At 42.9% G+C, this 143,653-nt stretch overlaps 7 protein-coding genes, 2 non-coding genes and 1 pseudogene across 16 annotated transcripts; 6 read left to right on the top strand and 4 right to left on the bottom strand.

Annotated features, from left to right (window-relative positions):
• Positions 1-1,886: 1,886 nt before the first annotated feature.
• On the top strand, positions 1,887-28,002 carry LOC129826741 (transcription factor 20-like). Of its 2 annotated transcripts, none has more exons than XM_055887792.1 (6): positions 1,887-2,442; positions 16,375-24,948; positions 25,136-25,229; positions 25,416-25,465; positions 25,784-25,884; positions 26,270-28,002. In XM_055887792.1, the coding sequence occupies exons 2-5, from the start codon at positions 17,569-17,571 to the stop codon at positions 25,841-25,843; spliced, it is 7,584 nt and encodes a 2,527-aa protein (XP_055743767.1). In that variant the 5' UTR covers positions 1,887-2,442; positions 16,375-17,568; the 3' UTR covers positions 25,844-25,884; positions 26,270-28,002. The 2 variants fall into 2 exon arrangements, with proteins under 2 accessions (XP_055743767.1, XP_055743760.1); XM_055887785.1 differs by having other exon boundaries at positions 25,416-25,479.
• A 5,116-nt stretch (positions 28,003-33,118) lies between these two features.
• On the top strand, positions 33,119-36,375 carry LOC129869272 (germ cell-specific gene 1-like protein; annotated as a pseudogene).
• Positions 36,376-36,504: 129 nt separating this feature from the next.
• On the bottom strand, positions 36,505-42,556 carry LOC129826732 (epithelial membrane protein 2-like). Of its 2 annotated transcripts, none has more exons than XM_055887774.1 (5): positions 42,422-42,556; positions 39,668-39,750; positions 39,021-39,123; positions 38,065-38,205; positions 36,505-37,976 (listed from the first exon to the last, which is right to left on the bottom strand). In XM_055887774.1, the coding sequence occupies exons 2-5, from the start codon at positions 39,743-39,745 to the stop codon at positions 37,813-37,815; spliced, it is 486 nt and encodes a 161-aa protein (XP_055743749.1). In that variant the 5' UTR covers positions 39,746-39,750; positions 42,422-42,556; the 3' UTR covers positions 36,505-37,812. The 2 variants fall into 2 exon arrangements, with proteins under 2 accessions (XP_055743749.1, XP_055743738.1); XM_055887763.1 differs by lacking the exon at positions 42,422-42,556 and adding an exon at positions 42,063-42,407.
• A 6,775-nt stretch (positions 42,557-49,331) lies between these two features.
• On the top strand, positions 49,332-49,384 carry LOC129834130 (U7 small nuclear RNA). The gene has a single exon (XR_008756213.1). It is a non-coding gene; the product is annotated as a U7 small nuclear RNA (small nuclear RNA).
• Positions 49,385-50,967: 1,583 nt separating this feature from the next.
• LOC129834115 (U7 small nuclear RNA) lies at positions 50,968-51,023 on the top strand. Its single transcript, XR_008756211.1, has one exon. It is a non-coding gene; the product is annotated as a U7 small nuclear RNA (small nuclear RNA).
• A 598-nt stretch (positions 51,024-51,621) lies between these two features.
• LOC129826716 (mucin-2-like) lies at positions 51,622-59,337 on the top strand. Its single transcript, XM_055887740.1, has 14 exons — positions 51,622-52,267; positions 52,392-52,538; positions 53,435-53,556; positions 53,754-53,913; positions 54,096-54,214; positions 54,910-56,980; positions 57,230-57,322; positions 57,589-57,755; positions 57,886-57,980; positions 58,174-58,301; positions 58,432-58,618; positions 58,819-58,948; positions 59,046-59,165; positions 59,302-59,337. The coding sequence occupies exons 1-13, from the start codon at positions 51,685-51,687 to the stop codon at positions 59,127-59,129; spliced, it is 4,086 nt and encodes a 1,361-aa protein (XP_055743715.1). The 5' UTR covers positions 51,622-51,684; the 3' UTR covers positions 59,130-59,165; positions 59,302-59,337.
• Positions 59,338-59,403: 66 nt separating this feature from the next.
• Positions 59,404-70,525, bottom strand: LOC129826725 (CD9 antigen-like). The gene is made up of 9 exons (XM_055887751.1): positions 70,272-70,525; positions 69,913-70,034; positions 65,124-65,226; positions 64,805-64,902; positions 62,765-62,839; positions 62,492-62,593; positions 62,254-62,343; positions 61,239-61,322; positions 59,404-60,457 (listed from the first exon to the last, which is right to left on the bottom strand). Exons 2-9 carry the CDS (start codon positions 69,976-69,978, stop codon positions 60,383-60,385), a joined length of 693 nt encoding a protein of 230 aa, XP_055743726.1. The 5' UTR covers positions 69,979-70,034; positions 70,272-70,525; the 3' UTR covers positions 59,404-60,382.
• Positions 70,526-84,515: 13,990 nt separating this feature from the next.
• Positions 84,516-123,058, top strand: LOC129826684 (RNA binding protein fox-1 homolog 2-like). 6 transcript variants are annotated; one of them, XM_055887717.1, is made up of 13 exons: positions 84,516-85,376; positions 90,688-90,738; positions 102,414-102,611; positions 102,739-102,909; positions 103,332-103,385; positions 103,929-104,021; positions 116,312-116,399; positions 116,526-116,582; positions 116,715-116,853; positions 117,736-117,781; positions 119,336-119,427; positions 119,704-119,779; positions 119,966-123,058. In XM_055887717.1, exons 1-13 carry the CDS (start codon positions 85,131-85,133, stop codon positions 120,008-120,010), a joined length of 1,356 nt encoding a protein of 451 aa, XP_055743692.1. In that variant the 5' UTR covers positions 84,516-85,130; the 3' UTR covers positions 120,011-123,058. The 6 variants fall into 6 exon arrangements, with proteins under 6 accessions (XP_055743692.1, XP_055743686.1, XP_055743682.1 ...); XM_055887711.1 differs by having other exon boundaries at positions 102,414-102,623; positions 116,529-116,582; XM_055887707.1 differs by having other exon boundaries at positions 102,414-102,623.
• An 834-nt stretch (positions 123,059-123,892) lies between these two features.
• Positions 123,893-127,075, bottom strand: LOC129826709 (G-protein coupled receptor family C group 5 member D-like). Its single transcript, XM_055887728.1, has 3 exons — positions 125,792-127,075; positions 125,450-125,505; positions 123,893-124,527 (listed from the first exon to the last, which is right to left on the bottom strand). The coding sequence occupies exons 1-3, from the start codon at positions 127,014-127,016 to the stop codon at positions 124,429-124,431; spliced, it is 1,380 nt and encodes a 459-aa protein (XP_055743703.1). The 5' UTR covers positions 127,017-127,075; the 3' UTR covers positions 123,893-124,428.
• A 6,713-nt stretch (positions 127,076-133,788) lies between these two features.
• Positions 133,789-136,559, bottom strand: pde6hb (phosphodiesterase 6H, cGMP-specific, cone, gamma, paralog b). The gene is made up of 3 exons (XM_055943633.1): positions 136,405-136,559; positions 136,199-136,239; positions 133,789-134,647 (listed from the first exon to the last, which is right to left on the bottom strand). Exons 1-3 carry the CDS (start codon positions 136,548-136,550, stop codon positions 134,571-134,573), a joined length of 264 nt encoding a protein of 87 aa, XP_055799608.1. The 5' UTR covers positions 136,551-136,559; the 3' UTR covers positions 133,789-134,570.
• Between the last annotated feature and the right edge of the window lie 7,094 nt (positions 136,560-143,653).

The following is a 143,653-nucleotide window of genomic DNA, read 5'->3' as shown; positions in this document are numbered from 1 at the left end:
AGTCTTATGACAATGTTTAGATATTTTTTTTTATTTTAAACTGGAGATGGCACAAGCTTGGACATCACACAGAGGCTTGTAGTTTTGAGTGGATCTCTCACTCCAAGGTGGACTATCCCAATAATTGATGTGTAGTGAGCCTCTGCCCCCCCCCCCCCCCCCCCCCACCCCACCTTGCTGGATGTGACCACTGATTTCCCCCTCTCTAGCCTGCTTCAGGGTATCAGAGGAGCTGAGAACAGCATCGTGGAGGAGAGTTCTAAGGGAGATTGAAGGCTCTTGACTGACTTGGAGACGGGTGTACTGTAGACTTGACCTATGTGCAGCCCACCGAAGTTGGATGTGACCTGGACGTGCCAGCCTCTGACTGTTGAAGACATGTACTTTTTTGTTTTTAAGCGTCTTTGAGATTATCTGTATAAGGAAAAGTGATATATAAAATAAATAAATATACAGCATATATACATATATACTGTATATATATTTATTTTATATATATACTGTATATATATTTATTTTATACAGCACTTTCCTTATACAGATATAATATATATATATATATATATATATATATATATATATATATATATATATATATATCAGCAATGGATTGATAATCATTTGTTTTAGAGTCAGCAATGTTACAGAGAATGGACAAAGACAGCACAGTTGAACAGGGACACAACAGTAACATTGCCTGTGATACATTATCTTACATTCACTTATATCAGTGCCTATGTTTCCTGTATCTATATTGGATGGATATCTGTCCTTGTTGATGCCGCTCTTTTCACCTCTAAATTCTTTCAGTGTGACTAAGCATAGAACATGTTTGAGTACTACACTGCTTCTATGCATGTAAGGACTACTGCTACTGTATTTGTGAGTGTATGCATGTCCATACTGTGTATGTAGGTATGTATAGGCCTACATTTACTGGTAAGTGTGTGCGTGTGCACATGTGTAACTGGCATAGACACATTTTCCACAGTTAGGGTTCTGTGATGCAGTTGCTATGGTAACCATAATAGAAATAGACGGTATCTGCATGGGAACGAAATAATTGAACTGTGTTGTTTAGAAATAGAGACAGAAAATAAAAGATTGGTGAATGAGTGTGTGCACACTGCAGTACATTAAATGTGCATCACAGTGGATGGGGGGCCATAGGCCAGGCCGTTATGACTAGGAGAGAGTGAGTGGGTCCGTGCTGCATTCACTGCCTGTGCTTGAGAGGAGATAAGCACTCAGCGACAACACAAATTAAATAGGGAAACGATATTGTTTAGAACCTCTGTTATTGTACATGATAACATAGTTTCCTAACCACAATGTGATAAATCTAATCAGGTAGGCTATTCGATAGCCTAGGCTTTCATTGCTTTAATTTCAGTGCATGGTATTCCTTGCAGTAGGGTCATTTAATTAGACATTTCATAAGTCAGGAGTCAGGAGTCAGTTGAGAAGGGTTTTATGTTATGTGTTGGGTGTCAGTGTACTGTAGCTAAGGTAGGCTACAATTACTGAATGTCAGGTTTTATCCCTAAACATCAGATATTTTAAAGACCAGGCAAATAACCACATCAACCAGTATGCTGTCTGTATCTTTATTAAACCCATTTTCTTAACACCTTTCAACCACTGTCACGTCTCTTTATGGGTTCCTTTGTAGTGAATTCAGTAATCATGCACTTGGATGAAATAAGAACAAAGAAACTGATTGAAAGACTCAATCCCAGAGCAAAGATAGCAAAATACAGTGATTTAAAACAGTAATATTTTGCGCTCAGTGTTAATATATATGTATATATATTTATATATAAATACAAAAATCATTAAGTAGAAAAGATTGGGAAAGCAGGGGAGATGGAGGGATGTGATGAGAAGAGAGGAGGGAGGGGGTGCAGGAATATGAGTGTATGCATTTTCAAGGCGGTCTTTCAGTAGCAAAAAAAACAGTAACAGGAAAACGAATAGGTCTACGGATAGATGCATGCTTTTATACGATGTACGTATCATGGAAATAGGCACTTGAGATTTATAGTTATTAGTTGTACAGTTAGTGCGGTGACACTGGCAATACGCTTAATTTGAGCTCGAGCTAGGTGGTTTCACCTAAACAGTGTGTGAAAGAGGGAAAGGAGAGGGAACAAGAGGGGAGGGGGTGTATGGACCTCACTGGTTACGGGACCTACAGGCACCCCGATTGTGCTCTCATAATTTGTGGAGGTGAGGACAAAAGAAAGGGAAAATTGGAGGAAAGGCCCGGGATTTGATTGTGACGGGGCCCCCGACTCGCCGCCGCTGGTCGGGGTTGTCAAGACGACAAAGGGTGAGGGAAAAGCGGCGGAGCAGTCGACTCAAGACCGGGGTTTCCTGCCAGAGCAGCGGGAGTGTCAAAAAACAACCTTTTACTCTTCGAGGGGCCTTAAGCGTTCCCAGGTAACGTATGCATTGAAAGAGTGTCTCTGTCATGTTTTTCTCAGCATTTAGTGGGGGGGAGATTGTCTGCAGCAGCATCAGCTTTATTCAGTGTTATATATGCTTACCCACCTACCACTGCTGTATTTCTAACATCTGCACCTAATCACCCTCTTTTTGTAAGTTGCTTGCCATCCCGTCCTATTATGATTATTGGACAGACCAGGTAGCTAACATTGCTAGCTAATTGTGTTCGTTGTGCACATCTAATTTATCAGGATAGCTAACGTAGCTAAATTGCAACAAAATAACTCAAACAGAATTTGCAATGACGCAAATGGGGTTTCTATAGGACAGCCTAGCTAGTCCAGCAGCACCCACTAATTGTGATGCATGAAGCTAACGTTAAACGTGCTAGTTACCTAATATTAGCTAGAACTAACGTCAACATGAAACTACTATCTAGATTCTAGGAGCTGCTCGCGCTGCAACTAACGTAGCTAACTAAATAAAATACAGGGTGTGCTCAAATGGCTAGCTGATATTAAACATTTTGCATCCTATTCAATGTTATTCACTAGCCACAGTTTTTTTCTAGCTAGCTAGCTACATCATAATATCTAGCTATGTGCCATGGCATTGGTTTGGTAGAAGACGTGGTTCATCAACCTACTTCTGTCCTGGTCTATAACTCTACAGACAACTTGTTTACAGTGCGTGAGGCCAGTGGTTACGTTTAACACCTGGTGTGACAGCACTGTGGTGTCAATAAAAGCTTCATTGGTCTGTAATCGAATAGGCTGTTTCTTCATAAACTGTCACATTTTATACCATAATGAATTTATTATCACGTCACCATCATCAACATTTTAATTACAGTCAGTAAAACGGAGTAATATTGGTCCAAAAGTATTCAACCCCAAAGAATTAGGCTACTGGATTTAGTAGTCCAAAAGTATTCAACCCCAAAGAATTAGGCTATTGGATTTAGTAGTATACACATTTGGAAAACGAAACTGACCAAATGTGTAACGATATCACTTGTTTCACCTGTCACGATTGAAACCTGCCAATTATCATTCAAATCAAAGATTATTCGTCATGTAAACAGATTTGCAGGTGCAGAGAAATCCAGAAGTGGAGTAATACATAGCAGTAAAAAAACTAAATGCACACAAAATCTAGAAAAACACAAATAAAGAAATTCAGAAATATCAGAAGGAGCTATGTCAGAGAATGGAATATAAATACATATACAGTACCAGTCAAAGTTTGGACACCTACTCATTCAAGGGTTTTTGTTTATTTTTTACTATTTTGTACATTGTAGAATAATAGTGAAGACATCTAAACTATGAAATAACACATGGAATCATGTAGTAACCAAAAAAGTGTTCAACAAATCAAAATATATTTTAGATTCTTCAAAGTAGCCAACCTTTGCCTTGATGTCAGCTTTGCATACTCTTGGCATTCTCTCAACCAGCTTCACCTGGAATGCTTTCCCAACAGTCTTGTAGGAGTTTCCACATATGCTGAGCACTTGTCGGCTGCTTTTCCTTCACTCTGCGGTCCAACTCATCCCAAACCATCTCAATTGGGTTGAGGTCGGGTGATTGTGGAGGCCTGGTCATCTGATGCAGCACTCCATCACTCTCCTTCTTGGTCAATTAACCCTTACACAGCCTGGAGGTGTGTATGGTCATTGTCCTGTTGGAAAACAAATGATAGTCCCACTAAGCACAAACCAGATGGGATGGTTACTTGAACTCTGTGAAGCATTTATTTGGGCCGCAATTTCTGAGACTGGTAACTCTAATGAACTTGTCCTCTGCAGCAGAGGTAACTCTGGGTCTTCCTTTCCTGTGGCGGTCCTCATGAGAGCCAGTTTCATCATAGCGCTTGATGGTTTTTGCGACTGCACTTGAAGAAACTTTCAAAGTTCTTGAAATTTTCTGTATTGACTGACCTTCATGTCTAAAGGTAATGATGGATTGTCGTTTCTTTTTGCTTATTTGAGCTGTTCTTGCCATAATATGGACTTGGTATTTTACCAAATAGGGCTGTCTTCTGTGTACCACCCCTACCTTGTCACAACACAACTGATTGACTCAAATGCTTTAAGAAGAAAAGAAATTCCACAGACTTTTAACAAGGCACACCTGTTAATTGAAATGCATCCCAGGTGACTACCTCATGTAGCTGGTTGAGAGAATGCCAAGAGTGTGCAAAGCTGTCATCAAGGCAAAGGGTGGCTACTTTGAAGAATCTCATATAAAAAAGATTTGGATTTGTTTAACACTTTTTTGGTTACTACATGATTCCATATGTGTTATTTCATGACTCATACTGCACATAAACTCAGCAAAAAAAAGAAACGTCCTCTCACTGTCAGCTCCGTTTATTTTCAGCAAACTTAACATGTGTAAATATTTGTATGAACATAACAAGATGCAACAACTGAGACATTAACTCAACAAGTTCCACAGACATGTGACTAACAGAAATGGAATAATGTGTCCTTGAACAGGGGGGATCAAAATCAAAAGTAACAGTCATTATCTGGTGTGGCTACCAGCTGCATTAGGTACTGCAGTGCATCTTCTCCTCATGGACTGCACCAGATTTGCCAGTTCTTTCTGTGAAATGTTACCCCTCTCTTCCACCAAGGCACTTGCAAGTTCCCAGACATCTCTGGGGGGGGAATGGCCCTAGCCTTCACTCTCCGATCCAACAGGTCCCAGACGTGCTCAATGGGATTGAGATCCGGGCTCTTCGCTGGCCATAGCAGAACACTGACATTCCTGTCTTGTAGGAAATCACTCACAGAACGAGCAGTATGGCTGGTGGCATTGTCATGCTGGAGGGTCATGTCAGAATAAGCCTGCAGGAAGGGTACCACATGAGGGAGGAGGATGTCTTTCCTGTAACGGATAACGTTGAGATTGCCTGCAATGACAACAAGCTCAGTCTAATGATGCTGTGACACACCGCCCCAGACCATGACAGACCCTCCATCTCCAAATCGATCATGCTCCAGAGTACAGGCCTCGGTGTAACGCTCATTCCTTCGACGATAAATGCGAATCCGACCATCACCCCTGGTGAGACAAAACCGTGACTCGTCAGAGAAGAGCACTTTTTTTCAGTCCTGTCTGGTCCAGCGACGGTGGGTTTGTGCTCATAGGCAACGTTGTTGCCGGTGATGTCTGGTGAGGACCTGCCTTCAACAGGCCTACAAGCCCTCAGTCCAGCCTCTCTCAGCCTATTGTGGACAGTCTGAGCACTGATGGAGGAATTGTGCGTTCCTGGTGTAACTCGGGCAGTTGTTGTTGCCATCCTGTACCTGTCCCGCAGGTGTGATGTTCGGATGTACCGATCCTATGCAGGTGTTGTTACACGGGATCTGCCACTGCGAGGACGGCAATTTATTGCCCTGGCCACATCTGCAGTCCTCATGCCTCCTTGCAGCATGCCTAAGGCACATTCACGCAGATGAGCAGGGACCCTGGGCATCTTTCTTTTGGTGTTTTTCAGTGTCAGTAGAAAGGCCTCTTTAGTGTCCTAAATGTTCATAACTGTGACCTTAATTGCCTACCGTCTGTAAGCTGTTAGTGTCTTAACGGCCGTTCCACAGGTGCATGTGCATTTATTTTTTAATTTGTAAAAATGTATTTCACCTTTATTTAACCAGGTAGGCAAGTTGAGAACAAGTTCTCATTTACAACTGCGACCTTGCCAAGATAAAGCAAAGCAGTTCGACACATATAACAACAAAGAGTTACAAATGGAGTAAAACAAACATACAGTAGAAAAATTATTCTATATACAATGTGAGCAAATGAGATGAGCTACGGGAGGTAAAGGCAATAAATAGGCCATGGTGGCGAAGTAAATACAATATAGCAATTAAAACACTGGAATGGTAGATTTGACAGTAGATGAGTGTGCAAAGTAGAAATACTGGGGAGCAAAATAAATAAATAAATACAGTAGGGGAAGAGGTACTTGTTTGGGCTATTTATAGATGGGCTATGTACAGGTGCAGTGATCTGTGAGCTGCTCTGACAGCTGGTGCATAAAGCTAGTGAGAGAGATAAGTGTTTCCAGTTTCAGAGATTTTTGTAGTTCGTTCCAGTCATTGGCAGCAGAGAACTGGAAGGAGAGGCGACCAAAGGAGGAATTGGCTTTGGGGGTGACAAGTGAGATATACCTGCTGGAACACGTGCTACGGGTGGGTGCAGCTATGGTGAGCAGAGATTAGGCGGGACTTTACCTAGCAGGGTCTTGTAGATGACATGGAGCCAGTGGGTTTGGCGACGAGTATGAAGCGAGGGCCAGCCAACGAGAGCGTACAGGTCGCAGTGGTGGGTAGTATATGGGGCTTTGGTGACAAAACAGATGGCACTGTGATAGACTGCATCCAATTTGTTGAGTAGGGTGTTGGAGCCTATTTTGTAAATGACATCGCCAAAGTCGAGGATCGGTAAGATGGTCAGTTTTACGAGGGTATGTTTGGCAGCATGAGTGAAGGATGCTTTGTTGCGAAATTCTAGATTTAACTTTGGATTGGATACGTTTTATGTGAGTCTGGAAGGAGAGTTTACAGTCTAACCAGACACCTAGGTATTTGTAGTTGTCCACATATTCTAAGTCAGAACCGTCCAGAGTAGTGATGCTGGACGGGCGGGCAGGTGCAGGCAGCGATCGGTTGAAGAGCATGCATTTAGTTTTACTTGTATTTAAGAGCAGTTGGAGGCCACGGATGGAGAGTTGTATGGCATTGAAGCTCGTCTGGAGGGTTGTTAACACAGTGTCCAAAGAAGGGCCAGAAGTATACAGAATGGTGTCGTCTGCGTAGAGGTGGATCAGAGACTCACCAGCAGCAAGAGCGACATCATTGATGTATACAGAGAAGAGAGTCGGCCCAAGAATTGAACCCTGTGGCACCCCCATAGAGACTGCCAGAGGCCCGAAAAACAGGCCCTCAGATTTGACACACTGAACTCTGTCGGAGAAGTAGTTGGTGAACCAGGCGAAGCAATCAATTGAAAAACCAAGGCTGTTGAGTCTGCCGATGAGGATGTGGTGATTGACAGAGTCGAAAGCCTTGGCCAGGTCCATGAATACAGCTGCACAGTATTGTTTCTTATCGATGGCGGTTAAGATCATTTAGAACTTTGAGCGTGGCTGAGGTGCACCCATGACCAGCTCTGAATAATAGGGGTAACAATTTCGGCAGATCATTTTCGAAAGAAAGGGTCGAGATTGTCTAGCCCGGCTGATTTGCAGGGGACCAGATTTTGCAGCCCTTTCAGAACATCAGCTGACTGTATTTGGGAGAAGGAGAAATGGGGAAGGCTTGGGCGAGTTGCTGTGGTGGGTGCAGTACTGTTGACCGGGGTAGGGGTGGGCAGGTGGAAAGCATGGCCAGCTGTAGAAAAATGCTTATTGAAATTCTCAATTATAGTGGATTTATCGGTGGTGACAGAGTTTCCTATCCTCAGTGCAGTGGGCAGCTGGGAGGAGGTGCTCTTATTCTCCATGGACTTTGTGTTAACCCCGGTGTCCTGGCTAAATTCCCAATCTGGCCCTCAAACCATCATGGTCACCTAATAATCCCCAGTTTACAATTGGCTCATTCATCCCCCTCCTCTCCCCTGTAACTACTCCCCAGGTCGTTGCTGCAAATGAGAACGTGTTCTCAGTCAACTTACCTGGTAAAATAACAGTAAAATAAAATTACAATGTCCCAGAACTTTTTTGAGTTTGTGTTGCAGGAAGCAAATTTCTGCTTGAAAAAGCTAGCCTTGGCTTTTCCAACTGCCTGTGTATATTGGTTTCTAACTTCCCTAAAAAGTTGCATTTCACGGGGGCTGTTCAATACTAATGCAGAACGCCACAGGATGTTTTTGTGTTGATTAAGGGCAGTCAGGTCTGGAGAGATCTAAGGGCTATATCTGTTCCTGGTTCTACATTTCTTGAATGGGGCATGCTTATTTAAGAGGGTGAGGAAGGCATTTAAAAAAAGAAACCAGGCATCCTCTACTGACGGGATGAGGTCAATATCCTTCCAGGATACCCGGGCCAGGTCATTAATAGTTTATGGTTCATTGAACAAGCATGGGAAACAATAATTGTGTCCTTCAAACTTTGCTTTTGTCAAAGAATCCTCCATTTGCAGCAATTACAGCCTTGCAGACCTTTTGCTGTTCTGTGAAGGGAGTAGTGCACAGCGTTGTACGAGATCTTCAGTTTCTTGGCAATTTCTCGCATGGAATAGCCTTAATTTCTCAGAACAAGAATAGATAGCCGAGTTTCAGAAGAAAGTTCTTTGTTTCTGGCCATTTTGAGCCTGTAATCGATCCCACAAATGCTGATGCTCCAGATACTGAACTAGTCTAAAGAAGGCCAGTTCTATTGCTTCTTTAATCAGCTCCACAGTTTTCAGCTGTGCTAACATAATTGCAAAGGGTTTTCTAATGATCAATTAGCCTTTTAAAATGCTATACTTTGATTAGCTAACACAACGTGCCATTGGAACACAGGAGTGATGGTTGCTGATAATGGGCCTCTGTATGTAGATATTCCATTAAAAAATCTGCCGTTTCCAGCGCATATATATATACACAGTTGAAGTTAGAACATGATATACACCTTAGCCAAATACATTTAAACTCAGTTTTTCACAATTCCTGACATTTTAATCCTAGTAATAATTCCCTGTCAGTTAGGATCACCACTTTATTTTAAGAATGTGAAATGTCAGAATAATAGTAGAGAGAACGATTTATTTCAGCTTTTATTTCAGTCATCACATTCCCAGTGGGTCAGAAGTTTACATACACTCAATTAGTATTTGGTAGCATTGCCTTTAAATTGTTTAACTTGGGTCAAATGTTTCAGGTAGCCTTCCACAAGCTTCCCACAATACATTGGGTGAATTTTGACCCATTCCTCCTGACAGAGCTGGCGTAACTGAGTCAGGTTTGTAGGCCTCCTTGCCCGCACACGCCTTTTCAGTTCTGCCCACACATTTTCTATAGGACTGAGGTCAGGGCTTTGTGATGGCCACTCCAATACCTTGACTTTGTTGTCCTTAAGCCATTTTGCCACAACTTTGGAAGTATGCTTGGGGTCATTGTCCATTTGGAAGACCCATTTGCAACTAACTTTTAACTTCCTGACTGATGTCTTGAGATGTTGCTTCAATATATCCACATAACTTTCTTGCCTCATGATACCATCTATTTTGTGAAGTGCACCAGTCCCTCCTGTAGCAAAGCAACCCCACAACATGATGCTGCCACCCCTGTGCTTCATGGTTGGGATGGTGTTCTTCGGCTTGCATCCCCCTTTTTCCTCCAAACATAACGATGGTCATTATGGCCAAACAGTTCTATTTTTGTTTCTTCAGACCAGAGGACATTTCTCTAAAAAGTACGATCTTTGTCCCCATGTGCAGTTTCAAACCGTAGTCTGGCTTTTTTATTGTGGTTTTGGAGCAGTGGCTTCTTCCTTGCTGAGCGGCCATTCAGGTTATGTCGATATAGAACTCGTTTTACTGTGGATATAGATACTTTTGTACCTGTTTCCTCCAACATCTTTACAAGGTCCTTTGCTGTTGTTCTGGGATTGATTTGCACTTTTCGCACCAAAGTACGTTCATCTCTAGGAGTCAGAACGTGTCTCCTTCCTGAGCGGTATGACGGCTGTGTGGTCCCATGGTATTTATACTTGCATACTATTGTTTGTACAGATGAACATGGTACCTTCAGGTATTTGGAAATTGATCCCAAGGATGAACCAGACTTGTGGAAGTCAACAATAGTTTGAGGTCTTGGCTGATTTCTTTTGATTTTCCCATTATGTCATAGAAAGAGGCATTGAGTTTGAAGGTAGGCCTTAAAATACATCCACAGGTACACCTCCAATTGACTCAAATGTTTTCAATTAGCCTAACAGAAGCTTCTAAAGCCATGACATAATTTTCTGGATTTTTCCAAGCTGTTTAACTTTTTAGGCATAGGGGGCAGCATTTTCACTTTGGATGAATAGCGTGCCCAGAGTGAACTGCCTCCTACTCTGTCCCAGATGCTAATATATGCATATTATTATTACTATTGGATATAAAACACTCTAAAGTTTCTAAAACGGGTTGAATTTTTTTTTTTTTTTTTTTTTTTTTTTTTTTTTTACCTTTATTTAACTAGGCAAGTCAGTTAAGAACAAATTCTTATTTTCAATGACGGCCTAGGAACAGTGGGTTAACTGCCTGTTCAGGGGCAGAACGACAGATTTGTACCTTGTCAACTCGGGGATTTGAACTTGCAACCTTCCGGTTACTAGTCCAACGCTCTAACCACTAGGCTACGCTGCCGCCCCGATGTCTGTGAGTATAACAGAACTCATATGGCAGGCAAAAACCTGAGAAAAAATCCAAACAGGAAGTGAGAATTCTGAGGCTGGTCGATTTTCAACTCATCGCCTATTGAAAGCCCAGTGGGATATGGATCTGTTTGCACTTCCTACGCCTTCCACTAGATGTCAACAGTCTGTAGAACATTGAATGAAGCTTCTACTGTGATGTGGGGCCGGATGGGAGCTGTTTGAGTCAGTGGTCTGGCAGAGTGCCAGGTCCTGGTCACGCGCATTCCACATGATATTGACTTTCGTTCCATTACTTCTATAGACACAAAGGAATTCTCCGGTTGGAACGTTATTGAATATTTATGATAACAACATCCTAAAGATTGATTCTCTACTTAGTTTGACAAGTTTATTCGACCTGTAATATAACTTTTTTAAGTTTTTGTCCAACGTTTGCCTGGATCTGCGCGAGCGTTTGGATATGTGTACTAAACGTGCTAACGAAAGTAGCTACTTGGACATAAATAATGGACATTATCGAACAAAACAACAATTTATTGTGGAACTAGGATTCCTGGGAGTGCATTCTGATGAAGATCATCAAAGGTAAGGGAATATTTATGATGTCATTTCGTATTTCTTTTGACTGCAACATAGCGGAGAAATGTTATTTCTATCTGAGCGCCGTCTCAGATTATTGCATGGTGTGCTTTTTCTGTAAAGTTTTTTTGAAATCTGACACAGCGGTTGCATTAAGAACAAGTGTATCTTTAATTCTATGTAAAACATGTATCTTTCATCAAAGTTTATGATGAGTATTTCTGTTATTTGATGTGGCTCTGCAATTTCTCCGGATATTTGAGGCATTTCTGAACATGGCGCCAATGTAAACTGAGATTTTTTGATATAAATATGCACATTATCGAACAAAACATACATGTATTGTGTAACATGATGTCCTATGAGTGTCATCTGATGAAGATCATCAAAGGTTAATTTTATCTCTATTTCTGCTTTTTGTGACTCCTATCTTTAAAAAAAAAAAAATTTATCCCATTTTTCTCCCCAATTTTCGTGGTATCCAATCGCTAGTAATTACTACCTTGTCTCATCGCTACAACTCCCGTACGGGCTCGGGAGAGACGAAGGTCGAAAGCCATGCGTCCTCCGAAGCACAACCCAACCAGCCGTACTGCTTCTTAACACAGCGCGCCTCCAACCCGGAAGCCAGCCGCACCAATGTGTCGGAGGAAACACCGTGTACCTGGCCCCCTTGGTTGGCAAGCACTGCGCCCGGCCCGCCACAGGAGTCGCTGGAGCGTGATGAGACAAGGATATCCCTACCGGCCAAACCCTCCCTACCCCGGACGACGCTATGCCAATTGTGCGTCGCCCCACGGACCTCCCGGTCGCGGCCAGCTGCGACAGAGCCTGGGCGCGAACCCAGAGACTCTGGTGGCGCAGTTAGCACTGCGATGCAGTGCCCTAGACCACTGCGCCACCCGGGAGGCCCGACTCCTATCTTTTGATGGGAAAATGGCTGTGTGTTTTTTGGACTTGGCGGTGATCTAACATAATCATATGTTGTGTTTTCGCTATAAAACATTTTTTAAATCGAACACAATGGGTAGATTAACAAGATGTTTATCTTTCATTTGCTGTATTGGACTTGTTAATGTGTGAAAGTTACATATTTCTAAAAAATATTTTTGAATTTCCCGCGCTGCCTTTTCAGCGGAATGTTGTCAGGGGTTCCGCTAGCGGAACGTGTGTCCTAGAAAGGTTAATGGCACAGTTAACTTGTGTATGTGAACTTCTGACCCACTGGAATTGTGATACAGTGAAATAATCTGTCTGTAAACAATTGTTAGAAAAATTACTTGTCATGCACAAAGTAGATGCCCTAACTGACTTGCCAAAACTATAGTTTGTTAACAAGACATTTGTGGAGTGGTTGAAAAACAGGTTTTAATGACTCCAACCTAAGTGTTTGTAAACTTCCGACTTCAACTGTGTATATATAATGGTGTGTAAAGACAGTATATGAATAGAAAAGGTGTGTACAGCAGTAGTTATAAGATGAGCCATGACTAGAATACAGTATATACAGATCCTTCAGGAACTATTCATACCCCTTGATTTATTTCACATTTAGTTGTTACTTATTCCACATTTAGTTGTTACAGCCATCTACACACACTTAACATATAATGACAAAGTGAAAACATGTTTTTAGAATTTTTTTCAAATGTATTGAAAATGAAATACATTATTTACATTACGTAAGTATTCACACCCCTGAATCAATACATGTTAGAACCACCTTTGGCAGCGATTACAGCTGTGACTCTTTCTACGTATGTCTCTAAGAGCTTTGCACACCTGGATTGTACAATATTTGCACATTATTCTTTAAAAAATTATTCAAGCTTTGTCAAGTTGGTTGTTGATCATTGCTAGACAACCATTTACAAGTCTTGCCATATATTTTCAAGTCGATTTAAGTCAAAACTGCGACTTGGGCACTCAGGAACATTCAATGTTGTCTTGGTAAGCAACTCCAGTGTATATTTGGCCTTGTGTTTTAGGTTATTGTCCTGCTGAAAGGTGAATTTGTCTCCCAGTGTCTGTTGGAAAGCAGACTGAACCAGGTTTTCTTCTAGGATTTTACCTGTGCGTAGCTCAATTCCATTTATTTTTAGACCCCCAACAAACTCCCTAGTCCTTGCCAATGACAAGCATACCCACAACATGATGCAGCCACCACCACTATGCTTGAAAATATGGAGAGTGGTACTCAGTGATGTGTTGTTTTAGATTTGCCCCGAACATCATTTTGTATTCAGTAAGTAAATTTCTTTGCCACATTTTTTGCGGTTTTACTTTAGTGCCCTACTGCAAATAGGATGCAGGTCTTGGAATATTTGTATTCTTTGCGAGGCATTAGAAAACCTCAGTCTTTGTGGTTAAATCTTTATTTGAAATGTGCTGCTAGACTGAGGGACCTTACAATTATCTGTATGTGTGGGGTACAGAGATGAGGTAGGCATAAAAAAAATCATGTTAATTAAACAGTATTATTGCACATAGTGAGTCCATGCAACTCATAATGTGACTGCACACTTAATTAGGCTTGCCATAACAAAAGGGTTGAATAGTTATTGACTCAAGACATTACAGCTTTTCATTTTTAATTAATTTGTAAAAAATCTCTACAAACAAAATTGCACTTTGACATTATGGGTAATTGTGTGTAGATCAGTAACACAAAATCTAAATTGGATCCATTTTAAATTCAGTCTGTAACACAACAAAATGTGGAAAAAGTCAAAGGGTGTGAATACTTTCTGAAGGCACTGTACATATAAAGTGGGTAAAATAGTATGTTAACATTATTAACGTGACCAGTGTTCAATGACTGTACATAGGGCAGCAGTCTCTAAGTTGCAGGGTAGAGTACCGAGTGGTAGATGGCTATTACAGTGACTAAGGTTCAAGGCCGTGGCTATACAAATTACACTTTTACAAAAGACTGCAGAAGTTGGCTGCAAGCAATTGGTCAATTAAGCACTTTACAGTGTGTCTAAAACAGACAATAGACGTGTCACATCCTCATGAATGATGACCCCATCAAAGCTGCATCACCCCATAATTAGAGTCCCTGTTGATTTAATGCTTTAGAAAGCTGTTAAATACATTTAAGTTGAGCTATACCTACCTGTTTAATTAATTTAGTGGGGTGATAAGAAACCACATGGCTGGTTTACCACAGCTTTATAAGATTATTTGTAATCATGTACAATCCATGTAGGCCTACATGGATTCATTGTGATCTTGACATTATTGTGCCACTGTTTTGACTTCATGCTGCTAGGCCTCTGGGTAAATACATTTGAATTCCATCACTTTTTGTAAGCACCTCTTTTGATTTGAACGAAACCTTTCATACATATTTGCCAATTGTAGAAGTGCTCAGAAAGTGACTTTTTAAACCTGAATGCCAAAACATTCAAGAGATAAATGTGGTCAAAGGTAAATAAAGGTTAAATAAAATGTGATTAAATGTGGTCAAAGTTGACCTATTTTTCTTTCACTGGAAACGATAAATGTTTGAGATTTGATATTTAAAAGCTTACAAACAGGGTTGACAAACTGTTTTATAATTGATTGATTTATCTAATTATCATCTGAGGTTTTGGTGTTGTGCCCACCATCTGTTGAGACACAACATGTTCTTGAATACAGGGTGGGTGTTATGTTTTGGCTGATAAATGTATAAAAAAACAAAAATGTATACTTTCAAATGGTACAACAAACATGGTTGGAGGTCCACACATTAGAGAATGTTGACTTGAAGGGGAATATAAATTGGTTTAAATAACACTGTCAATCCTCCATAGGAAACCTATTGAAATATAGATAACTTAACTGGTCATGTCTATTCTATTAACATTTGACGGTGGGTGGACCGGCGGCCATCTTTGTGGTAGTAATTAGAAGTACTAATTTAAATTTCAATGGTGTACCAGTTAAATTGCAGTAGTTTGAAGGGACAAGTCATTCTATGAGTTACATTTCTAGCATGTTGTGTCTCAACCACACACAACACACAAACTTCAGATGATGTAAAGTAGGGTCTAAGCAACAACAAATAATAATTAATTTAGTTTGTTTTCTACAAGAAATTATACAATATTTTGACAACCCTGTTTGTAAGCTTTTAAAATGATATCAAACTCAACCGTTTATCATTTCCGGTGATAAAGACAAGGATGTCTCATAGGGCCGGGACGATACCAGTATCGCAATATTGCAAAACCAGGGCTGTTTTCCTCAATAAGTTAAATCCACTTTGTTTTTTTCCCTTGCCGTGTTAGTGTTACTAACAACGTGTTAGTATCGCGATACTGGTATCGTCCCTAACCTAATGTCTCTTGGTGTGGTGGGGTATGGAAAATGGGTCAACTTTGAGCATCTCTGTCTCCTGAATGTTTTAGCATTCAGGTCCAAAAAGTCACTTTATGACCACTTATTCCATGGGCAAACATGTATGGAAAGTTTTGTTTAAATTCAAAGGGATGCGGTCAAAAGATTATTTAACTCATATGGATTTACCTTCTACTCTAGTGCCTTTCGTTTTTGTGCAATTCCGTGGATGTTCGAGTTACATGCGTTATCAAGAATTGAACATACACAGCAGTGGCAGTTGACACACACAAGTGCCCTAATACCTGTGTAATTATTTACATGGTAGTTACATGGGCAGGTGGGCCTATAGTGTAATTACAGTATGAAGTTAGACACGTTGACACCTGATTCATTGTATTGCAGATTATATGTGACTATTTCTACAGTAAGACCTACAGTTAGTACAATACTAAAATAGAACATGTGGCATATGTTAAGGAACACAGTGAGAAAGAGTAATGGGTTATGCAATGGTTAACAACAAACCCACTGTACTTACTTTGTCAGCAAAAACCCACACAGCATTTTTGGATGTAATATCCTATGTACAGTATAGACTATGTGGTCGTTGTGGCACACAGACAGTTATTTTTGTTTCTTTTTCTGTTCTTTCAGATTTCCGCAGGGCTCCTGTAAACAAGTGAAGAGAGATGGACTCACATGGATGGAAATACTGGAGAGAAACTGCAAAAGAAAAACAAGAAGAAGCTGATTAAATGGAAACCTTACTTTTGGACATTGGTATGGGAGACGGTCAATTTGAATAATGATTGAAAGAAAAAGAAAATAAGGTAAGACAGAAACATGTTGGAGATATAGAAGAGCACCAAGATAAACACTGGTGAAGAAGAACTAAAGTTGGGGAAACTGGGGACCAAAGACTTTTCTACAATCCAACTACATACGTCAAAAAGTCTAAGGGAATGAGAAAAAATGAGAATTTCAAAAAGTATTAATCTCAACAAGAACACAAATGTCAGTGGATTTTTCCCCCTTTTGGTTTGAGACATTTATTGGATGAAAGCATTGGCTAGCATTTCTAAGGTGTTTCTACACAGGAACTAGCCACATACATGCAAACCTACATAAGGGAAGCATTATTGTTTCACATAGTTCCTGCCAGAAGTGAATCATTTCTGCGATGGCAGTCCAGCATTCTAAAAGGCAGTGACTCAGTTACTCGTGAAAAGTTTTTGCACATGGGACACCATTGAATCCCACTGCAGTTTTATCTTAACTCTGTTTGCCTGTGCTCTTATACAGTGGAAAGGACTTTTGAGGCCTATTATTTCAAGTGCTGTTGTCTCTCTTGATGTTTTCACATTTAGTGCCAAACTGCAACATCTGTATCATATCATTTTAACATTGAAATCGCTACTATATTTAGTACAACAAAACTTTTAACATTGAAATCGCTACTACATTTAGTACAACAAAACTTTTAACATTGAAATCGCTACTACATTTAGTACAACAAAACGGATATTTAGTTGTAATCTGAACTCAGCTCTCCAACTATTACAACTATAATGGAGATACTCTACAACAGCAGATTTCAGAAGTTCTTTAGTTGCATCTAATTGAAAATTACTGGTTATTTTCTGCTCAACCCTCAGTATTTGCTTCATTTTCAATTGCTGCTACAAGTGTGATAACATTTGTGATAAAGTCACTTGTTTCAACTCTGCTGGACTTTGTTGGACTCTCCACCATAATTGAACTGCAAGCCTACAAAGTCATCTGACACAGTAACTGCCATTACGGAACAAAAAATATTCCCTCAAACAATTCATAAAAATCCATCAAAACATGCAGAATTTCCCCAACAGTCCAGTACCTCCAGCTCTTCCTCCTGGATTTACTAGTAGGGGTGGAGGTGGCTCCTCTTACCCACCACAGTCAACAGATCCCCAGATATCCCCAAGGATGACAGATGACTATACTGGGATGCAACAGCAAACACCTCCAAACCCTCAAAGTCACAGTCGACACCTACTCCATCGAGGGCACCACCACCCTGGTCAGGCTGGCCATATGCTTGCTTATGATGCAAGAAACAGAGCTGGGGAATCATCACACGGTAATATTCACAGTGGCAGTAGTAGCAACCCTTACCAAAAGGAAACAATGGATTATTATTTTGCAATGGGTGGAAAGGACAGACATAGAAGAGGAGGTATGGCATATGGGGCAGGTTTTGGGTACTCAAATATGGATGGACATATACCTCAGCAGTACAGACAAGCTGGAACTAGCTCCGGATTGTCCTCCGGGATGATGTCTCCCTATCCTTTAGACTATGGTTCGACGGCCGGCTCAGGTGGTAGTAGCAGTGGCAGCAGTGGTGCTGGAGCATTTTCCCCCTCCCATCAGTACAAAATGGGTCAGAACCCTGCAATGCAGCCAGCATCAGGGCCTCAGATACAGCTCCGACAACATGGACAGAATTACCCCGCCCATCAAGCTCTGCAACATGGACAGCAGCATAGGACTTATCCCATCTCTGGACACAGAATGCCTCCACAGTTCTCACACTACTCCCCACAGGGTAGTGCATCCACAGGGTCATCAGGAATGTACAGCTCCCCACCACAGAGATATCATGATGGGGCCAGCAGTGGTGGTGGATTTGAACCTAAAGTCAACAACTCTTCTAATATGAACTCTAATTCAAACTCAATTTCAAGTTCAGCTACAACAAACAATGTTGGATCACTGGAGAATGTTGCAAAGAGCTACCACTCTTCAAGTTATCCCTCATACTCCCCACAAACTCATCCACTCCACAAACAAGCCACCCTCCAGCACCGCAATTCTCAGCACAATTTAGGAATAGGTTACGACAACTCTCTCAAAATGCAGCATCATGCCCCTCCACCAGGTTCTGTATACTCTAAACATCACCAATCCACCAATCCCGGAATGCCTCAACAACCGTGTCAAGAAATAGCCAAATCGCCAATGCATTCTCAACCCCAACAGGGCCAGATTAGCCAAAACTTCAGCCCTATATCTAACCCCTCTCCAGCTGCCTCTGCAGTGCAGTCTCCCAGTTGTAGCTCCTCACCTTCCCCGTTGATGGGTGTCTCAGAAGGTCATGGAAACCCTTTATGTCCCCCACATGTTCCATCAAATCCCCCTCCCTCAAATCCTCGTAGTTGCCGTGGTCGGTTATTGCAGACTATGCCTCAGTTGAGTCCCACACCCAACTCCAACAGCAGCATCAGTAGTTGTGGCAGTAACAAAGCTACTGGTCTGAATACAAGCGCTGGAGGTGGTCACTTAGTCTCAAACCGAAGCAGAATGGCTGCAGGTACAGGAAAAGGATCACATGAAGAAGGGTCATCCTCGTCTGTCTATTCATCTTCTCCTCTTGACAAACTCATGCAAGATCCTGGCTTGAACAGTCTAAATGCGTTGACATCACAGGTAGCGAATTTACCCAATACAGTGCAACATATGCTTCTCACTGACACATTAATGTCACATAGAAGGGGGAAAGATGGACAAAGTCAAATGCTGCAGGCATTACAAGCCATTCCCTCTACTCAACCAAGGAGTCGAAGTGTCAGTGCTGCCTCAAGCAGTGGGATAGGTGGTGGTGAGGGTGCTAGCTCTGAGGCTGGAGGTGATGATGATTCCTTTCTGGTGTCCGAAAGAGTATCATCAAGGGCCAAAGAGGAACGCAATGAGCAGATTTCTGAGCGGGAAAAATCTAGAATGCGGCAGATGAGTGTCGCAAGCAGTGGATCGGAACCAACTGGCTACTATCCTCCCTCTCAGAGTCAAATGTCCATGGGTTCCAGTAAAAACCAATCCCATACTGGAAAGAGTCATCAGGGTTCACAAGGGAAGATGATGTTAACGGAATCTTCTACAAAACAATCTCTGAATCCATCAGATGTTTCTGAAAGAAAGACAACTGAAACCCGGACACCTTCATTGTCATCTCCCTCCTCTGCTCCTCAATCTGCTGAGCCTGGTCCAAGCGTACATTCTCGCCCTCCTGTTTCCTCTACTCCCTCATGCCCCATTCCCTCTCCTGCTCCTCAGTTCCACCCAAACTGTGTTTCTGAGCCTGGTGCCACTGATGTTAATACTAAAAATGGGCTTAGGAAAACAAGGGAAATTAAATATGAAGGAATTAAAGATGAAAGTGGACGGATGGTTGAAAAAATTGAAAAAGGCACCCATGGAGAGCAGACCCGAGAGGGACACATGCGACAAGATGGGCAGGACAAAGAAAATAAATTGGATCGATCTTCCTTGCGTAACAAAAAGGGTGATGAGAAGGACGGAAAACGATGTAAGACACGAGATTTGGACAACTCCAATCTAGATCAAAATATTGAGGAACAGCCAAATGCTGGTGGAGTGGGTGTTATCGTGTCAACCCGTTGTGAGGTAAATAATCCAGAAAAAGCTACATATGCACAAGACAACTGCATAGAGGAGAAACATTCAGACAGCTTCTTTAGAGAGTCTAGTCGTCATAATGGGGAGGAAGGAATGGATTTGAGTGTATATTCCTCTCATCATGAAGTTCCCCAGAAATCTAACTTTGGGCGGTCTGTCCCTCAAAATCATCCCCCCTCAGGTCCTCAAAAATATGGTTACCAAGAGGCACCACATGGTGCTGCCATGGGTTTGAAGAATAGGGGGAGACCTAGTCCAGGGAGTGTAACTGGATCAAATTCAAGGTATCAAGGCTTCCATCAGCCAAAGTTCAATTATGGGCCTGAACACACCAAGGATGTCGCAGGTACTACAATTGAGGGATCAGTGAGGAGAAGAGAAGGATCGGGAGCAAGAGGACATGATGATAATTCTCAACTCCAGCATCCATTTCCAAGCCTCTTGCAGGAGGTTCTACAGGGTTATCACTTAGACCGGCGCTATGGGCGATCTGAACAGGCACTAACTGCCCATCTCCAGGCTCAAAATATGACTCGGCAACAGTACCAAACCAGGCATCCTTATGGCATGGCTGAAAGTATGAGAACCCAAACTGGAGTTGGAGAGGTCACTTCCCACCCCTCCCGAATGACAAGCCCTGGAAAGCCTCTTCAACCAAATCAGCGCATGGGGCCTGGATCTGATTTTGTACCAGAATCACCTCAACCCTCTTTGAGGTCTGAAGGAGTAGATACTAAGGGATCTCACAGTGCTTCTTCAGAGAAAAATAAAATGGCAACACCACAGCGTCACCCGACCCATATGCCACAGTCTACAGAGTTTTTGTCTGGACCTCCACCAAAACACATCAATTTAGCAGACTACTCATTACCTCACAGGAAACCCCCTTCAGGTCTGCCCAGCTCATCATCAGCTGTACAGGAACTCCTATTGCAGGAAACAGAGACGCTAGCGGGCAGTGTTGGAACCATAGGTCAAATTGAGTCTCAAATGTTGACGTCCTCCCTTTTACCTCCATCTAAAGAGCGCCGCTCTGTCATATGTGATGTTTGTCCCAATCGCCGCAGTACACCAGAAAGGGATGGGAAACGTGAAAGAGAGCGGGGAAAAAGTCCAATTGGTGCCTCTGTAATCCAACTGCCATCAACAAATGATCTAGTGAACAGTAGGGAGATGGGAGATAAAAAAGAGGTTGGAGTGAAGGTAGCATTAAAGGAGACTGCAGAGGCTGTCCATCATAGTGGTCTTACAACCAAGGAAACTGATGTTGAGCATCATAACAAGGCTTTACACCCATCTGTGGTTATGAATTCAGAGCCTCTTAGAAGAGGTAAGATTGATTTGACCACCACCATGCCCTCTCAACATCTGCAGCAAACCTCTCACTATCCCTCTACCACCAACCCTCTGTCTCCACCACCAAGACGTCAGTCATACCCACATGGTGTAGATTTATCTACAGGGCATGCCAGTGGCTTTCCTGGTTCCAGGTTTGGTGATACAAGAGAGGGCAATATGATGCCACGTAACCCCCATTTTCACAATCCCTACCACTCACCCCAAGTTCAATTACAAAACCCACAATCCGCAAACAAATTACAAATGTATACTCACCTCCATGCTCATGACTTGGATGACAGACTTGATTGGGCAGCTACCATTAATAGACCCACCAAGGATATGATGCAGTCCAGTACTTCTCCAGGTAGACATAAACTCAGTCATTCAGAGCAGAGACAAAGAATGCAGTCTCCAACTGACATTTTGCACAATCGCCAACCGTTCGCTAAACAGCAAGTTCCTCATCAGAACACTTACTATGACATGAAAATGTGGGAGTCAACACACTCTGGTAGAGAGAGTGAAGGGATGTTGGAGGGGGACCCTTACCAGAGAAGTCAACAGCCACCTCCTGCTGCTCCTCTTGGGTCTGTTGCCCCCCAATTGGTTCCAACAGCTCCACCAGTCTCCAACATTCTTGAATCACCTGTTTCCCAAGTGGTTACAGAAGAAATCTTTAAATCACTCCATCCTACACCTAATTCCATGAAAACAGTTGGTCACAGTATTGGTGGCAATGTCAATTCCGTGATGCCGCAGAGCCATCGACCAAATAAAACTGGGGGTTTTGGGGACACTAATCCATTAATGTTGAGGAGGAGAGTTCGATCTTTCATTTCCCCTATCCCAGCCAAGAGGCAGCATCAGGATGTATCACAGCAAAGGAGTGCCCCTAGTTCATATCACTCACCTTTGACCTACTCTGAATCCAGCCTCCAAAATGATGATGACTCATCCAGTTCAGATATAACTACACTTGGTTCGCCTAATACTCCTTGTCCCACACCTGGACAAAGCACTTATTCACAATCCTCCTCACCTGTTCAGGGTAAAAAGAGTCTGCCTCCAAGAAAAGGGAGAGGTTTGAAACTGGAGGCTATTGTTCAGAAAATTACACCAAATGTGAAGAAATCTACTAACAGCGGCCATACCGATGTTGACTCAAATGATTTTGCTGGATTTTCTCACACTGAAATGTCACAGTTTACTGACACACAGGACGAAGAGGAATGTTTACCTTATCTAGATGAAAGTCTCTCATTAAGTGACATTATGCCCTACAGAGGGGTTGATGAGACTGGACCGTTACCTCCCACCGCATACCCCTGTGATCCTCACCAGACATCACAAGTTCTTAAACGTGGCACCACAGGAACTGTTACAAGACCTTTGCAGCCAGACTTTGACTTTGGGTTAGGGACTGCAGCATCTAGTACTGGTGATAGAGATAAAGAGATACCCGCTGACTTCACCTTATTAGGGCCCTTACCCCCACCTCCACCACTACCTTGTCCAGTACAGGGCTCCCCCCCACCTTCTTCATCTGCCTTGTCTGATATTCAACATTTCACTAATACTTACCAGCAACTTGAGACTCGAAAAGGTGAACAATCTGCGGCTAACCTTCTGAGACAAAAACTTGAAGAAACTGGGATTGGATTTGATGATTACAGTAGCAGTGACTATTATGGAACCACCCCACCACACCACAGTCAGGCTCAAGGGCACTTACTAAGACAGCCACATCAAACTTCTCCAAGGTCATCTTTGGCAATGACAGGGTCACCACAAGATTCCAAACAATCAGACAATTCTGTACCCAAAGGCTATTTCCCATCAGGCAAGAAGAAGGGAAGGCCTGTTGGAAGTGTGAATAAGCAAAAACGTGCTCAAGCCACCCAGGCCCAGTCACAGAATGCGAGCCCAAGTGCTCTGTCTGGCCCACCCATTCAATCTCCTGCAACTGTTAGTCCACAGGTAGCCCCAAGCCCTAGCACTACAGCCTCTGCCCGATCAGTCACTCCCCCGACTGATCAGAAAATGACTCCTCCTGAGATTCCACCAGTCTTGACCCAAGCAGTAAAAGTGGATGCTGAAAGTGAGGACACTCAGCCAGAGACGGAGGTGAAATCAGTCTGCCAGAAACAAGGGGGGGTGAAAGACGAGAGTGAGGTAGTGGGATCAAGAGGCAGGCAGAGGAGGAGGAGAAGAGGAGTAGCAGCAGCGGCGGCCAAAGATGACCTGGAAGCGGCTACAAGAGCAGGGGAACATTTTGATAACAGCAGAGTTTTTCCTGATAATAGCAAGTGTGCCTTTGCTCCATACATACATGTGGAGAGGAAAGTAGCTGAGATAGGAGCCGTGTGCACAATTGTGAATGGTGAAGAGGAAAAGATGAAGGGAGAGCGTGGAGCAGTTGGAGGGAAAGCAAGCAGTAGTGGTATTGAAGCTCTTTTGACCTCAGCTCTTTTGTCTCAACTGCCTAGGAGAGACGGAGAAATTGAGAGGGTCAAAGAGAAGAGGGAACTGGAGGATGTAGACTCTGCCCTCCAGGCAGGAAAGGTTCTACCTTCATCTGAGTACCTTCTACCAGGCCCTGTGATTACTGAATCCATTCATTCTGGCCGTCTTCTCTGCTGCCTGTGCCAGAAATGGGCCAATTACAAAAACCTTGGGGATCTCTATGGACCTTACTACCCTCCTGAATATGCTACAAGGCTTCCCAAGAATCAACCCCAGATACGACAGAGTCTTGTAACTACTGGGATGAGTAGAAATGTGCAAAATCTAGACACCATTTCAAATGTGTTGACCACCCAGGGCCGTGAACTGCAAGATGTGCCAACTATCAAGTCCTCAACTTATAGTGATTACATGTTCAGTCAAGAGACAAATGCAACTTCCCCTGCCACTGCTGTTGGCACTGCCTCTCCAGCAGGTGGAGGGGAGATGCTTTATCTGCCCAGCAAACTTGCTAAAACCACCACCAACAAGACAACAGTTCTTAAGTGGGACATGCCTCCAGAGTTAAAACCAATTACTGAGCTAAGGAAACAACCTGAACTTCAGAATGAGCCCACTTACAGTCAGCAAAACCAACCATGCCAGCAACAGCAGACAGAAGACACTCAACAAAGGCCGCAACACAGAAAGCTGACGTTGCACCCGAGATTTAAAAGGAGACAGAAATCCAGTGAGAATTCCCCAAGAATGGTGCCATCCAACAGCAAAGCCTCATTGCCATTCCAGCCTCCTCCCCCAACCTTAGACTCCCTTGGACCTTTGGCACAGCTGGCCCAACTTCCTCAGATGCCTATGGACCCAGAGGAGCTGTGGGTGCATGAGGCATGCATGGTCTGGACCAGTGGGGTTTACCTGGTCAATGGAAGACTGTATGGCCTACAGGAGGCACTAGATGGTGCCAGAGACACAGTGAGTAATCTTTTTGTTGTTGTTGATGTCTATACAGTATACAATGTAATGATATTGGTTACTATATATAGGTATTCTTTCAGCTCAATATACCTAAAGCAGTTCTCAGAAGTCCACAGTTTGAAGTTTTTAATCGATTTTTGCACTTTCTTCTGTTATTCTCTATGTTATGTCTGTCTGTGTTCAGGTTTGCTCATATTGTGAAATGGTTGGCTCAACCCTCGGCTGTTACAGCAAAGGCTGCACACTGAGATATCACTACCCGTGTGCCATGGATGCAGGTAAGAGCAGCAAAGCATTTCCTTTAATACCGAATGTTATATCTCATTACTCATATGCTGTGCCCTAAACCTTACCTCCCGCTGCCTACTGTAACTATAACAATAGTACCCAATTATATTGAGTGTTATAATTTTCTGAGTTGATGGTTATGTCATTTGTATCACTTTTCCTTCACACCTCCTCAGACTGCTCTCTGAATGAAGATAACTTTTCACTACGATGTCCGAAGCACAAGGTAAAAAGGGAGAGGTTGGTTATTATATAATTCCTAGGGAAACCAAATATTTGTGACTCTTCATTGTGTTAATATATTTAAAATTCCTTTATCTCATGTGCCACTTTAGTTATTAGAAACTAAATTCTGCCACTTTAGTTATTAAGAAACTAAATTCTGCCACTTTAGTTAAGAAACTAAATTCTGCCACTAGTTAAGAAACTAAATTCTGCCACTTTAGTTATTAAGAAACTAAATTCTGCCACTATAGTTAAGAAACTAATTACCACTTGAATTACCTTCCTCTCCTTTGCACCTCCCCCCTCTTATATTCTGCAGTTTCCCCAGAGCAGCCAGCCAGCTAAATCTGTGTACCCTGAGCAGTCTGAGAGAGGCTGAGAGAGACACTGAGTAGGAAGAGACGCAGGAGTATAGGATCGGTAAGTTTTTAAAAGGCAGCGGTGCGACCGTGCGAGAGGGCACCAAAATGAATGTTACAACTCTGAAGGATTTGAAAAGACGAATATTTGTTTGGTATTAGACTAAGCACCCTGTTCTATTTGTTTGTGTTCATATCCCCCCAAACTATCCTCAAATTGTTAAACCAAAAAAAGTGTCTGTCAAAGATGAAGCCAAGTATTTATTAGCCCAGGGCTGCTTATTATTTTTGTTTATACCATAAGCTTCAAGGTAACATAAAGTAAAAAAATGTTTTTTAAAGTATTCTGCTCATCATAGATTTGGAAATGCCAACTGTATCCACCACACACAGGGTTGTGTAATCCCTGGTGTCAATACACACTTGCTTTTTGTATCCTTTCCTAGGTATGCTTAGACGATGAGGATTGTCAGAGAAACAAACAGCCCTAAACAGGATGGGACGTGCATCTTTTGACGGGTGGACTATGATGCCGGAGAAAAAAGAGGATTTTAACATTTCTGAACAGGAATTAACTTTAAAACATTTAAGAAAAAGAAAAACTCCTTCCTTTAAAAAGAAAAACAGATCAAAGCAACGTTGAGGAAGACTAAAAAGGAAGACCAAGGTGGGACAGAACGAGACATTGCGAGTGACGGAACAGAAAGGAACTTCCTCTTAAAAGAAACAAATAGCCTCTCTAGGCTAACTTTGCATTTCTGGAAATACCCTCAAACTCTTCTTTCCATCATGGCTTTAGTCATTTTATCTATCATGTTTTTTTGTCCAAATGTTATGAATCAGAGTATTGGGAACTACCCACCCAGAGAACTGTAAGAGAGCGTTTGGGTTGAAAAGTTGACATTATAGTTGGAAAGAAAGGAGAGGCAATGTATCTACTTCATGTAGTATTTTATCATAACCTTCATAATCATTATTTTAGTTATTATTTTGTATCTGCATCAGTATTTACTGAAATGGATGTATCTCCATTTATATTTTGTCAACATTTATCAAACATCGGATATTTTATCATTCCTGGAGAGGGAGGTGCCAGAATGACATAATTTGGAATGTCAAGGCCGAGTTGCCACAAAGACATTGTTGCCTTGGAGAATGGACATTTGTTGCCTTTCAAAGTGCGTATGTATAAGAGTGAATGTGTGTGAAAATGTGGATTTGAGTGTCCATTTTTGGTCCTTTGAAAAGTGTTCTTATTTTTCATCCTTGGGGTTTTTACGGTACAGATAGTAGTCATGAAAATTGAATGGACATGATCTTATTTTTCAAACAAAATATTCATAATGTGCTGAGAGAACAATTGAACCCTGACAGGAGGAGATCACAATATTGACTAATGCATGCCTGCCATCTTTGACCATGTTGATTGGGAGAAGACGTCACTTGACAGGTAAACCAAGTGTTGACGTTGTGGTGGACCTTGTTCAGTATATGTGTGGGGTTTTATGTGAAAAGATCGAATTTTGTCAGCCAAATGTGACTAACGAGCATTACCAAAACCTTTTGGAATCTAGAGGGTTTTTGGAATGACTGGCACTGGGAGTACCCACCTTTACTGTGGATCGAGGAGTCAGTTTATCCTGAGTACTTTAATAGGTTCATTTCTCAATGAAACTTAAGATATGGATCAAGATATGCTAAATGCATTTAAAAGAAGCGTTGCCATAAACTAAACAAGTGAGTCGTACGTGGTGTTGTCTATCATTTTTTATTATTGTACTTGTAAAAAAAATGTTGAACTGAAAGAAAACAAGTATGATATTGAAAACATGCTGTATTAGAAACCTGTCAATATGTATATGAACTATGAATACACTTACTAAATGCTTCAAAGAATGCTATCCTTTTGAATATTTCACATTGTACTGTTGTCCTTTTAAGCCATTCATTTTTTAATTCATACTTAATTTGTTTTTATTGGAGAGGAAGATCCTTTCTGGGTTCTCTCAGCCCAATAGACTCTCCTTTCATTCTGTCATTCCTTTTCTTCTCAGTCCCTTTCTCTCACACGCACACACTCTTCTCACTCCTGCTGTGTCTTAAATTGTGTACCGCTGACAGTGAGCCTCAGGTTCACTGTATATTCAAGTGAGTATTAAATCTGGCCCTACATATCAGACCCAAGTGTGAGTGATGCGTTCAGTCACAAATGTCATTCACAAACCAAATGTCAGAAATGTGCTGAGAACTGTGCACTGCAGCTACATTTTGGTTGAAGCATGGTCACCATATTGTCTTAGTGCTAACACCTTTTTGAGTTATGAGTGTCTGTCCCTCTGCATGTCTCCTTGAAGTTCAGTAGGGATGCTAGTATGTGTTTTGACATCATGGTGTTTTGAGTACTGTACTGTATGTTTCATCATGGATGTGTGTTGTGTAATTGTGTTTTTTCCTTAATGTCGATGAAGAGCTCCTTCTTGTGGTTGGAGCCAGCTCACCACTTTCCTAAAAACCCCAAGGGCTCGATTCAATCCGTTACGCTGAAGATCCGCACTACAGCATGATTGAAATTTGAAAGCAAAGTTCCTGTGTTCACGGAGACTGCATATGTCAGCTCAGACGGAAATTACCTTTTTTAAATGCCCAATGCAGCCAGAAATGTTACATAAGCACATAAAGCTTGTTTGGCACAACATGTTTACGGGGCTCCCGAGTGGTGCAGCAGTCTAAGGCACTGCATCTCAGTGCTAGAGGTGGCACTACAGACCCTGGTTCGATTTCAGGCTGTATCACAAACGGCCGTGATTGGGAGTCTCATCGGGCGGCGCGCAATTGGCCCAGCGTTGTCATGGATAGGATTTGGCCGGGGTAGGCCGTCATTGTAAATAAGAATTTGTTCTTAACAGTATTTCCTAGTTAAATAAAGATATATATATATATATAATTTAAATATATCCCTGTTAGCATTTTCTCTTTTGCCAAGATATTTAACAGCATGATCATTACATAGGTGCACCTTGTGCTGGGGGCAAAAGGCCACTCTAAAATGTGCAGTTTTATCATACAACACATTGCCAGAGATGTCTTAGGGGAGCGTGCAATTAGAATGCTGACTGCAGGAATGTCCACCAGAGCTGTTGCCATACAATTTTGTGTTCATTTCTATACCATAAGACGCCTCCAACGTCGTTTTAAAGAATTTGGCAGTACGTCCAACCAGCCTCACAACCACAGACCACGTGTAACCACACCAGCCCAGGACCTCCACATCTGGCTTCACCTGTGGGATCGCCTGAGACCAGCCACCAATACAGCTGATGAAAATAGTTTCTGCCCAAATTGTCAGAAACCGTCTCAGGGAAGCTCATCTGCGTACTCGTCATTCTCACCAGGGTCTTGACTGTAGTTCTGCATCGTAACTGACTTCAGTGGGCAAATTCTCACCTTCGATGGCCATTGGCATGCTAAAGAAGTGTGCTCTTCATGAATGAATCCCGGTTTAAACTCTATCGTGCAGACGGCGTGTATGGTGTTGTGTGGGCGAGCGGTTTGCTGATGTCAACGTTGTGAACAGAGTGATCCATGGTGGCGGTGGGGTTATGGTATGGGAAGGCATAAGCTACGGACAATGAACACAATTGCCTTTTATCGATGGCAATTTGAATGCACAGAGATACCGTGATGAGATCCTGAGGTCCATTGTCGTGCCATTCATCCACCACCATCACCTCATGTTTCAGCATTATAGTGCACGGCCCCATGTCACAAGGATCTGTACGCAATTCCTGGAAGCTGAAAATGTCCCAGTTCTTCGATGGCCTGCATACTCACCAGAAATGTCTCCCATTGAGCATGTTTGGGATGCTCTGGATCGACGTGTACGACAGCGTGTTCCAGTTCCCGCCAATATCCAGCAACTTCGCACAGCCATTGAAGAGGAGTGAGACAACATTCCACAGGTCACAATCAACAGCCTGCTAAACTCTATTTGAAGGAAATGTGTCGCGTTGCATGAGGCAAATGGTGGTCAAACCAGTTACTGACTGGTTTTCTGATCCACGCCCCAGTCATGTGCACACACTGTATATAGACTTTTCTATTGTGTTATTGAATGTATGTTTGTTTATTCCATGTGTAACTCTGTGTTGTTTGTGTCGCACTGCTTTGCTTTATCTTGGCCAGGTCGCAGTTGTAAATGAGAACTTTTTCTCAACTGGCCTACCTGGTTAAATAAAGGTGAAAGCTATAGATTAGAATTTATTTAAGTGGACTGATTTCTTTATATGAACTGTAACTATGTAACATCTATGAAATCGTTGAATGTTGTTTATAATTTTTCTGTGTATTTTCAACCAGAAACTAACACAGATTACATTTTTGCCCTCCTTTACAGCTGTTGTACCATATGATACAAGGCACAGGCAAAACAGAATTTTGACTGCGCTGGGCCTTTACATTTCAATTGCAGTGTACAGTGTGGATCTTCAGCGCTACGCATTGAATCAAGACCTTACAAGAAATAAAATAGTAAAAAGATGCTATTTATTCAGGATGTTCTGAGGAAAAACAGATGGGAGATTTACCATTCTGGTAAAGTTCTTTGGAAAATCTCTCAGAGACTAACTACCAGGAACATGTTTGTGTGGGAATAGAATTTATCCAGGAGTTTCTTATTTGTGAGATGAAATACATCATACGGTGTAATTAATGTTCAAGTGATGTGAAGTCATACATTTTACTTTGAAAGTCGCTAGATTGGAGTTCAGGCGGTGGTGCTAGTAACTATATCTGGTATATTCAAACTGGTGGTATTTGGAGAGTGGCCAGTTCGAGAGAAAGCGGGAAGACAGGAGGGGTAAAAGAGTAGATGAAATGGATGAAAATTGAATGGAGATTGAATGGAGTTGTCCACTGTGGATTTAGAGTTGTATCAATAGATTAAAGAAGAGGGGAGTTTAAGGCTTGGTTCACAGAGGTTACTGTGAGGGTCAACACCCTGAATCACTGACATGCTATCTGATGGAGAGGAAGAGAAGAGAGAGAGGCGATGGGTAGAGGAATAGGAGTCCATTAAATACTACCACAATTCACACTCACTGCATGAAGAACTGAAGAAAGAGGAAATAAGACAGGTTGAAGAAGGTGGGTCCATTTTCTCTTTCAAATGATCCTTACTGTCTGACATCAATGCTTCTGAACATTTTAGCCATTATTTGTTCTATAGGATTCACAGATAAGCTATTTTTTCCTGTAATTGCTGACATTTTCTACTGCTGGTCTTCCTACCATTTCTATTTGTATTCTCACATTCTTTGTCATACAGTTATATAATTAGGGATGTAATCCATCTCAAACTATACCTGCCCTCTTGCACAGGAAAAACCCAAATATACATTTATGTAAGTATTCAGACCCTTTACTCAGTACTTTGTTGAGGCACCTTTGCCAGCGATTACAGCCTTAAATCTTCTTGGGTATGACGCTACAAGTTTGGCACACCTGTATTTGGGGAGTTTCTCCCATTATTCTCTGCAGATCCTCTCAAGCTGTCAGGTTGGATGGGGAGCGTTGCTGCACAGCTATATTCAAGTCTCTCCAGAGATACTCAAGGATATGCCACCACCATACTTTACCGAAGGGATGGTGCCAGGTTTCCTCCAGACATGACGCTTGGCATTCAGGCCAAAGAGTTCAATCTTGGTTTCATCAGACCAGAGAATCTTGCTTCTCAGGGTCTGAGAGTCCTTTAGGCGCCTTTTGGCAAACTCCAAGTACGCTGTCATGTGCCTTTTTACTGAGGAGTGGCTTCCATCTGGCCACCACCATAAAGGCCTGATTGGTGGAGGGCTGCAGAGATGGTTGTCCTTCTGGAAGGTTCTCCCATCTCCACAGAGGAACTCTGGAGCTCTCTGAGTGACCATTGGGTTCATGGTCACCTCCCCGACCAAGGCCCTCCTCCTCCAATTGCTCAGTTTGGCTGGGCGGCCAGCTCTAGTAAGAGTCTTGGTGGTTCCAAACTTCTTCCATTTAAGAATGTTGGAGGCCACTTTGTTCTTGGGGACCTTCAATGCTGCAGACATTTTTTGGTACCCTTCTCCAGATCTGTGCCTCGACACAATCCTGTCTCGGCTCACTACGGACAATTCCTTCGACCTCATGGCTTGGTTTCTGCTCCTACATGCACTGTCAACTGTGGGACCTTATATACTGTAGACAGGTGTGTGCCTTTCCAAATCATGTCCAATCAATTGAATTTCCCACAGGTAGACTCCAATCAAGTCGTAGAAACATCTCAAGGATGATCAATTGAAACAGGATGCACCTGAGCTCAATTTCGAGTCTCATAGCAAAGGTTCTGAATACTTACATAAACAAGGTATTTCTGTTTTTTATTGTTTATACATTTGTAAACCTGTTGTCGCTTTGTCATTTTGGGGTATTTTTTTATTTATTTTTTGTCTTTATTTAACTAGGCAAGTCAGTTAAAAAACAATTCTTATTTACAATGACGGCCTGCCGGAGAACAATGGGTTAACTGCCTTGTTCAGGGGCAGAACGACAGATTTTTACCTTGTCAGCTTGGGAATTCGATCCAGCAACCTTTCGGTTACTGGCCCAATGCTCTAACCACTAGGCTACCTGCATTTTAGAATAAGGCTGTAATGTAACAAAATGTGGGAAAATTCAAGGGGTCTGAATACTTTCCGAATGCACTGTAAACAGAGTTTATACTGTATTTGAATTACACTTACTGGAGTCTCTCACAGGCTTTGAAAAAGCACCTACGAATAAGATACCAGTACGGAAAGTGCTGCTGGCTGCTGGTAAGCTTTCTTGACTTGGACATAAATGTTTGCCAACACATGGCTAACCTTTGTTTAACCAGCTAAACAGCTGCTCTTATTGAAAATGTGTTTGGAGTTACCTTTGTAGCTAATAGGCTATGTTAGAGTTTATACTTCCTCTTCCAATTATGTGTGGAGGTCAAAGTAAAGTGGGGTGGGGGGTGTCCAGGCAAGGAAAGACATTGGGGGATTAGATTGTTTTCTTTCAGTTGGATTGGCAATTCCTCTGAATACTTTATCTTTTCCTTTTCTATATGCTCTCTCTCAACTCTCTCTCAACTATCTTAATGCTGTTTAAAAGAGAGCTGGAGTCGAGGCTCTCAGTGCAGTCTTTGTCAACGTCCATATCTGATTCCTATCACATGTTAAGCGCTCTGACAGAATCTCTGTGTCTGAAGTGGCCCCGTCTCCCTTTGTCATTATATTGTATAGACTGAGGGAGTGTTTGACCAGCTGTTCAAAATACAACTTCTCTCTTCTCCCCCTCCAACACCTCCTCCCACCCCAGGTTCCCTCTCTCTCCCTTCATCATGTCGTTTCTGTCCAGGGTGCGGTCCACCAAGCGCACCTTCTTCCAGACGCTAGTGTCTCTGGTCCTGGGGGCCATGGCCCTCTTGTCGTCCTACTGGTGTGAGGTCAGAGGTCAGTCAGAAGGTCCCCAAGCCCCTCTGTTTGGCCAACAAACTGACCAAATGCATACCTGTGCCCGGGGTCTCGCATAACTCCACCTCCATCCAGTTCTCCTGGGAGACGGGGGATGACCGCTTCGTCTTCCCTGCCTTCCATGCAGGCATGTGGATGAGCTGTGAGGAGAACATCTACACTGACGCCTGGGGTGAGACTTTGGGGGGTGAAAATGGATGGTTGGAACTTTAATATCTCTAGGATTGTTCACAAAAGTTGCATACGGTGGGTTCAAAGTGGGGGAGTTGCAGTCACACAGTAATGTAACAATGGGAAGCGAGGATCAAAATGAAAATCACTGGTGAGATTAAATGCAATGAGAGTCCAGGTACGGTGGAGTGTGTGTGTACATGCGTGTGTGTGTGTGTGTGTGAGCTCTTGCACTCTATAAAGAGGATTATTATCGGTGCTCTGTTCAGGGGGATTTAGATTCTAACAGCATGACTCAATTATGGATCATGACCAGGTAGAGAGAAAGGTTTATATTATTCAACCCCCCGCCTTGACTGGACTCAACACCATAAAGCTGGGGCTGGAGAAGACTTGATAGAGCTAATTTGTCTCCAAATTAATCATTTATATGTTGGATTCAAGTCTCTAAACCAAAAATCTAAATGAAAGAATAGGACTAAATCTAATTTAATCAAACTTTAAATGCATTTATTTAGTCCTGTTCTTTAACTTAGATTTTTGGTTTAGATGGAGATGTGAATCCAACATGTTAATGATTAACTTGAAGATTACATTTCAAATCAACCAAAGCTTGAAACCCTAGGCCTCTACTATATGTGTTGTCTATCATTTGGTTGAATTGCAGATGCTATACAAGTCTAAATAGTATTAGTGATGATATATGACTTATAAAGTATGGTTACATTTCATTTTCTCTGTTAAACCTACCTTTTAATGTAATCTTAACTGCAATCCAGGTCATTTGGTTCTGCTGTTAGATGAAACACAGTGATAACACAATGTGTAGCATAAATAAACCAAAAATCTCACATTTGGTTGTGCTTTTAGATGGTTGAAAGCATAGTGATAACACAGTGTAAAAACTTTTGGCTGTCTTTTTGAGTCGGTGAATGTAGGTTGTCTCAACCAAATATTACCCATTTATCCAAGTTGAAAGGACGTGGTGTTCCTGATACACTATTCCTGATACTATGTACGTAATCTGTCCCACACAGAAATGTACCTTGTCTGATAGAGGATCATGATTTTATTAATGAAATGGCTTTGTCTTTTCTTTTTTAGAGGAAAAGTGTCGCAGTTTTCTTTCTTTAACTCCAGGAGGTGAAAAAGGTAAATGATTCTGCAGTGTCAAGATTGTATGTTGGTACACATTGCACAGTCATGATACAGTTGTACTGTAATCGTCCTCTCTCTCCCTGCAGGAATGTTGTGGTTGTCGGTGTCATGTGTGTTGGGCTGCTGTGTATCAGCTGTGTGCTGCTGTCTCTTCAGTTGTGTCTGGATGCCTTTTTGACCTAACAGATCTGGGGACAGCTCCTCAATGCCTACTCTGCAGTCTTCACTATATTAGGAGGTACACATTTTAATTTAGAATCGATCTTTTTTTATCAATTAGCACAGGGTTTCCCATACTCGGTTCTGAGTCGTCGTCACTACAGCTGATTCAAGTAACCAACTAGTCATCAAGTTTTGATTATTTGAATCATCAGTGTAGTGCTAGGGCAAAAACCAAAACGTGTTGTGGGTGGCCCCAGAACCGAGTTTGGGAAACCCTGATATAGCAGAAGCTCTTATGCAGAGCAACTTACAATCAGTGCGTTCCAACTAAGGTAGGTAAGACAACCACACATCACAGTCATTGCAAGTAAAACTTTCCTCAATAAAGCTATTAGCGAAATCAGTGCTTGTATGATAAATAAAAATGTCTCTCTGATGGAATCCACATATAAGCTTTCAATGTCTGCCATTGAATCTCTGTTTTATTATCTTAGGGTTACTGGGAATGGTGGCTCACATGATGTTCATGCAGGTGTTTCAGACTACTGCCTCTATGGGTCCAGAGGACTTCAAACCACACAGCTATGGCTACTCCTGGGGCTTTTAGTGAGTCTGCACACCACTACTTATTCTCTGATCTTTAGTGTGCTCTCCTGATTAGTTGGTCTCCAAGAGCAAGTGTTTACATTTTCCCCTTTAAATAAGAGGGGGATACCCAATAATGTATCTCAAGGACTCTCATGAGGCCTGGGCTCCTGTTATAGACCTCTGTCCATCTCAAATAGATTATTGCAATATTGCATGTGCCTTGTAGCAATTGTTTTAGTAAAATAAGGGTATGGAATATGTTTGTAACAGAAGGCTTGCACACATGGGTTCAGATTAACACAATCCTCCTTGCTGCTCCTGTCTCTCTACTCTCTTTTTCTGTCTTAGTGTGGCATGGCTGGCCTTTACCTGCTGCATGTTGTCAGGAGTCTCCACCCTCAACAACTACACCAAGAAGGCTGTAATGGAGCGGAGGCACAAAGCCCGCCTGTACCCCCCTCGATTCCCTGACAGAGCCCCTGCTTCCCCCGGCCCCCTACTACTGCCCTCCGCCCCCTCACCCCTGCATGTCCCCACCATCCCCAGAACTCTCACCCCTGTCACCCTACTATGACTCCCCTTCACCACCCCCAAACTCATCACCCCGTCCACTCACCCACTCCCTCACACTCCCCCACCCTGAATACTTCCCACCACCCCCGTCCCACCCTGTTCCCCTATCACCGCCACTCCCTCCCCTCTCCCTCCATCTCTCTACCCCTGTCCGTCCACAATTACACCCCTTAGTACTACTCAGAGGACAGGGGCAGAGAGATGGAGGAAGAGGGGAGGGAGTACTCAGATGAGGAGTACAGCCCACTTTGACTGTATGTGTGTGATACTTACCTATGAGCCAACATGCATTTGGATTTTGACAGAGCAAATCAGTGTGAAGTAGTCTGAAGCTCTCTGTCTAAACTTGTATGCATGCTGTCAATAAAACTTGGTGAAAATGTGCAAAATGATTTCATGCCTTCTGTCAGTTTCACTGTGGTGTCCCTCTACCAGTGACTAGGTATCATTCATCTTCCTGCAATCTGTTCTCCTTCACCGATTATGATTCATATAAAATTATTTAGCATTGACAGGAGAAATTTGATTTAAATCAAGTTTTAATACAAATTATTATCATTATCATACTGATAAGAAATAGTAACAAAAATAAAATTGCATTAGACATAAAGCATAATGTGAAACCAAGCATGTTCATATTTACACATATCTCAATGTGCAGCGAGCAAATATGCTCTGTCAGATTAAGGCACTCAAGATCTATCCGTCTGTTTGTCTGTCAGTCCATGGGTGTGTCTGTCAGTCCATGGGTGTGTCTGGGGGATAGGTTGATTCAGACAAACGGAAGTTAACCTACACAATAAGACTAATGGTACAAAGCATAAAATAATTACATAACTAAAAATGGGAGGGGTCCAGTTAGCAGTGAGGTTAGTACTAATATTCCATTCCATGTATGGACATTGGCAAATACATGATATTCTTTGTCTTATTCAGCACAGGGCTGTAAGTCAAACGGGGTAATGATCGTTGACAGTTTCCGAAATTGGATTCTGTTTGCGGCACTAGTCAATTCATCCTTCTATTTGGTTTTGAGTGTTTTGGCCTTGTTTTATTCTGAACCTAATTGAGAAATAAATCAAATGTAAGCAGGACTATGATTCTGAAATAATGAGATACTGTCGGTCTATACTCTCTGACTCCCCTATACCTTCTCCAACGAATATATGAGGGCTGTAGAAGTTTCATTAACTTTGAAAATGTTGTCCCACTTTATATTAAAGAGCCCATGAGCCCACTAAACATGGACTTAGTAATATGTGGGCAGGACAGGTAAGTTATAGCTATGTGGGCAGGACAGGTAAGTTATAGCTATGTGGGCAGGACAGGTAAGTTACTGCTATGTGGGCAGGACAGGTAGGTTATTACAAAAAAATGTTAACCTTTATTTAACTAGGCAAGTCAGTTAAGAACATATTCTTATTTTCAATGACGGCCTAGTGGGTTAACTGCCTTGTTCAGGGGCAGAATGACAGATTTTTACCTTGTCAGCTCTGAGATTTGATCTTGCAACCTTTCAGTTACTAGTCCAACGCTCTAACCACTAGGCTACCTGCCGCCCCACTATGAGGGCAGGACAGGTAGATTACTACTATGTGGGGAGGACAGGTAAGTTATAACTATGTGGGCAGGACAGGTAGGTTATTACTATGTAAATCCAATATGTTTAGACTTCAGTGGGAACCAAAAGAGATACATGGATGAAAATCTGTGGATAACAACTTTAACCCTTTTGTATCCCACACTCATATCCATACCTAATTGTACAAAAAACAATCAGATTGTAAGATATTGAGCCTGTTCCTTGGGTTTGGGCAAGTCTTCTGCTTCTAGTTTGCTGTCTTCTTTCGCAGGACAAAGTAGATTATACTGGAGATGAAGGTGAACGCAAAGGAGATCCAGGCCAGAATGAAGGAGTGGCCATACCAACCATCCGATTCATTCTTGTGAAAGATGTCTGTGTAGATGGAGGCAGCGATCATGATACACAGGCCTGGAGGGAGGGAGGGACAAACGTCAATCAAAGACAGAACTAGTTGTTTAACAGGTTGAAGATTTAAAGTGTTTAGGGCAATACGTACAGGCTAGGAGCTGGAAGATGCCAGAGAAGGTGAATCTCTGTCCCTTTGACAGAGTGAAGAGCTGTCCCACAAACACAAACAGGCCAAGGGAAGAGAATATGCAGGCCAGAATGGAGCTAGCCTGCACTGCCTGGAGGTATTCTGTAGAGGGAGACAGAGACAGACACTGAGTAAGGACTATTTACAGAACAGACACACCCAGAAATCAACACCATATTAACGAAACAGTGTTGTGTCACGCTCTGAAATGCAGAGGTGAATGGGGCAGTTCTGATTTTTAGAAACACAATGAAAGTATTTTAAATGTGGAAAATTGTGTGCTAAGGAAAATTTATGAGAGGATTTAAGACGAGTTAATTTCATAGGTTGTAAAAAGGGTTTCTCAGCAATCAAATAAAACACTGAGAGATACAACATTGCTACATACATACATACATACTTTTGACCACACATTCACTAAAGGGCTACACACAGACTCAATGTATTTGTAATGCACTTTCAGTGTACGTACTCAAGCAAATCTGAACCTCCCCACCAGCCCCAACCCTGTCTCCGATCCTGCCACACCCTCTGTTCAGTTTCCTCTATGAGAAAATGGCATTGTTCTCCCTCGTTGGGCAATAGAGTGCTTACTGATCAATCATGCTTCACACTGACAGACACAGAGACAGGTTAGATGACAGGCTTAGTCTGGCAGTTGTTATGGAGCTCTACCCTGAATTCAACCAAACCTCCAGCTCATTAAACCCACATCCTGGAGAAACTACACTGTTTCTGTGTGGCAAAAATGTATATCTTGGGGTGACTTGAGACAGAATTTTTTTTAATTCACGTGTAGGTTGATATTTACATATACTGTATATCCAGGAGCAATGCTAATTTCCTTCAGTGCTGTTTTTTCCCACAAAATGTTTCATTACATTTTAGCTTAGCGGTTCAGCATGGCCCAGACTTACCATGAGGGTAGTTGCCGGGGAGATCGTTGGAGCTCCAGGTTACATTGGCCAGTATCCACCTGGCCCACACATCAGTGGACACGGTTTTTGTCATCCACCAGGCCTGGACAGGACAGAGAGGAGAGATAGTCAATGGACATCCACCGGTTCATGTGTTGTGTTCTAACATGCATTTGGATGTCCAGGCACAGGGATAACAGTCAATGGGTTGAATGTACATCTGTGGAACGTAGCAGCATACCACAGCAGCCAGGTATGCTCCTCTCACTACGACAGGCCTTTTAACACTTACTGGAATCCCACGCACGAACAAGAGCATGTATATGCAGCCACATTGTTAACGATAACGCACAGGCAAACACACACACACAAACTCAGGGTGATGAAACACTGGCCAACCTGTTTGTCACCTATGTTCTTTCAGGGGTGAGAGTGAGCTCAGAAATGTAGTCCAGAACACCAAAGTAGAACACTGACAGAACAGCACCAAAGGCCTGAGCTGATGAGGGCTAACATAGCATGCTTTCATCTTTTGATTCAACACCCCACAGACATAGTGAAAGAGATGTGCACTCATGTGTAGCTTCACAGGCCTATGTCAACATGAAGAGAACTAAGTGGAGGAAGAGTAGTGGGGGATTACTTACATTGTCTATAGTTGCCACTAGGAGGAGGATGATGCTGGTGAGGTGGAGGAGGAAGATTCCGGCTAGAAGAACCAACATGATGACTGAGAGAAAGACAGAACAAGGGAGAGGGAGAAAATATATATATTTTGTTAAAAGTTGGTCAAACACTTCCTCGTTCTATACCATATCAAATAAAGGGATACTGGGGGACACAGACACTGTCACGGGGCTTAACATGAGTGACAGGAATCAGATACTCTATTGTTTTGTACTCTTGCTGTACAGTGTCCTTGGGTTTCTTGAAAGTTGCTTCAAATCTCATGTATTTGTATTATTAAATATTATTAGATATGGATATTGACAAAGGCTGCACTGTGAAGCTTGGCTTCAGCACTTTGAAACAGGCAGTCATTAATGACGGGAGGTCTGAGTCTGCACCCCCTCAGGGTGCGGCTTTATAACTCCTGATGGGTTATAGCCACACACACTAACAGAAATGGAGGGAGGCTTGATAAAAAAATTAATCTAAAGGATTCAGAGGAAGAGATTTGAGATTGGTCAAGCCAGGTAGTGATAGCCCTGGGAAACAGAGAGTGAGAAAATCAGAGGGTGTAAGGGGGAAGCGTTGGCAGGAGATGAGTTGTAACTTGTTTTCAGCTTGCAACAAACCGCCACTCCTTAAAATAACTGCACAAAATACCTACTCCCCTGCCTGCCCCACCTCCCCCAAATAAACACACCTTAACCCAGGGGTTCTCAAAATGTATGGGGCCGGGGAACCCTTTTGTGATAGTAAATTCCTCATGGACCCCCCCCCCCCCCCTCATAATCAGAACACAACTCAAGTTAGATAATAATAGCATACAAGGAGTATTGCCATGACTTCAGCAGTGCCTGGTCAGACAAACCAAGTTTTGGGCCCTAGGTTGGAACATTTTAAAGGCTTGCCTCTTGCCATCGGAGAGAAAATTTCCTACAAATCTACAGATTTTGTCATGTGGCAGAGAGATCTTTTGTTGTTGCAGCTTTTAAGCTAATATCCTACAATTCTACACATTTTCTATGAGGCAGAGAGGAAAAACTGCAGTTTTAAAGATTAAATTGCACTGCATTTATGTAAAAGTATTGTGGATGTGTAATTTTTTAAATATATATTTTGAGATCTGGCTGCGAACACACTGCAAGCCATTGTTAGTGGGTTTGAATGACCCCACTTTGAGAACCCCTGCCTTAACCAATTCAGATGAACTAGGCAGCTCAACTCAAAATATTGATAAACGATCTCAATTCACCAATTACAATGGCCATTATTTGATTTATTTATTCAGTAAAGATCATAAACAATACAAAAAAGCTGAATGACTGTTTGAATGGCCATTGTCAGTAGAGAGAAGGCAAGATTGCTTGACGCTTGTTCTTCCTAAATACAATCTTATTGTGAGAACAACTCACGGATACACTTTAGAGTTCCTTCCTACCCCTACTACTGGCAAGAGGGCGGCTTGGGATCTGGTGGGTGTGGAGAGAGCGAGGCGAGAGCCAGTCTGGAATGCAGAGAACCTCTCTGGGATAAAGGGCTGGTCTGGGTTGGGTCCAGACATGTGATCTACATCAACACTGACCACCCCAAGTTGTTTCCAGCCCACGTACACTTCAAAATGACTGTAATTGGGAACAAGTACTTCTTAGTTAGCTCAACTGTGTGTAAATATTTGAGTACACAAAAGATGGTCTGTGTAATTTCTCATATGAGAGCTTCTCATCTAAGTGCTGAAGCGACAAATAAAGAGGGAACTCGAGCTAGTCTTAGACAATTAAACCTCTGACTGTCTGAGCTGACAGCCGCTGAGGGAAGTTAAGCCCTGTTCTGTTATGTGAAGGAAATACAAAGTTCACCCTAACCTCAGCAGTTTGCCAGAGTCACAGAGAGTAAACACTGAATTCATGACAAACCCCCTGCCTTCTAGGATGGAGCATAGTTCCATCATGCACTCAGCTATCTACCAGAAATTACAGGACAGGTTTCATGGGCTAAAGCGTGTACATTATTAACTTTAACTAAATGTATACTTAAAGTTTCAGAATTGCAGTGCATTTGGATTTTCACCTTGTAATGTTTGTTTCAGAACCAGCTACCTGATCAATTACCTGAATACGCCCACACTGAACTTACCTGGCAAAGGAATAAACTACCAGTATCACTTGCACTACAAAAGACGTGCTAGCTACAATTCTAACAAATTCACGCCCCTACTGACTGTGTGCAATTTTATTAGTCTTGAGAGTAATAAAAGAGGGTATGCATATAGGCTATTATGTAGGCTATTATATAGGCTCTGTTCATTTAAAAAACACATGAAGAGCATGTCAAAGAGTTGAGAGTTCTGAAGGAGAAGACAAATGTTCAACTTACTTTTTGATGGTAGCCTTTCTGTTGAAGCCCAATTCCTTCTGCTCTCTACTTTCCAAATGTCAGACTCAGCCCTCGCCGCCAAGGAACGCACAAACACTCACAACCACACCTCTACCCACTTCCCTCCCTCTTTTCCTCGAGTCCACACCCCACCCAAATCTCTCGCTGCTTTTTTCTATCTATCTCTCTCTCTCTCTCTCTCTCTCTGTCTGTCTCACATGCATGCAATTACCCAAAAGCCACTATTTCAACAACTTTGTGGTGGAGTATTTGTTTTTCATGTTCTAGCTATGTCTTTGTCACTCTGTCTATTTAAACCATTATATCCATGAGTACTCAGAGGAAGCACACTGACTCACCCACTGATGTTTGGGAAACTCCCAAAATATTGTCATGAATTCAAATCCCTGTTGCCATGGATACTCTGTAGTAGCCAGAGCGACCACATTGTTGCTGTTGTATCTCCACACACTGACGTGGTGGGTGTAGTTTTTCTGCCTGATCCCCACCCACTCTCTCCATTCCCCCTCCAAAGCTCTCTCTCCGGGAGGATAGTCAGGATGAAGGAATGTAGTTGGTTGGGAGGGAGGGAGAGGAGGAGGTAACAAGTGCAAGTCATAGCCTGAGAGAGAAAGAGAGATTGTGTGTTTGCATGAGAACGAGTGAGAGAAACTTGTTTCCCACTAGTTCAACTCATATTCACACTTGATTGATAGATATAGTGCACTATCTAGGACAATAGTCTGACAATATAAGTAGAGGGAAAGAAACCTACTTCTATTGACCTCTGCTGAGGTAATGTGCTACATACAGAGTGCTTCAGCAGCCTCAGGTGATGTCACAGGGTAATGATAGGGTTTCAGACATGTTTGGCCAAGTGACTCTCAGGCCTCAAAGTATTATCCACCGGGCACATCACATACTGGGTTATTGGTGGATACGGTTCCACAAACAGCATACCTCACTTGGGTCAAAGACAAGGAATATGGAGTAACCTCTAAAGATGTACTGCGGACTCCCCACACCCAACACTAAGGCTGTGACTGTCACAAAGCCAATAGGATACACCCTAGCCCCTAGAGCAGGGGTGTCAAAGTCAAATGGACGGAGGGCCAAATAAAAAATTTAGCTACAAGCCGAGGGTCGGACTGTTCGAATGTTCATTGAAAATTTTTTAAATGACGCATATAGTCTAGTGAACCTAATTGAACCTACTGAAAACCTAACAAATATATTCCAATATGATCAGATAAATAAAGCAATATTTTCTTATGGCTCTGTCAGTAATCTTTAATTTTCAACAGACACAAAAGACAAATTTCCTTTATATAAAAATCCCCATAACATGAACATTAAATGAAAGAAACCGGTATTCAAGGCACCATCAGTAGCCTATATTTTCTATTTTAGCAAAAGTGGGCTAAATTTACTTCAAAGAAAAAAACAATAATAGCAATTTTCTATCATCCACTCAACTGAAATATTTTTAAAATATAATTGGATTGAAATACAATAAAATAAAGTGCAAAAATCTATTAATCAAAAACAACACTTTGTTTAAGGAGAAGTAACATGCAGTGAAAACAAATATTAAACTTTAACTTTTAAACTTGAACTGAGTAAAAACTCTAAATATGTGATTGCACAGTAATGTTCACTTGTTTGAGGTTGAGGGTGATACTTGGTGGTGTCCCATCTTTTCCACAAGTTCATCAATGTTCGGGGTAAGGCTCTGAGCTGAGGAAATCCTCAGAATTGAGTGGAGGTGTTCAGCAGTAAGTCGACTTCTGTGTGATGTTTTGTTCAGGTTCATCAAAGAAAACAGTTGTTCACACAGGTATGTGCTGCCAAACATAGACAACGTTTGAGCAGCCTGGATGCGCAGCTGGGGCATTGTGTCGGGGAGGAAACGGGCGAACTCCGCAGCACCCACTGCCGCATATTTTGCCCTCAGTGCATCATTGCATTGGAGGTCAATCAACTCCATTTGGAGGTTTGGTGGTGAGCTTTCCACGTCAACAGCAAATGGGTTACCGAGCAGTTCCAACCTGCTTTTTTGTGCTTCAAAGTCAGCAAATCGGCGTCGAAAGTCAGCGGCAAGCATACCTATTTTATCAGCCAACTGTGCGCTCGGGAACGCACTGGTAGAGAGCTTCTCTTTCATGGTCTGGCAGCTGGGAAAGTGGCTCAAATTTTCTTTCCGCATCTGCGTCTCCCACAGAGTCAGTTTGGTTTTAAATGCCTTCACTGTACTGTACATATCAGAGATGACATGATCCCGACCCTGCAGCTGCAAGTTCATTGCATTCAGATGACTCGTAATGTCACACAGAAAAGCCATTTCACACAGAAACATTTCGTCTCGGAGTTGTGTTGTGTCTTTCCCTTTGCTGTCCAAGAACAGACAAATCTCCTCACGAAGCTCGAAACATCTTTGAAGCACCTTTCCCTGGCTTAGCCATCGCACCTCTGTGTGATAAGGCAAATCACCATGCTCCGTTTCTAACTCCGTCAGAAATGCCTTGAACTGGCGGTGATTCAAACCTTTGGCTCTGATAAAGTTAACTGTGCGCGTGATGATGCTCATTACATGCTCCATTTTCAAGGCTTTACCGCACAACGCTTCCTGGTGTATGATACAATGATAAGCTGTCAGCTCACCTGTCGCGTTTTCCTCTTGCATCTTTTCCCGTATCTTCGCCACCAGTCCGCTCCTGTGTCCACACATCGCAGGTGCTCCGTCGGTTGTCAAACCCACGAGTTTTTCCCAAGGCAGCTCCATCTCATTTACACATCTTGACACCTCTTCATACAAATCATGCCCCGTAGTTGTGCCATGCATAGGACGTAAAGCCAAAAACTCCTCTGTCACGCTTAGGCTGGAGTCCACTCCGCGGATGAAAATTGACAACTGGGCAATGTCAGAAATGTCGGTGCTCTCATCCACAGCCAAGGAATATGCAATGAAATCTTTTCCCTTTTTCACAAGCTGCTCTTTTAGATTGATGGACAACTGGTCTACTCTCTCGGCAATGGTGTTTCTGCTCAGACTCACATTTAAAAAGAGTTGCCTTTTTTCTGGGCAAACTTCGTCACAAACTTTAATCATGCAGTTTTTGATGAAATCCCCCTCCGTAAATGGCCGGGCTGATTTAGCGATCTCTTCTGCCAAAATAAAACTGGCCTTGACAGCAGCCTGGCCTTGTGATTTGGCTTTTTTGAACAGAGCCTGTCGAGATTTGAGGCCTCGTTTTAATTCCTCTGCCTTTTGTAGCCTTTGTTCCATGTCCATATTCTTGTTTTTGTCCGCGTGTTTCGTTTCATAATGTCGTCTCAGATTATACTCTTTCAGTACCGCCACACTTTCTCCACACAGAAGACACACAGGTTTTCCAGCTACCTCCGTGAACATATACTCCGACTCCCACCTTGTTTGAAACCCCCGGTTCTCAGTGTCCACCTTCCGTTTTGCCATTTTTGATGGGTATCTGAAAGTTAATTTTACTGTGATGCTGACGACTGCTGTGCCAATAAATATTGAAATGAAGCAGCCTACTGCTCGGTGCGTCACCGTTGCATTGTGGGAAATGTAGTATTGGTGCGTGTAAAAGATCTGCGGGCTGCCGGCTTGCTGCGGTCTGCGGGCCGGTTCTAATAATAAATCAAGATCATCCCAGGGGCCGTAAAAAACCTTCTCGCGGGCCGGATGTGGCCCGCAGGCCTTGACTCTGACATATGTGCCCTAGAGGGACAGGCAACTCAAATGCTGGGCCTCAAATATAGAAAAAGGCAGAGAGGGAATTTAGAAATGTTGTCTAGCCTGCCTCTTCCCACGGTGTATCGACAACACCTACCTGACAGGTGAGGTAAGCTAGCTTGGGTACAGTGTGGCCTGCTGCCTCTGTCTGCCTATGGAAGCTGGTCCCGAGCTAGGCGGGGCCCCAGTGAAATTAACAAATAACATGCCTGTGTAGCTTTTGAGAGGACCAATGGGATAATTTCATCAACAATCAGCCCTTTGTGAATCAAAACTGGAAAAACCAGAGCCCATAAAGCAGGGGTGTCAAACTTATTCCACGGAGGGCTGAGTGTCTGCAGGTTTGTTTTTTTCTTTTCAATTAAGACCTAAACAACCAGGTGAGGGGAGTTCCTTACTAATCAGTGACCTTAATGAATCAGTCAAGTACAAGGGTGGAGTGAAAACCTGCAGCCACTCGGCTCTCTGTGGAATGAGTTTGACACGTGCCCTAAAGGCAGACTGGAACAGTTGTGATATCGTTTGAATTGAAGTGTTGTATGTACTGTATTAAGAACGTGTTCGCTCCTTCATATTCAAGGCAGATCCAAGGTGGGTCTACAGCGTGGCCGTGGCTCGCATTGTGTGGGATGAGAAGTTAGAATGCGTGGGTTACTTCTGGGAGCGTTGAGAAAGACCGCGCAGCCTGTGACTCAACGCTGAGGAGCTCCCAGGGCCGCTCACTGACAGAGTATTTCCACACGGCCGTGTGAAACAATTCCAGTGTCCACATGCCAAAGGGAGTAAGCGTGACCATAAGCACGTCGCTTTACAATGGTAAAATGATCTGCTGTGGTTAACTGTGTCATTGTCCCCAGTCTCTGCCTGTCTGAGTCTGTCTACAGCAACATGACTGTCCTGGATGTCTGATTGCTAGGTTTAAATTTAGAAAGACAGCAAGAGTATGTAGTGGATTTGCTGGGTAATTTTTTTAACGGTTTAATGAGTCAGAACAGATAATAGCCTGTATCAAAAACAGTGTGTTGAAACTCACCCTACCCAGTGTTGACTAACTGGGATGAGGCTATTGGGATCTCACTTATCCCTTCACTCCCACTTGTCGTTTGACTGGTTTCCTATACAGGTAAGTTACACACTGACGTCCTTGTGCCGTTGTAACACACAAACACACGATCACACCCTTCTGGCCCTCAGATTAATGTCATAGCCACACACATTCTGGTACACACACACACACACAGTGGAAAGTGAAAGGAGCTCCCTATCCTACAGGGAATACTACATGGATCAAAGGTGCAACTGGACTGTCTAATTCTATGCCTGCCAGTCAATGTTCCCTCTCATTTGTTTTCATCGAGTAGCAAGTTTCAGGTCTGCTGAAAGCAAAGTTGTGAAAATTCTGTGCAACTTCCGGTGTGCGTTTACTGTGAACACCGAGAATGTACCTGCTTTAAGTTAGTTCTAGCAATGGTCAAGTAGTCTACTGTGGCTATTTGATCATAATGTAGGCCTACCAGAGTGGCCACCATCAAAAACAATGGAGAGAATGCATCACATAACATTTTAATATGGTAATAGCTGTTCTATCATTCAGCCTACAGTAGCAGCCAATGTATGGTGTTCAATATAGGCCTACATTCCATGAACTTTTGAAAAAAATATGCAGGGCTTGACATTAGCCTGTTTATACACTTGCCTGTGTTTTTTGATGCAAGAAACCACTTTACAGAATAAAATTCATTATTATTCTCATCCCATTATTACAGAGAATCAGACACATTTTGCTACCCTCTGCCTATTGGCTACTTAGCTTATTCAAGCCTGTCTCAAAATACAACACCACCCCTTTAAGACCAAAAAAGCACTTAAACTGACTTGCTTTTCAAAGATGTCTAGAAATGTACACGTTTTGTGCTCTTGTAGGAAGCAATCACTCCCCCATTGCTGACTACAAATGATCTATAACGGGGCTAATAACTCACTAACTAGCAAAGGATATGAACAAATGTACACGTCGCTACATGCAGTTCTCGCTTTGATCTGTATGCGTGAATACAGTCTAGTTCAAAGTGAACGGCACAGATCCATATTTGGCAATGTCTATTTGCATATAGGACTACTGCAGCTCTGATTGGTTATGGCACACTGGTCTGTGTAGAGTAGGGGCCTGAGTCATGCATGTCAATGCGATAGAATCCTACTCCGATGCTTTCTGCCTACAACAAAATCTTTTGCATAGTTCGTTTTGCATACTAAGTCTTGTATAGTTCATTTTGTTTCGGTATGTTGCATTGAAAGTGGCTAATATTGCGTTGATTTGATCACAATTGCCACAGTATAGGGAAACAGTGATCGTGTTAACTAAGGGTGGAAACTAGAAAGTTGAGTGAAAATTAATCTCGTGCTTCTCTGCTCGCTGATATTTCTTCTGCATGGCAGTCCCGGGGAGCTGCACGCCCGCACACGCGCTCACAGTTTAGAGGGAACATTGCTGCCAGTTGAAGGATGCTACTCCCATGATCTCCATGTTGTGGCATGCTCCTTCCACATACATTATTCTCTGTAATGTACAAGTAATTCACAAGCAAGATCGAGCCCCTTGAAACAGCCCAGGTGCAGCTACCACCCATATTAGTGTAGTGAGGGCTGCTAAATCCGGCCCCTCCCTCCATTAGAGGTCCCAGGGACACAATTCGGGCAGAAAGATTCAAGAGGAAAGTGTAAAGTAGTAGGGGTCTGTGATTATTTGATAAACCTGGTAAGCCACTGGAGAGCCAGCCAAAGTAAGAGACGTATGAGCCTAATTAAGGTGGAGCAACATTCAGGTCAGCCAGGTGCCATCATAGGTCAGCCAGAAACAGATAGAGTTGGACTAGGTCCTAGGACATATACATCAATGTGATTTTATGCATGCCTCAACTAAATGATATCATTATGCACAGAGTACATGGACATCCTGTGATTTGTGTTACCCTTTACGTGACCAGAATTAGAATGCCATTTTAATTGCTCTGTCATTATCATTTTGGTTTCATGAGATTATATCTACTTTTGCATAACACTAATTTCCCTGGGGACGATGAGGACAGTGATCAGTTGAGGCCTGTAAAGGCAAAACTATGGCAGTCTGTGGTTCCTTTAGATTCGTCTGGGGTTTCTCAATGCTCCCCACGTTTAAAAAATACAACAGTTTCCTATACAATACTACAGTACTTACTATAGAATGATAAACTGTATTATACTGTAGAATACTATACTGTAACTGTAGTATCCCTCGATAATGTGTAGTACTTACTATATAATGTTGAAGTATACTGTAGAATACTATAGCAAATACTCAATAATATCCCCCCAAAAAACACTGTAGTAAATATTACAGTAATGCCCGCAAAAAATAAGTGAGAAACCTACATGCCAAGTACAGACCAACCTGATCCCTACAGGTTATAGAAAAGAGTAGAAGCTCTGAGCGATCCGTTCAGACCCCAGTCCTACTATCTAAAGGTTATGGAAAATGTGATCTTTTAGTATTTCTCCAGTAGGTTTCCTGAAGGAGAAAGCCTCCACGTCTAAGATAATAAAACAAAAACACTATAGTAAGCTAAATACTACAGTAATGTCTACAAAAACACTACAGTAAATACTACAGTATACTACAGTCCACAAAAACACTACAGTACATACTACGGGCCACAAAAAACACTACAGTAAATACTACTGTATACTACAATCTGCAAAAGCACTACATAAATAACTACAGTTTATACTACCATTTTCTTTTACTACCGTATTTATACTATAGTTAACTGGATCGAATCCCTGAGCTGACAAGGTAAAACATCTGTCGTTCTGCCCCTGAACAAACCCACTGTTCCCCGGTAGGCCGTCATTGTCAATAAGAATTTGTTCTTAACTGGCTTGCCTAGTTAAAAAATTGTACCAAAAATAATATATACTACAGTGTACTACAGTAAATACTCAAAAAACACTACAGTGAATAATACAGTAAAGTCCGCAAAAACACTACAGTGAATATTATAGTATTTATACCATAAAATGTGGGTCCCTGCAAGGGGAATTCCAACAGGTCTTAAAGCAGTCTGTTGTTTTTTTAAGAAGAAAAAGTCAACTGTCAGGGATAGCTTTAAGGGACATGAAGCCCAATGTACTAACAGAAAACAGATAAGAAATGTAGCCGCTAGTTGTTTTGGTTGTTCCAGCAACTGTTTACATTCAATAAAAAAAATCCTGATATTTAGTGGAGCTGCCCGTTTCCATGGTGACTGGTCAGGGTTTTATTCTTGATCCACTCCCTCTCTGTCACTTCCACCCTGTGGTTCTTTTTTTAGATCTCACATTATTGCTACATTTCACTTAGTTTGCACATGATCTACCCTCCTCCTCATTCTCTGACTGTTTTGTCCCTCCTTTTCCTGCTCAGCCCTCGTTTACCACCCCCTCTCCCTCTTTTCTCTCAATGAAATCCAGACATACATATTTTTTGCTTTGAAAAGTTGAAAAGAAAACAACTCCTGACTGTTGGTAGCTAGGCAACTCACAATGAGTCATCACTCTGCTGCGCCCATCAACCCCCTTTCCTCCCCTGTACACGCTCTTCATGTAGCCTATTGAATAGTGTGGTTCGGTTAGACAGTGTACATTATGCTCAGTTTCAATGAAATCCCTCTGTTACTTACGGGTCCTTCTTGAATATTACAGTAGTTAGTATGCAGATGCCTGATAAAAGAGGAAAGTACAGTGGAATTTGTTTTTGTTTTTCACTGTCACTCTTAGCCCTACTGCTGTCCGTACAATTCATGCCACTGTACTATTTGGTTGATAATGATCAACATTGATGTTGCCAAGTGGTGGCACAGTGTCACTATGACAATAATAGCAATGGTTATAGTGATGATATTACAAAGGAAACACTAAATAAAATCCCTATGATGCACAAATTTGCTACATTATTCCAAGTTGATTTCAGGGAAATTTCCACACAAAAAATATCCCAACTTGTGCCATCCACGAATGAGAAACCTACATGCCAAGTATAGATCATATGTTGTGTTCCCCACAGGTTACAGAAGAGAGCAGAAGAGCTGAACTATCGGTTCAGGCTCCAGTCCTACCTACATAAAGGTTATGGAACATTTGGTCTTTTAGTATTTGTCCAGCAGGTTTCCTCAAGGAGAAAGACCCCACTTCTATGTCAAAGATACAAAAACAATACAGTGAAGTAAATAATACACTACTCTGCTAAAACACTACAGTGAATACTATAGTATATAAATATAGCAATACTGTAGTATTTATACCATGGTATACTATAGTATTACGTCATGTGGGTTGGTACAAAAGCAGGTTCCCTAACCCATACATTCAAAGGTGAAACTTGATGAGGGTCAGGTTCCCCTCTCAGCAATTGCTGGTTTATTTTCCTACCATAATAACAAAGCAAAGTTATAGGAAATGCGTAAGGTTACTTGGCCATACCAGGGTAAGGGTGGAATGGTCAGAGGCTCCTCGGGGGAAGTGGAGAATTCAATGTGTGCTTTGACTTGTATGACAATACCACCCTCTTGTGGAGAGAAGAGAGCCTGTCATCTCTAACGTATTGTGGTTAAGTTTCAACTTGACTTTTATTATGGTAAATTATATAGCAAACCTGTAATTATATACCCCTGTAGAAATGACAAGCATAATTGGAATCAGCATGCCATTGTTGAGACTAATTACCAATTAAGACTACTTGAGGTTAAATCAGTGAACACATGTGGTGCTTGCGGGAACATTCAAAATATACCTTTCCCTTGTGCCTCGTCCCAGTGTGTTGATGCACGTTGAGAAACAATCATATTGGCAATGTATTTTAAACAGAAAGGTTACGGTATCCTCCTACTTTACATTCTAACAATCACTCAGTATCTGCGAGGTCAGGCTCACGATTCGACAGGTAAAATAATAATCCACACACCTGTTGAGTTCACAGAATCCACACAAAATCCTCTTTCACGCGACAGTGTATCCCGTAATGATAAACTGACTCAATACATCCCGACGACAAAGACCAACGTCAGTCAAACAAACCAGTCAAGAATCCGCGTAGAAATGCCAGCGCGAAGACAGCTCCACGAGACCAAGCCAGGAGAAATTGGTGAATCATACGAAAACGTGCGAAAATATAAATTATCTCAGGACTTTGAAGAATTGAACAGATCACGACTTTCCGGTAGAAAACGAATGGTGGTATTCAATGATAAGAACGGCAAGTATCATGCCAAACAAAACGAGGAGAAGCATTCGGAAGATGTTCCATTTAAATCATATAGTAATATCGATTGCAATCAAGGCAAAATTCTGAATTTACATCGTGGAAAGTTTTCCATCACAGGAAACGATGAGAACCACTCACAAATGGCCTACCACTCAGATTCACTAACTCCAGGTAAGCTATAGGTGGGCTCTGTTTGTCATGTAGCCTATTCTACCATTCAACTTGTTCAGTTTGACTAGCCACGTAATTCTTTGCTCAAAATATGCATAATAGGCCAATGTTATGTCTGTTTTAGGAGTGCGTGCAGGAAAGATCAGAGTTCGAGGTGAGAGAGCGAAAGCAGAGAGCTGGATGAGAATGGAGCCAGAGGTAGAATGTGGAGATGAGACAATGACCCTCACTGTCAGAGGGAGAAGAGCCCTACATCTGATAGTAGACAGAGGTAAGCCGGACAGTGACCTATCCCGTTGATCATGACTCTCAGTTCCGTTACACATTAGTCATTGGATGGTGTCTTCTGTACAGGGGAGTTTTTATTTGATTATATATATTTTTTAAGAGCCCTGACGCTCGGTCTGAACATTAACTCACATCGCTTGGGGTAGGATTTTGGAAGTAGAAGGACCTTCCTTATCTTTTATATAAGCAAGACATCATTTTATATCAAGTTAAATTGATACACACCTTTAAAGAGTTAGGGTTCCACAGCCTAGACGTAACATAGTAAGTGTAAATCTGGGACACTCAAATTAGTTTGCTATAGTTACATAAAACAGAAGGTTACTTAATAACCCTTTAACCTTAATCCCTAACCTAGCTAATATTAGCCATTTTTTTCTACAAATAAATACATACCATATGAAATGTAGCATATCATACTAAATGGAGTGTCACTGATTTACGTACAGAATAATACGGAAGACAGTGGACTACTGTGTTAATTAGCTATCTGCGTCTCTGAACACCTTTGTGTAAATGGAAGACGGACGCCACAAACTTGAGTCGTCACCAAAAAATACTATTGTCTGCAACTGTGTTAAAAACAGTGTACAGTATTTTAATTTATGAAATGATTTTGACCTGACATGAAAGTAGAGGGATTTCTTTCTAGAAACATACTGCAATTGAGAATTGATTCCTGTTTTAGATGGAGTATTTGACTATTTTGGCTTCCAGAGCCAATTTGCGTTTAAACAGAACATGTAAAGTCCTTGGAATACAAGGAGTAAAGTTAGGCTCCTTTAGTCCATTATTGGGCTAAGTATGACCACAAGGAGTGTGGGTGTGAATGATGCATAAGCTGTAGGCTATTCTATTCATTTGTCCTCTTGCCTTTAGCGAATGCCTCTGCTGTCCCCCTGGCTCAACTACCCTCTCAATGTGGCTACTCTGTCGAGTCGACATGGCGAGACCTGATGATTGTGGTACCTTATAATGCCTGTCACGTCAAGCAAGAAGTGGTAAAGTAGCACTCACCCCCCTCTCCCCTGCTTAACAGTAACTTGATGTCCATAGTTACAATCTATTCTCCGAACTTGTCAGACTGGCAGGTCAAAACTGTTCCGTGACTGTCATTTTGTCAACATAAAAGCTTTTTCTATTGTTCTTCACACACCATTATTCACTCCTTTCCTGTGGACTGCGGTGCTGCTGACAGGATGGTAGTTATGTGTTGCCTCTGATCTGGAGAGGGACCCCCGTGAAGATGTCCTGCCCAGTGTCCCAGGCCCTGGCCCCCTCCTCCCTCTGCTGCTCGTCTCAGGGAATGACTGTCAGACTGCAAGTTCATGGAGCCAAAGAGGAGCTCAGAGTCAAGGGTAAGTGTGGAGTTGTATAATGTATCAAAATTGTACACAGCCTGCTGGCTGCTGAACAGACTGATTTAGAGGCATAATTTGGACTGAATCCAATGCTTCTGTAACTATATTTCTACTGCTATGATGAGTTTGTGGGGCTACTGTCAGGTCTGTATGTGAGTTGTGTTGGTTTCCCCCTGCAGTTAGAGGAAAATGGATGCCACTGCTTTCGCTGGCCCTGCAGTGTGGCTACAGTATGGACAGGCAACATAGAGAGCTGCTCATATCTGCACCCTTCACTGCCTGTGGGATCACATCAAAGGTGAGCCATGGCACTCCTATTGAGCTATGACTTGGGATGGAAGTGATGACTCAGGGCTACTTGACTGTCCTTTTTGCTTTTACATGAAATTTGCTAAAACAATTTCTTTGCTTAATAATGTTGCATTTTACACTGAGTGAACAAAACATTAGGAACACCTGCTCTTTCCATGAGACTGACCAGGTGAAAGCTATGATACCTTATTGAGGTCACTTGTTAGATCCACTTCGATCAGTGTAGATGAAGGGGAGGAGATGGGTAAAATATAATTTTTTAAGCCTTGAGACATGGATTGTGTGTGTGCCATTCAGAGGGTTGAATGGGCAAGACAAGAGATTGCAGTGCCTTTGAACGGGGTATGGTAGTAGGTGCCAAGCACACCGGTTTCTGTCAAGAACTGCAACGCTGCTGGACTTTTCATGCTCAAAAGTTTCCTGTGTGTATCAAGGATGGTCCACCACCCAAAGGACATCCAGCCAACTTGACACAACTGTGGGAAGCATTGGAGTCAGCATGGGACAGCATCCCTGTGGAACGCTTTCGACACCTTATAGTCCATGCCCTGAAGAATTGAGGCTGTTCTGAGAGAAAAGGGGGGTGTAACTCAATATTAGGAAACATGTTACTAATATTTTGTACACTCAGTGAAATTATAATTTCCCCACCTAACTGAAATAATGGACTTTTTCTTCCAGGATGGAAAATACACTCTCTCTCTTCAAATAGGAGAGAAAGCCATCACACTGGCCTGTCCTTCTCTGCCTGACCAAGTAATACAACCCCTCCGACCTGCAGCAGATTTCCCCCATTATGCAACTATGGGCCCAACAAACTCAGTTTCCTCAACCCTGCTGTCTAACCCTTCTTCCATAACCCTGTCTTACCCAGTGCTTCACCCATCCTTCCCATTCAATCCCCTGCCCACATTGCCCCCTGATCAGCCTCCCAGCCCTGGTATCCATGTTACTTCTCCCTTGACTACAGGCCCCTCTGTCCATCCTCCCCTGGCTGAGCATCTTCAGGCCTACCCATTCTATCAGTATTACTACCTCCACACGATGCCCCTCAGTGAGTCATACCAGTCACCCCTCTCCTCTAGTCCCCCCTCTCAACTCCCAACTACAGGCCCCACTGAGTTGAAGCCAGGCCACACTCCTGTTCCAAGCCACCCCAACTACAATAACCCCCATGTTACTCAGTATTCTTCCACTACAGCTGGTCATCCAGTTCACTCTGAAGCCCCCACTCTCCGAACCCCTGAGTATACTCTCCACCCATACTACCACAACTACCATCACCCCAACATCCTTATGCTTGAGCCACCTCAAGGGCTCAGTCCAGGTGCCAAGACGGGTACTTCCACCAATGGTCCTCAGGTTGAACCACCTGCCCCTCACACCCCTAACCCGATCTTCCGGGTGTTTCCACACTACTACCTCTACCATCCCAAAGTGCCTCCCTATAACCCACCCCAACGCCCTCAGCATATTACCCCTGCCTCTCACTCCTCTACTCTCCCGGTTAGCAGTTCACAAACATACCGTAGATCTCATGTGCCTCACCCTCCACCCTATCCTCACTACTACACTCCACAAACACCCAGTGGTGAAGTCAAGAGATCCCATCACCCTGATGACCCTTTTATTCATCTTCAACCTTTGAAACATATCACTTCCCCTAACTCATCTCCCACCTTAACAGAGATCCCATTCTACCAATACACTCTTAATTTTCCCTACAAGCCTCCACCGATCCAGAAACATAGAATTGGTCTCCAGACCAACAATCCCTCTAGACCCATGGAAGAACATCCTCCAGTTGTCCCATCTCCCCCTGCATCGTCTCCTGATCAGAGTGGAAAGTCACTCCCTCATGGTCACCTGAAATGGCCTCCACAACAGCAACCCTCCAATTCACACACAGCCCAGAGCCTGTCTACTAGTTCTACCTCTGTTGCCCATGCTGCAACCCAACATCTTCTCTTTCCAAACTTCCCCCCGTTGTACTACCCTCATCTCAAATCACCCATCAGCAACCCTCAACAAGAACAAAACCCTGTTACTGTCCTCCCCACTGCTCCGCCTGCATCCTCTTCAACCTCTACTCCAGCATCTGGCCATCCAGTTTATCCACACTACTACGATCACCCATACTATTACTACTCAATGCCTTATGATCCATACAGATTACCCCAGCCTGTAGATCATGCATCTTCTGCCCCATCTAAAGGAGCTCCGACTCCTCCACCTCAGACCTCTGCTCCTCACACTATGGAAACCTATATATATAGGGCTGGTTCTCACCAACCAGCCCTTTCATATGACTATGCCCAGGCCAAAATGCCTATCCAGATTACTACCCAAACTCGGCCTACTTCTCCTGCCACTAACAGTCCTCAAACCCCCACTCCAACCCCAGAATCTACAACTCCTGAAATCCCACCTTTTCCCTTTGACCCCTACTACTACTACTACTACTACCACCATCCTGGAATGTCCATCTACAACCAGGACCAAAGCTATGATCCCAGTACACACGCCAAAAAGACATCAGGGGCTCAAGCTCCCCTAGATTCTGACCATTATAGAAGAGGAAGTTTTGCCCGCACTCCTGTGGCGAGTCCAACCCATGCACCCCATCCTACCAAAAGCCCCATGCATAACCCCTCACACCATCACATCATTCATCCACAACCTTCAACCATTCCTTCCCGTCATCGTCCCAACCCAGGGCCCCCTGGAGATCTGTCAGACACAGTGATGAAAGGTAAGTCTTCATCTTTAATATTTCTACTATATGTGTGAACTGCACCACTATTGAAAGGCTATGTGGTTGTCTCATATCAGTGCATGCACTATAAAGAGCCACAAGAGGGCACCTCACCTCTACTAGGTGATCCTGGAGACCACAGTCTAATTGGTTTTAACTTCAGTATCAAATATCCACTTCTTTCTTAAGTAGAAGTTCATTAACCTGGCTTGTCACACCAGTACCGTTTCCTTTTCCTCCATCCAGACCCTGGTTTCAAGGCTGATGCACACACACCCTGTGGCTTGTCCAACCAGGACTGTGATGGCTCCTTAGGTTGCTGCTCTTACCTTGTGAATGGTTAGTCTCTCGACCTCAAGCTACTGGTCTTGGTGTTGCTATGGAGAAGCCGTAACAGTTTGGTGTTTCGCCAACATCAAAACACGTCCCGGTGGAAGATCTAAGATAGGAGGAGTGGAAGTAGTCTTCCAGCGTGTCCAAGACCATGTGCACATGCTTGGTATTTCGGGAATGTCAGCTTTCGAACTGCTTTGCTACTCATTGGTTTACACAATGTGCTGATTGTGTCTTAGGTCCTCAGGCTGTCTGTGTGTGTCAACCCTCAGAGTGTACATCGGGGCGTCAATTTGTCTTTGCGGTCCCTGGCTCTCTGGTGGACCCCACGGTCTCCCTTCCCCCTCTACCTGCGGACAGTCACGTGTCCTGCACCCCCCAGAGGATGACCTCTGACCTGTACAGTGTACCCCTGGATGGCTGTGGAGTGCACATATACGTAAGTTACTGTACACTTGCTACTCAACATCCTTGTATAACTGTTCAACATATTACCCGTGTGTAATTATTTAGCATGTTATAGTTTGATGCTCCTTCTTTTGACCTGTTGCTCATGTCTGTTTGGTTAGGAGGATGGTCAGGCCATGGTCCACTTGTTGGAGTTCAACGCTCTACTTTCCACACAACATAAACACAGCACCACGTCTGAAGACTCACCTGTCCGGTAAAGCCATTTTACTATAAGAACAAATGTTTCAAATCCCTAGCAAATGTATTTCATTATTTTTCCCAGAAGTTACCATTTGAATGCTAATGCTTTCAAACCATGACGATGAACCTGCAATCCTTTAGTACAGATGGGATGAGATTACAAATCGGTGTAGAGTTAGTGTAACATGAGCTTGTCTTCTGTGTAGGTTGATGGTGGAGTGCAGGTCTTCTCCTGGTTCTCTCGGAAGGGTGAAGTACCAGGTGATGAACACCACCCCTAGCCCCCCTGTCCCCACTCAGGGCTCATTGGCTGTCCAGCTACGAATCGCTACAGGTAGGACTGTATAAGTAATGAAACCTTCAGGAGTAGCAGCAGAGCTATGTAGGACTCTGAGGAGTGGGTTTTATCATACTGTATCTGCCAACTAACCACTTACCCTCTCCATGTTTACCTCTGCCTGTAGATGAGCACTACAGCAGCTTCTACCCAGAAAAACATCGACCATTCAGTCTACTTCAGGGGCGACCTCTGCACCTGGAGGTGGGTCTGCTGAGCCCCCCAGACATGGACCCTGGCCTGGTGCTCCTGGTGCACTACTGTCTGGCCTACCCAGACACACCATGGGCCCGCTGGCTGCTCATCTATGATGGGTAGGTTGTTCCACTATAGTTCCTGTTTGTTTACATGCAACAGCACAGAGAAAGCACTTCATAGCTGCATGAAATATCCATATTCTGTAGGTTTTTCCACAGAACCTGCTGCTCAGCTCCACTAAATAACTGTCCATATAGTGAACAGGCCGTTATTTTGTCTGAAGAAAACATCCACGTTGTTTTGTCTCGTTTTTCAGCTGTCCCAGCCGTGGTGACTCCCAGGCTCCTCCCCCACCACCTGCCCAACCCCGTCACACCCGGAGGCTCACAATCACCACCTTCCAGTCTTTACCCACAGGAAGTCCCTCCCACCTGGAGGACCAGGAGGTCAGTTTCAGTCAATGGTGTCACATTATAGACAGTTTGATACAGTACTGTCTGGTCAGTGCATTTGAATGTGTTGTCCTGTCCTCATCCACAACAGATTTACTTCATGTGCTCCACGGAGGTATGCTCCCCAGCAGACGGGGACTGTATTGAGGGCTGCTTCAGTTTAGAGTTGAATTAACACTCGTATAATGGTTTGGACAATTGTGAGCACAAGGTAGGAGTATAAACCATCCATTTCTTGAAGTTACTAAAATGTACTGTATTAATACTGTAGTGCTCAAATGTACTTGTTTCTTACAGTATTCAACTTGACACATGTATTTGTTACATTAACTGTTATTCATTTGTAGGACCAAAGCTGGACAACTGAACAAATTAAATACACATTTACTCAATGATTTTGTTTTTCTCCAGCACTTATTCAGTCATGCAGTAAGCACAATGACATCAGACAAGGAAGAAAAAAACTACTTTATTTTACCAAAAATCCCCACATTTGGTGCCAAGTTGCACAGTCAGTAGTATTAGCTTGTAACAGAACATAAGCGGTTCTCACAGTGGAAAAAAAAGCATTGGAAATTGTAGTTCTCATAAAATAAGACTTCCTACAAGACACTTGACCTGGTTAAGTACACCATTTGGCCCACTCCTGCCTGACACGGCCTGCATTTACAGGGCAACACTTTGGCTAGTGTACCAAGCCACTCCATATGAAGTGTTTATTCTATCACACTCAACAGCCTCCAGTACAACTGCTGCTTGACGGGGCATTCAGGGAGATATGATTCCCAAGAGCAATAAGGTTCTAAGTTTCACATCCGCTGCGATTGGAGTGACTCAACATTACAAGGAAATGTATCCCAGTTGCATACATTAGTTTGCTTATAAAAAACAGTTGTTCATAAGCTAGAAATTGGCATCAAAGTAATAAGTCAAGCAAACAGAACGTTAGAGACATATTTAAGGACCCCTGACTCAACTTTGCAAATGATATCATCCCACGTCAACATCCAAACATGGAATGAAGAAATCAGTCTTTCATATCACCTCAGGGTGTACAAGTGGAGTTGGGGGATTAGTATTGTAATTGTGTAGAATGATTAGATGTTATTAATAAATGTACTTAATTTGGCATAGAGAACCAACTACGGATTAATCCAGTTTGCCGTTAAATCCTCGTAAATTAATTTCCTAACAGTCTTAAGATCATGTTAAGATGCTAATTCTGTCAGCAGTACATTGACATTTAAACTTTGAAACTTGTAAAAGTATTGCAACACAAACATGATTCTAAACTGATGTGATTACAGGGAAAGGTGATGTTGGACAGTGCGTCACTTGTGAAAGAATGGGGTGATGGTCACTGAATGACAACCATCTGCTTTGGGCTCATAGTGGAGAAAAATGTTTGAACATGGTGGTCCTGTCCCCTCAGTACACGGGGGAAGAGAGGTGACTCCTCTTGATCTGTTTCACGAGGATGCTGCAGCACACCAGGGCTGTGATCTAGGAACAACAGGAGGAGATGGTGATGCAGGGAGGAAAGGGTTAAGCAGAAGGAGCGATTAGACCACATGAAGTAACAGGGCGAGATTCATGAGTGCAAATCCCCACCTCCTAAAATATTGCCTCTGAGACAAGCAAATGTACCAAGAGAGTGTGTGAATTGAAGATGAGAAACACTCATTCCAGACATTTAACAGAAGATGGATAGCTTGCAGTGAGACTAGACATTGACCTTACTGAGCAGTGGAAAGAGAGGATCTGTGAGTGTGCGAGGAAAGAATCATAAATCGTTGGTGTAAATAAAGATGGAGGGGTAAGGAATTAGTGCATCAGCCACAGGTATGATGCGGGGTAAAGACCACAGGGTCCTGGTTAGGGGGGGAGAGGAGGATGTAGGGGGAGGAGAGGACTGGGAGCGCTGGATCTCTGCTGAGGAGGGAGCTGCACACCAGGGCCAAGATCTGAAAGGATGGACAGAGAAAGAGCAAGGAGTAATTTGAAGGGAGGGATGGTAGAGGATGGGAGAAATGGATGAAGGTATGGGTTATTACAAAGGAGAAGCAGAAGGTTGAAAAGGAAAAACGGTTAAGTCATGGGGTTTGCTTCAACTCTCCTCTGACAATCAGTTTCATCATCACATTCAGCTCGGGAACAATGTGTAACAACACCCGTCTGTTGCTCTCTCTTCTAACCAGTGCATTTCTGACCCCGCAGCAACATCTACCCTGGTTAACACATTTGTCCACATTTGTCCACTGTGTGTCTGTGTAGTGTTGCCTACCAGCATAGCAGCAGTCCCAAGGAAGAGGCCCATCACCAGAGGCGCTTTGGACTCAAAGAGGTTGACGATCATTGTGGGGCAGGCCTGCAGGGGGACAGAGACCAGAGGGGGACGGGTTATGGCCTTGGGCTCAGTACAGAGCAGAGATATGGAAATCTAGGCCAGCCTCCTCGATGCCTCTATAGCGGAATAAACACAAGGTAACAAATGTAATTTGTCACAGTCTTGACGGATTATTTTACATATTTGTTTTTATTATAGTCAGTTATAGTCAATATGAAAAACAACCGAATCCTATGCACCTGTACAGGGCCGGTCATGGCTGTTCTGCCGCCCTAGGCAAGAGAAAGAAATTGCCACCCAGCAAAACTACGTATTTTCCGGATGTTGAAATCAGGTTTATTCTCGGTTCTATTCTATTTTTAACATGTCAGTGCATTTTTGTTTGATTGGGCGCCATTTTAGGTTTGGCTTTTTGATCGGAGAAACCTGCATGTTGCATATGTGTCCATCTCATTACATTGTCATAGATTATCTCCAGCCTGTAGGCTACAGAAAAGGCCACATACTCTTTCTACCATATCCTGTATTTGCTACATGATTTACGCTAGATAATGTTTTTGACAGAATGTTGGTGGAGCGCTGCAGCAGCACCCTGGAGAGGCGCACTGAACGGAGTGAAAAATGTTGCGCCTTTGAGGATGTGGGCATAGGGCAGCATCAGCGCTCACCTAAAAAGGCCATTTGCCATTGGTTGAGCAAATTTTTCATTGTTTTTAGGTAGAATAATGTGAGGTTTTATGCGTTGTTGGTGCGTCTTGTTCAGCTTAGAAAATGCCACCCTCGTCAATCTGCCGCCACAGGCGTCTGCTTAATGAGCGGGCCGGCCCTGCACCTGTAACTTACATTTACTCGCAGATATCCATTGGCTGAACAACAATGCGTGAAATACATTGAAGTTCAAGGTGCACATGTTTCAAGTTTATAGGATTTGGCCTATAATGAACACACTCACAGGGAGAGTGAAGGTCTCCAAAAAGCTGGTTTCGGGACATGTTTTTTTTACCAAGAGGTCGAAGGCACCAACGATTCCACAGCAGTGCAACTAGAAGAGAGAGAGAGAAGGCAAGTGCCATTCAGAATGTGTACATAATTGTTATAGAGCTGTGGATTGAATTAGCTCTGATGGAGTGAAATGTGCCTAACTCAAGCTGTGATGCTAGTAATAGTTTGGGAATAGGTTTGGTATTTACCACATTGTGGAACATGGACAGGGTAACAGCCAAGCCAGGGTCTCTTTTGTCCACATACTGAGCGTACACAGTCATATAGAATTTTGCCAGCTGCTTTCCCACCTGCACAGCACAAAGAGAAGACGACAACACCTGAGGTAGAGTTACACTGTTGACTACTACCATTTCATGAAATAGCACAGGGTTTGGTGATCTGCGTGAAAGGGAAGCATTGGCTTGAAGTTGTTTAGCATTCATAATTCTCTCGCTCCCTCTTTCCCTTCCCTCTCTCACCTCATCGCTTCTCATGTAGGCTAACACACCGACTCCAATCTCTAATCCAGCCAGGATACCCAGCAGGCAGGAAAACTGGGAGGGGCAGGTAAACAAATCAGGTAAACAGCAGAACACATACAGTATGAATTACCACACATAAAACCACAGTATGGGCAAAAGTTTTGAGAATGACACAAATATTAATTTTCAGTCTGTCAGATGTAACTGGAATACGGAAGTATAATTACAAGCATTTCATAAGTGTCAAAGGCTCTTATTGACAATTACATGAAGTTGATGCAAAGAGTCAATATTTGCAGTGTTGACCCTTCTTTTTCAAGACCTCTGCAATCTGCCCTGGCATGCTGTCAATTAACTTCTGGGCCATGTCCTGACTGATGGCAGCCCATTTTTGCATAATCAATGCTTGGAGTTTGTCAGAACTTGTGGGTTTTTGTTTGTCCACCTGCCTCTTGAGGATTGACCACAAGTTCTCAATGGGATTAAGGTCTGGGGAGTTTCCTGGCCATGGACCCAAAATATCAATGTTTTGTTCCCCGAGCCACTTAGTTATCACTTTTTCCTTATGACAAGGTGCTCCATCATGCTGGAAAAGACATTGTTCGTCACCAAACTGTTCCTGGATGGTTGGGAGAAGTTGCTCTTGGAGGATGTGTTGGAACCATTCTTTATTCATGGCTGTGTTCTTAGGCAAAATTGTGAGTGAGCCCACTCCCTTGGCTGAGAAGCAACCCCACACATGAATGGTCTCAGGATGCTTTACTGTTGGCATGACACAGGACTGATGGTAGCGCTCACCTTGTCTTCTCCGGACAAGCTTTTTTTCGGATGCCCCAAACAATCGGAAAGGGGATTCATCAGAGAAAATGACTTTACCCCAATCCTCAGCAGTCCAATCACTGTACCTTCTGCAGAATATCAGTCTGTCCCTGATGTTGTTCCTGGAGAGAAGTGGCTTCTTTGCTGCCCTTCTTGACACCAGGCCATCCTCAAAGTCTTCACCTCACCGTGCGTGCAGATGCACTCACACCTGCCTGCTGCCATTCCTGAGCAAGCTCTGTACTGGTGGTGCCCCGATCCCGCAGCTGAATCAACTTTAGGAGACGGTCCTGGAGCTTGCTGGACTTTCTTGGGCGCCCTGAAGCCTTCCTCACAACAATTGAACCGCTCTCCTTGAAGTTCTTGATGATCCAATAAGTGGTTGATTTAGGTGCAATCTTACTGGCAGCAATATCCTTGCCTGTGAAGCCCTTTTTGTGCAAAGCAATGATGACGGCATGTGTTTCCTTGCAGGTAACCATGATTGACAGAGGAAGAACAATGATTCCAAGCACCACCCTCCTTTTGAGGCTTTCAGTCTGTTATTTGAACTCAATCAGCATGACAGAGTGATCTCCAGCCTTGTCCTCGTCAACACTCAGACTTGTGTTAACGAGAGAATCACTGACATGTCAGCTGGTCCTTTTGTGGCAGGGCTGAAATGCAGTGGAAATGTACACAATGTCCTGCAGCAAAGCTTCATACAGGAAGCAATATTTCCTATCTCAAGCTCTTGTTAAATGGAAGCTTAAAAGTCTCTGGCCTTCTCAGACAGAGGCGAGATTCCCAGTGCTCCTCTATGGTTGCAAAGTGCACCATGGCCCATGAGGTAGCGGATCAGTTGAGGGATTGATGACAAGTGCTCGCTAGGCCCTTGAGAGGTCAGAGGTGCGGCAAGGAGAACCTGAGAATTCTGTGGCGGGAAAAAGCAGCAGGATCACTCAACAATCCAAATGCTCCCACGTCACAGATTAGATTTCCACTAGTGCATTGTGGGTAAGGGCTTTGGGTGACATTGGGCTGAACAAGTTTAGATACTTTCTAGTGAGGAACTCTTATTAGGAAGTGAAACTAATATATATGTTCTTATTAGCTAAGGTTACTTACCTCTGCCCACTCAAGCCTCTAAATCAGGGCTGTCAAATACTTTGTTCCCCCACTTCAGTGTAGTGTAACTAATGGAAAATGGATGCTGTTTTTCTTTTCGTTGTAGCTTACCACTGCCAATGCATTCATATTCTCATTGCATGCTCCACAGCCTCCGAAAACAGCAACGAGCAATATCACTGCTCCTAACACAATCAACACTGACACACCTACAGTATGAGAGAGAGCGAGAGAGAGATGCCCATTTGTCAATGTTAGCTGTTCAGCACTAATTATTTTTCAGTAACACTTAAAAGTAATACTTTATAAATGGTTTATAAGTCATTAATAAACAAAGTTGTATAGTCTGTCTATCCATGGCTTACAGCTGCAAAAAGCTTTCCAAAACATTTGGGGTTGAAATTAGTAGAGCAGAGTTGTGTGAGCTCACCGATGACAAACTGTTGTGTGTTGAGGTCTATGTTGAAAAATCCTCTGGTCTCAGAGCTGAACCTCAGCCACAAGCCCAACCCGAACATCGCAAAACCCACTAACTGTCAGAGGAAGAAACCACAAAATCTGCATGAAAAAGGTTGTGCAATCACACCAAAAGATCACTCACACAAGATGTTACAAATATAGTGTAAAAGATGTTCTAGTATTAAAGGGATACTTCTGGATTTTGGCAACGAAGCCCGTTATCTATATACTTCCCCAGTCAGATGAACTCATGAATACTGTTTTCATGTCTCTGCATTCAGAACAGTGCTTTATATTTAGATGCAACACTTTTGAGCTAATATTCTATAAGAGGACCAGGAGCTCAAGCAGTAAAAATTTGCTGTCAAGCACTGAATATGAAGGCAGGTAAACTAATGCTAACTAGCATTAGCACAATGGCTGGAAGTCTATGGTACAGTTGAAGTCTGAAGTTTACTTACACCTTAGCCAAATGCATTTAAACTCAGTTTTTCACAATTCCTGACATTAATCCAAGTAAAAATTATCTGTCTTAGGCCAGTTAGGATCACCACTTTATTTTAAGAATGTGAAATGTCAGAATAATGGTTGAGTGATTTATTTCAGCTTTTATTTCTTTCATCACATTCCCAGTGGGTCAGAAGTTTGCATACACTCAATTAGTATTTGGTATCATTGCCTTTAAATTGTTTCACTTGGGTCAAATGTTTCGGGTAGCCTTCCACAAGCTTCCCACAATAAGTTGGGTGAATTTTGGCCCATTGCTCCTGACAGAGCTGGTGTAACTGAGTCAGGTTTGTAGGCCTCCTTGCTCGCACACACCTTTTCAGTTCTGCCCACACATTTTCTATAGGATTGAGGTCAGGGTTTTGTGAAGGCCACTCCAATACCTTGACTTTGTTGTCCTTAAGCCATTTTGCCACAACTTTGGAAGTATGCTTGGGGTCATTGTCCATTTGGAAGACCCATTTGCAACCAAGCATTAACTTCCTGACTGATGTCTTGATGTTGCTTCAATATATCCACATAATTTTACGGCCTCAAAATGCCATCTATTTTGTGAAGTGCACCAGTCCCTCCTGCAGCAAAGCACCCCCACAACATGATGCTGCCACCCCCGTGCTTCACGGTTGGGATGGTGTTTCGGCTTGCAAGCCTCCCCCTTTTTCCTCCAAACATATTGATGGTCATTTTGGCTAAAAACATATATTTTTTATTTCATTAGACCAGAGGACATTTCTCCAAAAAGAACTATCTTTGTTCCCATGTGCAATTGCAAACCGTTGTTTGGCTTTTTTATGGTGGTTTTGGAGCAGTGGCTTCTTCCCTGCTGAGCAGCCTTTCAAGTTATGTGGATATAGATACTGTTGTACCTGTTTCCTCCAGCATCTTCACAATGTCCTTTGCTGTTGTTCTGGGATTGATTTGCACTTTTCCACCAAAGTACGTTCATCTCTAGGAGACAGAACGCGTCTCCTTCCTGAGCGGTATGACTGCTGCGTGGTCCAATGGTGTTTATACTTGCGTACTATTTTTTGTACAGATGAGCGTGGTACCTTCAGGCATTTGGAAATTGCTCCCAAGGATCAACCAGATCCTCTTGTAGAGGTCTGCAAATTTTTTGGAGGTCTTGGCTGATTTCTTTTGATTTTCCCATGATGACAAGCAAAAAGGCACTGAGTTTGAAGGTAGGCCTTAAAATACATCCACAGGTACACCTCCAATTGACTCAAATGTTGTCAAATGATGTCAATTTGCCTATCAGAAGCTTCTAAAGCCATGACATAATTTCCTGGAATTGTCCATGCTGTTTAAAGGCACAGTCAACTTAGTGTATGTAAATTTCTGACCCAATGGAATTGTGATACAGTGAAATAATCTGTCTGTAAACAATTGTTGACAAAATTACTTGTCATGCACAAAGTAGATGTCCTAACCGACTTGCCAAAACTATAGTTTGTTAACAAGAAATTTGTGGAGTGGTTGAAAAACGAGTTTTAATGACTCCAACCTAAGTGTGTGTAAACTTACGACTTCAACTGTATATGCTAGCAGTTACCATATACTTCGTCATTGTGCTAATGCTAGTTAGCATTGCGCTACACTAGTTAGCAACTTCCTTCAAACTGCATGCAGAGACATAATTGTATCCATGAGACATAATTGTATCCATGAGTTCATCTGAATTCTGAAGAAGATAATGGGCTTCATTGCCAAAATCCCAAAGTATCCCTTTCAATGTAACTATGAAATCTACAATGTTCAATTGATTGTCAAGAAACACCAACATTGGGTAGATGTGTGATAAACCTTTTTTACAGTACCAGTCAAAAGTTTAGACACACCTACTAATTCAAGGGTGATCTTTATTTTTACTATTTTCTACATTGTAGAATAATAGGGAAGACATAAACTATGAAATAATACATATGGAATCATGTAGTAACCAAAAAAGTGTTAAACGATCAAAATATATTTTATATTCTTCAAAGTAGCCACCTTTTGCCTTGACAACTTTGCACACGCTTGGCATTCTCTCAACCAGCTTCATGAGGTAGTTACCTGGAATGCATTATAATTAACAGGTGTGCCTTAAGTTAATTTGTGGAATTTCTTTCCTTAATGCATTTGAGCCAATCAGTTGTGTTGTGACTTGGTAGGGGTGGTAAACAGAAGATAGCCCTATTGTTCAACTTTTCAGAGGAGACCTCATGAATCAGGCCTTCATGGTCGAATTGCTACAAAGAAACCACTACTAAAGGACACCAATAAGAATATTTTTTTTTGTGCCAAGAAACACGAGCAATGGATATTAGACTGTTGGAAATCTGTCCTTTTGATCTGAATCTCAAATTTTAGATTTTTGGTTCCAACCGCCCTGTCTTTGTGAGACGCAGAGTAGGTGAATGGATGACCTCTGCATGTGTGGTTCCCACCGTGAAGCATGGAGGAGGAGCTGTGGATGGGGTGCTTTGCTGGTGACACTGTCATTTATTTAGAATTCAAGGCACACTTAACCAGCATGGCTACCACAGCGATACGCCATCCTATCTGGTTTGGGCTTAGTGGGACGATCATTTGTTTTTCAACAGGACAATGACCATACACACCTCCAGGCTGTGTAAGGGCTATTTGACCAAGAAGGAGAGTGATGGATTGCTACATCAGATGACCTGGCCTCCACAATCACCTGACCTCAACCCAATTGAGATGAGTTGGACCGCAGAATGAAGGAAAAGCAGCCAACAATGCTCAGCATATGTGGGAACTCCTTCAAGACTGTTGGAAAATAATTCCAGGTGAAGCTGGTTGAGAGAATGCCAAGAGTTTGCAAAGCTGTCAAGGCAAAAGGTGGCTACTTTGAAGAATCTCAAATACAAAATATATTTTGATTTGTTTAACACTTTATTGGAATCATGTAGTAACCATATGTCTTATTTAATCATTTTGATGTCTTCACTATTATTCTACAATGTAGAAAATAGTAAAAATAAATAAAAACCATTGAATGAGTAGGTGTGTCCAAACTTTTGACTGGTACTGTATATTGAAAGCAGTAACTCCCCTCTGTACTGTGAAACATTTCAGGACTCTAAGACCAAGAAATGTATTCAAAATAGCTTCACAAGTTTCATACTTGTATGTTTGATAATGGGAAAATCTGGCTTTTTTTCAATTTCCTGAAAAGTTTCTGTTTTGGAAATGAGGTTTTCATCCGAAAACGATGATTAGTAACATGATGACAGTAATGTTCAATGATTTAGGCCTGCTTTTCAGCAGCAAGGTAAATGTTGTTTTGTTGCTTCTTTTGTATTCTTATTACATTGATTGGATATAAAGGTCTGACCAGAAGGGTCACCCAAGCGGTTGTCTGGATGAATGCCAACATTTTGAAACTTAACATGAGAAACAAAACTTATCATTAATGAAGGAGAAGTTCATAAATAGAATGAACTTGTGTAAGTACACAACATATACACGACACACGCACACCGACAAAACACACACACACACTACACATAATTTGCTGGTGCAACTTTATTTTACTCGTATGTATCCTGATACCTAGTCACTTTACCCTGCCTTCACGTACATATCTACCTCAAATATCTTATTATTATCTATCCTGATACCTAGTCACTTTACCCTGCCTTCACGTACATATCTACCTCAAATACCTCGTACCTCTGCACACTGGTACTCCTTGTCTGTAGCTCCATTCTCTTGTATTTTATTAACATTTTTGTGTTACTATTTTATTTGTATTGTTATTTTAAAACTCTGCATCGTTGGGAAGGGCTAATAAGCAAGCATTCCACGGTAAAGTTTACGCCATTTATTTTCGGGCATGTGACAAATCCAATTTTATGGACAACTGTGAGCAACAGACATGAGCTGGTACTTTGATGGTAAAGTGGTTTAATCAGTCAGACATGTTATTAACAGCAGTGGAAATATACAGAGATGGTAGCAAGGGTCTGGACAAAATTTAAATTAGATTTATCTATTTGACTTTAAGCAAAGCTTAATTCCAAATCAGAAAATGGCAAATGCTGCCTAGGTTGATCAAAGATAAATAGACCAGTGTAAATAATTTGTTCTTAACCCACTTGCCTATTTAAATAAAAATAGATACATTTTAACTATTCACCTACCACAACGAATTTACATTTTACACCAGCCCCCTCATCTTTTTCATACACACCAGATACCAATGTGTTACCATTAGGCCTACAGTTAGTGAGATTATGGATACTTACGGCAAAAATGATGTTAAAAATTATGAGGATACACTTGCACAGCTGGCCACATCCGTCCAGTGCCATTGCCAAAGCTTTGCTAACACGCTACACGCAGTAAGTCAGAAATATAGTGTGGTGTCCTGGGAAAAGAATTGCAGATGTTCAAACATCTAAATGTTTACAATATGTGTGAAAAAAAGCGGTGATGGGTAATAGACTGTGTCGAGGGTTGGTGGACGTATTTAGTTAACATAGCGAGGCTTGAATCACTGCAAGGTGAATCTTTCATTAGAAACATGTAACCGTTTGTGTTTGATATTCTACCTCGAGCTACAGTGAGGGAAATGTAACGCAAGCCTGAACAAATATAAACCTACCTGGATTCTTTGCGCTCAGATCAGTCTCTTCTCACTGCAGAATGCAACTGCGACACCAACCCGTTCTTAAATTTCAGACGATTTGTGTGAAGAAGACAATTTATTGTTGGATTTGGTCTGGTTTAATTCCAACCCCCGGTCTGATTGAATCATTTGATTGGATTAGGTTGTTGAGTGACGATGGGCAGTACACCTCAGAAGACGAGAGGACAGAGTGTAGCAATGATGGGGAAATGAAACTTATCTTTGGCCAGTTCTGGGAAAACATTTTCGTTATGCGACAAGCAGGTGTGTTGTGCAATAATGAGATTATAATTATGAGCAAAAAGGAGTAAGCAGATAACAGTGTACTTATGTAAGAAATTGAAATAGAGACTGGAAACTAGCAATAATTACACTTCAACATAAGCCATATATTATACAAAAACACACATACTCATTTCTCTTGGACATATGCTGGACTTAAGACACCAACTATAGACACACATAATTCCCCTCCCCCATAATAACCACAGACACACCCAACCCATGGTTGGACCTCAGGACAAAGAACTCTCAGGAACCAATGGAACGTGGACACCAGGCCTGATCAGGACTACCCAAGACCCAGATCGACCAATCGGAAGGCCGGACTCGCAGATCTACCTACGTTGCTTGTTGTCTATATAGTACTGAACAATTCTGGAAACTCCCTCTTTTCCGGACGATTCACTAGGAGTCAGACTGAAAGAGCCTTGCTGCAAGATTTTACTAAGATATCTTTACATGTAATTAAACGGCCTTATTATAAAATTATCCACCTCGTCCTATTGTCTCCTCTTGTTCTCCTGTCAACAGTAAACGTTTTACTAACACTTACTGTACAGTTATAGCCACATACAGTATATAATATAAGCCTTTCATAATCAAATCAAATGTATTTATAAAGCCCTTTTTACGTCAGACTAAAACCCCAAACAGCAAGCAATTAAGGTCAGGTCGTTCTTCAAGATGTTCAAACGTTCATAGATGACCAGCAGGGTCAAATAATAATCACAGTGGTTGTAGAGGGTGTAACAGGCCAGCAACTCAGGAGTATGAAAAAAGCAGGTCCAGGACAAGGTAGCATATCCAGTGAACAGGTTATGGTTCCATAGTTGCAGACAGAACAGTTGAAACTGGAGCAGCAGCACGACAAGGTAGCACGTCTGGTGAACAGGAACAGAGTTTCATAGCCACAGGAAAATCAGCAGAACTGAATCAGCAGTACAACCAGGTGGACTGGGGACAGCCAGGAGTCATCAGGCCAGGTAGTCCTGAGGCATGGTCCTGGAGGGGTCTTCTTTATTTTTACTATTTTCTACATTGTAGAATAATAGTGACGACATCAAACTATGAAATAACACATGGAATCATGTAGTAACCAAAAAAGTGTTAAATAAATCAAAACATATTTAATATTCTTCAAAGTAGCCACCTTTTGCCTTGACAGCTTTGCACACTCTTGGCATACTCTCAACCAGCTTCATGAGGTAGTCACCTGGAATGCGTTTCAATTAACAGGTGTGCCTTGTTAACTATTTACATTGACACCCCCCTCCATTTGTTTTGTACACTGCTGATACTTGCTGTTTATTATCTATGCATGGTCACTTCACTCCTACCTACATGTACAAATTACCTCGACTAACCTGTACCCCAGCACATTGACTCGGTACCAGTACCTCCTGTATATAGCCTCGTCTGCTTCCAACTCACACTCTCAAACACGTAGATCCCCTGAACGCAGCTCACTCTCCAGATCCCAATCACCTGAATTCAGATCACCTGTTCACACACCTGTATGTCATTATCACACACTATTTAGTTCAATTCTTTGCACCCCATCATTGTGAGGCATTGTTTGTTTTGTGACATACTTCTATTCGGAGCTCTGTTTTCCCGTAATTTAATCCTCCCGTGTATGAGAGTTTTTCCCTGCCTCACTAACAACGCCCTTTGCCTATTCCTTGCCTGTACCTTATCCTATCGGATTTCCTGTTATCAACCTATTGCCTGATCTCCCGGACAACGTTACAAGCCTTTTCCATGCATGTATTGTTGCCTTGTTGGACCCCCTGTGTATGACCTTCTGCCTGCCCCTGGACCCAGCTACCTGCCTCCTCCTGTGGTCCTTTACAATAAACACCTGCTGCTCCCTGCGCTTGAAACCAGCTCTCATCGTGTTCATTACAGTTAGTTATTTTATTGTGTTATTATCTTGTACTTTATTTGGTAAATATTTTCTTAACTCTTCTTGAACTGCACTGTTGGTTAAGTAAGCATTTTACGGCAAGGTCTACACTTGTTGCGTTTGGCACGTGACAAATGAAGTTTGATTTGAAGGTCAGTCAATCCAGAAAATGTCCAGAAATGTGAAAGTTTCTTCAAGTGCAGTCGCAAAAACCACCCAGCGCTATGATACAACTGGCTCTCATGAGGACCTCCACAGCCTCTGCTGCAGATAAGTTCATTGGAGTTACCAGCCTCAGAAATTGCATCCCAAATAAATGCTTCACAGAGTTCAAGTAAGACACATCTCAACATCAACTGTTCAGAGGAGACTGTGTGAATCAGGCCTTCATGGTTGAATTGCTGCAAAGAAACCACTACTAAAGGAAGTAACCGGAAGTTACTTTTCGTAGCATGTTAGGAGAGCATTTTAGCTAACCCTAACCCATTTCCTAACCTTAACCTAATTCTCCTAACCTGCTATGAAAAAGTTACTTCTGATCGTAGCTGTATACCACCTAGTCAACCCCCTCCCCGACTGAGTTCCAAAAAAACAAACAATTTGGTTTGGTTGGGGGCCCCCTTATTTCTGAGGTCAGACCTACCCTGAGCACAGCCATCACACACACCACAGGAGGTTGGTGACGATTGGTGGGACCTTAATTGGGAATGTGGTAATGGCTGGAGTGCCATTCCATTTACTCCATTCCAGACTTTATGAGCCGTCCTCCCCTCAGCAACATCCACTGACACACATACACAGGTGTACATGAAGAACTAGCACATTGCAACTAGCATATTGCATTTGATTGGTGTATCAGGACGCAAAAAGCTTTTGCTTCACCTTTGGTATGTTAACTGTTATGTGGACAATCTCTTCCATAGGAACCAAATCCAACTGGTTTGGCTCTGTTCAATGATCATGAAATTCCATGATATTACAGGACAGAATTATACCAAGGTGGCTTAGCAGTTCAGACGTATTTTTCCGTGTTGTCGTGTCGTGTCCTGTATATATATATATTTACACCTTTTCTTCACATATCTTTTATTTATTTTATTATCCAAGAACTCAACTACAAAAGCTTTCCTGCAAAAGCTTTCCTGCAACCCGCTTCACCAATTACAATAAGTACTATTTACCTCAATCTGAAAATCCATCGTGGAAGATAGCCAGGGGCTAATTCAGAAGCTAGCCTGAAAGCTAATCCAGAAGCTACTCCGATAGCTAGCCAGAAGCTAATCTGTAGCTGCCCCGAAATTAGCCGGTTTGCTGGCTAGCGTTGGTGTTTCAGCTGCCCACGTTTTGCGGTCATCAGCTATTCCTCTAGCTCGATAATCTACCGGCACTTTTGTGCAACGCGACTCGGACCGGAGCATTCCGGGACTTTTTTTCTCTCAGTTTCCCCGGATTCCAACCGCAGCCTCTGGACACTTGCACCTTGATTTCGCAGCTAGCTAGCTGCATACCGTGTGACTATTGGCTTACGTCGACCCCGGAGCTAACTCAAATCATGCTGGAGCTAGCCAGCTGAGGAGTTCCATCACCATCCGGACCCGCTTCTTTGTTGCTGCTGCAGATACGGAACCCCACCGGGCCTTCACGACTGACTGCCGACGTTATCTGCCCGAGGGATTTATCCAACCGGCACCTCCGTCCCGGCGTTACCTGAACGCTCATCTGAGGCCTGCTAATCGTTAGCTGTCTTATCGGCTGCTATCTGAACAAAACCCCACTACACGGAACCTACCGACGGAAACGCACGAGGTATCTACAAACAGACCTCCATCCTATGCTGCTACCGATAGCCATATACCCGGCCAGCTGTCTGGATCGCCACGACCCCAACCAACCTCTACTCACTGGACCCTTATTTATCACTCGATTAAGCTTGCCTCTCCTTAATGTAAATATGCCTTGTCCATTGCTGTTCTGGTTAGTGTTTATTGGCTTATTTCACTGTAGAGATTCTAGCCCTGCTCTCTATACCATATCCAACCCTGCAGTTCCACCACCCACATATGCGATGACATCACCTGGTTTCAATGATGTTTCTAGAGACAAGATCTCTCTCATCATCACTCAATACCTAGGTTTACCTCCACTGTATTCACATCCTACCATACCTTTGTCTGTACATTATTCCTTTAAACTATTTTATCGCCCCCAGAAACTTCCTTTTACTCTCTGCTCTGGTAGCTCTAGGCGACCAATTCTCATAGCTTTTAGCCGTACCATTATCCTACTTCTCCTCTGTTCCTCTGGTGATGTAGAGGTGAATCCAGGCCCTGCAGTACCTGGCTCCACTCCTATTCCCCAGGCGCTCTCTTTTGATGACTTCTGTAACCGTAATAGCCTTGGTTTCATGCATGTTAACATTAGGAGCCTCCTCCCTAAGTTTGTTTTGTTCACTGCTTTAGCACACTCTACCAACCCGGATGTTTTAGCCGTGTCTGAATCCTGGCTTAGAAAGACCACCAAAAATTCAGACATTTTTATCCCCAATTACAATATTTTCAGACAAGATAGAACGGCCAAAGGGGGCGGTGTTGCAATCTACTGCAAAGACTGCCTGCAGAGTTCTGTTATACTATCCAGGTCTGTTCCCAAACAATTTGAACTTCTACTTTTAAAAATCCACCTCTCTAAAAACAAGTCTCTCACCGTTGCCGCCTGCTATAGACCACCCTCTGCCCCCAGCTGTGCTCTGGACACTATATGTGAACTGATTGCCCCCCATCTATCTTCAGAGCTCGTGCTGCTAGGCGACCTAAATTTGAACATGCTCAACACCCCAGCCACCCTACAATCTAAGCTTGATGCCCTCAATCTCACACATTATTAATGAACCTACCAGGTACCACCCCAATTCCGTAAACACGGGTACCCTCATAGATATCATCCTAACAAACTTGCCCTCCAAATACACCTCTGCTGTTTTTAACCAAGATCTCAGCGATCACTGCCTCATTGCCTGCATCCGTAATGGGTCAGCGGTCAAACGACCTCCACTCATCACTGTCAAACGCTCCCTGAAACACTTCAGCGAGCAGGCCTTCCTAATTGACCTAGCCGGGGTATCCTGGAAGGATATTGATCTCATCCCGTCAGTAGAGGATGCCTGGTCATTTTTTAAAAATGCCTTCCTCACCATCTTGAATAAGCATGCCCCATTCAAGAAATTTAGAACCAGGAACAGATATAGCCCTTGGTTCTCTCCTGACCTGACTGCCCTTAACCAACAGAAAAACATCCTATGGCGTTCTGCATTAGCATCGAACAGCCCCCGTGATATGCAACTTTTCAGGGAAGCCAGAAACCAATATACACAGGCAGTTAGAACAGCCAAGGCTAGCTTTTTCAAGCAGAAATTTGCTTCCTGCAACACAAATTCAAAAAAGTTCTGGGACACCGTAAAGTCCATGGAGAATAAGAACACCTCCTCCCAGCTTCCAACCGCCCTGAAGATAGGAAACACTGTCACCACCGACAAATCCACTATAATTGAGAATTTCAATAAGCATTTTTCTACGGCTGGCCATGCTTTCCACCTGGCTACCCCTACCCGGGACAACAGCACTGCCCTCCCCTCTGCTACTCGCCCAAGCCTTCCCCATTTCTCTTTCTCCCAAATACAGTCAGCTGATGTTCTTAATGAGCTGCAAAATCTGGACCCTTACAAATCAGCCGGGCTAGATAATCTGGACCCTTTCTTTCTAAAACTATCTGCTGAAATTGTTGCCACCCCTATTACTAGCCTCTTCAACCTCTCTTTCGTGTCGTCTGAGATCCCCAAAGATTGGAAAGCAGCTGCGGTTATCCCCCTCTTCAAAGGGGGGGACACCCTTGACCCTAACTGCTACAGACCTATATCTATCCTACCCTGCCTTTCTAAGGTCTTCGAAAGCCAAGTCAACAAACAGATTACCGACCATTTCGAATCACACCACACCTTCTCCGCTATGCAATCTGGTTTCAGAGCTGGTCATGGGTGCACCTCAGCCACGCTCAAGGTCATAAACGATATCGTAACCGCCATCGATAGGAAACAATACTGTGCAGCCGTATTCATTGACCTGGCCAAGGCTTTTGACTCTGTCAATCACCACATCCTCATTGGCAGACTCGACAGCCTTGGTTTCTCTAATGATTGCCTCGCCTGGTTCACCAACTACTTCTCTGATAGAGTTCAGTGTGTCAAATCGGAGGGTCTGTTGTCCGGGCCTCTGGCAGTCTCTATGGGGGTGCCACAGGGTTCAATTCTTGGACCGACTCTCTTCTCTGTTTACATCAATGATGTCGCTCTTGCTGCTGGTGATTCTCTGATCCACCTCTACGCAGACGACACTATTCTGTATACTTCTGGCCCTTCTTTTGACACTGTGTTAACAACCCTCCAGGCGAGCTTCAATGCCATACAACTCTCCTTCCGTGGCCTCCAACTGCTCTTAAATACAAGTAAAACCAAATGCATGCTCTTCAACCGATCGCTGCCTGCTCCTGCCCGCCTGTCCAACATCACTACTTTGGACGGCTCTGACTTAGAATATGTGGACAACTACAAATACCTAGGTGTCTGGTTAGACTGTAAACTCTCCTTCCAGACCCACATCAAACATCTCCAATCCAAAGTCAAATCTAGAATTGGCTTCCTATTCCGCAACAAAGCATCCTTTACTCATGCTGCCAAACATACCCTTGTAAAACTGACCATCCTACCAATCCTCGACTTCGGTGATGTCATTTACAAAATAGCCTCCAAAACCCTACTCAATAAATTGGATGCAGTCTATCACAGTGCCATCCGTTTTGTCACCAAAGCCCCATATACTACCCACCACTGCGACCTGTACACTCTCGTTGGCTGGCCCTCGCTTCATACTCGTCGCCAAACCCATTGGTTCCAGGTCATCTACAAGACCCTGCTAGGTAAAGTCCCCCCTTATCTCAGCTCGCTGGTCACCATAGCAGCACCTACCCGTAGCACGCGCTCCAGCAGGTATATCTCTCTAGTCACCCCCAAAACCAATTCTTCCTTTGGACGCCTCTCCTTCCAGTTCTCTGCTGCCAATGACTGGAACGAACTACAAAAATCTCTGAAACTGGAAACACCTATCTCCCTCACTAGCTTTAAGCACCAGCTGTCAGAGCAGCTCATAGATTACTGCACCTGTACATAACCCATCTACAATTTAGCCCAAACAACTACCTCTTTACCTACTGTATTTATTTATTAATTTATTTTGCTCCTTTGCACCCCATTATTTCTGTCTCTACTTTGCACTTTCTTCCAATGCAAACCAACCATTCCAGTGTTTTTTTTTGTTTTTATTTTACTTGCTGTGTTGTACTCACTTCGCCTCCATGGCCTTTTTATATTTTTATTTATTTATACATATATCTGTTTGCCTTCACCTCCCTTATCTCACCTCACTTGCTCACATTGTATATAGACTTATTTTTTTATCTTTTTCACTGTATTATTGACTATATGTTTGTTTTTACTCCATGTGTAACTATGTGTTGTTGTATGTGTCGAACTGCTTTGCTTTATCTTGGCCAGGTCGCAATTGTAAATGAGAAAGTGTTCTCAATTTGCCTACCTGGTTAAATAAAGGTTAAATAAAAAAAAAATAAAAAAAAATATGACTGGCCTGCCCTCTCTGGGCCAAAGCAGACAATGGAATGACCCCTGGAAGTTCATAGCAGGTTCAGTGGCTGCTGAGGAGAGGGCTGTGATAGCACTGATGGACACCCATCTCAAAGCGGCTGCAATAATGTTTTCTGAAGTAGTGATGCTGAAGGGATTGTGGAGGAGCAATGTCAAAGGTGAAGAAGAGATAGATTTGAATTGGTTGTTGCTTGTTCACCTCACACCTTGTAAGTTAAATTCATCTTTGATGTTTTTTTTTTGCTGTGATGTTCTTGCTTTCAATAAAAATGTGATTTTTATCACAGACACAGCAATTGATAGTGATTTTGGTGACCCTTAAATCACCACTAAAATAATATCTTGGTGGATTGGCCACTGTGGGTGAAAATCCAGCACTTGCAGGAAGAAGAAATTAGGAATACACTTTCTAATTATTTAACTACATGTAACCTACATGTGAGCGAAAATAACTGTAAGTAGCAGTATAAGTATTGCTGTCCATTTAGTTTACTCAAATCAGGTTAGGGTTGGGGGGTGGGAGAAAGTATAACAAATAAAAAATAATAAAACCTGTCATTTTCTATCAGTGTCAATAACTACTTGTGATTGCACTTTATTGATTGCTGAAACTGCTGCAGAAAGTATTGGCCTGTTATATCACATGCTTCCTCTCCTTTCCATTGCAATTAACACTTCTACATTAATGTGGCTGCTACTATGATTATGGATAATCCTGAAAGAATTGTGAATAATGAATGAGAAAGTTAGAGGTATAAATATCATACCCCCCCAAAAACACTAACCTCCCCTGTTATTGTAATGGTGAGAGGTTCTGTCACGCTCGTCGTACGAACTGGACACATACTCGGACCAACGTGCCGCGTGATCTGGGCTCCACATCTTTATTTAGTGAAACGCACAAAACAATATAGCAAGAAGGAAACGTGACAACAATGGAGTGTTGACATATAACTACGCATAAACAATATCCAACAAAACACAGGTGTAAAAAATGCTACTTAAATATGATCCCCAATTAGAGACAACGATTACCAGCTGCCTCTAATTGGGAATCATACAAATCACCAACATAGAAAAATAAAACTAGAACCCCACATAGAAAATATAAACTAGACTAACCCCCCAGTCACGCCCTGACCTACTCCACCATAGAAAATACGGACTCTCTCTGGTCAGGATGTGACAGGTTCACATGTCTTGGGGATATATTTGTGCATCTGTAACTTTCTCACTCATCATTCAGGATTATCCGTAATCATAGTAGCATCCCCATTAACGTAGAAGTGTTTAGAAACATATTCTATTCTTATTTACAATAAAAGTGACTCCAAAATGACACAATACATTATTTACCATTAATTTCTGTTGGGCACAAAAATCTGAAACACAACCAAAAAAAACTGCAAATGCGTCCAACAAGTTTTTACAGTCACAAGCTTAATGTAGTCATTGCGTGCTAGGAATATGGGACCAAATACTTAACTTTTTACTATTTTAATACACATAAGTGAATTTGTCCCAATATTTTTGGTCCCCTAAAATGGGGGCACAAGGTATAAAAATTCTGTCATTTCTAAACACACCCGATATGGAATAAAATACCCTCAAATGAAAACTGACAGCCTGCTCTTTAACCTATGTTTCAACCGACCAAGCTATAACTCTGTAGAGATAAGGGAAGACTAGCAAGAGCCACTCTAGGTTTTCCACATCTGGGGGGGGGGGGGGGACTGGAACTGTCAGCTAAGTGGTAATAAACTGTGGTGAGACTTCAGGAGATAATCCAGATATTGTGTGTAAGGTATGTGCGTTAGTGTGTTGGAATGGACGTTTGGTCAGCTATGTCCTTGTCAGAGAAGAGGGACATTTAGAAAGCTATGACGCTGTGTGTGATATATAACCTAATGTACATGGGTTTTGGAGGAGAGATCTCTCGAGAATAAACGCTATTGATTAATTTGGTGGCTGGTCTTTGTCTATTTTTTGCAAATAAGGATCTTACAAATTCTTAGAAACGGACAGAGTGTTTACTTTGTTATAATTAAATTGGTTAACGAACATATAGGAAACAAATTCCTTTATCAACGCCCCATCTACAACGACGGGGCTGCAGTGGAGAGGGTCAAGAGCTTCAAGTTCCTTGGTGTCCAAATCACTAAGGACTTAAAATGGCCTACACACATGTGCACAGTCGTGAAGAAGGCGTGAAAGCGCCTCTTCCCCCTCCGGAGGTTGAAAAGGTTTGGCATGGGCCCTCAAATCCTCAAAACGTTCTACAGCTATACTATTGAGAGCATCTCGACTGGCAGCATCACTGCTTGGTATGGCAATAGCACCACAGTCGATTGTATGGCGCTACAGAGGGTGGTGCGGACAGCCCGGTACATCACTGGGGCTGAGCTCCCTTCCAACCAGGACCTCTATATCAGGCAGTGTGAAAGGAAGGCCCGGAAAATTGTTAAAGACTCCAGCCACCCAAGCCACAGACTGTTCTCTCTGCTTCCACATGGCAAGCGGTGCCGGTGCATCATGTCTGACACCAAGAGGCTCCTGAACAGCTTCTTTCCCCAAGCCATAAGACTGCTAAAGAGATAACGAAATGGCTACACAGATTAATAGAGTTGACCCTTGTATTTTATTTTTGCACTGTCTCTATGCACACTCACAGGTCCCTATACACTCACGCACACACAAACGCCATCATTTGCTCACACACATAATATGCACATACATTTATACTGACTCTACACACACGCATCATACACTGCTCAAAAAAATAAAGGGAACACTATAATAATACATCCTAGATCTGAATGAATGAACTATTCTGTAATGGTGGTTCTCCTCCTCTTCAACCGAAGAGGAGGAGTAGTGATTGAACCAAGGCGCAGCGGGTTGTGAATACATAATTTAATAAAGACACGACAAAACAATGAAGACAGAAAACGACCTAGACTTGAATAAACTACAAAATAACAAAACCGAAATGTATAGACAGACCTGAACAAGACGAACTTACAAATAACACGAAGAACGCACGAACAGGGAAAAATAGACTACACAAAATGACGATGTACAAAACAAACAGTCCCGTATGGTGCACCAAACACTGACACAGGAGACAACCACCCACAACGAACACTGTGAAACAACCTACCTAAATATGACTCTCAATTAGAGGAAAACGCAAAACACCTGCCTCTAATTAAGAGCCATACCAGGCAACCCTTAAACCAACATAGAAACAGAAAACATAGAATGCCCACCCAAACTCACGTCCTGACCAACTAACACATACAACAAACTAACAGAAATAGGTCAGGAACGTGACATATTCTTATTAAATACTTTTTTCTTTACATAGTTGAATGTGCTGACAACAAAATCACACAAAAATGATCAATGGAAATCAACTTTATCAACCCATGGAGGTCTGGATTTGGAGTCACACTCAAAATTAAAGTGGAAAACCACACTACAGGCTGATCCAACTTTGATGTAATGTCCTTAAAACAAGTCAAAATGAGGCTCAGTAGTGTGTGTGGCCTCCACGTGCCTGTATGACCTCCCTACAACGCCTGGGCATGCTCCTGATGAGGTGGCGGATGGTCTCCTGAGGGATCTCCTCCCAGACCTGGACTAAAGCATCCGCCAACTCCTGGACAGTCTGTGGTGCAACGTGGCGTTGGTGGATGGAGCGAGACATGATGTCCCAGATGTGCTCAATTGGATTCAGGTCTGGGGAACGGGCGGGCCAGTCCATAGCATCAATGCCTTCCTCTTGCAGGAACTGCTGACACACTCCAGCCACATGAGGTCTAGCATTGTCTTGCATTAGGAGGAACCCAGGGCCAACCGCACCAGCATATGGTCTCACAAGGGGTCTGAGGATCTCATCTCGGTACCTAATGGCAGTCAGGCTACCTCTGGCAAGCCCTTGGAGGGCTGTGCGGCCCCCCAAAGAAATGCCACCCCACACCATGACTGACCTACCGCCAAACCGGTCATGCTGGAGGATGTTGCAGGCAGCAGAACGTTCTCCACGGCGTCTCCAGACTGTCACGTCTGTCACATGTGCTCAGTGTGAACCTGCTTTAATCTGTGAAGAGCACAGGGCGCCAGTGGCGAATATGCCAATCTTGGTGTTCTCTGGCAAATGCCAAACGTCCTGCACGGTGTTGGGCTGTAAGCACAACCCCCACCTGTGGATGTCGGGCCCTCATACCACCCTCATGGAGTCTGTTTCTGACCGTTTGAGCAGACACATGCACATTTGTGGCCTGCTGGAGGTCATTTTGCAGGGCTCTGGCAGTGCTCCTCCTGCTCCTTCTTGCACAAAGGCGGAGGTAGCGGTCCTGCTGCTGGGTTGTTGCCCTCCTACGGCCTCCTCCACGTCTCCTGATGTACTGGCCTGTCTCCTGGTAGCGCCTCCATGCTCTGGACACTACGCTGACAGACACAGCAAACCTTCTTGCCACAGCTCACATTGATGTGCCATCCTGGATGAGCTGCACTACCTGAGCCACTTGTGTAGGTTGTAGACTCCGTCTCATGCTACCACTAGAGTGAAAGCACCGCCAGCATTCAAAAGTGACCAAAACATCAGCCAGGAAGCATAGGAACTGAGAAGTGGTCTGTAATCACCATCCGCAGAACCACTCCTTTATTGGGGGTGTCTTGCTAATTGCCTATAATTTCCACCTGTTGTCTATTCCATTTGCACAACAGCATGTGAAATTTATTGTCAATCAGTGTTGCTTCCTAAGTGGACAGTTTGATTTCACAGAAGTGTGATTGACTTGGAGTTACATTGTGTTGTTTAAGTGTTCCCTTTATTTTTTTGAGCAGTGTATATGCTGCTGCTTCTCTGTTTATCATATATCCTAATGCCTAGTCACCTTACCCCAGTTTGGGGGGAAATATGGTACTGGAGCTGACTGACCCTGTATATAGTATTCTTACTTACTTTCTCATGTTCTTTATATCTACCAAAGGAGGTTGGTGTCACCTTAATTGGGGAGGACGGGCTTGTGGTAATGGCTGGAGCACAATAAGTGGAATGGTATCAAACACATGGTTTTTATGTGTTTGATGCCATTCCATTTGCACCATTCCAGACATTATTATGAGCTGTCCTCCCTTCAGCAGATTCCACTGATTTATATTTTATTTAACTAGGCATGTCAGTTAAGAACAAATTCTTATTTACAATGACGGCCTACCCCACCAAACCCTAACCTGGACGAAGCTGGTCCAATTGTGCGCCGCCCTATGGAACTCCCAATCACTGCCAGTTGTGATACAGCCTGGAATTGAACCAGGGTCTGTAGTGACACCTCTAGCACTGAGATGCAGTGCCTTAGACTGCTGCACCACTCGGGAGCACAAAGATCTACCTCTATCACTCAAGTATTCTTGCACATTGTAAATATGGTACTGGAGCTGACTGACCCTGTATATAGTATTCTTACTTACTTTCTCATGTTCTTCTTATTTTTTATTTATTGTGTGTTTTTGTTCTACCTTATGTTATTTCTTGTTATTACATTGTTATTCATTACAGTTTTGTTGGGTTTAGAGCTTTGCAAGAAATGCATTTGTCTGGATTTGTGCATGTGACATTAAAAACTTGAAACTTGTTACTTGCAGGTTCATTTATTAAGTTGTTTGATATCCACCAGGCGTCGCACTATCATAAAAAACATGCTTTCATATCAGTCCTGTAAGATAATTCGCCTTTGAAGTTGAGTGGTTTAAAATAGATCACCTTTAACATGTGTTTAGCCAGGCCTATACTACCCTGCGTCTTTTCTCACACATACGTATTCTACATTGTTAAATTGCTAGTTGTGTGTTATTTTAGGCCTACCCCATCTATTCCTTCTTTATTTATAACCCCTCCCCATCTGCTTCATTAGCTATATCACCGCCAACTGACTAGTGAAAGTCAATTAAAGCGTCGGGGGGAAACTGTTTATACTCGATTCCTTATTCTACTCCTTGATTTGAGACACTCGCTCAAGTGTGGAAGCTGCATGCAGAGGAGTGGGTGCGCGCAGTCGTAAAAGAAAAAGAGGATAAATACCTCGCCATAAATCGTGGCAAGCCGTCTCATATTTACACGCAAACAACCCCCTAAAAATAAACATACCAATTTACACGTTTAAATGTTTACGAAATGCAATTATTTAAATGTAGGAGGGAATACGACAAAGGAAAAGGAAGGGAATATAGAGAGGGCCGATCTAGGACCCGTCTAAATGGTTTACCCCTATAGTAATCTTAGCACATGGAAAAAAAAAAAAAACTGACACCAGATCAGTGTACCCTCTGCGGCCCGTTCCATACCACACCAATCGGGACGTACACGATAGAGAGGAAATCGTGTTCCTCGCCAGTCCGTACACGCCACTAGAATTCACTGAACATACTGCGAGAAAAAGAAGGGTGATAAAAAGAAGGCTAGGAGAAAGAGAAGGTGAAAGCAAAGAAGGGCTTAAAAATATATTTGGTTGGGAGCGGAGGACGCATTGGTTCGCAAGGAGAAGATTAGTGATTCAAACCATTTCCTAACATTTTCTATATTCGGCGGAGAAAAAAGTCTCGTTAGCTAGCTAGCTACTGTTACGAGGTAGCGGAATGTGTAGCTAGCTAATTAGCAAGGAATTTGTGTTTTGTATTAACTTGGTTTACGTGTTCTATTGTGACTATTTTTCTAACGCTAGTAATCGTGTGGAATGTGCACGAGCCACACATGGTCATGGTGTTCTGTATTAATTAGACAATAACAATCTAGCTAGCGGTACAATATATTTGGCCAAGAAGACCAGCTACAATCAGCTATTTTCACATTCAAGGAATAGCATTCCTTGTCCCAGAATAGGGAATAAGTCAAAGGTAGCTAGACTTGTAAGTGTAGACTAGCTGCCGTCCAATGTTAATGTCGACCGACGTCGCATCCATAATGTTACCCGTTACTCGGGGAATGATGGACAGGGAAAATGACATTGATACAGCAACCGGACCCCACTCTAACACGACCGGGGGTCCAGCAGCAGTAGTCCGGGGAATGAAACGAGGGGATCCTGAGCAAACATCTGCAGCTTTGACCGAATTAGCAGGAGCAGAGTGCAAACGGCCACGGATAGACGGGACGGTGGGTGTTGGTGACATTGGACAGGTAAGGAGTAGAACATCAATCAATGAAGCCAAATTGTTGTTTGTTTCCTTTCGATGTGCTGTCATTGAATGTATGCAACATTGTTACCCCTGCATTAAACGATTTAATTTCAATAACACGTTACCTCTATTGTTTCAAGAACAACAGTGGGTCATGATTCTGCTGACAGGCAGGCCCACCTATCAAAAGCATGCCTCGTCGCATCAACTGCAGTAACGAACGTGCGGTAGAATTACAATCTAGGTACTAAACGTGTCTTGTACATTGTTCTGTGCTCGTGGCAGCTAGACTAACACCATGATTATGGCCCGAGACAAAGGTAATATGATAGCCCACATCTTATCGGCAATGACAGTTAAGCTACAGCATAGATACGACGAAACACAAGGGCCTTTCATGCATTTACGTGCACTGCACTTATGTACACAATTATATTCCCGCCTTTACCATGATGGTCTGTCTTTGTCGTTGGGCATCACATCAAAGCCTCCGATACAGGAGGGTACTCGCATTGGGAACAGTAATTTGTGCCAGTCCCCCTGGTCTGTGATTGGAGCTGGAGCTAGGTGCTAAAAAGAGGACATAGACAGGGGGTTGGGGGAGGGGTCATTATGGGAGAGACAAAGAACAGACCCCTTTTCGTGAATAAGGGAGTAGGAAGGAAAGGGGCTTTAGGATACCTTGCCTCTAGCTATGGGCCTCTCCATGACTTGACTGCTGATACAGCATAGCAACAGTGCTCTGCTCTTCGGCTAACCAGTGATATTACACGCACATACAGTATCCATAAGCATCATTGAAAATAGCTGACATAGTGTTTTTGTTTTAGGCGGCAGTCAAACACGGTTCCGGGTCAGCTGTGGATAATTGAATCCTGGGGATTGGGAAAATGCTTTATTTGGTACTGCTGCATATCTATTGCAATGACAAATGGGCAGGCCATGTACCTCACACCATATAATGGATGAATGGTGATGACAAAAGGTTACGTGTAGATGGTGTGACAATGAGAGGTGCAACAGGATCTCGCTGTCAATCACTTATATTGATCTCCTGCCATTGTGGGTCAGGCTGGAAATACGCCCACAGGAGAGAGGGAGGAAACAGGAGGATAGAAGGCAGGATTTACAGTACGAGAGAACATTTTAACACGAGAGAAGGAGAAAGATGTAGAAAAATCCTCTATGCAGCTTAGGTGAGGTTTGACGATAACTAAGGGTAAACATTAGGAAATTACAATGGTGGTGCTTAATGTTATTAGACTGGATTACATCATCCAGTCCTGTATGTGACACCATGTTCAGTGCTGAGAAGATGAGTTCACTAAATATTTTTGGTGCGGCGATAGATAGCTATTTGGTATTCATTGCTACCCAGAGGACAGGATGGGTAACAGCCTAAATCATGGCTGACATATTAAATGAGAGAGGAGTGTCCTCATCTCCATCCTCTTCTTTTGTTTCTGTCATCCTCCCCCTAAGGCATATTTCCAGATTGCTAATTGACTCCTGGTCCATAGAATTTGATTGTGCACTGCCAGTGAGACAAACCTCCCCACCCCTGCTCACTGTCTCTACCGTCCAATCTCTCTCTCTCTCTGTTTCCCACTATGCAGTATTGATGTGCCCTAGCCTAGTCCAGCATGATAGTGTACAGTGTGCTGTATATGCCTCCCTCCGGCTCCCCGAGAGCAGATTTATCCTATCGTTGGCAGTAAAGCGGCTTTGTGTCGCGCTAAACGAGATCAAAGCTAATTTAGGAGAGAGCATTAACCAGACTGATCGCTTCAAGGGGAGGAGAGTAAAGGGGGGAGAGAGTGGGCGAGTGTTGAGGGGGAAACTACGATATAAACAACCCATTTAGATGATACAGTTCTGCACAGATAAGCTCCAAAGGTGCAGTATTCTTTGATACTATCAGGCTACCAGGGAATGTTGACTAGTAATAGCGGGAACATTGGCTGTCATTAAAACCCCAAAGAAAAAAGTAGGAGTTATAATGTGCAGCACACTAGTGAACACTCACTAATGGTTGTCACTGAACTTTGAGTGCAATGCAGCAGTGTCACCTTTGACCTTTCACCCCTTGAGATAAGCTCAAAATTCTCTTCAAGATGTTGCTCAACACAACAGTACTCAAACTTTTCCAGACTTTTTTTACAGTCCGCCACTCATTTAATCAGATGCAGGGCCTGCCACTTACACTCACATGTTAACTCTGGACACTGGTTGTTGTTGTCATGTTGTTGTCACCTCCCCTTCTACACCGCTGCCCCCAAACTGTCATATGTACTTCCATCTCCGCCCACGAATGTCTCCCTGTCGGTAACGTTGATTCATCCTGTCTTCTTTCTCCTTATTTTTGTCCCCTCTGCTCCTCAGCGTATCACCAGCGTATCACCCTCTGCCCGACCCCTCCATCCCTTCTTCCCCATCCCCCTCACCCCTCACAATCTGTTGACCTCATGCCATTTTGCCCTCCTCCCTCCACTGCTCTCTTTTTCTGCCCATTTGCTCCAACGTTTTGACTTTTCCTAAAATAGAAAGTGGGGGAGAGAAAAACCCAGCAGAGCGACGCCCTTTAGTTGAGCATACAGAGAGAAAGTCACTGTATGAGGTGTGTCTGTACATTTCTGATCTGTATAGTCTGGAGCCCTGGCCCTCAGAGCAGCCACACCTCATAACTACCCCTCTACTGTAAATGATTGTAATTAATACCAAAGTGGATGGTACCCTGTTAAATTACTGTCTGTATCTGCATGGAAGAGGGTGTCATGACTTTCGTTGAGCGTAATAAAAGCTTGAAAAACTTTAGACTCAATGCAGGCCTGATATGCATACTTGGCCAAAGCGCCATATGCCCCGCAAAAGAAAGTGTGTGTGTGTTTTAACAATGAGTATCAAGTTCAGACCCCCCTCCCCCACCATTTAAGGAAATATAAGTCACATGACATTCTTGGGGTATGAGTCATTGTCTCCATTTCTTGGTCTCCTCTTTTTGCTGTATTCTTCACTTCTTGTCTTTGTCTTTCTTAATCCCCACATTCTTCCACCCCTGTCTTTCTCTCCTAATTTCCATCTCACTCTGTTCTTTCTTTTCCCTCCATCCCCCATTCGTTTCCCTCCCCCTTTCCTCCAGACAGATTGATTCCAGATGTTACCAAATTCTTCTCTCCCTCCCCCGTTCTAACCTAAACTCCTCCCTCTTCATCCTGCCTTTCTACTAGAACAAATAGAGCAACCTTGTTATGTATTGAATCGTGTGGGGTAGTTCTGGTTTCCAAGTGATGCGCTACATTGTTTTTCCACTGTTGGTGCCTTGTCAGAGTTACACACTCGGGTATACATTGCCAGAGACATTGGAGACCTGCGTCCTTTCAAATGTTCAGTGTGTCGTATCTTCATCAGTCCTCCACTTTCCAGCCTTTGAAGACTACCAGTGGTTTTACCTCGTGTATTGCTGAATACAGCACTGTCCGTTCGGCGGCTCTCCCACTTTAATGCGGCGCACTGAGGAGTGTGTTCCCCCAGGGGATGAGGCACGAGGGGGAAATTGGTTCCAGATGAAACAGGAAGTGGATAGGGGGAGACAAAGAGAGGGCTGTTTTATGCAAGAGAAGGAGCCCGGACACTGCTGGGCTGAATAGCATACATCTCACTCCTCTGGCATGGATCATGTATGCTATAGTTTGTACTGTCCAGACAGCATCACACATCAATCTGTCACTCACTTCTGCTGCTCACTACTTAAACGCTCTCTGTGCCCCGTCAAGTGTTGTCCCTCTCTACTAGTTTGATTGACCTCATTCCCTTTTCCTTCCTCCTTCCCCTCCCTGTTTTTGTTCTGCCACTCCTTCCCTCTACCACCGCCATGTCTCATTGTGGTGTGGCTGTGGAGCCCCATCCAGGGTTAGTGCAGTAAGCACAGCCAGCACAGCTAGCTTTCTGAGAGGGCATCTCTCCCGTGCTGTCGCCATGGCATCCTGAGTCAGGCCTTTCCCATGATTGGTTGAAAAAATTATAGTAGGGAGGGACCAATTCCCCCAGAAAGCAGGTTGGTGCAGAAGCAGGAGGTTACCTCTGTCTGTTTACAATGAAGAGGCCATGACCACCTTTTTACTACATTACACCAGCACTGGCTGCTCACTGAATGGAAGCTAATAGAGATACTGTATGAATTTAAAATGAGTTGCTGACTCTCGTGTCACATAGCACAATGGAAACATATTCACCCTTTTTAACACGTGTAGGATGTTCCAACCTCCTTCCCCTGATTTGAAAAGGCCGGAGTCTTGTTACTCTGCCTCTTTTCCCTGCACAGTGTACTGCTAGCATATCAGATGGGATCGCTGGAATCCTCTTTCCTTACTGTTGTCAATATCATTGTTTGGTTTAACTTTTCCCCTATTGCTCTATCCCGCCCCCTCTCCCCAGTTCTTTTCCCTCGTCTTACATTGCCATGAACAATGGGTCTTCTGCAAAGAGGGAGAGGGAGGGGTGATAGAAATAATCTAATTAGAAGTAATTACAGATCAATTACCCACAACACTAGATTCTGGGGCATGGACAGGGGAAGAGTCCGTTCTTTTTGTTGTTGCGGAGTGCAATTTGTTTTGTCGGCTGAATAAGGACCTGGCTTGGCTACAGAATGATTCACCAGCTGCTCTACATGGTTGAGGCAGCGCTCAGGGTCTAAACCAAAAGAGTCATCATGTTAACTGTTAACTTGCATAATCCTTTGAAATGTGCCCCCTTAATTTCCCTGCTTCTTTCCTGCACCATACGTATTTTCATAAATGTATTGGTCTGTAGGGTATACAGCTAGGCCTGGGAACTGCCAGGGACCTCACAATACAATATTATCACGGTACTTAGGTGCCGATACGATATGTATTGCGATTCTATATGTGTTGCGATTCCAAACATATTGCTCACCATACGTCTGCTGCAGAGGGACTAGAGAGCCATGAGAAAACAAGTTTTGATAAAACTGCTGAAAAGAAGCTGGAGAACAAGCTTTGAAGAAAAAGTACTGGAGTATTGGTGCAGGTACAGCACACTAGTACAAACATAATATTGCGAAATTGTCAAATGATGCGATCGGCAAAAAGGATATCCTGATATCTTACTGTATACATTTTCCCCCCATCACAAGTAACAGCTAGGCTGTTTCTCCTCTGGAGCATATTACTTTGTTTGGGGTGAAGATGGGAGCTGAAAATCGACTTCACTGCAAAATGTTAGACTCAAAATGTTGAATCACATCACATTTTCCAAACCCTTAACTCTCTTTTTTTTAATTTTTTTTATAGAACAACGACCCTTTAACCCCAGGTTTCCTTGGATACCCACCTCACAGCCAGGTAAGAGTACCATCTTACTGAAGTCTCCTTTAATTTAGGTATAATTGATGGATGTATCATGGAGTTTCATAAAACACGTTATAGTACTATTATAGTACTTCAGAAGGCCCAACACGAACATAGCCTACAGAAACTGTGACGACATTTTCCACTCTGAATCAATTTGATCTGCCTGGGTGCTGTGCACACTTTTCCACAATCCACATTCCCCTGCTCTCTTTCCCCTTCTTTCTCTTTGTTACTTGTGCTCTCCCTCCATATCGAGTGGCGCAGCAGTCTAAGGCACTGCATCTCAGTGCAAGAGGTGTCATTACAGTCCCTGGTTCGAATCCAGGCTGTGTCACATCCATCCGTGATTGGGAGTCCCATAGGGCGGCGCACAATTGGCCCAGCGTCGTCCGGGTTTGGACAGGGTTTTAAATATCGGTTCCAGTAATGACTACCTTATGTGTGCCAGACAGGGCTGTTTCTGACAGTCTCTTATCGGCCTGGGATCAGCAGCACAGTGCTGTGTCTTCTGTCTGTTGTCATGGCTGAGATGTGAGTGCAGGTCTCTGGTAGAGCCACATGAGGGGGGTGTTGGTCTGCCTGCCTGCCCTCCCACTCCTCTCAACATGATGGGTCTCCACAGCTTTATCTCCATTATGTGTTTTTTCCTCCAACATGTGTTCCTCTACCCCTGCCATCTCCTTTCTTGGGAATGCAGCTCGCTCGCTGCTTGTGCTGGAGAGAGGGGGAGGAGGGGTGGATGGAAAGTAGAAGAGGCAGGAGAGAGGAGGGGAGGATAGAGACTGAAGCACGTGAGCCACCATATTGAAGTTAACCTTTCTGTGGTGAGGTAATATATAGGTTAGACCAGTGGTATTCAAAGTTGGGTCGGGACCCGAAGTGGGGGAACTGCAGTGGGTTTGCCAAAATATATATTTTTTATAAAAATTAAGAGTGCCTGGTATATTGTGCATAGTTTATTGTATAGGACAATATACAAATGTTTTTGAGAAATGTTTTTTTTTTTTTATACCATTTTATTGAGTAAATGTATTTTGTTTTTCTTTTAATTTTGATAAGAGATGAAAATGTAATGAATTGAAGATTATTTGTTGATGTAAAAAATAATTTTGCCAATGTTAGATTTGGTGAGAAATCCCTGCGAAACAAATGGGGATGCCAGAAATTCTTGCTGAGGGAATTGGGTCCCAGCTGATGAAGTTTGAAAACCATTGGGCTAGAAATGTCTGAAATAACATGCATTTGGTAAGGTTGTTAAAATAGTTAGGATCCAAACAAACACATGAGAACCTAACTTACTTATTTGATTCAAGACTAGTCAAATATACACCAAATGTTTTAACTTATTTAATGCTAGCTAGTTCTTAGTGATGTAATCGGGTACACATAGGAGTTGAGCTGGTTGTCATGCAAAGGGTTGAGGAGTTCCTATGAGCTGTTCTGTGTTGGTTGATCTGGCTGTAGGTTTGGCTGTGTCAATAGGGACAATGTTTATGCATGGTGGCTTAGCCGAAACCCTACGTATTTTGTTTTGTCTGGAGGTTGGTAGGATCCTGTAGTATGAGTCTAGTGCCCCTCATCACGTTTAGGCTACAGAAGCCATGATGGTCCTAGTCCGTCACTATACAGTGACCACACAGCGCTGTATCTGCCTCTGATGATATAGAAAATAATAGGTTTGACTGTGTGGTCAGTAGTGTGTTGTGCAGTAACATCCATACCTAAGGACCAAAATGGAAATAAGCCTTCTGGCTTTATTGTGTTTTCATCCTTGAATTTATATGTATGTATTTTTGTCTCAAATCAAATGTTATTCGTCACATGCTTTGTAAACAACAGGTGTGGACTAACAGTGAAATGCTTACTTAGGGGGCCCTTAATCATTTTTAGATTTTTTAATTGAACCTTTATTTAACTAGGCAAGTCAGTTAAGAACAAATTCTTATTTACAATGACGGCCTAGGAACAGTGGGTTAACTGCCTTGTTCAGTGGCAGAACGACAGAATTTTACTTTGTCAGCTCGGGGATTCGATCTAGCAACCTTTCGGTTACTGGTCCCAAAACACTATAACCACTAGGCTACCTGCCACCCAAGATAACATTGGCAAAGGTGGGATTCGAACCCACAGAGAGCCTGGAGCCTAAATCCAGCGCCTAGACCACTCGGGCACGCTACCCAGTTTAATAACAATACAGAGAAAGACAATTGAGAAATAAAATAAAAATAAAACATGTAATAATAGATACAAAATGGGTGCCAGTACTGAGTCGATGTGCAGGGGTATGAGGTAATTGAGGTAGATATGTACATATAACTAGGAATTAAAGTGACAGATAATAAACAGTAGCAGCAGCGTATGTGCTGAGTCAAAGTTAGTGCAAAAAGGGTCAATGCAGATAGTCCGGGTAGCTGTTTGGTTAACTATTTCACTAACTATTTAGCAGTCTTATGGCTTGGGGGTAGAAGCTGTTCAGGTTCCTGTTGGTTCCAGACTCGGCGCATCGGTACTGCTTGCCGTGCAGTAGCAGAGAGAACAGTCTTGGGTGGCTGGAGTCTTTGACATTTTTTTGGGCCTTCCTCTGACACCGCCTGGTATAGAGGTCCTGGATGGCAGGGAGCTTGGCCCCGGTGATGTACTGGGCCGTACGCATTACCCTCTGTAGCGCCTTGCGGTTGGATGCCAAGCTGTTGCCATACCAAGCGATGATGTAGGCAGTCAAGATGCTCTCAATGGTGCTGCTGTAGAACTTTTCTTAGGATCTGAGGGCCCATTCAAAATCTTTTCAGCCTCATGAGGGTGAAGAGGTGTTGTTGTGCCCTCTTCATGACTGAGTTGGTGTGTTTGGACCATGATAGATCCTTAGTGATGTGAATACCAAGGAACTGAAAGCTTTCGACCCGCTCCACTACAGCCCAGTCGATGTGAATGGGGGCGTGCTCGGCCCTACGTATCCTGTAGTCCACGATCAGCTCCTTTGTGTTGCTGACTTTAAGTGAGAGGTTGTTGTCCAGGCATCACACTCATTATAAGCTGTTTCATCGTCTTCGGGGATCAGGCCTACCACCGTTGTGTCGTCGGGAAACTTATTGATTGTGTTGGAGTCGTGCGCAGCCACACAGTTGTGGGTGAATGGGGTATACAGGAGGGGACTAAGCACGCACCCCTGAGGGGCCCCCATGTTAATGGTAAGCGTGGTGGATGTGTTGTTGCCTACCCTCACCAACTGGGGGTGGTCCGTCAGGATATCCAGGGTCCTTAGCTTAGTGATGAGCTTGGAGGGTACTACGGTATTGAACGCTGAGCTATAGTCAATAAACAGCATTCTCACGTAGATGTGTATTTTGTCCAAGTGGAAAAAGGCACTGTCTGTGGATCTCGTCAGGGTGGTATGTGAATTGGAGTGGATTCAGGATGTCTGGGATCATGGTTTTAATGTGAGCCATGATCAGCCTTTCAAACCATTTCATGGCTACAGATGTGAGTGCTACGAGACGATAGTCATTTAGACAGGTTACCTTGGCATTCTTGGACACAGGGACTCTGGAGGTCTGCTTGAAACAAGTTGGTATTACACACCAGGTCAGGGATAGGTTGAAAATGTCAGTGAAGACACTTGCCAGCTGGTCAGCGCATGTGTACGTCCTGGTAATCCGTCTAGCCTTGCAGCCTTGTGAATGTTAACCTGTTTAAAGGTCTTACTCACATCGGCTATGGAGAGCGTGATCACAGTTGGTGCCCTCACACATGGTTCAGTGCATAGAAGGCATTTATAGCTCGTCTGGTAGGCTCACTTCACTGGGTAGCTCGTGGCTGGGTTTCCCTTTGTAGTCCGTGATAGTTTGCAAGCTCTGCCACATCCGACGAGCATCAGAGCCGGAGTAGTACGATTCGATCTTAGTCCTGTTTTGATGATTTTGCCTGTTTGATGGTTTGTCGGAGGGTGTAGTGGGATTTCTTATGTGTCTGGGTTAGTGTCCCGCACCTTGAATGCATCAGCTGTAGTCTTTAGCTCAGTGTGGATGTTGCCTATAATCCATTGCTTCTGGTTGGGATATGTACGTACGGTCACTGTGGAGACGTCATCGATGCATTTATTAATGAAGCCAGTGACTGATGTGGTATACTCCTCAATACTATCGGACGAGTTCCGGAATATATTCCAGTCTCGTTAGTAAAACAGTTCTGTAGCTTAGCATCTGCTTCATTGGACCGCTTCCGTATTGAGCAAGTCACTGCTACTTCCTATTTGAGTTTTGCTTGTGAGCAGGAGTCCGGGGGATAGAGTTATGGTCAAATTTGCCAAATGGAGGGGGAGGGAGAGCTTTGTTATGCATCTCTGTGTGGATTAAAGGTGATATAGAGTTTTTAGCGCCTCTAGTTGCACAGGTTAAATGCTGGTACAAATTGTGGAAGACAGATTTCAGTGTTCCTGCATTAAAATCACCGGCTGCTAGGAGCGCTGCCTCTGGATGAGTATTATTTGCTTATGGCCTTATGCTATTTGTTGAGTGCAGTCTTAGTGCCAGCATCGGTTTGTGGTGGTAAATAGACAGCTAAGAGAAAATATAGATGAAAAGTGTCTTGGTAAATAGTGTGTTCTGCAGCTTATCATGACGTATTCTACCTCTCCCTCTGGACCAGCCTGCTACTTTTAATAGTCGAATAAATTCAATCTACTTAATTAGTAGAGCTATGTATTGTTTGTTGGTATGTAGGGGTGCATGCATTGGCCTTCAGATTAATATTGCCGTATCGATATATAATCCATCATGGACAAGAAAATATTGATTAGGACTATTGCATCAGCCCAGAATGCCCATATCAGTGCATCCCTATATGCATGGCCTTATGATGATCTGTGTTTGTGGGGGAGGGGCATTGTTTGAATGTATGTGTGTTGGAAATAGCCCTTTGTTTGAAAGCATGTGTGTGTTTGTGTGCCTGCCAGGGTGCACAATAAATATGGCTGTGCATCTGTGTGTTTATCAGTGTGTTCAGTCTGTGTAGTTAATCCTTAGATCATCCCCCATTCATCCTCTCATCCTCCTCACTTACACCCTAATCCCGTCATCCCTCGCTCTTCCCCATCCCTTTATCCTTTTACCTCTATCCTGTTATCTCTCGCTCGCATCCACTGCCTCTCTCAGCCTCTCGTTTACCCCTTTCCCACCACATCCCATCACCTCTTTTGGTCCCTCTCTCCATCTCTCTCTCCCCTCTGTAGTAGCCAACCTCAGCAGATGTCTGCATACTGGCATAGACGTTTTGCAGGCAGGGCAGAAAAGGGGAGAAAAAAACAAGAAGTGCAGGGGAACTGCACTCCTCTCTCCCATCGAACCCCAACAGTACTGTAGTGTAGGAAATGAAAAAGCGCAATGCAGAGTAATAAATATACATGTTGTGTAGAATTGGGCCGTAGCAGTTTGAAACTGTTTCCTCTCTGGGTAATGAACATGGGGAGGTGAGGGGGAGCTGCCTGCCTGCCAGCCTAACATGGGGTTGACAAGCTGCCATCCAATAAATAAATGATTTTAAAAAAAATAAAAAAAAAACTGCAATGCAGTGGGTAGCGTTACAGTGTGAAACGGAGCGTCTTCTACTCAGGGCTGCCAAACAGCAGCTCCTTCCTTCCTAACCTGTCAGTACCTAGCCAGAGAGGGGAGGGGAGGGGATGGAGAGACTGATGGATAGGAGGGACCCAGCCAGGCTCACAGAGAGGGAAAGTTTGAAGGGGGATGGAACATGCAGAAGCCATGACCGAGCAGAGCAGGAGAGGTAGTGTGAGTGAGAAGTGACACACGTCAGAGGAAGAAGAGAAGAGACTCAAGCTGTCAGAGGAGAGAACTGACAAGGGGCAAACAGAGAAGAGGGGGAGAGTGACAAGGACACAAGGCTTGTGTGGTGCTAAGGGAAGGGGGAACACTGGCGGAGAGCGAGGGAGAATTTGAATCTGTGAGAGACGTGGACAGAAGGTGCTTCCCGGCGGATGGTAACAGACCACATTCAGAGCGGAATAGAGAGAGAGGAGAGACTCTTCCTTCCCGTGCAGACAATGATGGGGCTGTACTATCCTGCGGTGTTGCCGGTGAGTTCATGTCATAGCCAGTTTTCTGTACGCTCCTATCCAGTATAGCAGGTTTAGACCTGGAACATCTAAAGAACAAAATACTTTGCTCTTTTCTGCATGTTTTGGAAAAATATGCAGTTGATTCGACTGATGTTTACCTAGCTAGTTTTGATACGTTGCATAAGGCAAGGCCTCAGATTACTACATGGAGTTATACTGTTGTTTCTCTTTTACAACAAATACATGCACATAGCCTAGACATTGAGGAACGCTCAGTGTTTTGTGACTAGTATTGTGTAACGACTTATGTAACGTAACTTGTTTTTTATCATTTAAATATGTAGATGTGTTACTGGCAGCAAGAGGGTTAACTGTGTACATGTTCTAATGAGCCTGGTGCCCCAACATGTTCTGTGGTCCTGTCTGTGCTTCAGGGCCCTCAAGGAGGTCCAGGCTTCTGCAAATGTCTCTGTAAATTAGCAGTGTTGAGCTGTGTATATGTCGCACGTTGCGGCCATGCTGACTGTACAGAACATGTTAGTCCAGGGGGTGCGGTGGGGGGCTGTTGGAATGAAAAGGGGGTGCTACAGCAATTCTTTGTTGTCTTCCCAGCTGTCTTTGCTGTTTAACCCCCCCCCCCCCCCCCCCCCCCCCCCCCCTTTCTGAGTGAAAGAGACAGGTGCCAAGAAACAGTTGTGACTCTTTCCCCTCAATCCTTCGCTGTTGGTACGACCCTACCTCCCCTTTCCTCCCGCCACAATACTGGATGGGATGCTGTGAGGTTCCTTGCTCTGGGTGCTGATTGGACAGTTAGCAGCAGGAATCTCCCCAAGTGCTTTTAACTCCAGCACATGCATTTCTAGGGCTGTGTGACTTGGAGCTCGACCCTCCCCTCTCTCCCATTTCTCTGCTGTTTCTCTTCCCTGAGGCATCAGCAGCTGTTACCTAAACATGTTTTTCTCCTCAAAGGGCACGGGCAGCCAAATAGGGGATGTTTTGGGGGGGGGGGGTTTCAAGTGTGGATGGATTTTAAAGGTGTCACCAATCATCCACTGTCCCATGCGATCAGAGAGAAATGAGGTTAAGAAAATGCCTTCTTTTAGTTGACAGATTTAAATTGTATGCGTGTGAGTGCATTAGGGTTATAAATGCATTTTGCTACCCCATCAATTTAATTTACAGCTTTGCTATTAAGCAACCAAGCAAAGTGCAAACACAGCAACCAACCATATGAATGCCGGGTTCTGAGAAATGGTGTGATGGTGGTGTATTTTACTGAGGGAGGGAAGGCAGGGATTGAAAGTATTTTGCGGAGCCCCACCCAAGTGTTCGCCCCCCAGGGGTAAGAGACTTACCTGCTGCTTCACATTTGCACCAACCAAACTGCTGCAGAACTGGCAGACAGCACTAATGCACTCTGAGACATCTGTCTCCACTACAGGCTTACTGCTGCTGCTCACTGCCCATCTAAACCTGCAGTACTGACAATCCAGCTGGCTCAAGGGACGTGCAGAAAAGCATTGAGCTTTGAATAGACAGCACAGCAAGTATGTTAATTTGCACACATGCACTATTGTGACTGACAGAAACAATGGCCAGTTCTGCTGCAGTGCAGTGCAGTGTTGAGTCTCAGAGGCTCCTTAAGCCCCTTCCCCCACTATCGGCTGACGGAGCTGGTTCAGTTCAATGGACACATGGCGCAGCAACGTTAATTCTCTTGCCTTTTTCTCTGGGCTGAAAGAGAAGACATCCTCACTAGTGTTGGTGACTGACTCAATCAAATATTGTGAGGAAACTTTAACAGCGATTGGGCATGGATGTTAATCCTCCCAAATACACTGATTCGTACCCCTATAGCAGGCTAGGTCTTAGGGTGCTTGGATGTTTCCCTCTGTAATTAACTGCATAGAGCAGCGTTTCATAGAGAGACCGAAGCATTAGGAGGGTCATGTCAGTGAACTTGGCAAAGGTTAAGTGTCAGGGAGGAGGTTTGCTCCTCCACCATACCAGACATCTTTCAGAGTTTTGGGACCGTGTATGGCCACCATGGTGTTGGTGCCGTAGTGGACGTGGCTCACGCTGGGCCGTCTGTAGGAGTATATAATGGGAAGGCTGCTGAGGGAAGTCTTTTTAAAGGTGCCCTGTGAGACGGGTCCAGCCAGGCTTTCAGAATCAGTGTGGTACGGCTGAACCTCCAACTGGCCTTGCATGGTCCCATCCTTCATGGCCGACAACAACCTCTGATCTCTTTGATGTGTTTATGTAATATTGACTGAGTCAGTGAATACAATAGCCTGTACTACCACCGGAACATTAGAAACTGACCAACTCTTTTGTTAAGAGTCTAATGCTCCGTTACCCTTAAATGAATTGCCATGTGTTATTTTGCTTGTGGTGCCTGTAGGGTTTAAGCCAATTAGCTGTTAATGTACCGTGGAGGGATAGGCTGTATATTATGTGTCGTGATTTTCATTGGTTGACAACCCTGAAGGAGTGACAGGGTTTCAGTTTATAGGCGCCCTTACATGGAGATGGGAGGCGGCTACAGCGCTATGCTTGACTGGCTCTTGGGATCCGTGGGTCACGTTTCATAGCGGCGGTGGCTTTGACTGACTTGGGGGAGGCGGGGCGGAGGTAGAAACCCTCGTCTGGATTTCATCAAGCGAGGAGGGAGAAAGAAGGAGAGGAAAAAGGAGAGGGAAAGCAAATCTATTTCTCCAGCTGCAGAAAAAGGAAGAGGAGCGTACTACTGCAGTGGAGAGAGAGGGGGGAAGAGGAGCGTACTACTGCATTGGAGAGAGAGGGGGGAAGAGGAGCGTACTACTGCAGTGGAGAGAGAGGGGGGAAGAGGCGGCATATTTAATGCAAAGCAATGCGTCACAGTAGGCTGTAGATTAGATTAATAGTGGTCATTCAGTTATTCGTTCATGATACACGGATTGGGATTAGAGTAACTAGCTGGTTAAAGAGATTACTGTAGTCTACTAACACTCTTCACTGACTGTCTACTGTACTGTGCAATTTAATTCAAATGATTTCATTAGGCTGCAGTCACTGCACACATTTTAACACACGCACTCTCGCAACGTTCGCTGAATATTTTGACCCACATTGCAAGCCCTCTCTCTCCCCCCGGTCCTCTTGGTGTATGGAAAAACCTATGGTGTCTCAGGTAACACTTCTGTACTACCGCCGTGGTGTGTGAAGAGAAAGAGGGATGCAGAGTTTAGCCTATCGTAATTCAGATGGTGCATTTAATGTGTCATACCTTCATGCAGAACAGTAAATCTGAAGTTATTTTGTATGGGTACCTTGTGGTCAAATGAGATTTGTTATGCTTAGACTATTTTATATTAATTCCTGCATTGCCTTTGAACATCACCTAGTGGCTTACTAGTGAGTTATGATATTGTATACAAATATACATGTGAAATATTATACAATTTCACCTTACAACCCCCTCTGTCTCTTGAAATTTGTAAACAATTTGATCATTCAGTTTCCGTTTTTAATACAATGTTTTTCCACATGATTTCATTCTTTCCTTTTTGCAACACAGAATTACTCCCTTTTTATAATAGCCTCTCTCTCTCCCTCTCTTCTCTCTCTCTCTCTCTCTCTCTCTCTCTCTCTCTCTCTCCCTCTCTTCTCTCCTCTCTCCTCTCTCTCTCTCTCTCTCTCCCTCAATATCCTCTCTCTCTCTCTCTCTCTCTCTCTCTCTCCCTCTCCCTCTCCCTCTCCCTCTCCCTCCTCCCTCTCCCTCTCCCTCTCTCTCTCTCTCTCTCTCTCTCTCTCTCTCTCTCTCTCTCTCTCTCTCTCTCTCTCTCTCTCTCTCTCTCTCTCTCTCTCTCTCTCTCTCTCTCTCTCTCTCTCTCTCTCTCTCTCTCTCTCTCTCTCTCTCTCTCTCTCTCTCTCCTCTCTCTCCTCTCTCTCCTCTCTCTCCTCTCTCTCTCTCTCTCTCCTCTCTCTCCTCTCTCTCCTCTCTCTCCTCTCTATCTCTCCCTCTCCTCTCTATCTCTCCCTCTCTCTCTCCTCTCTCTTTTCTCCCTCTCCTCTCTCTCTTCTCTCGCTCTCTCTCGCTCTCTGCCCTGTGTGTGAAATACTGCCATTTAGGGCAGTGTTACTGTTACCTCTCAGTGAGTGTGGCAGGAATGTCCCGTTGACAAGTGGGTTGAGTACTACCAGCCCTCAGCCAGTACCTTCTCTCTACTATTTAGCTTTGTCCACCCATCAGTGGATACCAGTGAGTAGCCTAAATATCCATTCCAGTACTCACATGATCGAGATACTGTACTGTTAGAAACACCCACTTCACTTCCACCCCTCCCCCATCCCCTGAGCCTCCAACACAGATTTGGATTTGGTCACTGTGACTCAGATGATGAGAAGCACCCTTTACTTCCTGGTTCCAGGCTTCTACGTGTTTATGGATGACATGTCTTTACAGGAGGAAGAATCCTCCTTCATTTAATCATCCTCCCCGTTTTATGCAGGACTTATGTGCTATTGTTATTATTAAGTTAATGACATTGTAATGAATGCAGTATGCAGTCAGCCTCATAAGCGAATCATATGGACCAGAATACATAAGGAGAGGCTGGTGGAATATAGCACTAGAACAGTTTTCCATCCTGTTCGGAATTAAACCTACTTTTGTTGCACTCGTTATCTTGAAGGCACAGAACCGAGAGCTCAGTCCTCCTTATCAAGTAGAGGGGATTTAATAGTAGCCGGGACGGTTCTTTTCACTGTCGTTTCAAGATGAGAAGTCTGCAGTCTCTGGGATTTGTGAATCCTCATTTGCTTTACTGCCCTGCAACTTAGTTTCCCTGGTAATTAAAAAGGCTGTCTGGAGCCTGGGTGTCGCCTCGCCCAGGCCTGACTGGCTGGCTGGCCGGCTGACTGACTGGCCCGTTTTAATGGTATTGGATGCTGTCATCACGCCTGGAAGGCCACGAAGCAGTTTCATGGCCCGAAACAAAATGGCGCCTCCCCCCATTCCTCCCTCCCCCCTACAGGCTTTGCTCTTTCTGAACACAGTTGGGGTGTTTTGAAGTTATTACAGGATGTCCTTGAGTGTGTGACTGAAGAGTGCTATATCACAGTGTCACCATACCACAACACATAACTGACACCTTTTTTTAAATCGTGACCGGCCGTTGCTACAATCCATTACCGTGCTTATCATGAAGACAGTATAGTAACAGTGCTGTGGCAATGGCCTGGAGCTGTCTCGCAACTCAATTGGTTTTGATATGAATTCATATCAAGTGTAACTAAAAAGGATGGCAGTATCTGTTCACAGGGTATTTTTATAAATATTCTCTGGATATGCGTGTACATGGATAGTGAGCAGGCTTGTGTAGCAATGTGTGTGTATCAGATTTTGTGATTTGTCAATAATAGATGTGGTTGCAGTGAATATTTCATGGTAGGCTGACTGAAATGCTCTGCTGTCAGAGATATGAGGGGGAGAGAGTAGGAGGGAGGGTGAAATTTAAGCTGTGTTTTTAACCCTCGTTCTAGTCTCTCTATGCCCCCCATCTGCACGGTACAGTAATGCCTACTAGTATTAACCCTGTCTTCTCTCTGTCAGGGTTCTCAAGATTCAACGGGGGGCCAGGAGGGGCTGGTGCCCCCGCCCTTCTCAGCGTTCCCTCCACCACCCCCTCCGCAGAACGGCCTGGGGACAGAGTTTGGCGGTGCTTTGTTTGGTGCTGGTGGGCAGGGGCCTTCGGACTCAGGGGCTGGAACAAATGGCTCAGCCACGACTTCCAACATCTTACCCACCCCGGTCAGTGTTATGGTTGGTTTTGTTGTTAGGCTCACTCTGCATTTGTCCCGATAATGATCAAGATTACTCGGATCATTCCTTTTATCAGCCTCTCCCTTTCCCTCTCTCTCTCTCTCCTCTCCCCCAGCAGACAGAAGTGTCTCCAGGTCAGGTAGATGGAGTGGGGCAGTGCGTGGCAGTGGAATTAGCAGGAGTATCCGGGGCTGACTCCGCAGAGGCCAAAGGAACCCCAAAACGACTTCACGTCTCCAACATCCCCTTCCGCTTCCGAGACCCTGACCTCAGGCAGATGTTTGGGGTAAGAATATGGGAACTTCCTTGCTGCACTTTGAGATGAGGAGTAAATCAGTTTAACCCTCCTGTTGTTTAATTGATGGTTGGTGTCAGAGTGGGTGTTGAGAAGAACAAAGGGCCAGACAGTCACAAAGGGAGGAACACTCATGTCCTTTGATTTGCTCTATCACAGGGCCATGAGAGCCAGAGAGAGGTAGTCAGTAGTTAGTGAACGAGTGAGGAAAGGAAGGCATGTAGTAACAAAGGAATAGAAAAATAGACAATAGAAGGTAGTTGCAATTTGATTGAATTTATTTTGGTACAATACTGCCTCCTAGTGTGTTGCAGGTGTAGTTCACCCCTGATTGTCAATTAATTAAACAGAGTACATAATGCAAGTTGAGTTTTTGTTTGTATCCTAATTTCTTGTGTTTTGTTTATTTTCAGCAATTTGGGAAGATTATTGATGTTGAGATCATTTTCAATGAGAGGGGCTCAAAGGTGAGTGAGATGGTAAACATGTCCTCAGTCCCACCGCTGTGGACATTATGATGAAAAATTCAAGTGTTCACTGTGTCTCAATGATACATTTTCCACACACACTGTGTCCTATTGACCTGCACTGATAGTATAAACAACAGGGTAGTATTATGGTTTTAAAAAACTCCAGGTCACTATTGAACATCTGAAACTAGATTAAAAGTAAGTCAAAATTATAATGGACCTATATATTTTCTAATAACTGCAAATAGATTTTGAAAAGCAAATCGGTCCCAAGAAAATCTGTGCGGCCCTCTTTTGAATTTCGACATTCCGTTTGCCCAACCCTTCCCTAATCAGTAACCACCGTATCAGTTCTAGAACAAACTGTATAAACCAGTGATTACAACTGTGTACCTGTTCAGTAAATGTGTAATGAAATGAGTAAAACTAGCTAAATCAAAGGGTTTTGATTTTCTATAGAACAACTGGTATGTTTCTTCCACCCCTCTCCTTACGCTGTCTTTGTGGTGCTCCTCTTTCCCCTCTGTCTGTCTACCCCAGGGCTTTGGCTTTGTCACGTTTGAGACCAGCGCCGACGCGGAGAAAGCCCGGGAAAGGCTTCACGGCACGCTAGTGGAAGGTCGCAAGATAGAGGTAATTTAACCCATCTCCTCCTCCTACCATCGTTCCTCTGCCTGTACACTGATTCCGCTAGCTGCCGTCATTTTCCACTGACATGCTCTGATGTGGTCTCTGCTGGTACCCCCCAGATGGGTTGCTGCCTTTTTTCGGGGCGTTTGTCTTGTTTCCTGGTTTTGTTTGGGGCGGGGGGAGATTTGTAACCTCAAGGCATGCTGGGAAGTTTTTGCTCTCTAAATCGTTTAGTTCTCAGTTCTGTCTTGCACTATTTCTTATTATAGCTTCCACTGCTTTGATTTCAAAATACAATCTAAATCGCCTTTCTCTGTTGCTGGAATCGCGGGACATTAGGGGAACGTGATGAGACGATGATGCATGGCCGATTGTAGCCAGGTTGATCATATCTTAGTTCCTAGTCTAGAATGTTCCTCTCCCCCCCCCCCCCCCGTGCTGCAAAGTGGTAGGGACAAGCTTATGTCTCCTGGCCTCCAGCATGCAGCACAGTGCATGCTCTCCTCTCCATCTGTAAAATAACTATGCCATATACTTGATATTAAGCTCCCTCCTTTCACTATCATTTTTTAATGAAGCTTTGGCTCGTATGTGACTGTTTCAGGGTTGGGGAGAAGCTGAGAAGATGCATGTTTTTCTTTGAAATATTGTCCGTTTGCGTGCCAGTGATATCCTACCCATCTCTGGAGCAGATCTATTTTAAGCCAGGTTCTTAGCCAATCACGATTCTGCATGGGCTCCTGCCTCCTTGCTGTGGTTAACTGTGCTAGTTGTGTCCTGCATGATGGTGATGGCTGGACCCGCTTGGGTTTCATCTGTCAGCTCTCCAACGTCTGGTTCTGAATGACACCTGCATCCAATGGTCTGTAATCCCTAAATTTCACCTTCAGTCAATCAGCAAGTTGAATGGATACTGATGGAGCCCAATAAAAACCCACATCAGTTAAACTTCTATAAATCAACAACCTGTTTGTTTGGCCCTGGCGGTTCTGTAACCTCTGTCTCTGTAGTCTTTGGAGTATCTTTTTGTTTCATGCATGATCGTAAGGAAGTTTCTCTCTCTCTCTCTTTTCGCCTTTGGTCATTGCTGCATGTGTGACAGTAGTTGTACTCTCTGAAGCTGTGGCCAGTCCTTTGTAATATGCATGGGGTCAACAGGAGTGTCTGTCATCAGGTTTGTCTGTGTTTGACTAGTGCATGGGATAGAACAGCCGTACAGACTAAGGGCAAATAAAGGTTGTTCTGTATTTATACGCTCATTCAACAGCGAAGGAAAAGCCCAGCATTCCTTTGAGGCAATGCTATGTGACGATTCTTCTTTCTCCTAGAAGTTGTTTGCAACCCTAGCTTTGTCCTTGGTAATATAATTTCAGTTTTTTTTAACTGGCTGTTATTCTAACAAATGTGAAGATACTAATTAAAACTGGCTAAGCTTAGAGGCAATGTTCTGACATGAGGAATGTTTTAATGGCCCCGTACTAGGCTAGGCTTAGATTACACATTGTTTTGCTTAAAATACTACCGTAGTATGTCTTTCAGTTTCTTAACACATTGTTTTGCTTAGGAAACTCTGAAAGATATACCATGGTAGTATTTTACCAGATTGTTTTTGAAATCAGGAGTGTGAATATTCCGTTTGCTATCCTTTTGCATGGGATTTATTGGAAGTATGTGTGCATGATAATACTATGGTGTTGTAACATGGCTGTCACTGCAGCACTAGTGCGGACAGTCTGGGATTTCTTGCATGTCTTTTATATCGGCTATTTTGTTAAGACTAGATGATTTTGGTGATAGTGATGTGGTTGCTTTTGGTTGTTTAGCATGACATCTTCTCAAAGTTGAAAACGCCTACTTTTATGAAGGTCTGTTTATCCATAAAACAAAAAAAGGCAATAGTTGTTGATTGGATTCAATAATTTATTTAATGTTGTTGACTTAAGTCTGTCAGTGCATGGGAATCTGTAGCGATTGTTCTCCTAGCTAGTCAGTTTGGAATCCTAAGTGTGCATGGCTTTTGGTTCTACACAGAGTGTAGTATTGATCTCTGCAGTGGCCTATTCTATTACATCGAAGTGTACTTCTTTTTGTCTGGAATAAAACTCTGCGCTTTGAAGAAGTCAGTTTCCCGTGCGCGTCCAATGTACCCATGTAAGTGGTCCGATTCACTTGTCTTCCTGCTGTTTGTGTCTCCACTCCACACTACTGTGTGTGTCTAAGTCTGCACACACACCATGCATCTCCTCCATCAGTCTGTGTTTGTTTGTTTGTCCTCCTCATGTCAAAGGGTATTCCACAAAAAGCACTCAAACTAAAGACATTGACATCACCACCCATAGACCTGGGCTCTCCAACCCTGTTCCTGGAGAGCTACCCTCCTGTAGGTTTTCACTCCAACCCCAGTTTTGATGTACCTGATTCAGCCTTTCAACCGTGTAATTGTTAGAATTGAGTGTGCTAGATAACCTACAGGACGGTAGCTCTCCAGGAACAGGGTTGGAGAGCCCTCCCGTAGACGCTTAATCAATTTCCAGGCAGTGACAATTATATGCCATCAAGCAACTCATCACACGGATGTTTTGAAAGTGACATTTAAGACATTTGACTGTGGGATACCCCGACATTTGACGGATAAAGCCCTTTAAGTCTTGTCACCGTGCTGTCACACCACATTTCCCACCCTGAAGTACTGTAGTAGTAACAGCGTATTGAACGTGTAGGTGTGTCTCTCTCACCGTGAAGCATGTTGTTGATGTGTTGGTGTGATGGGAAGTGATTGCTCCGTGGCGCAGAGTTTTAGACAGACATAAGATGCTGTAGAATATGAAAATTGCAGTCTATCACCCCAGTAGTGGTGGTAATGAGAACGAGCGACGTCTCGTCTCCTGGTGCTCTTGAGTCTGCATGCATCTCATCAGACACAGGGTCGCAGAGAGGAGAGCTCCTCACTCAGAGACCAACCATGTCACCACTGCATGAGCCTGAGTCTCTGACTAAAGAGAGAGCTGGGTGTGATAAGGACTAACTTACTGTTCATCTGATCCTGCATGGCTGATCCGTTCTCATTCAGTGATAGATGTACGCTACACTACTGCAGGTGGCAAACTGCTCACAGCCTCCATTTGAAACAGTTCTGTCAGTCTTTTAAAGAAAAGGGTCATGTTCTTCAAGAAAACCAATCAGACTTGATGTTTAATCCTGACATTCCACCTCGGTGTCAACTTAATTGAAAAGGCATCGATTTGGATCCTTTTTCAACACGAGCTCTTTTACTTGAGCTTTAGATGTGAATTGGCTCCAATCAAAAGAAGGCTGTGATAACTCTGCTCCCCAGAACTGTATTACTGCTCTCAATGGGCTGTTTGTGATAAACTGGGCTTAGCTTTGGATTTAGTCATGGTTGTTGCTTGTTTCAGATACTTTGCATGATTGACAGAGAAAAAGAGGTGAACTTGTGAATGGATTGGTGTGGTTGTGTGTGTTTATGTGAGAGGAGGGCAAAAGAAAAGGGGACAGGGAGTATAAACTGTTCCCTTTCCACTCCTCTCTCTTTCTCCCAGACCACAGGCTGCTCCATCTCTCTCTCTCTCTCCTTCTCTCCCTCTCTCTCCTTCACTCTCCCTCTCTCTCCCATTCTCTCCAAGCCAGTCAAGTTTGTCTTCCTTTGTTTCTCCCTAGTCCTCTGTCCCTGTGTGACACTCCCCAGTCCTCACCCTCTTGTCTTGTATATGTGCACCTGTGTGTGTAATACCTCTCGATGTATTTCCTTTCACATGTTATATTTTCGTCTTTAGTCCCTTACCCCATCCTTCTCTCTTTTTATCCTTTTTTTTCCCCTAAAGTTATTTTGTTGTGATTCATGGCGGAACTAAATGTTCCAAAGTCATTTCTTTATACAATTACCCCCCTCTGCAGATCAAAATATGAATCCTGCCAACGTCGCTTTTACTAAGAATCATTTTACTCTACAATTCACTTAAGTATTTTTACTGCCACTCTTGACTGTGGGAGACATATTTTCAGACGCAATTAAGCCAATCTCTTAATATAAAAGTGGTCGACCTGGTTTTTGTGTCCCTTACTCCTCTCTTATGACCACTATAATTTGCATACGTTGAACGAAGCACCCCTCCAGTCCGTGTGTCTCTCTAGAAATGGAAAGACGCTCATGCATTGAGCAAAAACTCATTTTGGATGATTTTTCTCTCAAAAACTGTATTACTGCTTTCAACTATTATCCCCCATTTTATTTCACATTGGGCGGGATTTAATTTATTGGGTTGTTTGTTGGTTTATTTATTTGTTATTATATTTTTTCTGTTTCCCTGATGACTTCTATGTGTGTTGTCAGTCTCCACGGTAACCACTCGCGTGTCCTCACGCTGTTTCTTCGGCAACGGTAAGTTGTGTATATATATGACATAATCGCTGATCTGACCCCAACCCCTCCCTTGAAAAAGGCAGTAGATGCAAAATCACACATTGTTTTGAATATTCCTAAAGGAATCGTTAATTTGGTAGTTCCAATCTGTCAATTAGCTTATTGGCAGTAGATGCTGGGAGTAAGATGGACAGTAGTTGCATGCTTTAGTTATGTCCACAGCATCTTTGTATTGTATATTACAAATCAATTTGAAGTATGGTAGCCTAGCATTGTTCTGGTCTTCAGCTATCCAGAGTATAAGTCCCTGTTATGATGGGGCCTGTATTGATAGGGAAGGTAGCAGTGACGAGGCACACACACACACACACACACACACACACACACACACACACACACACACACACACACACACACACACACACACACACACACACACACACACACACACATAGACAGACAGACAGACAGACATACAGACACACAGCCCATTGACAGCCTGGTCCAACTAGTAATAATAATGGATCCACCCCCCTCCCCTCCTCTCATTAACACCCCCCCGCAATGTCCAAGTTTAATCATCCTCCTCTTTGCAATGACATGGCTTACCAGAACCCATTTGATTAATACTTCATTGTATGTATATTTTTCCTAATGAATTGTTATCCCCAGTAATGATAATAACCCATGGCTCTCTGGGAAGCTCCTGTTCAATTGTGTTATCATCCCTTCAGCTGCTTCAGTCAATCTTAAGGGGAAAATAAATCTGTCATTATTCTTTTGAGAATAACTTTTCTTTGTCTCTAGTGTTGGATGGGTTTCAGATTCATGGGTGGGCCTGTGTAAAGGTGCAATATGCAGAAATCGCTTTGCCATTTCCTGGTTGCTAAAATTCTAATAGTTAGCCTAATTTCTGTTTGTGACAAACAAGTGACCTATAGTGTAGAGAGTCATTGTACCATTTAAACCGCTGTGAAATATACACTGCTCAAAAAAATAAAGGGAAAACTTAAACAACACAATGTAACTCCAAGTCAATCACACTTCTGTGAAATCAAACTGTCCACTTAGGAAGCAACACTGATTGACAATATATTTCACATGCTGTTGTGCAAATGGAATAGACAAAAGGTGGAAATTATAGGCAATTAGCAAGACACCCCCAATAAAGGAGTGGTTCTGCAAGTGGTGACCACAGACCACTTCTCAGTTCCTATGCTTCCTGGCTGATGTTTTGGTCACTTTTGAATGCTGGCGGTGCTTTCACTCTAGTGGTAGCATGAGATGGAGTCTACAACCCACACAAGTGGCTCAGGTAGTGCAGCTCATCCAGGATGGCACATCAATGCGAGCTGTGGCAAGAAGGTTTGCTGTGTCTGTCAGCGTAGTGTCCAGAGCATGGAGGCGCTACCAGGAGACAGGCCAGTACATCAGGAGACGTGGAGGAGGCCGTAGGAGGGCAACAACTCAGCAGCAGGACCGCTACCTCCGCCTTTGTGCAAGGAGGAGCACTGCCAGAGCCCTGCAAAATGACCTCCAGCAGGCCACAAATGTGCATGTGTCAGCATATGGTCTCACAAGGGGTCTGAGGATCTCATCTCGGTACCTAATGGCAGTCAGGTTACCTCTGGCGAGCACATGGAGGGCTGTGCGGCCCCACAAAGAAATGCCACCCCACACCATGACTGACCCACCGCCAAACCGGTCATGCTGGAGGATGCTGCAGGCAGCAGAACGTTCTCCACGGCGTCTCCAGACTCTGTCACGCCTGTCACGTGCTCATGTGCTCAGTGTGAATCTGCTTTCATCTGTGAAGAGCACAGGGCGCCAGTGGCGAATATGCCAATCTTGGTGTTCTCTGGCAAATGCCAAACGTCCTGCACGGTGTTGGGCTGTAAGCACAACCCCCATCTGTGGACGTCGGGTCCTCATACCACCCTCATGGAGTCTGTTTCTGACCATTTGTGGCCTGCTGGAGGTCATTTTGCAGGGCTCTGGCAGTGCTCCTCCTTGTACAAAGGCGGAGGTAGCGGTCCTGCTGCTGGGTTGTTGCCCTCCTACGGCCTCCTCCACGTCTCCTGATGTACTGGCCTGTCTCCTGGTAGCGCATAGGAACTGAGAAGTGGTCTGTGGTCACCACCTGCAGAACCACTCCTTTATTGGGGGTGTCTGTTAATTGCCTATAATTTCCACCTTTTGTCTATTCCATTTGCACAACAGCATGTGAAATATATTGTCAATCAGTGTTGCTTCCTAAGTGGACAGTTTGATTTCACAGAAGTGTGATTGACTTGGAGTTACATAGTGTTGTTTAAGTGTTCCCTTTATTTTTTTGAGCAGTGTATTTTCAATAACGAAAAATTATTGTATTTTCAGCTGTTTGAAGTAGTGGCTGACCGATTATGATTTTTCAACGCCGATACCGATTATTGGAGGACGAAAAAAAGCCGATACCGATTTTTATATATATATTTGTAATAATGACAATTACAACAATACTGAATGAACACTTATTTTAACTTAATATAATACATATATTTAGTCTCAAATAAATAATGAAACATGTTCAATTTGGTTTAAATAATGCAAAAACACGGTTTTGGAGAAGAAAGTAAAAGTGCAATATGTGCCATGTAAAAAAGCTACCGTTTATGTTCCTTGCTCAGAACATGAGAACATATGAAAGCTGGTGGTTCAATATTCCCAGTTCTTCAAACTTCCCAGTTAAGAAGTTTTAGGTTGTAGTTATTATAGGAATTATGACGCGTCGACTATTTCTCTCTATACCATTTGTATTTCATATACCTTTGACTATTGGATGTCCTTTTTGTTTCTGTTTTTTACCCCCTTTTTTCTCCCCAATTTCGTGGTATCCAATTGGTAGTAGTTACAGTCTTGTCTTATCGCTGTAACTCCCGTACAGACTAGGGAGAGGCGAAGGTCGAGAGCCATGCGTCCTCCGAAACACAACGCAACCTAGCCGCCGCACTGCTTCTTGACACAATGCACATCCAACCCGGAAGCCAGCCGCACCAATGTGTCGGAGGAAACACCGTACACCTGGCGACCTGGTCAGCGTGCACTGCAGCCGGCCCGCCACAGGAGTCGCGAGTGCGCGATGAGACAAGGATATCCCTGCCGGCCAAACCCTCCCTAACCCGGACAACGCTGGGCTTTTTTGTTTTTAAACAGCCCAAATCTCTTTCTAAAGACTGTTGACATCTAGTGGAAGCCCTAGGAACTGCAATAGGGGACGATTTCGCCCTATTATAAAAGTGCCAGCCATTGAAATCAGTGGTATGCTGAAATGATATGCTGGTATGCTGAAAATTTCAGTTCTGTTATACTCACAGATATTATTTTAACAGTTTTAGAAACTTTAGAGTGTTTTCTATCCAAATCTACCAATTATATTCATATCCTAGCTTCTGGGCCTGAGTAGCAGGCAGTTTTGTTTTGGGCACGCTTTTCATCCGGATGTCAAAATACCGCCCCCTATCCCAAAAGAAGTTAAGAACGGGAAGCATAGAAATGGTGCACATGGAACAGATCTACCGTTTCTTAGACTTGCTTTCATTGAGAATGACAGATCTATAACTCGCATTTCTATGTGAATTTGGTTGGGTTACATATTGCAGTTTTAAATCCTAATGCACAACATGTGGATTGCAGTTTTAAATCCCAATGCACAACATTCAAGCACACAGAAAGTAGTACAGAAATTACAGTTACCATTTTCAAACGCTACCCATCAGTTATGCTGATTGGAAAGTACAATAATTAATCAACCCAATCATGTTGCACTTGCACATAGAATGGTAATTCTCACTCGCGTGGTGGAGGACATGATTAGAACACAGCATTGCTTCCTACAACATGGTGTGTTTTTCCATGGAGATCCTATTCAATTACTAGAGGGGCTATTTCATAAGCCCGCAAAGTTCCAGAATCGGGTAAAATGGCGCCCATATTGGTCGGGGAGAAATCCAAACCAGTCTAATTGGAATTAATAACTAAGGCGTAATCCAGATTTGACTTATGCAGGAAAATTAAAGTAATGCATGTGATATATCAGAAATTGTGTAATCGAATTATTGTCAACCTAAAATATTGTGATTATAATTATAAATGCATTTTAAAGGTTTATACACATTTTCCGTATAAATAGCCTCTAAAATATATGTATGTAAACCGTACATGTTAAAAATGTTTGTTTTCACGGGAAGTTGAGTGCCATTATATGATATAATAGCAGTACTTGTTGTATTTCCAACTTGTCTAAGTCCTATCATCAACTGATTTCAGCCAATGTATGGCTGTGGATTGACTGCATTGTTCGAATGGAATGTTGGCATATTGGCAGTTAATAAAAAATTTTTTTAAAAATCCATGGAAACATTCCTCTAAAACTGGCTGGCTTGCTAGCTAACAAACATACAGGGCAGATAATTCTTCTAATTCATTAGTTTTTATCAGGGATGGGCACCATGGGGTGTAGTTAAAATGTTGCTGTTTTAAAGCTAGTTTACTGCAATTCCAAAAAATGTGCCGTGGTGTGGAGAGAAGATTTTCCAATTTTATAATTAATTTCATGCAAATTTTTTTGTTTTAGAGTTAATTACATGCAATTCTACACAGTTTTTAATATAATATCTGTGAGACTGACTAACAATATCAATGGGGGCCCACGGGCTCTAATTCGACCTTGATTTCTAGAAGTTTGGATAACTGGCTGCTAGACTAACTTACCAATCTAAAAAATGTTAGCTAACATGGGCTAATTTGACTGACATAAGATGAAAACACAACAATATTTTGAAATTGCACCTTGTGTATTCTGCTTCGCAGTAGTAAGTTGTGACACCGACTGAGTCCCCCCCCCCCCCCCCCCCCCCCCCCCCCACCACCACCACCACCAGTTTCCCAGCCCTGTTTTACATTATCTTATCACAGCACTGGCAAACCATAGTTGACCAACTCCCTGACCAAAATGGTTGACCTTTATTCCAATCATAAAAATATTAATGTCAATTCTAGTTTTCTAATTCCTAATTCGATGTGTTTTTCTGTGTTCTAAATGTGAAAGTATACTGCGCTAAACTTCAGGGAGAATCACTCATGGAAACCGATAGATTAACACAGGGGCATAGGCATTTGTGGGGTGGACACAGGCCCACCCACTGGGGAGCCAGGCCCTGCCAGACCCACCCAATCAGATTGGTCCTGTTGGCCAATCCAAACTTCTGCAGGCCCACCCACCAATTTCTGTCTACGCCCATGCATTAACAAAAGGTACAAGATTAATGTCCATTCAGCAGTCATCGTAAGTATATCTGTTACAGGAGTAGGTGAAATTGTAATTGTTTAGAAAAGATAGCTCATCCATCTGTCCATATTTTCTCTTCACAATGATAAGCAGCGTTAATCGCGTTGCTCTTAAAGTTTGAGGATTTTTTACGTTCAAATTGCGAGCAGCAGCAGGGAATCTTATGGAATGCACTTTAAAGTTTATAACAGCAATAACTCACCTCTGTAGTGAGTGTAGTAATGGGATTAACAACCAGGAGTTAAAAGAACACAGAGATTCATTCTGTTCTGTGAATTCCTTTGTAGAGAAGCCTGAAAAGACAAGGGGTTTAACCAACTGTATATAAACACATTGGGTTTAACTGGGTGATCCTTTGGTCTCTCTTTTGCTGTCCTTTTAACTTCTCTTTGGTTTGGTTTTCCTTTATTGAATGGTGTGTGTATTAGTTTGTGTACTGGTCTTAGTTTGTGACACAGTAATAATGCCTGGCAGTGTCTCATGTATTATTTGATTTCTCTCTTTTTGGGGGTATGAGGATTGCTCTTCTCTCTCTTCCCTCCATCCTTTGGTGCTCTATCTTTCTATTCCTCCACATATAACTTAGTGAGATTTTTGGGAGAATGGTCACAGAATCTAATTGCTTTTTTTGAATGACGCACCTTGGTATTTGTTATTTTTGTTTTTGAGAAAATAATTGTTGATTTTTGTTGTTGCTTATGTAGACGATGTCTCTCTCTTTCTTACACCATCTTTGTGTTTCTGTATGTGGACTGGCTCTGTATCTATCTCTCTCTCTTTCTCACCTGCATCCCTCTCCTGAACTCCTTACCTGTCCCGTCTGTCTCTGTATGTGTTTGATATGGGAGTGCTGCGATTGTTTTGATTGGTCTCTATGCTGCATCCAACGCTTGCTGATTGTCTGAATTACATTTTTTGGTTCTTTATTCTCACTCTTGGTCATGTGATGCGCCCATATTTGGCTGCGTATAATTTCTGTCTTATAAAATTATTAATTTTGTCCAACAAATGTTTTTTGCACTCCTCTTTCTCTCCCTCCCCCTTTTTTATGTATTGATGTTGATTTCTTTTTAGGTTAACCCCAACAAGTTTGGTTTAATTTGGGGGCGGTTTAGGTTACTTTGGTCCAGTTCTATTGGTACTGCTGTGGGCTTATGTCCTAAGTTGAGGGGTGGGATGGATGGGGTTGAATGTTTATTATTAACCCATGCAGATGTTTTTCTCACTGGTCTCTGTTTGATTTGCATGTCTACCTCTCTGTGAGATTGAACAAATTGCATTACCTCCCCTGGCATTGACACACCACTAACTATACATAAGGAAATGGATCATTGCCCAGTTATCACACCCAAAATAGAAGTTTATAAATGACCCGGATATGAATGCTGTGATATAAAAAGATTATCAGCATTAATCTGATTCATTAGGCTGATTTTATTTGTTTTATTTGAGTGTCTTCACTCACAGGGACAATTATGTCAGCTAATTGAATCACTCAAGGCTGACCATCTCATTTGCAATGAAGGAAAATGAGGTCATTCTCATTTCCATTTGAATGAGGGCTGCCGTGATAGAGTATGACTAGTGGGGTGTTGAAGGTGGCTGAATCCATAATGGCCTTCTAAGTGGAACTTCGTCACGTAGAACTCTCAAAGCCCTCCAATTGGCCAATAGGTCATTAGTAGCTCACAACAAAGTTTGACATGGCGCGACGGTACACTCAAACTCTGAAATTGCACGACATAACAGTTATTCTCATAAACCCCATCAAAGGAGATGGATAAAGATTATGGGAGCCTAATATGGCCCTTTGAAGTTCAGTGAGGGGATTAGCCTAGCTAGCAGCCATCTTGATTCAACAGCCGGGCGCAGCACTAGACAGAAATACCAGTCTCTGTTCACACACCTGCATACTGCAAACACATATTATTATTCTCTTGCAGTGCCACGTATCCCAGCTCTTCTCCTTCACCTTATCTCTCCATCTTCCTTTCTTCTCTTGCCTATAAATCTCTCTTCCTCTCACCGCCGGGCTCAACCACTGGCACTCAGTGTAGCTAGTTGTCTCCACAATGAATCATCGATTACACTCCTCTTGGGCAGAACACTTTAATTGCATGACTAAGATTCCCCCTAACAATCCTCCACCCACTCATGTACACACGCGCACACAAACACCGTCAGGGAGAGCAGAGACTACTTCATCATAACCGATGTTGTCAGCTGTCGTATAACTGGCTAGGGAGGAGGCAGCCTGGCAGGGATGAGTTAATGATGTGATGCATCAAACCCACCACCATATTGATGTGAATGATCCAGCGATGGTGAATGGGAGCAGACTGTAACTGTGTCCTCCCTGTATGTGTACACACAATCACCATCTTCTTGGCAAATGGTCTGATGATCTTAGAAAGCAGGAGTGTTATTACCATTGTATTATTCACACATTCATAGTTAGATATTGTTTATTTATTGTTATCACGTGTAAATGTCTAATATTGGTCAACTTGTGTGATCGTCTTTTGTGTCAGAGTGTTTGTGTGTAGGCCAAACGTTGTGCTCACTGTCCCTCCTCCCACTCCCCAGGTTAACAATGCCACGGCCAGGGTGATGACCAATAAGAAGATGGTCAGCCCCTACCCCAACGGAGAGGCCCTTAGCACCCTGCCATATGGTAACCATATGCAAACCACTCCATTAGCCTCATTATGATCCCTAACTGTTAGTCCGCTGCCCATCTCCCTGTGGAACCCCTTTCTATATGAAACCCTCCTGTTTCTGCCTCCTCTCTGCTTCTCAGCAGGATGGAAGCTAAGCCCAATGGTGCAGGCAATGTACGGACCAGAGCTCTATGCAGGTAAACCTCATCTTCCTCTTAGATTGCATGCCCTTCATTTCACCCAAATCTGACTTCATTTAAGCATCTCTAATTCATAGTGCCCCCAGGCATTGTACGTTCATACCCTCTCTCTCCTTTCCTCTCCCTCAGTTCCGGGGTTCCCCTACCCGTCTGCGGCAGCCTCCACAGCAGCAGCGTTCCGTGGTGCCCACCTTAGGGGCCGGGGAAGGCCAGTGTACAGCGCGGTGCGTGCGGCGATGCCACAGCCTGCCCTCCCTGCCTACCCTGGGTAAGGGATTCAACTACAGAACCCATCCTCTGAACGGACACACTTAACATGACATTTATATACGTTCCTTCTGTAAATTCAGTAGTTTACTATAAATACCAATAAGCGTAATGTCATTCGTTTGGTAGTATAGACACAAACTCCCTCTGAGCAGAACAATAATTTGATCCTCTACGTCACACTGCACACAAAGACCAGACACATTTTCTTTCTATTTTTCTATGTTCCAGTAATTCCACTAGATTGACTCTCAGAGAAACTGTATTGTTGCTGGGCTGTGTCAGTTGGTTAATAGGGATGCAACTGCTGTCATATTCTGGATTTTTTTTTAAACTAGTGCTGCAGGAAATGCCTCTTCCATATTTAATCCACTACTGCCTGACTTCAAACAAACGACTGTCTGTCTTGTCCTCTCAGTCTGTCCAGGACCTTGTCAATGTAAATGGGCCTCCGTTCCCTCTCCCTGGGGGATGCTGATAGAGGATGGTACCCTATAATACAGTCATGTTGATAATACCACTTGGTTCAGCAGTAATGGAACAAATAAATAGTGGTCTATTTCCTCTGCATGCTGCATGTGTGTGAAATAACTGTTCTGTCTCTCTCCTTGTGCGTTCACTTTTCCCCTCAATCATCTCCCTGTTTACTTTCCTCCACACTGGCTTTCATTCCTGCCACTCTGGTCTTGGACCATCTCACTGTACACACCAACCCTTCCATCCCCACTGTCTGCCATCTCCACTGCTCCTGTTCCTCCCTCCTTTGTTCCTCCGTATCTCCTCTCTTCACCTGCCATCTCCTCTCTTCACCTGCCATCTCCTCTCTTCACCTGCCATCTCCTCTCTTCACCTGCCATCTCCTCTGTCTGCCTTTCTCTCTTAGCGTGGTGTATCAGGATGGTGGGTTTTATGGAGCTGCAGACTTATACGTAAGTAGATTCCCACTCCTCACACTCCCTCACGACTCTCTCTCCTTTCTCTCTGTGCGTTTCTGCATGTGCATAATTAAATGCGCTGCACAGAGCTGCCCAAATGTGACTGAAAAAACCGACTGTTTCATGCACACAGCTCCTATGTTGAATTATGCTAAGGTGTACACTCTGTACTTTACCATTCCACCGCTGCCTGGGATCACACCTGTGGGTCTGAGTTTTCCCAGAAGACAGACTGTAACAGAGGGTGTTGTAGTCTGGTGTTGTAACACGGGGTTCCAACATGGGCAGCCGGGCCGCTCTGTGTGCGTTTGTGTCAGGGCGCGTGTCTGTCAGTGTGCGTGCGTGTGTCCAGGTTGACAATGGCTGTTTCTGTTCTCTCTATAGAATAGTGTTTCAGGACTCTGTCATTAGTAGCAGATTGCCTCAGGTAGGGTCATTACCAAACACAGTGTGTATTTTTATTATCCCTCTGGTGATTATGATCTTTTGATGTTGTTTTGTTTTGAAACGGTAACTTGCTTTTCATTTTCCTACTAACTCACTGACATCTGCACAGGTGGATTGTGGGGAAGGGGTTTGTTACTAAGCTACTAAACAGCGTGTGTTTTTTGCCCGTTTGTTCAAAGAGAACCTGGTCTCTGAAAGGTAGACTGCTGGCAGTGATAACATGAAAGGCGGCAGTTGTATTTGTCTTGAAGTCACTGGCAGAGAGCCTCTTATTTCATACAAACACCAATGTTCCCAGCACCATTTCTTATGATTGGAAGTTACCACATCCATTATGCTGAGTAACATCCATAGCTGGAACAGGTACAGAGATGAGCTGGAAGATACTCTATCTGTGTAGCAGCAGTGCCCTGTGGGGCTGAAATTAAAGACGAGGAGAACACGATTTCTTATTACTAAAGCCTGTCCCTAACCCCTTCCCGGTCTCGACTCTGGAGCTACAACTACTGAAGCATGCTGATCAACGTCTGCATGCACTACAGGCATAGGCCTACCTTTTCTCTCACCCCTTTATCTTCTCTCACAGCCCCCCTCCCTCTGTCCTGTCCCTAGTTGTACTGCAGGTTTCCAGGGGAATGCTCTGGGTTGTGTTCTGTATGATTGGGTCCAAATGCAGTGGTGTGTTCAAATAGATTTGCATTGAATTGGGGCATGCATGCTGTCTCAATGCCAGGAGGTGACACTGTGAGTGTGTTTGAGTGTGGCATCTCTATTTTCCCTCTCTTCTTTGTCTTATATGCATATGAGAGAACACAACGATAATATGGATGGTTCGTGTAAATGTTACTTATCTTTCTCTATAATTCTGAATCTTTGATATGCTGCATTATTGACGATTGTCAACAATCTCCACTGTAATTATTATAATTTTTTAACCATTTGTTAATACTTCAATCTTTAACCACAAATGTTCTAAACTTGGTTGTTGTACTGTGTGATTCTTTAACTCACTCTGCACTTACACAACTCTGCCTCAGTAATGATCCTGTCTACCTCAGCTGTACCATGGTAATAACCTCCATTTGTCCCTCTGTCTCTCAGGGAGGCTATCCTGCCGCTGCCTATCGCTTTGCTCAGCCTACTGCTGTAACCGGGGCAACTGCTGCCGCCGCAGCTGCTGCTTACAGTGACAGGTAAGAATGAGGAGGACTCACATCAAGAAGCAGCAGCCTCGAAATGTAATAATGTGGCCAGACTTTTACACAATAACATGCTAGGCTATGACTCACAGTAGAAGTGATTTAGTTGTGTTTTGGTGGGTATTGATGATACACTCGATCTTACAAATCTTTTGTTGTGTGATTTGTAATATCTCAGCCTATTTATGAGTCAGTGCAAGGTGAGTGTTATATTCTCACTGTAACTATGTGCAGCTGAAATACATATGTGTTGGTATTCCTCTGGGACAGTTATGGGCGAGTGTACACTACAGATCCCTACCACGCTCTAGGTCCTGCTGCCGCTGCCTATGGAGTCGGTGCCATGGTAAGAGCCCCCCAGCCGCAACACTACAACAACAGGCTGGAAACTGAGTTATCTTCACTTTATGTAAATGTAGTTATTTACTTCTCGCACATCTTTTTCACTGCTGTTTGTTGTTTAAAAACAGCTACATCTTCCTTTCCTTATTTCTAATTTCTCTTTATCTCTCTCCCTTTCTCTCTCCTCCAGGCTAGTTTATATCGGGCTGGATACAGTAGGTTTGCTCCGTACTAAACAGCACTCGCACCATGGAATTCCACATTTCTGAACCTCTTCATTTGGAAAGAGCTCCCCTCCATTTTCTACGGGTGGTAGTATTAACCCATGTGTTTTGGAAAAAGGTCATCCACTCAAGATAAACTCAACTGTAACTCGGCTTGCTTCAACTGTCACACTCAGTGACATAGTAATGGACGAATGAAAACTGCCTGTGAATTTCAAGACTGGCAACAATAATTGAAGACAACTGTGGGAAGAACAAGAATGGTTACATAAAAAAACACTATTGGACATGGATGGAGAAATTGCTGCCCACCAGTAACTTTTTACACTACATCACTACACACCTTTGCTCCTAATAGTCTGTGGTAATAATACTCAAATGTAAAATGCACACATATGTACACAGCTCAATGTGTTAGTACGACCTAAAAGTATGCCATCACTAGCCTGAAATCTTAGGTCCTTTATATGAAACAGTACATTGACAAAAAGCTCCCCAGTGGAGGAATCCCAACAATGAACACATGCAAGTTGTTTTTTTAAAGAACCTGTTCAACAAAAAGGTGAATGGCACGAAGAAACGCAAAAGTAGCAAAAAGTCAATAATCTGAACTACAAAAGCTGAGCGACGACGCAGTTAAATCTAGGTAACAGCTGTTGCTCTGAAAATGATTAGAGAAATCCAAACAGTCTACCATTACACCACCAACCCAACTGTAAAAGATAAACGGTGTGAAAATGACAAGGAAAAAGAAACAAAATGACTTGTTTTTGTTCTGCATTACCTCAGTTTTTCTTTTCTATAATTGTCTATGAAAAAGCGTTGCTTAAAATGATTATTGTTATATAATGTGGATGCAATGAAATTACATCCACTATCATCATCATCATCATCATTTTCACATTTTCCAGTTGATTAATACTGTTATTGCTGGTCTAAGTATTATGATTATGATTCTTACTGTAGTTGAAACTATAACGACACAAGTCTTTTGATCTGTATCATGTATCCTTACTATTATATACCTACATTGTCTTCATTTATCCTTTTGAGAATATTGTACAACTCATGCCTGCTCAACACAACTCCTTATACATTTTCTCTTTGCTAGACTATATGACATTCCAGGTGTAGCATCACAATTGTGACTGAAAGGGGTAAAAACATTGAAAGTGTCTGGGCATAGCTAACATGCTGTAGAAACCAGTCATGCACGCTGGACCCAGCTATTTACAGATAAGAGTGGAATTCTTAGGGGTTTGAGGGAACAAACCAGATGGTAGGAAACATATGAGAATTACAAACACTACAAGTTGATGTTACTTTTGGTTTCACCATTTTTAATATATATTTTTTTGTCAAATTGACACATACAGACACTCGAGAAGTGACCGTAATGTTCACCCAATGCAATCTTCCTCTCTCCTAAGTATTTGGGAATGTTCTAGTCCATTATGTATTAAAGTCACTGCCTCAATGCTACTTTAAGGTACAGGAAGTGGCAAACAAAAATATATAAATAGACCTATGTATCTCCATATACTCTGAATATCTTATTGCTATTGTTTGTCTTTTGGTTCCAAAGATTCTCTAAAAGCACATTTGTTGGTCAAGTGTACAAATTTATTATACTTTTTCTGATTGTTCTTGCTGTTATTTTTGCTCTTTTTCTATTTTATGGTGGGTTCAAAGTGCACCCTTTCAGTTTGCTGATGGTGGTGTTTTAAAAGCACCCTGTCCTAGAAAATGTCATCTGAGAAGTGGAAAGAGAAGATAGGGGCAAACATGAATTTATTTGCATAATTTTATAGCAACAGATTAATAAACTTAAAATCCCCAAAATACATTTGGGAACTGGCAAAGTTGGTCTTTTAAAACGGGGCTGCTGAATGTGCCGAGGGGTTTTGATGAAGTGGTCCCAGGCAGATGATAACCCAACATTTTACACTGCCTTAAATATAACATTTAGGGGTCCACAGTAGACTTGAGAGGGGAATTTAGCATTTTGATACAGAATAAATGTCAGACCAGAGTGAGTGTGATGATGAAACAAAGCGTTCTATTCCACACCATTTTAACGAGCCCCCACATGCCTCCTTTTCCCAGTTGGGAGTGAGTGTGTAGTTCAGCGACAGTTGTAGGGTGGAGGACCCAGGTAGAGAGCTGAGCCATAAACCACCTGTTGACATGATGATTACCATGTTACTAGCTGTTTTATCAGGCCCGGAGGGATGCATACCGCTCCATTAGTTATTCTGTTGAGTATTTATGCCATGATGTTATGACAATAAGAATTTTGAACTTCTCTTTAAAAGTATTAAAAGTATCAGTATGCATGTTTCTGTGAGAAGGACGGGGTCAAAAGTCATTTCATTTGTTGCATGAATCAAAACATTTTCTATGGAAAGGAGGTTATGTGAAATATGAAGGCAGGATAGAGAGGGGCTTCAACATAGTCCCCTTGAGTTGGTTTCTAGTTGGGGGGGAATAATGATATGTAAAATACTGTTTGTTTTAAGTTTATGCCTGGGTTATCTATGTTCTTCTGTGGTCATGGTATCATTTGAATTACCAGTTATATCTCTTAGTTCAATTTTAATTTGGAATGTTGAACCCCTGCAGTTTTTCCTTTTGAAGTATGTTAAGTAACCAATGATGTTGTCCCAGCATGCACACAGCAGTTCAGCACAGACTGAACTAATGTTGTTTCCAATGCCATCCCTCCATAAGTTGACACTTGTTACCCAGCAGTGGAGACTCCCATGTGCCCTCTCACGGCTGCTGAGATCACCTTAGACCCAGCTGTGTGTCTGACTTACCCCTGCACTGTGCTGAAGTCAACCTAGTGGGAGTTGTTGGACAGGGATTTCATATGAGTTGGAATTGCATGTGACTTTTTTGTTTTCACATGTGCATTGCAAAGCTCATTGATCCAAGTGCTATTTTTTTTATTTTCTCCAAGTGACTTGTGTATTTCTCTTCATTTCATCCATCTTCATGTTTGCCTTCTATTTCCTGTCATTGTTATTGAATGTACATAATAAACGGTTTGGTTTTTATACTCTTTTCTCAACTCCTTATTTGGGTAAAATGTTTGGTAGATTTTGTTGCCATTGATTATTTTTATGTAATCATAGGGTATGGTTTGGCCACACAGGCCATACCTATTGTTCACTAGTAGTAGTGCTGGTGGCAACTATGCCAACTTAAACTCTGAAGTAGCCAATTTTCTCTAACCAATCTCTCATTGCATCTAAAGTTAATGAATGTCAATGTCTGGGTTGAGTTTGGAGGAAATCTCATATCCCTGTTAATTGCTCTAATGCACAAGAGGCTAATTGCCAATTTGATGACATGCACTTCCAGATTATTGAAGTAGGACTAATTGAAAGAATTACATTGAGGGCAGTTTGATCAGTGAAACAATAAAGCACATGGATCCACTGAATTATTGAGGTATTGACCCGACTGACTCGCCCACTCTGAGATGACCCAGATGGCTATAGGCCGGCAGAGTAGAAAGTTATATTGCTCTCATGTCATTCCTAGAGCGCTACAGATCTATCATTCATATCAGTAAACTGCTAATTGCATGGGGAAATTACATGATGGAATGCATTTGTTTACATTTGGTGGCTCAATAATGGTATGAACATTGAGGTAAATTGTATCCCACCAACAATAATTCACATCTTGTACAGTGTCACCTAGTGGTTAAAACAGTACTACCACTCAGTCTAGCGTGTGCTTCTTTTTGTGAGAATGAATCAGCCCTCTGCTGTTAGATATGACTAACAAATATACCTTTTAACATTCCATTTTAATAACACTTTTTCAAACTGCACAATATGCATAGCATAACATTGATTTAAACATGTATTCATAAAGTGGGATGTAAAAAAAAAAAAAATGGCATGGACCTTTATGTAAGATGTTAAGACATGATGACAAGGGTCTATTTTAACGCTGCCAGGTCCTGTCTCCTTCACACATGCCTGGCGCTGCCCCTGCCCATCCCTGCAGTTTGGCACCCTGATACAGACAGATTCACGCCTCCTCCTGCCTGAGACTATTAGACACTGTCTCTGGTGTTTTCAAGCAGCCTGTTGCAAAAACACTTGTCACATTAGCTCAGATTCAGTAAGCTCATTCTATTTGGATCCTGAGTAAAGTAAAATGTAATTAATCAATTGAGCCTTAGTCACGTAATTATGGAAATCCTGTTGCAATGCAGGTTCTATTCAAGAAATATACATGTGTAGCTGAACTTCCAAAATATTTTTGGGTCATGTGAGAGTGCATGTATAAATCAAATCAAATTGTATTAGTCACATACACCCGCAATAGCATCTGCATAATCTGTGTAACATTTTTTTTTTTTTTTTTTGTCTTTGTGTGTGGGTGTTTATACATGAAAAGCAATGTGATCTTAATCAGACAGGATGTGTCCATAGTATACATCATAGGGCTCGCTGATGTTGGTGGTCTGAGGACGAGGGATGGAGTAATCTTTGCCAGGATCTATTTCCTGAAACACAAACATAGTGAATCATTAAAACATTCATGCAGTAAATAATGGCAATTAGTTGTTCAACATTACATATACATTGCTTGTAATGGCAAGGGTCATATTCTTTTGTAAGATGTTATTTATCTTTTATGAACAATACAAAACATAAACATACAAATGACAACATCATACAAACATCAACTACATCACACCTGCCCAGACCCACTAGCACACACCCCCATCTCCAGCGCCCGCATCACTTTCCTCCACATGGCCTGAAACTGCACCATTTTGTTTCTCTCCACGCGTTTTCAATATTGAAATAATAAATCGATTGTTCCATTGTGTTAATGATGGTGAATTGATTGACTTCCACATTTTTAGTATACGTTTTTCAAGATGAGTAATGAGAAGAGAATTGTCCATGGAAAACAGAAAGGAAGACCCCTCACACTGCTGCTCATGCTCCCAGGTGATATTTATTTATAACAACGTTTCGACCCTTAAGTTTTCATCAGGCGTCCATGTAAAGTACCTGGATTTGTGTATGTTTTTCAGTTTTTGTAAGAATCATCCAAACCCCCGGGTATCTCACTACACCCCCATGTGCCATGTCTTGAAATATGCAGACAGACGGATTAAAAGTACATTTACATTGTAATACTTCAGACAGCCAACTGTCTAGCTCCGCCCACAACTTCTGGACTTAATAGCATTCCCAGAAGGCATCGATTATTGAGTGTTAGTTTTACACTTAAGACATGACTCTACACTTGTGCTGTAGAATTTGTGAATTTTGTCTCTTGTATAATACAATTCTATACATTATCTTATACTGGATTAAGCATGTATTTTTGTTAGTTATTCTTTATTACAACATGCTGATTCTCATTCCTATTAATCACCCAGTAAGCCCAGAGCCATTTTGAGGCCTACTCACTGTCATTGAGAATCCAGACTCATATGGTGATTGGAAAACGGGGTCTTGTTTTCTGCCTGGGGAAGAGAACACGATACAATGACTCAATTATCTGCAGATTCCATACAGTGAGTCTTAAAGTGACAGATTGTGTAGTTAACCTCATATGTCATATTTTATCCATTGGAGCTAGTCCATATATAATGTAGCTTCCATGCTAACTTATGAGTACTGTACCACCAGTCAATTTTCTGTGTTTCTAATGTTATGTTGCTGATTAACTAAACGTAGACATGCAGTACAGTACATTTCCCTGCTTTACTCCTTTCCAGTGCTACTGTTTCTCACTTTTCCGTTCCTCACCGTCGTTCTCAAAGCTTCTGTTCTCCCTCCCTTCTTTCAGACTCCCCAGACCTGGCAGGTTGGCGTTGGGACTGATCCATCCGCCAAAGTCTAAGGGGCCCTCCTTTGAGCTGGCCTCCCACCTGCAGAGGAGAACCACTTGGGCTAGTCCGTGGCCCAGAAGCAGGACCCAGCCGTTGGCCACCAGGGCTATACTCAGCACCGGATCATCCCACTGCGGCCGCCGGCCCATTTCCATGTTACCCCAGGTCAGCAGGGTGATCCACACCACCCAGATGGCAGCAGACAGCAGCAGGGTGAGGCAGAGCAGCGTGGCCTGGACCTGGCTCCGTCGGCGGCTGCCCCCGCTGTAGCTGTAGCTGTAGGTGAGACAGGAGCGACAGAGGCAGCACAGGGAGAGGACCAGGCCGGCGGCCAGCAGAACCAGCACGTAGATGAGCAACATGACATACTCCCCCTGGAAGTACTGGCAGGGATGGCCGTCCCGCAGCAGCACAATGATCAGCCACTCTGTAGCGATGACCACCTGGAGGGTGAAGAGGGCCAGGGCCACCCCAGCCTCCCCCCAGCCCCGGGCCACAGAGAAGCCCAGCAGGGCCAGGCAGCGCGCCAGCAGGCAGGAGAAAGCCAGGGAGAACAGCACCCCGAACAGGAAGAGGCGCGTGGGGCATGTCTGGGTGGTGAGGCGGATGACGAAGGCAAAGGTCAGGGCGAAGACCCCCGCCGTGCTGAGCAGGAACAGAGCCATGGAGGCTACGCTCCCCCCGATGCCCCTTCGCTGGCGGGACGACACACACATCCACAGGGTCCAGAACAGCAGCCCCACCAGCAGCCCTGAACTGACCACAAAACCCAGTGAGGCCAGGCTCTCCACCACAATACCCCACGCCGCCTGACGGTCACACAGGTAGGAGTACACGGGGTCCAGATCCGCCCCACATCCCAGGATTGCATCCTGGGAAGTAGAGTTTGAGGAAGAGTTGCGCTGGAGGAAGGAAGTGGTGCCTTGGTTGATAGTGGATTTTACAGTGGGGTTGTTAGTGGTGGTATTGGGGATAGCATTAGAGCTAGTGGCAGCACTGGGAGGGATGATTTGGTTGAGGGTGCTGGCATTCAGTGTGGTCTGACATGTGCTGGGAGGTGGGACATTGAACAGTAGGATGAGAAAAAGAGATTTGTGTGTCTGGAATGGAAAGCCCATCCTTTTGTTGTGTTTTGTCTGCATGTTGTTGTGTCCTTCCTCTCTGGTTTTCTGTTTTGATGGTATACTCCCTGCTCAGCTGGGCCTTTGCTACCTGGAAAAAGTAGCATCCATGAGAGCATGTATTTTTGACTCTGAATATCTTTGTTTATAGAGCATAGCGGTATTTAGGACAATCAAATCAATTAAGGTGCTTTGGAATAAAGATCAGAGAGCGAGAGAGAGAGAGCAGCCAGAGGGAAGGGAGCAGCCAGACCACAGACATGCCAGGACAGGGAAATAACGTTGTGTACACGGTAAGAACAGAGGAATTAGGAGTGATTTCATTAGGAATTGGTTCTTGATACTCTACATCAGGGATGGACAACTTGGAGGGAGTCGGGGCCACAGAAGATCTGAACTCATCATGAGGGGCTGCAGTTGCTCACGGGTCTGCATACCCACATTGTTTTACAGATAATTTCCTGCAATTCTACACATTTTGCCATAGGGTGGAGAGAAATGTTTTCAGTTTTTAATATTATATCTGAGTGACTAACATAATCATATCATAGTATTATACTGTATATTATACAGGACAGTTTAGATAGCTGACTGCAAAACTAACTTAGGGATCTAAAACATGTTAGCTGACATGAAATAATTGACTGACTATCAGTGCTTTATATGACAAGAGAATAACTGCTGATGCACAACCACATTTCCAAATTGCACCTTGTATATTCCACTATTTTAACTCGCAGCAGTAAGTTGAAACCCCAACTGATTTCGTAATAAACAAATACAAATTGGGACGTTGCCCATCCCTGCTCTACACAGAGGAGAAATGTAGACTACATTAACTCATAAAGCCGTGTGAAACCAGGAAAGAGGGCAATAGGGAGTGAGCGTGACAGCGAAATACAAATGCAAGGGGGGATTGTCACTTCCTCTAGTTCATAACAGAGCCCTTGTTTCAGTGTCAGAGATTCAAATATGACATTTAATATGCTTATCGCTGGGTAAATATGGCCCTGGCCCCTTTATTTAACCCTTAATGATAACCTGTCACTAAAACATCTCTATCAAGTCTATCTTTGCCGATTATTTCAGGAACATGTTTATGTGGCTGGTAATTTGTTATATAACACAAACAAATATTTAATGAAACAATTGTTTTGAATGTTTTTCAATTGATTGGGTCGTTGAATTGGTTGACAGTAACAACAGTCTAAACAATAATGATTAATTGTCATCCAACAACAGGAGACATGAAGGCATCGCTGCTTCAACTGCTTACTTTGAATCTTGTGAACACATTTTTACTTTAAAACAACAAACTCTTCCTGTGGCAAAACAGGTGGCAAAAAAATGGTAGGATATACCTCCATTCAAGCTACAACTTTCGAACTAACAAAGACGAGTAACATTGATTGATTTACCCTTTATCTGGAGGCTGCAGTGCATCCACCTCTGTGGTTGGTGGTTATTTCTCTCCTACTTGTAGTTCCACTTGAGATTTGCAATAAACTCTCAGCTGATGCATCAGTAGACAGTCATCTATGTATGAACGTGCCTCCTAACTCAAGGATGTTCCCATATCTTTTACAGGCAGTGCAAGAGGGAGGTAGGGAGGGAGGGAAAGCAGGAAGAGAGGAATGAGAGAGGGAGGAAATTCTTTTGGAAATGAAGGATTATTTTTTTTCACCTCACCCACATTTACATCTAGTGGTGAAGCGATAGGAGAGAAGTTTGGACTGACCCGCCCCTGACTTCCCCTCCTCTCACTGTCTTGTTCTTAGTCTGTCTCACAAAACAGCAAAGTATAGGTGGGGCTCGAATCCCTGGAGGCTACGGAACAGGCACTGATACACATTGACACACACACACACACACATGCGAGCACGCTCGCACGCACGCACGCGCGCGCGCGCACACACACATACAGTATAAAGGAAATGCTAAAGTTGAACATCTAGCTATGAGAGTTGACCACGTGATTGGAAATTATATGCATAGGCCCAGATCTGAATGCCAGGTCATCATAAATAATCCCACTGCTGGTTGCTATGTTACAGAGAGAGGTTAGAGGTTAGGGGGAGGGTTTCCACTAATTACTACAACCACAAACTCAAAATGGGATATTCATTAAAACAAAAATTTGCTCTTTGGTTTTAATTTAAGGTTAGGGTTAAACATAAGTGTGGTTAGGATTAAGGTTAGGTTTAAAATCAATTTTTTGTAGAAATAGACACGGTTTATTACTTTGTGGCTGTAGTAACTAGTGATGACCAAGGAGGAGGGAGGAGGAGGCTGAATAACACAACTGACTCATCTAACTGTCCCTGAGACATAACCTCACAACATTGATACCCCTCAGGTGGTGTATGTCAGGGAGGGAGAATGCCTTCCAATGGGTCTCTGTATGAACAAGCCCGTGCTGAGCTCCTGGGTTCAAGTCTGTACAGGCAAGGACGTTCTGTAAGGTGTGTGTAAATGGGATAAACACTGAAGCTTTCATAGAGACAGACACAAAGGCCGGGATAGTTTGTCTGTTCACAGTATAGGATTTCCATAAGCTTCAGGGACCTAGGAGAAGAATATACAGTATCAGCATACTATCAAGAGTTACTAAATAAATATTAAAGCACAGACACAGACTGACCTATGACCACGGGGCATCAACCAAAACAAAGTAGCAACACAAATGGGAAAGGCGTTTTGAGAAAGATATTTGGGGGACTGTGAAATAAAGGAGTTGATTTCGCCATCCTTTCGTGTGCTAAGGGATTGTAACACCCAGGACATTTGCTGAGCACTTGTTGGCTTCTTTTCCTTCACTCTGCGGTCCAACTCATCCAAAGCCATCTCAATTGGGTTGAGAACGGGTGATTGTGGAGGCCAGGTCATCTGATGCAGCACTCCATCACTCTCCCAGGTCAAATAGCCCTTACACAGCCTGGAGGTGTGTTTTGGGTCATTGTCCTGTTGAAAAACAAATGATAGTCCCACTAAGCCAGTCCTTCTCAAATAGTGGGAACATGCTTTTTTTTGCCGCAGGGAGTAGTTTTTTTTGTTGCACCGCACAAGAGCACACAGCACAGAGCAGGAGATATGAAGTGCAGATAACAAACCCTTAAGAAACACCATGGAAAAATATTTAACAGGGATGAAAAGAAAGGCGGAGAGAGACGGAGATAATGAGACAAACGTAAGTCTCCCGAAAGCTAAGACGAGGAAATATGACGACGCGTATGTAGTGCTTGGCTTCACTGTGACCACGGTGGGAGACGAGGAAACACCGGTATGTTTACTGTGTCTAAAAATGTTGGCAGCGGACAGCATGAAGCCAAATAAATTAAGGCGTCACTTAAAGACATGACACCCCAATCACGCTGATAAGCCGCTTGAGTATTTTCAGTGAAAACGTGCCGAATATTGCCAACAATCGTCCCGCTTTGTGAATGCTACTTCAGTAAACCAGCGAGCACTGTTAGCATCATATAAGGTGGCGTACCAAATTGCTCAGTGCAAAAAAAAAGACTCCATAGCAGAGGAGCTAATACTGCCTGTAGCATTAGACATGGTCTCTGTCATGCTGGATGACGCAAGTGCTGCAAAAATAAAAACTATCCCTCTGTCCAATGACACTGTCGCCAGACGTATAAATGACATTGCTAACGATCTTAAAGAACAGCTGGTAAATAAACTCAAAGGCAAACGTTTTGCCTTACAGTTCAATGAAGCAACTGACAGCAACAAAGACTGTTTGTTTATCGCTTAAGTACGTTTTGACATGACAAACTCCCTGTGTGAGGATCTACTTTTTTGTAAATATGTCAGAGACAGAGCCACAGCTGAATAGCTATTCAAAATGCTGGACTGCTTCCTGACTGAGAATGGGCTAAAGTGGGAGAACTGCATTGGTGTTTGCAGTGATGGTGCACAGACCATGGCAGGGATGAGAAAAGGACTTCGGGCACTCATCAAGAAGGCCTCACCTAATGCTGAGTGGACACACTGTGTTATACACAGAGAAGCACTGGCATCAAGGCACCTTTCCTCTGAAATAAGTGAGGTTATGACTGACATTGTAGGTGTAGTCAATTTTATAAAGACCAGACCACTAAAAACAAGAGTCTTCTCTGCTATCTGTGAGGAGATGGGAGCTGAACATCAAGCTGTGCTGTTTCACAGGGAAGCAAGGTGGCTGTCACGAGGAAACGTCTTGTCCAGAGTTTTTGAGCTCAGAGAGCAGATAGGAATGTTTTCGGAGCAGGAGCACAAGTATGACCTCGCAGAAAAATGTAGTGATGAGAACTTCCTGGCAACTGGCCTACCTGAGTGACATATTTGGAAAGCTAAATGAACTAAATCTACAGCTTCAAGGGAAAGATAAACACCTCCCTCAGGTCACAGACAAGATCAGCTCTTTCACTCGAAAGCTTGCAATGTGGGGCAGGCGACTTGATGAAGGAAATACTAATTCATTCGAGAACCTGAATGAATTTGTTGACACTACTGACTATGATGCCTCCTCAGTGATTCCATATATTAAGGAGCATATTTCATCACTGATGGGATTCTTTAAAAAGTACCCTGAAAACAGTTCCCAATATGACTGGGTGAGAGATCCTTTCAATGCACCAGCTCCAACTGGTTTCAGCTCTGCAGAGGAGGACCAGTTCATTGATATGACGTCTGACTCCACATTGAGACTGAGGTTCACATCACAGACACTGAGTGAATTCTGGCTGAGTGTAGAGAGGCAGTATCCACTCTTAGGGCAGAGGGCCATGGGTATTCTTCTTCCTTTTGCAACATCTTATCTTTGTGAGACTGGCTTCTCTGCTGTTGCTGCACTGAAGACCAAGTACAGGTCCCAGCTAAACATTGAGCAGGAGCTGAGAGTTGCAGTATCATGCTTCAAACCCCGCTTCGAAAAGCTGTGCTCTGCAAAACGTGCTCATTGTAGCCATTAATCCTGACTTTGATTTTAAAAAATCAGCACAAATTGTTTTATTCATTTTAGTTTTATAAGTCAAAGTGTTTCATATATTGTGCTCCTGAGTTAATGTTGCTGATCAATTTGAATTTATTATTATTTATTGATTATATTTTATTCTATTTTTCAGTATCAAATTGGTCCCCAAAAAATTACAGTTTAGTTAAGGCTTGAATTGTATTTTTTTTTTTGGCAAATTGATGCACTTTAAGTATTTTCTGTTACAGACTAAAAAACAATGTTAATAAAGTTATTCTTTGTTGTAAGTTGATCTGTATTTCTTTCTTTTTTCTTTTTTTGTTTTCTTTAATGTTAATAAGGATACAATGTTATGCAGAGGTGTCCTTATAACAATTTTATAGACAAACAATACTATTTACAGTCGCGGCGGAGAGTTGGGGGGGCACGAAATATTTACTTCTTCCTAGGGGGGACGTAACAGAAAATAATTGAGAAGCACTGCACTAAGCGCAAACCAGATGGGATGGCGTATCGCTGCAGAATACTGTGGTAGCCATGCTGGTAAAGTGTGCCTTGAATTCAAAATAAATCATAGACAGTGTCACCAGCAAAGCACCATCACACCACCTCCTCCATGCTTCACGGTGGGAACCACACACGCGGAAATCATTTGTTCACCTACTTTGCGTCTCACAAAGACATGGCGGTTAGAACCAAAAATCTCAAATTTGGACTAATCAGACAAAGGACAGATTTCCACCAGTCTAATGTCCATTGCACGTGTTTCTTGGCCCAAGCAAGTCTCTTCTTCTTATTGGTGTCCTTTAGTAGTGGTTTCTTTGCAGCAATTTGACCATGAAGGCCTGATTCACGTAGTATCCTCTGAACAGTTGATGTTGAGATGTGTCTGTTACTTGAACTCTGTGAAGCATTTATTTGGGCTGCAATCTGAGCTGCAGTTAACTCTAATGAATTTATCCTCTGCTGCAGAGGTAACTCTGGGTCTTCCTTTCCTGTGGTGGTCCTCATGAGAGCCAGTTTCATCATAGCGCTTGGTTTTTGTGACTGCACTTGAAGAAACTTTTGAAGTTCTTGACATTTTCCGTATTGACTGACCTTCATGTCTTAAAGTAATGACGGACTGTCGTTTCTCTTTGCTTATTTGAGCTGTTCTTGCCATAATATAGACTTGGTCTTTTACCAAATAGGGCTATCTTCTGTATACCATCCCTACCTTGTCACAACATAACTGATTGGCTCAAACGCATTAAGAAGGAAAGAAATTCCACAAATTAGGCACACCTGTTAAATGAAATGCATTCCAGGTGACTACCTCATGAAGCTGGTTGAAAGAATGCCAACAGTGCGCAAAGCTGTCATCAAGGCAAAGTGTGGATACTTTGAAGAATCTCAAATCTAAAATAGATTTTGATTTGTTTAACACTTTTTGGGTTACTACATGATTCCATGTGTGTTATTTCATCGTTTTGATGTCTTCACTATTATTCTACAATGTAGAAAATAGTAAAATAAAGGAAAATCCTTGAATGAGTGGGTGTGTCCAAACTTTTGATTGGTACTGTACATTTGTTAAAGTTTCAAACCACAGTATGTTATGGTGGAGCAATGTAGAAAAAATATGGTTGAATTATATGCTTATAAATGTTCATTGCTGTTCTTAATGAATGTTCTTTAAAAGAATGTCAGATGTTAGTGAAAAGTATAACATACTCAGATTTTCATTTTATACCCCATCATGGAAGGAGTTGTATTTTCTTCTATTTTCTCAGAATGACAGAAAAGCAAAGGACACCATGAGTATTGAAAATAAAAACTTTAATGGATCTATCAGGACATACAATCACACATACACATTCCGTCATATAAATGTGTTTGTAACACATCGATATATTTATATTTTGTTTGGTGGCGTACCGTACACTAAGAAGGGGGCAGTGTGGCACCACAGGGATAACAGGGAATGCCTTCACCATAATGATCTATGACAAAGCATCACACACCCTCCTCCCTGGTCTCATCCCTTTCGTTTCCTGTGTGTTCACAGTAGCACGCCTTATCAACAACAAGTAAAAAACACAATGCAAAATAAAGAGATTGGGGTAAAAAGGGAGGGTAACGAAGGTAGAGGTTGCATTGGAAACAGAGACATATTTACAGTTCTGTAGTAGACTATAAGCAAGTACAAGCTCGTCATAGCTAGTCTTTGCTTGCGTCCATTGCTGTGGTTGATGGTTCCCAGAGGAATTGGGGGACTAAAGGGATCTGAGGGATTACAAAAGGAAAGAGGGAAGGGGGAGCCGAGGTAGGCTATTGTAGAGAGGAGGGGTGGGGGTGGTCTTGTTGTATCACATCAAGTATCTCTTATGTCCTGTATAAAATACAGTATAATACTATTATATGATAATAATACAAATAAACAGTTCAGTGTTCCGTCTGCCCACCGTATGTGGTCTTTCAGGCCGCAGTGTCTGACCACAACAGACTTAAGAACAGCGTGGAGTGACGAGACGACTTTAGGGGGATGGCCAGTCGCCTTATGGTGGCGCGCCAGACTAACACAGAAGGAAAGGATCAAGAGCGGAGAGGTTAAGGGAAGGCAGGAGGCAGCAGTCTTAGATGATTCCATATTTGGCCAGATCACTGAGCTCCATGTCGCCGTAGGCCTCCCATGGGCAGACCACTGCTATGTCTAGAGAGAATGAGAGAGGGAGAAACAATTAGTATTGATTGTCCAGTTGATGAAAAAGGGCAAGGAACACTTGTTGGTTGTCTTGGTTGTCGATATTCAGTGCCTTCAGAAGGAATTCCACATTTTGTTGTGTTACAGCCTGAATTGCAAACACACAATACCCCATAATGTCAAAGTGGAATTATGTTTTTTTATTTTTTTATTTTACAAATGAATTAAAAATTTAAATCTGAAAGGTCTTGAGTCAATACGTTTTCTTGGATGGACTCACTCTGTGTACAATAATAGTGTTTAACATCATTTTTAAATGACTACCTCATCTCTGTACCCCACACATAAAATTATCTGTATGGTCCCTCAGTCGAACAGTGAATTTCAAACTCAGATTCAACTTTAAAGACCAGAGAAGTTTTCCGATTCCTCATCACAAAGAAGGGCACCTATAAAATAATAAAAGCAGACATTGAGTATCCCTTTGAGCATGGTGAAGTTATTAATTTCACTTTGGATGGTGTGTCAATACACCCAGTCTTTACAAAGATACAGGCGTCCTTCCTAACTCAGTTGCCCTAGAGGAAGGAAACCGCTCAGGGATTTCACCATGAGACCAATTGTGACTTTAAAAACTGAGGATGGATCAACAACATTGTACTTACTCCACAATACTAACCTAATTGACAGAGTGAAAAGAAGGACCTCTGTACAGAATAAAAATATTCCAAAACATGCATCCTGTCTGCAACAGGGCACTAAAGTAAAACTGAAAAAATGTGGCAAAGCACTTCACTTTTTGTCCTGAATACAAAGTGTTATGTTTGGGGCAAATCCAACACAACACATTACTGGGTACCACTCTCCATATTTTCAAGTATAGTCGTTGCTGCATCATGTTATGGGTATGCTTGTAATCGTTAAGAACTGGGGAGTTGACAGGGTAAAAAAGGAAACGCAATGGAGCTAAGAACAGGAAAAATCCTAGAGGAAATCTGGTTCAGTCTGCTTCCACCAGACACTGGGAGATGAATTCACATTTCATGAGGACAATAACTTACACTGGAGTTGCTTACCAAGAAGACAGTGTATGTTCCTAAGTGTCCGAGACACAGTTTTGACTTAAATCTGCTTGAAAATGGTTGTCTAGCAATGATCAACAACCAATTTGACAGAGCTTAATTTTGAAAATAATAATGGGAAAATATTGTGCAAAACTCTGAGACTTACCAAGAAAAACTCACAGCTGTTATTGCTGCCAACATGTAATTGACTCAGGGGAGTGAAAACTTATGTACTTGTACTTATTTTCATTACATTTGCAAAAATGTCTAGAAAGATGTTTCTAAGATGTCTTTGTCTTTGTGGGGTTTTGTGTGTAGATGTGTGAGAGTTTTTATTTATTTAATCCATTTTGAATTCAGGCTGTAACAACTAAATGTGGGATAATTCAAGAGGCATGAATACTTTCTGAAGACGCTGTATACTGAAAGTAGAAATACAAATATATAGATGAACAAACATGACTACTGATGATTGCAGATGGAATATCAAAGTTACCTGTGCCAAGACCCTCCATGCCGGGGATGTCATCACCAAATCTGCAATTGACAAGGAAACATGTTTGTATCTTTTTTGTATCTAGAATTTGTTTGTCTGCATTTATACAGGTTTGAGAATGTGAGAAAATTGAGTGCTTGTTCGTGTGAATGTGTGGAGTTTGTGTGTATCTGTGTGAATGTGTGATGACAGAGAGAGATTCTCACCCTTTCTGGCCAGGCTTGGGGGCCTTGCTCTTGAATGTACGGGTTTGCCTCTGCTTGAACTTGGGGGGTCCCTTCTTGGGGGTGGTGGGGCCAGCTGTTCCAGCGGGCGTTGCCAGGGCGCTTCCTGCAGGGGGAGCTGTGTTCATTTCTGCTGAGGTCTGACACAGAGAGAGACAGAGATTGTTACAAGACTGTACATAATACAACATTTTAAATGTCTCTATTCTTTTGACATTTTTGTGAGTATAATGATTACTCTTAATTTCTGATTGTTTATTTAATATTTGTTTATTTCACTTGCTTTGGTAATGTAAACATGTTTCCCAAGCCAATAAATCCCATTATAAAGAGAGAAAGTGCGCTGTTATAGTGTTGGCCAGAAAATCCATAATTTCCCTCTATCTTGTATTATCCTCACTCCCATGTTCTACGTCTATCCTGGCTAGTTTAACTTCACTTCAGGTCTCTCCACCCCCCCTCTCTTCTTCTCTACTGCTGTCTTTCTGCTAATCTCTAGATCTCTGCCAGGCTCCCTCCAGCCACCTTACTGGTAATCAGGATAGATTAGGGGGATTTGGCTAAACAGCCAGATTATCTCTGATTCCATATAAAACCCAATTTGATGAATTCCCTTCTTAAATCCCAGGAATGTCCTCTGTGTCACACGCACTTGCTTAGATCACGAAGGGAGGGGGAAAATCAACTCCTTAATTTCTCAGTCCCATAATATATTTTTCAAAACATCTTTCCCATTTGGGTTGGTACATTGTCTTGACCCTGGATACTCTCCTTTCTTAGCATGGACATCTTCTTCTTTTTGGATGTCTGATTTTACATGATCAATTATTTTGACCTGACTAAAGTATTGAATTGACTAGCACCCACTAAATGTATATACATGCATATAGCATTGTAACACTATTGTACATTAAATCTTCACTACTGTGCATCTGATTTAAGATCCCATTGGCCTTTGATGTCGTCAGGGGAAAAAAGGTTGATCCTTATGACTTAGTAAGGATGTCGGGACGGACCTCAATTAATGATGCTATTGAGACCGGCAGTGGCAGGCCTGCCAATCTCTTTAGTGGCTCAGACACTATACTGGACAACAGGTGAGGCCACACTTTGTCCTTGTTCCTGTTCTTCTTCATCCGTTTAAGCACTATCCTCCTAATCTGTCTCCTGAGTACCCCCTTCCCTGAACCTGGGAGCTCCATAATCCTGTTAACATAATGACGTGGATGGAGCTCACTTTACCAGGACATGGTATGTAACTCAACAGATGCTGCACCTGCATGAGATCACAGATCTGGCTCTCCCTATGCTGCCTAATGCCCATCCAGAGTCGATAGAGATCTGTAAAGCTGTGCAAAAGCATCTGTTGTTGTGATTTCAGTCTCTGCTTCTAACAGGTGAGTTTAGCCTCTCTCTCTCTGGGAATGTGGTGTCTGCTCTCTCTCAGATATCTGCCTTCCACTGGAAGATTTGGATGCACATTGAAAATCCTGTCATTGTTTTACAATTTTTTAGATGTTGCCCTGCGGTTTTTAAATTTACCCCTAAGGAGCAGAATTTGATTTCTGCAGGTCAACTGTTTCTACAGTCACATCATTTATCAATTGATTGGCACAAATGTTTTCCCACCTAGTTCCCACTGCACTATTATAAAAAAAATCTCACTGTTCCAATATCAACACTAGCATACCATTGAGTGTGAAGCAATGCATTGGGCATGCCTTAATGGTATTCTAGTAAGGACATTGGAACTTGCTGCTTCTAATGTGCCAATGATTTTAGAGTCAATATGCACACGTTTGTAGCTATGTGGACTTCTGTCTACCACACAAATGGATTCCACATTTCACTTCCCAATCTGAAAGCCCACTCATTACTATCATGCTAGAATTCAATTGAGCAGGTGAGCTACAGCTACATATGCATGTACATTCTGCATCATGGCTACAGGTGTTAGATTTGCAGCAGTCAATCAATCACAATCTTAGATGTTCTTGCTTGATACTCTTGGAACTTTTTTCCTTTATACTTCCTTTACAAGTTATGTGTACTTATACTGTAGCACTAATGTAGTCATCTATATTAGCAATAAGTAATTAAGTAGTAGTAATGTATTATTTCTAAGGAATAATAAAGAAAAGTAGCAATAAGGAGGCCCCCCGTAACTACTCCCAAGGTCGTTGCTGTAAATGAGAATGTGTTCTCAGTCAACTTACCTGGAAAATAAGGGTTAAATAAAAATAAATAAATAAAATAAAATAAAAAAGTCTCTGCCTCACCTAATTTCACAAATGTTCCAAGGAACTTCTGTCTCGAAATGAGAGCTACTGCTGCATGTCAGTCCAAGAGCAAAATGAACACAAGGAATCGGCCTTTGTTTAAATACCCCTGATTCTTAATCCTGCCATCTCCTGGTTTCCAGTCACATGGTCTCCAAAAAGGTCAGCCAGCTCCTTCACCACCCTCACCCCACCTCCATTCCTGGACATCAGAGAGGGTGGGGACATCAGTGAGGCAGGTCAATATGGTGTTTTTAACTAACTTATCCAATTAAGCCTTGGCACGCCTGTGTCAAGCTTGTCAAAGGAGTCGACATTGTATGTGGTTGCGTTCCTGGTCCATGTGAATAGTCCTTAAAGAGTCTGCGTTGTCACTGTGATTGGTCTTTAAAGACTGTGTTGTCACTCATGATGTTCCTTGATCCTTGTGATCAGGTGGTACGGTTAGACCACTATCTTCTCCTGACAACTATTTTGTTGCTTGAGTGGGATATTTTACCTAAAATAGCTCTGGTAAAATAAAAAAATAACACACACACACACACACCTGAAAAATAAAGAACATTTCCTGACTTGTCATGCAGGTTTGGGGTCAATCTACTAAAGTTATTTTACTTGGTGATAATCAGTGTGTCTGTATTTAGTGGATTTTGCAGGTGGCATTCTTTAACAGTCCTGTTACAGCTGGTATTTAGGCCTACCTGTAATTTACCATCAGAAATACCATCAAAACATTTCTGATTAAACAAACATTGAAGCCAATAGCAAAAAATAGCAACATTTTTCAGAAAGGATTTTTTGTGTGGATAAAATGAATAATGGATCAATCCCGTTACTCATAATTGGCTAGACAATTTTTTCCAAGTTAACTGAAAACCAAGTTAGTCGTCATGTCCGTCTTGCTGTATTCGGTATATACGTCAGAGCATTGAGGAAGTACTGTGAATCTGCATTGCGTAAGATCATCTTTTCTAATATGTGACTACATACTGTGTGTCTAATACTTTTAGCTATATATCCAATCACCACGCAGCATCTTACTGTATCAAGGACATTCAAACAATAAGTGATTTTTAGGAATGTTTCAGAGCTAACTGTAAGCACATAGTTCTGAAATTTGTTTTAGAGCATATACAACAAACTGTAATAGTAAATCATTCCCAAATCCCTATAGTTTATACTCTAGACAGTACAATTTAAGTGTAGCACTACTTAAGATCATTACACAACATCAAACTCTTTTTTACCCCATTCATTTCTTCAGTGCTATTTGTATTAGTAATACAGTGCAGCATGAATCAAAACCTCTGTATGGGGACAGGGTGTAGTGTTGTATTTTACATTTCCTTGTTGAATATGGTAAAGATGTTCATGTCCATGGGGATAATTAGATGGGAAGGTGCCCATTTAATGGGGAAATGTATTTACTACGACTGTGATATGTGTTTTCCCACCTAGCTATCTTAAGATGAATGCACTAACTGTAAGTCACTCTGGATAAGAGCATCTGCTAAATGCTTAAAATGTCAATGTAAATTAACCGTGAGGGTGCTGGCAAAATCCACATCGTCACAGGAGGCAACAGTCTAACCACAGAGCTCTGACGTCAAGGACGTTGACCTTGAGGTCTGGCATGGTGAAGTGCCAAATATGGACCTACAGTTAATGGGGACATTCTGGATTAGAGATTTAGGACCCTTTGGTACAGGACAGACCAAGCAGTGCAGACCAAGGGCCCTTAAAGGAAGCTGACGCTATTTCATATACAGTACTTCATCACGTACCTGATAATGGAGGTCTGGGGACGAGTACTTAAATAATTGGTGAATTGGTAGCAAAATTGACAATATGCCCTTGTCTCATAAGAGCTATTTCATATAATTTGGATCTTTTTTGACATGAATGTTGTTACTGAGGAAAAAAGTAGTGAAACGTATTGCTCCTCATGTTGAGTCTTGGATATGTTGACCCAGACCCCTGGTCTGGTCTGGTTTTGAGGGCAGGCCAGTTATAGAAACTCTTATCTGAAAGTCTCAGAAGCATGGCTATGGATCAGCCTCTCAGACAGTACCTGGGTTGATGAGGCTAGGACTGGGTCATTTCTTGACCCCTTTCGAGAGATCTTGATTCTATGTTCAATTATTGACCTGTGACAAAAACAGCTAATATCCTGTAACTACATACAGAACATTGGATAAACAGAATATTGCATTTTCTGTTCATACATTGTGAAGACACCACTTGGTCTTTCACTTTGTTGTCTGTGCACAGATGAAATCAATGTCGACGAAACGTCTAGAATAGAAATTGTATTAGTCTACGTCAGGAGGCTATAGCTCAAGAGGTTCTTTAAGTACAGTTGATGTGATTAGGGATCTCTTAGTGATTACCTGTCTGACACACAGTTAAAAGACAATTAACTGTTGACAACCACGTTTCCATAAACAACACTGACATTTAACTTTAAAAGCAATAGAAAGTCAAAACATGGTGTTAGTATTAGTAGGTCAATATGTAAAGCTTTTAAGAGTCACAGGCCCAGCCTTTTCTGTATGTGTGCTCACAGTAATACTTGGATAATTGGATTACACAGGGGTTAAGAAATTAGCACTGATTTACCTCGATGGGGTTTGACTTGACTATAGGCAGTACATAGACAGACAAATACACAGTATGCATTCTACATGAACTGTCTTGTTGTGTATATGTATATAGATTGTGTGTTACGTTAAAGCCCTCTGTGCTGTGCTGCATTGAGTACATTGCATGCATACATGCATTCGTTCAATATGTTTATCCTCCCTCATAGTTTTGATGGACGTCTGGAGAGTGTCTCCCAGACACTGAGAAGAACACACCGTTTGTTAATATGGTCCAGACTGGGAGGACCTGACCTAGGGCTGGCCGAATGAATTCGATTAATTTGAATTTATGTTTTTGCGCGAAATTCCAAATGCCTGTATCGCAGAATCAAATTGGTGTGTGTATTTGTGTGTATTTTTCGTTTCTATGAACGTTTATGTCCGATTGTTCTCGTGTTGTATTTTTGGTCTCGTTCGCTCCTTCTGTGTTGAGCACCTTCCCTTTTATACCAGAGATCTGTAAATAACGACGAGATGCTCATGTCTCCACCCTATCAGTGGGAGTCGTTGTCCCAAAGGAGGGAAGGCAGGCGACAAGCTTAGGTTAATTAATAAAAATAAGCGCATAGAAACGCAATGGACTTATTTTGGACAGATTTTGGAGAGAGTAAAACCTCTCGCTTCGCGTCTTTCTCTCACTCAAAGCAATGAATATGAGAGATCACTTCTTACTCTCTGACAAACAGTTTCAACTCACTATTTGCATTTGAGGTTTGGTCCAATCATATGGACACCGAAACACATGGAATTATTATTTTACTGTAATAAAGGAGAAGTTAACCTTTCGAACCATACACTGTTAATATTTAAACTCCTCAAATTTCGAGCAGAGCACGGAGGTACCAATGGACATTTATTCTGGAAAATGAATACTCAGTTTGTCGCGCGCGCATTACGGTACCACTTATCGCTGGCAGCATTTTAATCAAATAAAGATTGTTATGTTAGTTGTTTAGTCTGTGTTTTATAAATGTACAATACGCATAAAACAATTATATTATGAATCGGCAACTCGTTCTCCTTCTGAGAAATATGGTAGGCCACTTGATTTCAACATCTGAACGAAGTGGACAGGCTAGCATGCTGTTCAAACAGTTGGAGATGGACAGAAGGCTGTGTTCATAACAATTAAACTGTTTAGCCTTGTTAGCTGAATTCAAAGCTTATGATTATACCTAGATCCACTTTGGCTAAACTTGAAATAAACATATTAGCTGGCTACTCACTAGCGCGTGGGCTTTTGCTTGAGAGATTGTTTATGAGATCGGTTTTAATTTTCTATAATGCCTGATACATTATTAGTGAATGTGCATTATGCATATTTCTGGTGAACAAAAATTAACAAAAATACACTTTTTATAGACAGACCTGAAAACCAGATCGGTGATTATTGCACAAAAAAGCAGGTACAAATATTTTGATTAAATTATTAGTGGGTCTTATGGTTGTGGAAGGCATATATTCAGCCTATGTATAATTTTACAAGCTCTGAATTCAAACATTATTGCTGACTATTTTAAATGCAGTGTATTTGACCTTTTAATTGTACAACAAAGCTTATTTAGAGATATACTTTTTTAATGTAGATATACGGTACCAGTCAAAAGTTTGGACACCTACTCATTCAAGTGTTTTTGTAGAATAATAGTGAAGACATCAAAACAATGAAAGAACACATATGGAATCATGTAGTAACCAAAAAAGTGTTAAACAAATAAAAATATGTTTCATATTTTAGATCCTTCAACGTAGCCACCCTTTGCCTTGATGACAGCTTTGCACACGCTTGGCATTCTCTCAACCAACTTCACCTGGAATGCTATCCCAACAGTCTTGAAGGAGTTCCCACATATGCCTAGCACTTTTTGGCCTCTTTTCCTTCATTCTACAGTCCATCTAATCCCAAACCATCTCAATTGGGTTGAGGTCGGGTGATTGTGGAGGCCAGGTCATTTGATGCAGAACTCTATCACTCTCCTCCTTGGTCAAATAGCCCTAATACAGCCTGGAGGTGTGTTGGGTCATTGTCCTGTCGAAAAAACAAATGATAGCCTCACTAAGCACAAACCAGATGGGATGGCCTATCGCTGCAGAATGCTGTGATAGCCATGCTGGTTAAGTGTGCCTTGAATTCAAAATAAATCACAGACAGTGTCACCAGCAAAGCACCCTCACACTTCCTCCTCCATGCTTCACGGTGGGAACCACACATGCGGAGATCATCCGTTCACCTTCTCTGCGTCTCACAAAGACATAGCGGTTGGAACCAAATAAACTCAGCAAAATAAGAAACGTCCACTCACTGTCAAC

This window comes from Salvelinus fontinalis, chromosome 2, assembly GCF_029448725.1.
Source record: "Salvelinus fontinalis isolate EN_2023a chromosome 2, ASM2944872v1, whole genome shotgun sequence".
NCBI lineage: Eukaryota > Metazoa > Chordata > Actinopteri > Salmoniformes > Salmonidae > Salvelinus > Salvelinus fontinalis.
Note: the sequence above shows the minus strand (reverse complement) of the source record. Positions and strands in the feature narration are given on the sequence as shown.

Excerpts from the sequence above, each read along its gene's own strand:
- LOC129826741 (XM_055887785.1), top strand. The coding sequence starts at position 17,569 with ATGCAGAATTTCCCCAACAGTCCAGTACCTCCAGCTCTTCCTCCTGGA. Across the intron at positions 25,230-25,415 it reads CCCGTGTGCCATGGATGCAG|ACTGCTCTCTGAATGAAGAT; the intron begins GTAAGAGCAGCA and ends ACACCTCCTCAG. Across the intron at positions 25,480-25,783 it reads CACAAGGTAAAAAGGGAGAG|TTTCCCCAGAGCAGCCAGCC; the intron begins GTTGGTTATTAT and ends TATATTCTGCAG.
- LOC129826732 (XM_055887774.1), bottom strand. The coding sequence starts at position 39,745 with ATGTTGGTTCTTCTAGCCGGAATCTTCCTCCTCCACCTCACCAGCATC. Across the intron at positions 39,124-39,667 it reads TAGTGGCAACTATAGACAAT|GCCTGGTGGATGACAAAAAC; the intron begins GTAAGTAATCCC and ends TGTCCTGTCCAG. Across the intron at positions 38,206-39,020 it reads CCCCGGCAACTACCCTCATG|AATACCTCCAGGCAGTGCAG; the intron begins GTAAGTCTGGGC and ends CTCCCTCTACAG.
- LOC129826716 (XM_055887740.1), top strand. The coding sequence starts at position 51,685 with ATGTATTTTAAACAGAAAGGTTACGGTATCCTCCTACTTTACATTCTA. Across the intron at positions 54,215-54,909 it reads CCTGTGGGATCACATCAAAG|GATGGAAAATACACTCTCTC; the intron begins GTGAGCCATGGC and ends TTTTTCTTCCAG. Across the intron at positions 57,981-58,173 it reads TCTGAAGACTCACCTGTCCG|GTTGATGGTGGAGTGCAGGT; the intron begins GTAAAGCCATTT and ends TCTTCTGTGTAG.
- LOC129826725 (XM_055887751.1), bottom strand. The coding sequence starts at position 69,978 with ATGGCACTGGACGGATGTGGCCAGCTGTGCAAGTGTATCCTCATAATT. Across the intron at positions 61,323-62,253 it reads TGGAGACCTTCACTCTCCCT|GCCTGCCCCACAATGATCGT; the intron begins GTGAGTGTGTTC and ends GTCCCCCTGCAG. Across the intron at positions 60,458-61,238 it reads TTGGGACTGCTGCTATGCTG|ATCACAGCCCTGGTGTGCTG; the intron begins GTAGGCAACACT and ends TGTTGTTCCTAG.
- LOC129826684 (XM_055887682.1), top strand. The coding sequence starts at position 85,131 with ATGTTAATGTCGACCGACGTCGCATCCATAATGTTACCCGTTACTCGG. Across the intron at positions 103,386-103,928 it reads TCAATGAGAGGGGCTCAAAG|GGCTTTGGCTTTGTCACGTT; the intron begins GTGAGTGAGATG and ends TGTCTACCCCAG. Across the intron at positions 116,583-116,714 it reads CGGACCAGAGCTCTATGCAG|TTCCGGGGTTCCCCTACCCG; the intron begins GTAAACCTCATC and ends CCTCTCCCTCAG.
- LOC129826709 (XM_055887728.1), bottom strand. The coding sequence starts at position 127,016 with ATGCAGACAAAACACAACAAAAGGATGGGCTTTCCATTCCAGACACAC. Across the intron at positions 125,506-125,791 it reads CAGAAGCTTTGAGAACGACG|GCAGAAAACAAGACCCCGTT; the intron begins GTGAGGAACGGA and ends TCTCTTCCCCAG. Across the intron at positions 124,528-125,449 it reads AGTCTGGATTCTCAATGACA|GAAATAGATCCTGGCAAAGA; the intron begins GTGAGTAGGCCT and ends TTTGTGTTTCAG.
- pde6hb (XM_055943633.1), bottom strand. The coding sequence starts at position 136,550 with ATGAACACAGCTCCCCCTGCAGGAAGCGCCCTGGCAACGCCCGCTGGA. Across the intron at positions 136,240-136,404 it reads CCCAAGCCTGGCCAGAAAGG|ATTTGGTGATGACATCCCCG; the intron begins GTGAGAATCTCT and ends TGTCAATTGCAG. Across the intron at positions 134,648-136,198 it reads CATGGAGGGTCTTGGCACAG|ACATAGCAGTGGTCTGCCCA; the intron begins GTAACTTTGATA and ends CATTCTCTCTAG.